This window comes from Cajanus cajan, chromosome 5 (assembly GCF_000230855.2).
Source record: "Cajanus cajan strain Asha chromosome 5, NIPB_CcT2T_4, whole genome shotgun sequence".
Taxonomy (NCBI): Eukaryota; Viridiplantae; Streptophyta; class Magnoliopsida; order Fabales; family Fabaceae; genus Cajanus; species Cajanus cajan.
In genome coordinates this window covers 61,285,082-61,418,355 of record NC_138521.1, presented here as the reverse complement: position 1 = coordinate 61,418,355, position 133,274 = coordinate 61,285,082, and the positions used below count along the sequence as shown (strand labels likewise).

At 32.1% G+C, this 133,274-nt stretch overlaps 8 protein-coding genes, 1 long non-coding RNA gene and 1 other non-coding gene across 18 annotated transcripts; 3 read left to right on the top strand and 7 right to left on the bottom strand.

Annotated features, from left to right (window-relative positions):
- Nucleotides 1-639: 639 nt before the first annotated feature.
- On the bottom strand, nt 640-2,249 carry LOC109808454 (Duplicated homeodomain-like superfamily protein). The gene is made up of 2 exons (XM_020371465.3): nt 1,639-2,249; nt 640-1,439 (listed from the first exon to the last, which is right to left on the bottom strand). Exons 1-2 carry the CDS (start codon nt 2,058-2,060, stop codon nt 953-955), a joined length of 909 nt encoding a protein of 302 aa, XP_020227054.2. The 5' UTR covers nt 2,061-2,249; the 3' UTR covers nt 640-952.
- A 3,023-nt stretch (nt 2,250-5,272) lies between these two features.
- Nucleotides 5,273-9,801, bottom strand: LOC109807981 (uncharacterized). 4 transcript variants are annotated; one of them, XM_029273297.2, is made up of 6 exons: nt 9,381-9,801; nt 7,258-9,048; nt 6,904-7,096; nt 5,805-5,949; nt 5,619-5,708; nt 5,273-5,517 (listed from the first exon to the last, which is right to left on the bottom strand). In XM_029273297.2, exons 2-6 carry the CDS (start codon nt 8,874-8,876, stop codon nt 5,507-5,509), a joined length of 2,058 nt encoding a protein of 685 aa, XP_029129130.1. In that variant the 5' UTR covers nt 8,877-9,048; nt 9,381-9,801; the 3' UTR covers nt 5,273-5,506. The 4 variants fall into 4 exon arrangements, 3 of the variants coding, with proteins under 3 accessions (XP_029129130.1, XP_082931707.1, XP_020226342.1); XM_083075581.1 differs by having other exon boundaries at nt 5,805-5,946; nt 9,381-9,800; XR_003804936.2 differs by having other exon boundaries at nt 5,619-5,949; nt 9,381-9,796.
- A 1,886-nt stretch (nt 9,802-11,687) lies between these two features.
- On the bottom strand, nt 11,688-19,871 carry LOC109808176 (Transmembrane Fragile-X-F-associated protein). Of its 3 annotated transcripts, none has more exons than XM_020371057.3 (14): nt 19,487-19,871; nt 18,278-18,368; nt 17,964-18,048; nt 17,596-17,680; nt 17,229-17,298; nt 16,063-16,132; nt 15,193-15,238; nt 14,849-15,089; nt 14,566-14,771; nt 13,595-13,669; nt 13,009-13,078; nt 12,713-12,793; nt 12,181-12,260; nt 11,688-12,086 (listed from the first exon to the last, which is right to left on the bottom strand). In XM_020371057.3, the coding sequence occupies exons 1-14, from the start codon at nt 19,600-19,602 to the stop codon at nt 12,008-12,010; spliced, it is 1,395 nt and encodes a 464-aa protein (XP_020226646.1). In that variant the 5' UTR covers nt 19,603-19,871; the 3' UTR covers nt 11,688-12,007. The 3 variants fall into 3 exon arrangements, with proteins under 3 accessions (XP_020226646.1, XP_020226648.1, XP_020226649.1); XM_020371059.3 differs by lacking the exon at nt 19,487-19,871 and adding an exon at nt 19,202-19,221; XM_020371060.3 differs by lacking the exon at nt 19,487-19,871 and adding an exon at nt 18,694-19,136.
- Nucleotides 19,872-47,969: 28,098 nt separating this feature from the next.
- On the bottom strand, nt 47,970-56,116 carry MSH2 (MUTS homolog 2). Its single transcript, XM_020373158.3, has 13 exons — nt 55,836-56,116; nt 55,624-55,673; nt 54,954-54,986; nt 53,258-54,319; nt 52,474-53,028; nt 52,221-52,331; nt 51,996-52,085; nt 51,819-51,890; nt 51,532-51,642; nt 50,968-51,094; nt 50,567-50,766; nt 49,099-49,251; nt 47,970-48,466 (listed from the first exon to the last, which is right to left on the bottom strand). Exons 1-13 carry the CDS (start codon nt 55,885-55,887, stop codon nt 48,266-48,268), a joined length of 2,817 nt encoding a protein of 938 aa, XP_020228747.1. The 5' UTR covers nt 55,888-56,116; the 3' UTR covers nt 47,970-48,265.
- A 14,765-nt stretch (nt 56,117-70,881) lies between these two features.
- On the top strand, nt 70,882-73,299 carry LOC109809785 (uncharacterized). Its single transcript, XM_029273324.2, has 3 exons — nt 70,882-71,390; nt 71,480-72,729; nt 73,035-73,299. The coding sequence occupies exons 2-3, from the start codon at nt 71,671-71,673 to the stop codon at nt 73,095-73,097; spliced, it is 1,122 nt and encodes a 373-aa protein (XP_029129157.1). The 5' UTR covers nt 70,882-71,390; nt 71,480-71,670; the 3' UTR covers nt 73,098-73,299.
- A 5,236-nt stretch (nt 73,300-78,535) lies between these two features.
- LOC114916562 (uncharacterized) lies at nt 78,536-82,387 on the bottom strand. The gene is made up of 2 exons (XR_003805108.2): nt 79,080-82,387; nt 78,536-78,975 (listed from the first exon to the last, which is right to left on the bottom strand). It is a non-coding gene; the product is annotated as an uncharacterized LOC114916562 (long non-coding RNA).
- Nucleotides 82,388-90,659: 8,272 nt separating this feature from the next.
- On the bottom strand, nt 90,660-116,366 carry TAF2 (TBP-associated factor 2). 4 transcript variants are annotated; one of them, XM_020370822.3, is made up of 25 exons: nt 116,066-116,357; nt 115,532-115,871; nt 114,483-114,628; nt 114,283-114,349; nt 111,192-111,391; nt 110,940-111,093; nt 110,697-110,781; nt 110,488-110,579; nt 109,628-109,753; nt 109,457-109,510; nt 107,958-108,026; nt 107,142-107,239; nt 106,698-107,042; nt 106,532-106,619; nt 104,550-104,675; nt 104,410-104,466; nt 103,378-103,457; nt 103,252-103,294; nt 101,769-101,855; nt 94,479-94,568; nt 94,037-94,095; nt 93,859-93,949; nt 93,614-93,779; nt 92,949-93,132; nt 90,660-92,194 (listed from the first exon to the last, which is right to left on the bottom strand). In XM_020370822.3, exons 1-25 carry the CDS (start codon nt 116,182-116,184, stop codon nt 91,003-91,005), a joined length of 4,158 nt encoding a protein of 1,385 aa, XP_020226411.1. In that variant the 5' UTR covers nt 116,185-116,357; the 3' UTR covers nt 90,660-91,002. The 4 variants fall into 4 exon arrangements, 3 of the variants coding, with proteins under 3 accessions (XP_020226411.1, XP_082931704.1, XP_082931705.1); XR_003804996.2 differs by having other exon boundaries at nt 92,055-92,194; nt 92,949-93,127; nt 116,066-116,366; XM_083075578.1 differs by lacking the exons at nt 115,532-115,871; nt 116,066-116,357 and having other exon boundaries at nt 110,940-111,115; nt 114,483-114,556.
- Nucleotides 96,510-98,813, top strand: LOC145949360 (uncharacterized). Its single transcript, XM_083075580.1, has 2 exons — nt 96,510-98,397; nt 98,634-98,813. Exons 1-2 carry the CDS (start codon nt 97,413-97,415, stop codon nt 98,669-98,671), a joined length of 1,023 nt encoding a protein of 340 aa, XP_082931706.1. The 5' UTR covers nt 96,510-97,412; the 3' UTR covers nt 98,672-98,813.
- TRNAF-GAA (transfer RNA phenylalanine (anticodon GAA)) lies at nt 113,114-113,186 on the bottom strand. Its single transcript has one exon. It is a non-coding gene; the product is annotated as a tRNA-Phe (tRNA).
- Nucleotides 116,367-123,518: 7,152 nt separating the features above from the next.
- On the top strand, nt 123,519-131,580 carry LOC109808671 (uncharacterized). Its single transcript, XM_083075577.1, has 10 exons — nt 123,519-123,672; nt 123,815-123,937; nt 124,393-124,513; nt 126,570-126,698; nt 126,838-126,947; nt 127,049-127,232; nt 129,002-129,199; nt 129,941-130,180; nt 130,305-130,500; nt 130,847-131,580. The coding sequence occupies exons 1-10, from the start codon at nt 123,653-123,655 to the stop codon at nt 130,945-130,947; spliced, it is 1,422 nt and encodes a 473-aa protein (XP_082931703.1). The 5' UTR covers nt 123,519-123,652; the 3' UTR covers nt 130,948-131,580.
- Nucleotides 131,581-133,274: the final 1,694 nt, after the last annotated feature.

Here is a 133,274-nt window from a genome sequence, read left to right as displayed (position 1 = left end):
ATGAAATTAAAAATAAAAATCACTAGGTAAGTTAGTCCTACCACCTTTAGAATGTTGCTAGTTTGAATAAAATTGTCTTTTGTTCTTGGGATCGTACAAAAAAAAGAGAAAAGAATAATCATCGAAGCTCTTATAATTGTGGTAAAATAGAAAATAAAAAACAATAAAAATCAAAGAAATAGATAATTATTTTAACAATTAGGGTGAATTTAGTGTGAGAATTTGGATAATATACACAACTTTTTATTTTCTAACTTATTATTGTCATTATAAGCGGATTTCTTTTTATCGTGATTGGTAAATTAGTAGATTTTTATAATAATTATTTAAGAATTTTAATACCATAATTTTGAATTAGTTAATGTAATAATATACAAAAAATTAAACTCTTAAGACAATTTTCAGGGCCACCAAAAACAACACCTCCATGTATCTGCTCCATTCTCACTCGTTTTCCTGTGTCTCTACCAGTCCCATCTTTATCTTCTTCTCCCTTTTTTCATGTAGAAGTAACTCAAAAATTTGAATCATTAGGCAAGTGTCAAAAATATGTATTTCAAAGTTACAGAAATCTGTTCATTAGCATTTCTAGCACCCTGAACAAGGGTGAAAGCTCTTGAGGTAAGAGATACGACAAGCTTAATAACACAGAGAAGTTCATTCATTTGCTTCAAATCCTTGGTATTTAAATCCACATCTATCTCCATATACACCACAAGGCAATTCTTAGCATCACATCCACCACCTGAGATGGAAAGTGGCAAAATCAACTAACTCTATACTGACATTTAAATTTTAAACTAAGTACCATTGGATTCATTAAACAATTTCCTTGCTTAAGCTAGAGCAGAATTTAACACAACCAAATTTATGACTTTCCACATAAAGGACTTACTTTACATACTAAAAAGAAAACACTAACTACAAATAAGAAGAAAAAAAAAGGGGGTTGTTATTGGTGCATTGTTGGAGGTGCCATTGGATAAGCAAGAGGAAGAACATAAGGTGGATGAGGATGAGCATGGGGATGAGGGTGGGGTCCAGGAGGAAGCATGACAGGAGTGCCAACTGCAGATGCCATATGCCCTGGAGGAGCTGCCACAGGATGCCCTACTGGTGTTCCATACATGCCTAAACCAGCTGGTATGTGACCCTGAACTCTATGCTTCATCGATTGTCCTACACCCATTGTACTTGGAGAAATTGTGCTACTATGCTGCCCTGTAATTGGTGCTTGATTGTTTGCCACATCTCCATTGTTCACACTAGTGATATCATGGATACTAGACCTCCTCCTGTCTCTATTCATAGAATTCAACCTTATGAAGTACTTTTGTGCATGACTTGCAACTTGAGTGGGAGTCCTAGAAATCACAAAGTTCCTTGAAATGCTTCTCCAATCTCCTTTTCCAAACTTGTCTAGACCAAGTAAAAATAACCTGAACAAATTGAAAAGAAAAAAAAAACTTGTTAATTACCCTTTACATGGATTCTCATATAAGCAAATTTATTACACCTGACTTATTCAGATGTGTGTGTGCACGCACATGCATGTGTTGGTGTACATGGAGCATATAAAGTAAGAGGAGTTAGTTACTATGGGAGTTAAAAGTTATGGTAAATGTAATTGGAAAGTACCTGTGCTCCTCTTCAGTCCATGGAATTCCCTTTCTCCTTTCTTGTTCTGATGACCTTGACAAGCCTCCTTTACCACTATGTGTGGTGGAGTCGTGTCCTAAACCAGAAAAGCCACTTCCAAAACTACAATTTGATCTTTTATCTGAATTTGTGGCCTTGGAAGAGCCATGGAAGTCCTTATTTGAAGATGTGGTTTCCTCAGAAGCATAGTTAGGGAACGATATATGACCTGCCTCTATTGCACTTACATCCTCTACTAGAATCTGGTAATGTTGCTTGACTTCTTCCATGCTTTTGCTGGGAACTGCTGAAGCAATTTTCTCCCATTGCTCTTTTGAGGCCTCCTCAATCCAATGCATGGCGATGGCATTCTCAAAGGCTTTTTCTTCCTCATAGCTCCAAAGGGTTCCACTTGATGACATGGTGGCTCTTGGTTGGATTTGGAATTATGGTTCAACTTTGGAGGATGAGAATGGTGAAATTGGTAGATGGGTGTGTAAGTCATTTTTTGTTGTGTGGATTTTGTCTCTATTGAACAAAGTAGCAGAAGGGGTGCGCAGGATAAGTAGAAGAATCATAATGTGTGTAGGATAAGAAGTAAAGTGGTATCAAACAATCAATTTCAAGAGGACCACACTCTGTATTTGAAGGGATGTGTTATTTGTCATGTTCATTCATATAATTTTTTTTCCTGTTTGCATATTTCTATAGAAGAACTCTCTCTCACAGTTATACAATACTGACCAAAGGGTGTAAATGAGTATGAGCAATATGTTTACTCTTTAAAAATATTACCTTGTTTAGGGGAAAAGGGCAGAAAAAGCTTTACTAAAAAAAGTATGTTAGAATTTCTTTAATTATCTAAGAAGAAAATAGCATAAAAATGGTGTAAAAATTTCAATGTACCTACATCGTTTCTAAATGAGTATATAGTAGGCCCAATAGAATTTTTTTGCAATACAACCATAATTAAATGGAATCTCGACCATACCAATGAATAGACCACTGGGGATAAAGACAAGTTCATTAAGGTATGGGTTCTTTTTCCCTTCTCATTGAATTATTTAAGTATAACTTGTGAACTAAAATTTTCTTGTCACTTGTTCCTATATAAAATACCTCTTTGAATTAAATTAACTGTGACTGTATTTAGTTTATCTTACAGCTGAATAAAGTAAAACAATATGGGAGATAGGAATATTAATTTCAACCTATAATTTTCCATTAAAGGGGTGCTTGGAAGAACTTAGATGGCTTTTATTTTGTTATACTTTATCATATAAACTCTTAAATCTAAAATTAAAAGTGTTAATTAAATAGGATATAAACATTTATGACACAAATTCTCATGTAATAAACTTCTTAAATAAACAATGAATATAATAATTGTTACCTATATCTTATCAGGGGATGAAATTCAAATCTGATATCATGCTGCTCTAATCCAAACTTCACAAAATACATGACACATGCCGTACCTCCAATAGAATTATAGTATTTGTCTTATTGAAAAATGAAAAGCTAGAGACGTGGCGAATTCTCCACGTCTGCTCTGGGATAATATGAACCACAATTTGCAAATTTCCCTTTTAGCAAAGAGGAACCTATTCATTTACGCTATGAAAACTAGATGAATACTATCCACATCCACCCACTAATATTATAAAGTGAATAGTTTTCACATCAAAAAATATTATGTACAGTGTCAAGTTGCAACTAGGAATAGCACAATACAACGTCAAGTTGCACCATAACAACTGAAACTTCTATGTTACTATTCTCTCTCGGAGAAGGGGAATTGGTTCTCATGTAAAGTTTTCACATGATAACTTCATTTATTGGTGAATTTCTTTCTGAAATTAATTTTTGGATAATCATTTTATCAGTATGAAATATTTTTTGACTTTTTTGATGATTACTCTGTTAATTTACATGGTTGCCAACTTTTAATAGTCAACAACAATTTTTTTTATCCACAATACTAGAACTTAAATCTTTACTTTAAAAATTGACTGTGTTACTCGATTTGTTAATATTTGTGAAGCTGTCTTTTTGCATCCTATTAATAATTTTAGAAATTTATACATTAAAATAATGAATTTACACACATATAAAAAATCGGATATTTATGCTTCTAATTTCCCTTTAGCATATGTAAGTTAGAAGTGACATCCTTCAGATACGTCTAAAAGTAGTACAATTTAATCAACATACAACAACAAAGGCATTTCTTTATGATTAAGACCTGCTGATGTTACCATATAACTACTTTGCATTTACTGAAGATATAACTCAGGTCAGGGCACAGTAGAGCACAAACTTGAAGTATCTCTTTTCTCTGATAAAATAAAACGGATACCACACATTGTTTCAAGAGGGGAAGGACTCGGTTATCAATGATGATATACAAGATGTTAACAAAGTAGGTTCTACCCAGTCGAAGGGTTTTGAATTCAATTGCAGCTAACGACCCTAAAATGGTAAGCATAAGCTAAATGGAGTACAACCTACCTTGATTTTTTTTAACCATAAATTGATATGATATCTATAGACAGAAATAATGACTAATTTTCATCATAAATCATAATCATACATTCAGCGAGTATTTTTAATATAATTTGTTTTATATTTAAAATTAAGATTCAAATCTTAAATAACTAAATTAAAAATATAAGTCGTTACTGTTTATTTATATAGGAGAAATCCACCTTGATTGATGGACAGAGTGTCCACATCCTAAAATTTCCATGTACCACTGAGGTTCAGCTTTCTTTTCATGAACAAATAAATCTGGGTCCTAATCCTTAGTCACGCCATATAATTACAACAGGAAGTAGCAAATCGAGCATTGAAGTGACAAGTAGATACCATGGTTGACACATGTCATAATAATCATAATCATAATGATGATAATAATAATCATAATAAATCATTCTGATCATAATGACCGTATATGTTGAACGACAAAACCCTGCTTTGGCTGTTTACATTATTTTTTGGACAAATCTTTAAAAATAAAATAAAAACAAAGTGACATTTGTAATTATGAAAAACAGAAAATCGTTCTCAGACAACAGGCCATTATCTTCCAAGTCTACCCTCAATTTTCATTTCATTAAAGATACCTTCAACTTCAATTTTTTTTTTTGCTACAGAGTCCTTGTTTTATTTCATCTAATATTTGCTATTTAGTTTTCTATTCTTTGAGTACCTTTTACTGTTCCACACAAGCGTTGCAGTTACAACCTATGATATGAGGACCTACACAGGCACATTCTGAACCGTCGATATCTTGAGTGTATATCCAATGGATAAAATTTCAAAAAGGAGCAAGTAGACAGAGTCAACCTTAATAAGCTTTTTGCTAGTTTCATAAGTCATAACCTTTCTCAGAAGTGGTCTTGTCAATATTAATCACAAATCAATTCTGCACATTACACTCGTAAGTTGTCACTGTATTAATATCATTATATCAATACTTGTTAGTTACTAAAAATATGGATGATTCAAAGTGACTTACAAATAGCAATCTAAAACTGCCAGTGAGGGTTGCACACGAGACATACAAGATACAACCCATTTAATGAATCTTTCCTTGAGAAACAATCCATTGCATAGATTGAGAATTTTGGAATTGTAGAAAGCGTGGAATAGTGATCATTACCAAAGGCTAAAACAAAGTGAATAATTTACAACTTGGTCCTTCATAATAGAAACAATATGAAGCCACAATACAATTATCACCGACCGACAAAGGCAAACTTACAGCCTGGCAAGTTTCAAATAAATGAAATTCCCATGTATGTTTGTCAAGAGGCACGTTATCTCATGTCTGCTTCTTGGAGTGGATTGATCAATCAAAGTGCTGTTATTGCACAGCTATTTATTTGAAGAAAAATATGAAAATCAGCAAACAGGTTTTTCTATTGAAATGAATTGCATGACATACAAAGTGGGATGCCTGCAAAAATAAGTCTTACCCCATGACTTGTCCGAGGTCACAGAAATCCTCTCAATCAGAGGCAGTGACTTAAAAAGAAGGGTGCCTTTGAGGACCATAAGAAGACCACCTGTTTCATGTTTTTACCATTAAATGGCTGATGCAGAAGACACTTCCCCGGCTTGAACGAGTGCATGTGCCGAAAGTTTTGCCAATTCTGGGTTACCTTGCAGAAGGGATGCCCTTTGTGGATTTGAAAGCATGAGTTGTTGCATGTCTTTTGTAAGTGCATTGAAAACTGCCTGAAGATCTCCCACCAGTTTCTGACAAGTTGCTGTAGAATCAATACCTCCGTTTCCAGGTTGCTGCTGCTGATAATTGCATTTCACAGAGAAATAAAAGCAGTGTATGTTTGATTTACAGCTAAAACAATCCTATGTTTTATGGATATAATATCCTGCAGCACAGTTTGCAATGAATAATAATGTCTGGTCATGAGCATAGTATACTTCAAAAGGGCCAATTAAACTTTTGGACCTGTTTGAGCCTAAGTAATGGTATGCCTAACCTATGAAAATACAAACGATAGGTTTTCTTATACATAGCATGGGAAAACCTTTCATCCCGAAACACTTTATCACCCAAATGCTCATGCTATTTGACCCACAATCTCTTACTGGCGACTGGATGAATCATATAAGCAAGTATTCTACTGGATGACTGTTTCCCCACAATGTCCAGGATAAAATAAAATATATTTAGTTATCATATACTTTTGTGTTGAACAATCAGTCTTGGTATATTTTGATCATTAGTCTTGTTGGATCCAAAGCTACATATAAATTGCTAGTAAAAAAGGGTTCAAGTTCTCATAAAACATTTTAAAACTTGTGACATAATACATTAGATCAGAGACTTAGTCCTTAGCAAATGCAAATAATGAAAATAATTATTAATTAAAATAAGGGTTTGTTTTGATAAATTTTTTCAAAATTACTTATAGGAGAAAAAAATATGAAGGAAAAATTAAATAAGTCTCCATAACCTAAAACTAGTTTATGTATAAGTTAAAAATAAGTTTCTGGAGAAGTTAACATGAGGGAGCTCCTACAAATTAGTTTATACATAAGTTAATTTTATCTTATAAAGAAGCTAATTTAATTTTTCTTTCCTCTTTTCTTCTCCTAAAAGTGTTTTTGGAGAAATTTGTCCAAACAAATCCTAATTGTAGACACAACACAAAGCCTTATTCATGTGGGGACAATATTAAAAGAAAGGCACAATCAATTAAAACATAATTGGAGTACCCTATGAGGGTAGGTTACCTGTAATTCTCTAAGTAGGAGTCTCTCTATAACATTGAAGGAATCCACAATTTCCAACTCAGACATTTTAGATATAAGCTGTTTTATATCAGCTTTCATTCTTGCATGCCTCCACAATCTATCTTGCTCCTGTTCAGCTACAGCACGCCTCCTCTGAAACCAAGGCATGAAGTTGGGTCCATTCAGGAACCGCCTGATAAGTATATTCATGTGAATCATAAAGAATATAAATCTAATTAGTGAAGTCCGAGGAACTAAAATTTTAGTGAAAGATTACACTGTAAAAGACTATCATACTGAGAGCTAGGTAGCAAATGATAGTAAAAGACAAATCTTGCAAACAAAATTCATTACCTGTAGAAGTTGAGCCAGTTAGATTTCATTCTCTTTAAAATGAACTTCCCTGGACCTCTGGCTGATAAACTTGCAAGAAATTCATCAGCATTAAATGGAGGCAAAGAAGGAGGATCTGCATAAGGAGAAGATCCTTCCAATGGCACTGTAGTCCTAAAATATGGACCAAAAGGGGCTAAAAAATTAGTTGTAAGCTCCAAGAAATGTCTCCTCAGTATCTCATTGTTAACAACTGACATAGACTCCTCAACTCTTGGTGAGACTCCAGCATCTATAAGTCTATTCAAAATAGAGGTGTCCGGCTTAGTTGTGGCAGAATATGTAGTCCAAATGGCTTCCTTATGTTCTGTCATGAGACAAAGAGGACCCTCTCTCCGTAGCTTAATCGCATTCAACAAACTTGAAGGAGAAAACTTTTGTAGGGAAAGTTGTTGAAGCCCAAGACCTTCAGGTCTACCAGGAACCCTTCCAGTAGAAGACCTAGTCGAAAGGGCAACCCTATTTGAACTAGGAGGGAGACTTCCCACTGAGACAATGTGAGGGATATTACGGAGAGCCTTAAGGAAGAAAAGATTTGTCACCCCTAAAACCATTGGGGGGAAGGTTTCCCCTTCTCGGATCGAATTCAAGTGTGCAAACTCAGGGTTATGAATTGTAAAATAAGGCCGGAAGTCAACACTGCAAAGTAACGGTGCAAGCAAACTCACAAGACTTGCAACAGCCTCACAACACTGGGGAGGGGTGGGTGCAATGACAAGAATTGGTTCACCAATGAGTAACAACTCCCATAACAACCAAAGCTGCAATAAAAGGCCTCGGAAAGCACCAAAAAGATCCGAATCATGAAAAAGGCCCTGTGGGACAGACTGATTATTCGGAAGAAAAGGAGCTACAGGAGAAGCAGATTCATCAAAAGATACTCCATTTTCCATGTGCAAGCTGTGCGCAGGCGGCAAGTTCACTTTAAGCGTCGCATTCCCAATAGGAAGATCCATTTGCTTACCGGGAATAGGATCAGGCCATGTTGAAACATATGCAGCAATATGCTCTAGTGCTATCTTACCAATGTCAAAATATAAGGGGCCTACAATTTGTAACAAAGGTCTAAACACACTAGAATAAGGACTGTGGGACAAGATGACCACAGACTTCTGCTCCCCTCCTCGCTTTAGCCTCTCATCATGTCTCTGTCTGTTAAAGACAAAGCCATACAGGTATTTAGAAACATTAACACTACTCTTACTGGATAATCTTTTACTAACACTGTTTTCTTCTATGGGCTTTGGAGAAAACTCCTTGTCAACCTCAGTTATCTCGGAAGAACGAGTGGCATTGCTGGATGGAGACTTGAGGTGCCTACGAAACCGGAAAAAGAAAATACAATCATGAATGCTGGAGCGGTTTTGTTGCTGGGAAACCGAATCCGGAAACGAACTATAAGCAACCTCCAGCTCTTCATCATGAGTAAGACAGCCAGGTGGATAACATACTTCTACAAGCTGGCCTTGTTCAAGATCAAATCTTATAGCACATAAGGAAACAATCCATCTCTGTAAAGAATCTGGATCAAGACTGGGATTCAATTCTGTTTTAACTTTAAAGGAAGGAGACCGACTCATATCCAATAAAAACACTAATAATACAGACTTTCATTGATCAAAATGACACCAACAACACCTTTGGCAACCGTTTCCTGCTAGAAAACCAGCAGCATCTTCATTGGTCAAAGAAGTTCAATTCAACTTTCACACATGAAATATCTCTCTCCCACTTTACAAAGAACTCAGAAGCCTAACAAAGGAACAAAAAAAAAGAGCATTAACAATAAACAAGTATGAAGTGTACTACAACACTTCATTGCATGGCAGAAAATCAGCAACTATAACACTTGAAATCTCTTCTATGGAACACTGCAAAAGCAGAAAGTCCAGTTCAAACAACCATGCTCAACTACTTGTGTTATTTTGGCTAAGAACCAAACAAATTTTCAGAACAATTGAACAAAAGCATAAGCCACCAAAAACAATCCCCTTCATGCATTTTCTCAGCAACCAAAACTAGTAATCAAAATCATGGTATGAGAGTCACAACTTCAATTTCAACAAGATCCATCAAATGGGTACCTGAATACAGGAGTTAGGAACCAAAACACAGTTCCAAGCGCGAACCCATCTGGATCGGCAACAAAAGAGAACCAAATTGGTCTAAAACAGTGTAATATGTCAGAAAAACAAAGAAAGTTGGGAGCTTTAGGCCTTGAACCCAGTAACTATGGCTCCAAATTCAACAACTTTCTGTTCACACGGCAATGGGTATCTAAATCTATGAACTACCGTAGAGAAAAATGAGTTATTGAAGAGAAAGGTTATGTCTGCAACAAATTTTCATTTCATATTAAATATTTGCAAATAGTGCAAGTTGTGACTGTATTTGAAAACATTGCCTCTTCATCTAAATATCTTATTTAACATTAAATTATGTCATAGTGTGAGTGCACAGTGAGAGGTTTCGTTTTCTGCTGAAGCACAAATTTGGAGCTGCAAGTTCGAAGGCCAAATATTTTTTTTAAAAACTATAGATTGAAAGAAGTCTAGTGACCATTCCTCTCAATGCAGTATTTTTAGTTGTTTCTTTTAGGTTTTATTTTTACTTTTAATTTTAAATTAAATTTCAATGTATTTTAAATAAATTATTAATAGTCAAAATAATTTTATTATAATATAAATTAGATTTAAATATGTTTTTAATCCCTCAAAATTTAAGACAAATTTATTTTTGATCTCTCAAATTTAAAACTGTTGTTGTTAGTCCCTGTAATTTTTACAAATTTTATTTTAGTCCCTTAAGTCACCAATAACATATTTAAAAGTGACTAATTAAGACATTTATACAATATCAACCAGATTTAATGTGATATTTTCACTACTAGGAACACCAATAAATAGATTTTATGCAATAATGTTTGATAAATTTCTTAACAAAATTTGAATATAAGGACTAAAATAAGATTTTTTGAAATTATAGGGACTAAAAATAACAATTTTAAATTTGAGGGATCAAAAACATATTTACCTTAAATTTGAAGGATTAAAAACATATTTAAGCCTATAAATTATTTATCATAAATCTAAAATATAATTTATATAATAAAAAATATTTATTTATTACAAAATTCAATTATCATATAATTTATATAGTTAAAAAATATTTATTATATAATTTATTAATTGATGTTACATTCCTTGAATTATTTGAAACTTTTTTTAGTAATTTTTATATTTAAAAATAAATAAATCTTGGAACTAATAAATTATATTCATTGAATTCTTGGATCAAATTTTGTTATGTATATCAACTTAATTAAAAATAGTTTAAAGACTTAAAATAATTAAACTAATAACTTATTTGATAGATTATTTGAGAATTTTTAATTATTTCTCGATGCACAGTGGACTCTTATTAGATTTCTAGTCAAGGACTCATTTAAAAACATTCATAAACTTAAAATATAATCACATATAATAACTTATTGAAAAATATTAAATAATTAAAGGATTTATAAATTAATGAGGAAGGATTAACTTGCTCTACTCAATAATTTATATTTTACATTAAATTTTAACGATCCAATACTTAAATTAATAATTTTTAATACATAAATCAAATTTATAAATTTTAAAAATTTAAAAATTATTTGATATTTTATTTTACTAATTTAAATTGATAAATAATCATAAAAAAAACTTTATAAATTGATTTGAATTTATATAAAGAAATATATGATTTTCAAACGTTTTAAAAATTTAAAATTTTGATTTATATATTAATGATAGTTGAATAATTAAAATTTAATATAAAACATGAATTATTGAGCAAAACAAGTCTAATAAGAATTACTCTTAAAATAAATATATATATATATATATATGCATTATTTCTGTATTTATATTTTCTAAGAGTCTTCTTAACCCATCTTGTCTTATTAACCAGGAGTGAATAGATTTTTTAAGGAAATTGAGTTTAAAAAAAGTAGACATGGTGTACGTTGAAAGATTCCCAATCCAGTTTAATGTTACATACTTTTTTAATAGTGTAATTTTTCTTTATTTTATAAATATTATTTTATCTAACATAATATAATATTAACATTAATATTTTTACCTTTTAATATGTATTATAAAATATATCTTAATTGTAATATACATATTTATTTAATTCTTCGATTTAACTAAATATAATGTTAAAGATTAATATACCGTGACCCAATTTCATCCTAATATTATCGGAACAGAATTGAGTTCACAACATTTATGTTGTCGAAATTTCAAACTCAATCAAGTAAACATACTCAGACATGCATTCAACCTCAGATACTTAATTAAGGGGGGAAAAAAAGAAAGAAAGAAAAAGATGCCCAGCGCACGCTGATATACCAAAGAACTGAAGAGAGACTATAATTCAACACTCATCACACTCACTTTTAGAGCCTGTAAAAAGCCAGTATATATATACAAATTACATAAGAGAGTGAATGCAAACAAATCAAATTAAAAATCCAAAGTATGTTTAGTGGATGCACTATTCTTCTTCCTATCCTTTGATGTTTGTATTAGACAGTCAACAAGTTGGCGTCGAATTAATGTCACCGCGAAAACTGTACCAAGTATTCACCCTGTTAAACCCATGTTCTCTAGTCCCTTTCTTCTATTCTGGTGGTCTTTTAACACAAAAAACTTGACCAAGTTAACATCTAAACATCGTATACTGGCAGACGCTCAGCAATAGAGTCGCGGCAAATTGGGCACTTCTTACACTTCTCAGAGCAAGTGCTGTGCATGGAAATCAAGCATAAGGCAAAACCATTATGTAATGCTAATGCATGAAGTTGTATCATTGACCATCACATCACACATTTGATCTTACCTGCAAAGGACACGATGCCTACATGGGAGCAATACAACGTTAATCTCTCCCTCAAAACAGATTCTGCATAGCACTTTCTCCTGATACACACAAGATATGAAATAAAATTAGTCAAATGAAATTTAATAATCAATCTAAACACCGCATTGATCACAACAATCAGAAACTTGAACTTTAACCGGATGTATGGGTCACAACCATATTACTATTAGTATACCACTCAAAATTGTTGTCACAATATCTAAATAACGAGTTAACTCAACCAACCATATTAATGTGACCAACATTACCACATAATAACTGCTCCACCTTTTATGATTCAGCAATGACAGTATATTGCATTATGATGATCGCAACCTATTCATATTTCCACTAACAGACTTTAATTTACAACATTAGAAGTCAGAACAGCGTCCAGACAGAAGAATATTCAAATCGAATGATACCCCATTTATCCTCTATTGTAGAAGGTTTCTTCACACAGCATAAGCACATGACAAACAAAATTACTCATGAAGGTTAGATGTTTTACATTTTGAAGTCTTTCATACTCCTGTTGGCTGTACTTTGTAATTTCAGTCTGTTCACCAAGAGCTGCCTGGAGTCTCCAAACCTGACATTTGAAAATTTTATGAATGCTAATGAAGGAAATCAGAGTTTTTGACTTACTGATAAATTCTGTGCCTAATATTGAACAGATGAACACAAGGAAATAAAATCTATGCAGATTATTTCAACCATACTACACAAGGTCATATCCATTCATACGCATAGACATGAATGTCCTCCACCATAAATTAATATCTACAGTATAAGAACTGTTATTACCTCCTCAGCAAGTTCCTTTTTTGGCATTTTCTTAACAATCTCTGGAGGATAACCACAGAACGTATTATACCTGTGCAGTGGGAAACCAAATGTACAAAGATCATTAGAAACTACAAGGTAAACATACAGCAACAAAATCAAAAATAGCTTAATGAATCTGGTATCATAGGAGGCAAAAAGGGTGTATTTGTATAGTACTTGCATATATCATAGTCAAACAAGCTCTAGTGTCAAACAGAAAAATAAACAGAAACCAACTATTTTTGTTCTTAAAGATAAAACATCTGCTGCTTAATTTGCTTCCCCAATGTTAATTGTATCAGTTGGAGTACATGATTCAATTCATTTCAATTTTCTACTTCCATAAGAATTCCATAAACCCTAAATATGAATGGCAGGACTTAAAAAAAAGATGAAATAAAACAAGAGCGAACTCAGACTGATAAAAATAATACTTCAATATAAATTCAAAAAATGGGTATGGGTATCTTTTAAAGACATTGCAGGGGATATGTAGGAGACAAAATGTAAGTTACATTCTTAGATGGTATACACCAAGGTAGTAATAAAATGAAATGATGCTTACCCAGATGCTCCCTCATGGTATAGTCGTGCTTGTTCTTCCCGACTCCCTTCATCAATTGACCACCAACCTAATAATCTGATTGCATGAATTGTCAGAGTTTAGATGTAGTTGCAGCACAGTACATGCATGATGCATATGGCAATTCAACAAGATCACAGCCTCCCTTTTTGAAAATATTAATCTCAATAGACATTAGATTTGTCACTGCCAATCATAATAGTGGTAATACAATGAGGAGAAATATTCAGATTACTCCCTTGCGGTTTGGAGATATTATGGTCAGTTTGTGCACTGAATTAGTCAGAGCATCTTTCTGAAAATTTGACCCCAATATACATGATTTGCATCTACAATCATAGTAGACATAGTGGCAAAAATAACATGTAAAAATCTAATTACTCCCTGCTCAACGGGGTTTGGAGACAACTCTGGGAAGAAAACAAAGACATTCCTTCAATATGTGAACCAAACCAATAAGAACTTCCAGTTGGTTTGCATATTCTACATGAAAGGTCCCAAATTAAAAAATATAGAACAAATTGTCTTATCTATTGGTTCAGTGCATGCAATACATTGAATCTTTCCAAGAATTCTCCGAGGGTTAGACATGATATTACTTTGCAATTTCATTTAGCCATGGTGCTTAAAGAATTGCTCTATCTTTGAGCTTCATATTTTTATCATATAACTGAGCTGCTTTGATCCAAATTTAACAGAAAATAGTTTATGAATAGAATGTGGTAAACAAGAATTTATTTGATTTAAGAAAAACAGGGGGAAAGGAAATTTATATCACATGTGGTACTCATACATTGATTTAATTTAGTTATAAATTGGAAAAGGGCACAATATTAAGTGATAACAAAATAAAGCTTAGGGGAACAGAATGATAAACTGAAATCAGACCATACAACAGAGTTCTGATCTAAAGTATTCCCTAATAATAATAGCAATAAAAGAAAAATCATTACCTAGAACCATGATGCAAGAACCCCAAGCAATCATGAAATCTTGAAGAAAATCTAAAATATATTCCTCCACCAGCTCCACTTCGTAGAAGAAGCACAAGTTTCTCCCCTAATTTAGATGCAGATAACAGTACACCAGCTCCTTGCAGTAGGAAAAGGGGGGAAAAAAGAACTGGAAGAGGTATATATATAGCACAAGCAGGTGTTCCCTGAAATACAAAGCAGCTCAGATCTCCAAAAACGATATTCCAAAGGCTGGCCAAGCACACAATTCAGTACCACATACCTCTAGATGCATACAAAGAAGAACCTGGAATGCAATAATTGGCACTTTCATGAAATGACCTCCTATGTCTTGCAGGCTACACATCCTCCCTTGATTTTCCTCTGTAGAAACCACTAAACCACTGTTCCAGTCAAGATATCTAATCGTAGTAGAAGATGAACTACTGGCTTCTCTTGAATTTCTATGAATGACTGGATTGGACCACTTTGTACATACAAGGAAAGCAAAGCACTCAGCAATACTGCAAAATAAAACCTTATATAAAACTTTTATGTCAACTTCAAATGAACACAGCTAATTATCAAAATTCATTTTTTTTTATCATTTAAGACAAAGAAACCTACGCAAAGTTAATAAACAAGTCCCACCAGCCCAGAGCACCTACATCACCTGTATTAGACAAGAAAAATGAAGCCATAGTTATAGAAAGATCTACTCATGAGAAAATATCTTAGACATATAAAACCAAGAGTAACCTAACCAAATGTATTAGTCATCACCTTGATGTTACCACAAAATTCAAAAGAGTCAAATTTCATGCATGATATGGACTCCATGTTTCCATTCTTTAAAATTTATTTAAAAAAAAAAAAAAGTCATCCTGACACTGTAGAACCATCCATTGCTTGTCTTTATATCAAATATGTACAACATCCAGTCCAATCTAGCAGGTACATATAAACGTATGTTTCAATAAATTAAAATTGAAAACAAAATGCATTTATGATGAATAATAACTTTTATGTCATATTTCAAGTTGTGTGAAATATGCATAAAGCATGAGAAATTGACCATTTCATAACACATAGTATGAGCCACTCAATATATGACGAAATGGGGAAATATTAAACTAAATTATGCTTCATTGTTAGAGCAATCAAGCCTACTTAACTCCAGCACACTAAATGGGCACTTATTTTAAAGAAAACCATATTTTCATGAACCGTAGTCAATGAAACTGAAATTTGGTATCTATTTATTTATTTGCATAACTAAAGTCTTATCTCACCATGGAAAATGTTTTAGAATAATATAACAAAATATACTGTCACCTTTTCAACAGCAGTACAAGACAAATTCCAAAAGGAATCACAAGATCACAACATCATTATCATGAGATGAAAATTAATAATGACAGAACTTATAAAGGTTGGAGAAAAAAGAGAGGGGGGGGGGTGTGAACATATATCAACATTTAGAAGAAAAAGTGTTACCACTCAGTTTCAGGAGTGTGAAGACAGTAGCAGCAATGAAGAACACCATAGAGATTGCAACCCAAAAGTGCTATAAACAACAAAAAACAAGTGTAATGAGGCTTTAGCAATTTCAAGTTTTAAAATATTTCAATTATAGAAAGTGGCAAGTCAAGATCATACTTTAAAAAAACAAACATTACAAAACTTTGACTTGACTCTAGCAGAAATTGCAATCAAAATATTTCCTAATATAGGTATTCCACTATTCCTTAACTATTTGATCCACATCACAGTCAGAGAGTACTGCACTGAATTTGTGTGGCATGACAAATATATCCTCAAATGTATATTAAAGCATAACAATCCCTTTCTGTTAAACAACTTTACAGTGCCAAAAGTAGGATACCTGCAACAATTTACAACACTCAATTTCAAATAAAAAGTTTTTTTCGAAAAGGCAATAGCAGTTTCTCCACAGCACAAAAAAATATCAAGTACTAAATTAGAAGAGCACTAATATGGGGTTAATTGAAGATGGATTTGATGCTTAATTAACCTCAATTTCACACTGAGTTTTGACAATAATTTTAAAACCGACGGCCATACAACTTTCACACATTGTTTCCTGAATCCTGATGCAATTTTACTGTGGCATGTATACTTAAGATAAAATATAAATACTTTGGTGTCAAGCCACTTTTTCCCATATAAAAGTAAAACATCACATTGTCAATGGCAGAAATGTAGGCTTGAGCACCATAAAATGAGGTCCTGTTTGTTTCCTATTTTTGAAAACTATTTTCTGTTTTTTTAAAGATTGTTTAATAAGAGTAGTTTCTGAAAAAATAATCTCTTTTTCAGTTTCTAAAATCAAAAAACAAATACATTTCTAAGTTGTTTTGATTTCCTACTTTCAGTTTTCTATTTCTCATGTTCTTCCTTGCATTGTCCCCTATTCTTTCCCTGTTTCGACTCTCGTAAAATTAGTTTTTGAAAAATCTTTTATAAGATAGCTTCTTTAAAAACTAAAGAACAAAAACACAAACCAAAGCCAAGATTCATTTGATTTCTCTATTTTTTTATATTAGAGAACCCAACAAAGAACATGAAAAATAAACTATATTTAGGTCATTCATAAAAAGAAAACACTGCAGCCTATGCCTATTTTTTCTACAAATCCTTACAGGAAGAGTTTCCCATATTGCCTCATCACTCATGTTTTCTTCATCCCCTGGCATTAGAGCCTTACACATCCTGCACATTAAATAACATAGTTGGTTACAAATGACAGATAGGTAATTGATGAATACGGTCCCCAAGACCAATGAATTATGGTGAACTGAAGGGGTTCACATTCATCGCTCTAAAACAAAACATATCATAACAAACCCAATAGTGCACATCAATAATTGAGATTTAAAAAATTTCAAAGAAAAACTTCACTTAAGTATCTAGTCTAGTAGGTGGAAAGAATTCAGAAAATTACATTGTCCAACACAAGAGAACAACCAAAAGAAACTAAGGTCTATGGGAACTATCCTAAAAATTTACCTGAAATTGTCAATGAGAATAATGATTTCAAATGTTAGTAAGGGAAGAAACACTATCTTTAGATCAACTGCTGCAAATCCACGAACTGTGCAAGAACAAATGCATCAGTATAATTAGAGATTTTGCATAAATGCCATTACAGAAATTTAAGTCTTCTTTTGTGACAAAAGTCTTTCATTTACAAATGGCAAAATGCTCACAATTCTATAATAGGAACTTATGAGCATCAAGCTAACTGGATGAACAAATCATATTATCATACTAACTTCATTTTTCTTTAGATATACTCCATGCACAAATAACTGCAATACATGTTAAATACACGAAAACAATTGGAAATTTCTAGTTATGCAGAGATGAAATCATACCATCTAAGCTCTCAAGATATATACAAAGGAGCAATTCAAATGCAATAAGCAATGGCGTTGCAACAACGGCATGGCATGGTGCCCACTGTCACAATACAGAAAAACACTGTCAGAAAAAGACACACTTAATAATAGTAATTTATAAAAGAAAGAGAAAACAAGTAGCACCTTATTTAGAGTTTTATCCGTGATAGTGAAAGAACAATACACAAAGTCATGGTTTGGAAGTCAAATGGCCCAATACCCATATTACAGCTAAACTAAAACTCAAAATAGAAACTCTCAAATTTCAGTTAAGAATGATGATGGCATACATTTCGATTACGTGGAGCAGATGGCGCAGGTAATGAAAACCTTCCTCGAGCCACAACACCATGGAACATCCATAGAGGTGAAAATATTATCCTGTATATTAAAGTTGAAGTCAGTCATCAACAGACACCATCTTCTCAGAACCTAATATATACCACAACTTTTCATACATCATTACAATCATCAAATTTCCATATTAAAGAACTTGCACCAAACCAATATCATAATGGACTTGCACCAAACCAACACCATGGAATACATTTCAGGACGCCATATACATTTTATTCATTTGTTTATATTTTTACTAAAAGATTGTGTTTAAATGGATTTCCACCAAACCAAACAGCATAATGTGTCCTTGCACTGCATTTAATAATTTAGGTATCACAAGCATTATTTTAATTGAATCCCATAATACCTTCACATACTATTGACTTTTTGAGGCTCAACATCACACGATGATATGAAGCCTCACTTTTACATTTCACTACCAATGGAGTATCTTTCTAACCACTCACGTCTTAACCTAACCACGGCCCCACTCTGTATTGTCAGGTAATCATTTAGTTAGCTTATTAACTCGCAGACATCACTCCAATTGAAGCAGAAGCTTGCACACTCTTGGTCTACCAAGTGTTATTACACAACAGTGAAGTGTACTTATTTTCAGCGTAGGCCATAACTTCAGTTCACGAGCATCTTCACTTCACTCCACTCTCCCAGCTCAACCACCGAATCAAAATTCCTCCAGCCACACCAAAATAGAGATGGAGAAAGGAGGCAAACTAACACAGCTAACAACCCCCCAAATTAAGGCCTTAAAGATGGGAATCTACCATTACCAAAACGGGTTCCACAACCTGTGAACATTTTTAATAGTAAAAATTAAAAAAAAAAACCAAAACCCCTTCCATTACAGAACTCACCCCATGTGAAACACCCACCAACGTTGTCGGTTTGCCCTCTGCACATGTTTCCAGAAACAGAAACACGTTATTTTTAAAATCAATTTACACTACCACCCATATATTCTCACCAGAAAATTCAACCATGCCAGATTCTGGGTCAATTAAGAGACATCATCAAAAGGAATAACCTCATCCAGTAATGATTAACACAAGATAGGCATTATGTGGGGCCAAACAATAATAATAAAGAAAAAAAATCGAAAATTTGAAGTGAAATTGATGAGTGAGGGAAGAAAAACTAACCACCAAGAAAAAGGGATACTGTGATCTAGTTTGAGAACGAGGAAGAGAGTGAAGCACAAGAGAAAAGTGTGCGCAGAGAGGGCTTGTGCAGACTTCAATACCCTGCGCCAGCTCATCTTCCCTTCTGTTGTGATTGATATTTATGGAAAGCACACAGAAAAAGGAAGAAAAAACGAACGCAGAGAGAGAGAAGAGAAGTGCACTTGCTAATGCTGACAAAACAAAAAACACTACTATGAGATAGGAATTTGTTGAGTCAGAGCGATAGGTTTCTACTTTCTACTTTCTACGTGGAGGAGAGATGAAAAAGCAAGCCCTGCGTTCTGCTACAAGGGGCGCCATCGGAAAGACGAAACCAAACATTCATCTTTCCTTCCATCAATGCCATATAATTATAATAATCTCTTTTTCTTTTTCTTTTTCACTTCAATTAATCTTTTTTGTCTTGAGATGGAGTCAACTAGGTTCGTTAATTACTTTTTAATTATAATTCTTTTCTTAATATTAATCATATTCTATTTCGTTTTTTTTATTCATCTTATTTCGCCTACAAATGTTTAAATATTTCCAGATATCATTTTTCAAAGAGCCATTAAATGTCATTATTAATGTGATGACTTTGAGGACTGAATGAATATAATAATAAAAAATAAATTGTATATTTAAGTCTTTTATTCTTTTATATGTAATTTTGATTTTTTATTTTAAAATTGAGTTATTTAATTTCTTATTTATAAAAATATATCATTTTTATTTTATCACTAATTTGATGTTTATTAATTATTATATTATAATATTATTTGATTACATATTATTTAAATGATGTGATAAATAACTATTATCGATTTAATATTTAGGGTTTTAAGTTTAATGTTAATTGATGATTAAATTTTACTATTATTTGATTAAATATAAATAATGTTATATTATAACGTATTGCTAAAAAATTTATTTTTATTTATTTTAACAAGCGATTCATATAAATATTATTTCGTTACATTGAGTCTCTCTCACTGTTTCGTTCCAGTCCAGACTTTGGCTTAGCGTTTACGTGCATAGGTCCCAGACTTCCTAGTTTTCATTTGGGGGTTTGTGGGTTAGTATCGATAATTCATTAATTCCTATTTTCTAATACTTTTTTAGAGGATTAGTAATATATTTTTTAATACATTTTTTTAAAATTATTTTTTACTTGTTAAAATTACTACAAAATCACAAATAAAATTAATAGAATAAGATGTGAAGTGTTTATATTTTTTATTTCTAACCAAATTTAACTAATAATAAAAAGGTTTAGGCATAAAAATTGATAAGAATTTAAATCCTAAATCTTAAACTTATTTAAAGTCTAACATAATCTCATTTATTTAATAAAATGTCAAGTTTAGACTTTTAAAAAATTTATTTATTTAAAAAAATTGAGTTTGGATTTATAAAAAAAATTGTTAAACATGATAGATTAATTTATTTATCTATATGATATAATATAAAATAAATACATATTACAATATTAACAATATAATTAATAAATAAGTTTATAAGACAATAAATAAATTATCAATAATATTTTTATTTTTACTACACTTAAACATTATACTTTTTTTGTTTGTAAGAAATCTAACAGTCGAAAATAAAAGTTTTGGTAAACTTATTTTTGCTTTTTTTTTTTCATTCACCTTTATAGTTGATTATTTATAACATTTCAAATGATATATTTTTTTATAAGACAACAACTCGCTAATGGTCCCTGTACTAGGTGACACAACTACTAGTAACAAAAACATCCAATGACTTAGGATGTATATATATTAATCCTTGAATATGTATCATTTATCATGCATATAAAAGAAATTTAACTACACTAATATATGTATATAGTAATCTAGCCAGAGTAATTATACAGCCTAAATTGTCGGTTAAATAACTACTATTATCTATACAATAACCACCCCAAAGGTAGTTATTAAAATAGGCATATGGCTCCAGCACCACCAAGTGGTCTCCACAACACAAATCCATACCTATCCATATCCTACTGTCATATCACGTATGATCATCGTAGTCCAAAACACATGAAAACATACAATGGTAAACTAGAGTTTAAACCCTAAACACATACAACAAGATTTCATAACAGAACTCATTTTTCAACATCAACATTTCAACACACTCCACTATATTATCTTTACAACTACATCTATTACAACACAAAGTCAACTTGAATAACACAATATTAACAACTCAAATTTCAACTCATCAACATGTTTCATCACAGATCAACAATGCATATGAACAACACAAGTAAATCAACACATCATATGCACAACATAACAACTACATTTGTCGTTACGCAATTCAAATAGGAGATCTCATAAATACAGGAGTGAGCAGTTTAAGTAGTTTAACTCTACCAAACCAACAACACGAGGTGATCTTTTTTGAGCTTGCTAGATCAATAATTTGGATATCAATCCACAACATATAGTAACTTAGTTTCTCGAATGTTATCACTTAAACAAAGAAGTTTAATAATACTGTCAGGGTATAATAATTGGGTATGAGTTTACCACGACATTAACTAGCTTAACTAAACTTCTTATAGGATTAGCCCATTGACTACCTTCCAAATATTATGTCTTTTTGGTACTTGGTTAGGAACTAAGTTCATAACATCATATTTTACTTAATTAGTTACTTGTAATCGGTATAGCTTGATTTAACCCTTAAATTGTGGCCATTTTATACATGTGTGTCTCAATCTTACCCATATACGATACTAACTAAGTCCTAAAGGAGATTTGACATAGCTATCCACTTCAAGGGTCAATTTTCCAATAAAATTTGGAGCACCACAACACGATATCCACACCATGTGATATGCAACTTTTAAAACTTTTTCTTTAGTCCTAAGTTGATCATCACAGCTCAACAACACCATGCTTAAACACCTAAAGCATTCTCACCATTCATCATTTTAACAACACAACACTTCTTGCATATTCAACACAACTACACAATTAACACACAACTCTACAACTCACAACACACATCTCAACTCACATTTAAATTCTCAATCACCATTTATCTCAAAACATCATCATATATAAAATAAACAATGCTTGACAACTTTAAAGTATGTAACATATACTTATATTAGTCTCATATTCAACTAACCCAATAATAAGTTTTCATTCAACAGTCAGCACCCGTTGCCACACAACCAACGTTCGGTGCCATCTAGACAGGGAACTCTATGCCTCATCCACACCCGACGCTACACAACCCGCACTCAATGTGGATACGACAGAGGCCCTTGAGACCTTGTGCTTGGCACCTGATGTTATGGTTTGGCCATGTTGGACACCACTCAAGTCAGAGGCTCTCTCAGTATTTTCACATCCAATGTTATTCAAATCATGCCCGCTACCATTCAAGCTCAAGATGAGTCTCTCTCTTCATGTCCGATGCCACCGATCTTATGTATGACATGATTGAGATAGAGAACTTCATTTTGGAATGACGCTCAACACCTCAAAGACTGGCATGACGTGCACTTTGCACTTATGTAGATCATGGATTCTACTAAACCCATCTAAAACTTAACAACTTCCAACCATGCAACACTACCAACCAACTATATACATCACAACCAATACAAAAAAAATGTACTCAAATTCAACACGCAACAACAAGATATCAATTTGTCATTTTTGGACCAACATGCTTCAAAAAAACTCAATCTCGACTTAGGTCATTGTACTTCAAATCATGTAATTTTGTAGCAACTTTAATTAATATCAACCACAACAATGCAATAGTTTCACTATACCAACAATTTTCCAACTTCCCTTGCCCTAAACTTGAAGCTAACTGAGGAAGAATAAGGGGTTCCTAAGTTTCGTACCTCCTTCAACTCAAATCAACAACAAAATTTTCAAGCCTCCTCTAGACTTAAATTCAACTACAATGAGAATCAGAGAAGGAAGAGGAGAAGATTTAGAGAAAATAGAAGCTCATGGACCAAAATCCTTCTCTCTAGAATCCTCTCTCTAAGCTATGAGGAATGAAGTTTATGAGACTTTATTTAAAATAAAAATCTTATATACTTATCCCATCGGAATCAAATTGGATCTCAACTTAGAGAAACTCCCAACACTATTAAAACTCATAATAGATCTTCAAATCCTAGGTTTCCTCAACACATAGCGCAACAACTCAACTTAACAACAAGAAAATGGCTTAAAATAATTTTAACATTTTACAACTTACAATATTACAATAATATGTACGAGTGTGTATATCATTGTCAATGAGTATTCATGGTTAGTTTTTTATTTTTATTTTAAATTCTTTTTAATAATAATATAGTAAATTATTCTTTTTATAATGCAAATTAAAAAAAAACTTGCATGTGTAATTGTTAGCTCATTGAAAATTAAATTTATTATTTTATTTAACGTTATTAGTACAAAATAAATTTTTAAATAGGTTAATAGGTCAAATTTAAATTTTAATATTATATTTTGCAGAACAAATTCAATTTATATATTATTGTCAGTATTTATTATATTATCTAATAATAAAAGATTAACCATATATTTATTTTAAACACACTTTATTATAAATGGAAATTTATTATGAGTCTTATTTCTCATTAATGGGTATTTATCTTGATTTTATAATTTTTATAATAAATATTAATTATCAATAAAATATATATTTGGAAAAATGTGTTTTTAATAATAAAAAAATAGGTTAAAGAGTGTATTATATAAGAGAAACGATAGAATAATTTTAACAATTTTTTTAAACTTACAATATTAATGTTAAGCAATAATAGAAATGTTAACACATGTTCTGATGCACATTAAAGCCAATATTCATGATTATTGTATCATTCTCTTGATTCCAGTCACACTGAAAATGAAAGGCGTGCGTGCAGTGACGAGTTGAGCGATCTGAATCCACAAGCACACGCTAAGTAAAGTATATATTATGCATCGCTTCCTTTCTCTTCTTTTTAATGCATCGGTTTCTTCTATCTCTTACACGTAACCCGTGTTAAATTCAATTTATGAATACGCATACACTAGTAATAATTTAATTTTAACTTAAATATATTTTTAGTCCTACAAATTTAAGATAAATTTGTTTATAATTTCTCAAATTTAAAATTATTATTTTTAATCCTTAAAATTTTTAAAATTCTTATTTTAGTCTCTTAGATCACCAATAATATATATGAAAATGATAAATTAAAATGGTTAAATAATATTAATTAAATTTAATGTGATATTTTTACTAATAAAAACATTAGTAGGTAAATTTTATACAATAATATTTGATAAATTTTTTAACAAAATTTGAATGTAAGGACTAAAATAAAACTTTTTGAAATTAAATGAATTAAAAATAATAATTTTAAATTTGAAAAACCAAAAACAAATTTACCCTGAAAGATTAAAAATATATTTAAATCTTTCATTTTTTATATTTTTTTGTCTTAAAAGAATCTATTGATTGAATTTCATTTTATAATATAGTATAATGTTGGCCCATGTTATATGAGATTTCTGCATGAACCGAGTAGGACTGATTAACACCTCTAAAATGTATTTGGTCAGCATAATTTTTTTTTTCTGTTAATATTTTATTTTCAGAATATTTTCTTCTTCTTCTTCAGATATTTTTAACATTTTGTTAATAAAAAATCGTTTAGTGCTTAAAATATACAACTTCTAAAAATTCTTTAAAAAATGTATTATATTTTTTAATAACATATTTAAATTTATCCTTATATTCCTTTTCTTTTGTTAACAATTCGTTAATTTGAGTGATGTTAAATTGGATTTTTTAAATAAGATATCTAATTCAAGTATTGTATATAAAATAATAGTTGGAAGAAGAGACCCGTTAAAGGTGATTAGTCAATTTTTTCAATAAAAATTAATCATTGACCAAATGTTTTTACAAATAACATGATTAAAAGAATATATTTCATCTATCTTACAATGACTACAATTTTAACATTTATAAAACATCTTAAAATGAATAATATTCTCATTTTGTAATTTAATATTAACTTTTTTTATTTATCCTTTCATAAATTATTTAAGGTTTAAATATATTTTTAGTCCCTCGAATTTAGGATAAATTTATTTTTAGTCTCTCAAATTTAAAATTATTATTTTTAGTCTAATAATTTTAAAAATTCTTATTTTAGTCTTTATATTCAAATTTTGTTAAAAAATTTATCAAATACTATTACATAAAATCTACCTACTAATGTTCATATTAGTGAAAATATCACATTAAATTTAATTGATATTATTTAACTATCTTAATTTGTCACTTTCATATATGTTATTGGTAATCTAAGGGACTAAAATATGATTTTTGAAAATTTTAGGGACTAAAAATAACAATTTCAAATTTGAGAGACCATAAATAAATTTGTCTTAAATTTGTGGGATTAAAAACATATTTAAGCCGTTATTTAATCACTATGAATTAAAGTAATAAATTAGTTGAGAGGGCTATTTCAATAAAATTGTATCAAAAAGTGGTATAATAAAACATATAAATCTCAAACAACAACCTTTGTGAAAATAATTTTCTATCATCATTATATAATTTATTAGTTATCTTTATAATCATATTATTAGTACGAAATATTTATCATTTCACTACCCTAATTTCTATTAACAACATCAGTTTATAAACTGTTCTTACCGGGGATCCGAGGTAGGGATGATCCGCTGAGTAAGATCGGTGAGCCTCCTTTACTAGTACGTTGATGCTCCAAGATGGGGGTGGTACCTGCAAAAGAGACTCTGATGCTAAAGTTAGTGTTTGTGGGTGTATGAGTCTCGTATAAGTAATGCACGTACCTTTGTGTGTATTAGGGTTTTGTTGGGCCTTGGGCCCGAGATTAGTTTATGACCTAATTGGATAGCGAGCTAATGTCGCCTAGCGCGTGTCCGAGGTCACTCCGCGCTGTGATGCCGAGCTCGAGCTCGGCATAGCGGTACGAATAGTACACTAGCCCCCCGAGCTCCGAAGACCGTAGGTCGAGGAGTTAAGACCGAGCTCGACAAGGGGTCGTGACTTTTCGCGTACGCCTATTTGTCATGACGCCATGTGTCATAACCGTCACCTCGTTCCCATAACGCGTGGGCGGCGCGGTGACAATATTGTATTTTTATTTGTTTGATGACGTGGCCTCTTTGGGCCGATGAGGTGTTCCGATGTCCATGTTTCATGGTCGGGCTGAGGAGCTCGGCAATAATGAGCTTACTGCTTGGTTAGGCTGGTAAACCTTTGACCGAGTCAGCAGATTGGTGAGGGACAAGTCGGCAACTCGGCTGGCCAGTACACTTGCCCCCCAAGCACTTAGTGATGTAAGAGCAAAGGGGCTTCTGAGGAGTTTCCAAATTTGTTGTTTGAAGGTTCAAATTCGACCTTGTTAAGTAGATGTGATCTCAAGGTTCGGACTCGACCTTGGCATATCAAGGTTCAAACTCGACCTTGGTTAAGAAAATGTGATCTCAAGGTTCGGACTCGACCTTGGCATATCAAGGTTCGAACTCAACCTTGGTTAAGAAAATGTGATCTCAAGGTTCGAACTCGACCTTGGCATCAAGGTTCGGATTCGACCTTGGCAACGTAATTTGTATTTGAAGGTTCGAACCCGACTTTAACATCAAGGTTCGAACTCGACCTTGGCAAGTCGTCATGGTTAATGTGCCAATACCGAAAATGTATGGGAATGAAGTTGCTTTGTTGATTTATTTCTGAGGTGTGCCTCGCTAAAACCTTCATTGGCCAAAAACCCTTTTCTTTAGTGGGAAAAAAGGCTGAGGAGGAAAAAGAGTACATCACCTGAATTTACAAGTTAAGAGAAATAAAATTTGAGGTGGGTGGAATTCCAAGTTCCAAATTTTCCTTTGGAGGGGTCTGTTCTTGCTTCTCCCCGTAATCGCCAAACAAGGTCGCCAACTTTAAATGTTCGTGGCCTGACCTTGGTCTTGCTTTCCTTGTGGTTTGTCGCGAATTACCTTGCAGAACTCGGCATGCTCCTCCATCTGGATGTACCCAGCAGCGCGAGCTTGGAGCTCCTTCATGTCGGGAGGAGGTCGTCAGCAAAGGCTGTCGACGAAAGGTCCTGGCTTCAACGCCATGAGCATGGAGTGCAGTGCGACCTCGGGGTTTAAGTTGCGAATTTTGACGGAGACGCCAGCGAAGCGCTCCATGAATGTTCTTAATGGTTCATCGTCGCCCTTTTTGAGGCTGGCCAAGGCGGCAGATGTGATGTGATGAGGTCGGCTCGTTGCGTATTGCGCCGTGAATCGCCTCACCAGAGTGTCGAAGCTACCTCGGATCCCCGGTAAGAACATTTGGCGCCCACTGTGGGGCCGATCAAGACAGCTTTTATCGGCCACGCTTATGGTATTCACCCGAAGCCATAGTAGACGCGCAACAGACGACGCAGATCGCACGACAAACATGGACAATGAGGCAGCATTGAGAAGGATGATTGAACAAGTCGAGCAGATGAGGCAACAACACACCACCGATCCGCAAAACATCCGTGCCAAGCACGAAACTGACCTAGCGGCGCTGCGTACCGCGAATGAGGCTGACCTAGCAGCGCTGTGCGTCGAGAACCAGTGTATCCGCGCCCAGCTTCCTCAGCGCCTTTCTGATCAGCCCCCTCAACCGAGTAGTCAACACGAAGAGGAGGGGCACTCGGTCTCTCAACCCCCAACCATGCCTAGGGCACCGACTCCCCGACCTGCCACACATCGGTCTCACGCGCCAATGAACAGGTCGACCCATGAAGTCAATAACGCTCCGGCTCAAGCTCCTAGAAATCGGACGAGCATTCGCCGCCATCCCTTTGTGGACGGCATCATGGAGACACCTCTGCCTTTCGGCTGGAAGCCCCTCCACATCGACCGCTATGACGGCACGACGGATCCAGATGAACACATTGACTTATACGTCACACAGGTAAACCTATACACTAATGAAGATGTTATTCTGTGTAGAGTTTTTCCAACCTCGCTCAAGGGATCGGCACTCGCCTGGTATACCCAATTGCCAATGGGATCAGTCGATAGCTTCGACACTCTGGTGAGGCGATTCACGGCACAATACGCAACGAGCTGACCTCATCACATCACATCCACCGCCTTGGCTAGCCTCAGACAGGGCGACGATGAACCATTAAGGACATTCATGAAGCGCTTCGCTGGCGTCTCCGTAAAAATCCGCAACTTAAACCCCGAGGTCGCACTGCACTCCATGCTCATGGCATTGAAGCCAGGACCTTTCGTCGACAACCTTTGCCGACGACCTCCTCCTGACATGAACGAGCTCCGAGCTCGCGCTGCTGGGTACATCCAGATGGAGGAGCATGCCGAGTTCTGCAAGGCAATTCGCGACAAACCACAAGGAAAGCAAGACCAAGGTCAGGCCACGAACATTTAAAGTTGGCGACCTTATTTGACGATTACGGGTAGAAGCAAGAACAAACCCCTCCAAAGGAAAATTTGGAACTAGGAATTCCACCCACCTCAAATTTTATTTCTCTTAACTTGTAAATTCAGGTGATGTACTTTTTTTCCTCCTCAACCTTTTTTCCCACTAAAGAAAAGGGTTTTTGGCCAAGGAAGGTTTTAACGAGGCACACCTCAGAAATAAATCAACAAAGCAACTCCATTCCCATACATTTTCGGTATTGGCACATTAACCATGACGACTTGCCAAGGTCGAGTTCGAACCTTGATGTTAAAGTCGGGTTCGAACCTTCAAATACAAATTAGTTGTCAAGGTCGAATCCGAACCTTGATGCCAAGGTCGAGTTCGAACCTTGAGATCACATTTTCTTAACCAAGGTCGAGTTCAAACGTTGATATGCCAAGGTCGAGTCCGAACCTTGAGATCACATTTTTTTAACCAAGGTTGAGTTCGAACCTTGATATGCCAAGGTCGAGTTCGAACCTTGATATGCCAAGGTCGAGTCCGAACCTTGAGATCACATCTACTTAACAAGGTCGAATTTGAACCTTCAAACAACAAATTTGGGAACTCCTTAGAAGCCCCTTTGCTCTTACATCACTCGGTGCTTGGGGGGCAAGTGTACTGGCCAGCCGAGTTGCCGACTTGTCCCTCACCAATCTGCTGACTCGGTCAAAGGTTTACCAACCTAACCAAGCAGTAAGCTCATTATTGCCGAGCTCCTCAGCCCGACCATGAAACATGGACATCGAAACACCACATCAGCCCAAAGAGGCCACGTCATCAAACAAATAAAAATACAATCTTGTTACCGCGCCGCCCACACGTTATGGGAACGAGGTGACGGTTATGACACATGGCTTCATGACAAATAGGCATACGCGAAAAGTCACGACCTCTTGTCAAGCTCGGTCTTAACTCCTCAACCTACGGTCTTCGGAGCTCGAGGGCTAGTGTACTATCTGTACCGCTATGCCGAGCTCGAGCTCAGCATCACAGCGCGGAGTGACCTCGAACACGCGCTAGGCGACATCGGCTCGCTATCCAATTAGGTCATAAACTGATCTCGAGCCCAAGGCCTAACAAAACCTTAATACACACAAAGGTACGTGCATTACTTATACGAGACTCATACACCCACAAACACTAACTTTAGTATCGGAGTCTCTTTTGCAGGTACCACCCCCATCTTGGAGCATCAACGTACCAGTGAAGGAGGTTCACCGATCTTACTCAGCGGATCATCCCTACCTCGGATCCCCGGTAAGAACATAAACAAAATTTACATCGTTATTCAATCATAAATTACTAATAAATTAACCTCAAACATGTGGTTCAACGGTAGGGTTGATCCACGCTTAAGCAAGGTCAGGAGTTCGAATCGTGCCTTGTGTATGCAGACGCGTTAAATCTTGGGGTCAGCTATGCCTCCAACGTAGCGAGGAGATCAGTCACTGCTATCGGTCCTGAATACTCCAAGGACAAAAAAAAATTACTAATAAGTTTATAAGTTATTATTATTATAGTAATCATCCAAATGATAATTTTTTATTGATAAAATTATTTCAGAACAACGTGCATAAAAATTAAACTCGGTAATAATTTACTTCTTTAACTTCTCTCAGCCCATTAGTTTTCTCCTTTGGCATCCAGCATTGACTCTCTTTACTAACATCGCTTTGGTTTATTCATGGGATGTTGATGAGTACTTTTATGCTTTGCTAGAGGCATAGGTTGGTCACACATAACTAGCTTTTGTTCAACACTTGGAGAAAAGATGATATTTGTGATAAAGCATGGGTGGGATTTGGGAATAATGCAAAAAGGTCAAATGAGACAAAAATTTGTGGGTAGAGAGATAGAGGGCAATTCATGGGGAATGGGAGATCCTTGCCCATCTATTGAGGGACCATATATCCCACAACGTTTTACTCAATCAATGAACTTATCATTGCTTTAGAAAACCCTTCTCAAATAATATCTTTTGTCTTGTTTGTGTCATTCAATGATCCTCACATTTCTATATTTACAAATTTTAGAGAAAAAAATATTGAATCAACAACAATTTTAGTCCTTTTGAAAGTGAGTCATTGACAAATTAGTCTAAGAAAAATTTGAAATTACAAACACATGCAAATATACATTTTGTAAGTCAAATTTATTCGATTTTCAATAACGTTGTTAACAAATAATGAGATGACTGTCATATCATGTCCCAATTAGTCATCCACGTAATGCTTGGACCAAAATGAATTTTTCAGAAACTTTAAAAGAATAAAGTTACAATAATAAAATATTTTTTTAAAAATTTTTCTTGTATCCATGTTAATGAAAGCTAAAAGAATACATTTATGGTGTGTTTGGATGAGGAATTTTGATAGGGTAATTCATTTATTTGAAGAATTTCAAATTCCTTGAGGTAAAATGCTTTGTTTGGATGAGGAATTTACAAAGAATTTGAAATCCAAGCATTTGTGAAATTCCTTAAAATAGTAAAATTTCAAATTCTCCCAAAAATGGGAGAATTTGAAATTCCTCATATTTATTTTTCTTATTTCACCTATATATTTTATCTTATCTCTTTATTCTTTTAATTATTGGATATTCAAAAATATTTTTAAAATTATTAAATATTATCTTATATTAATTTTTAAAATTATTAAATATTATCTAATATTAATTTTTAAAATTATTAAATATTTAAAAATGAATTAATATTGATTTTTATAAAATTTAATTTAAAAATCTCAACATATAAATATATTTTTAAAATTAGTTTTACTATGATGGAATCAAATTATCATATTCAACCTAACAATTTAAAATTTAAGAAATTTGAATTGACTCATCCAAACAAAATATTTTAAGAATGATAGAAATTGAAATCAAAGTAATTCAAATACCAAGAATTTAAAATTCTTTAAATTTGTAAAATTCTTCATCCAAACACACCCTTAGAATATAAAATGAAACATTCAGACTAAAATAAAATTACATGAAACATTCATGCCTTCTCTCTAACTTTATTACATCTCAATATCTACCAATCTCTATTTCAAAATTATTTAGAAATTTACATTCAAATTTCTAAAGAGAGATCGATAATTATTATATTCTAACTAAATTTATATAATAAAACTAGAAGAAAAAAAATAATATAAAAAATAACATAATTCTTGTCATTTTTGGTCCGTCAGTACTATCATCATATTAATTATGGGGAATGATAGTATATACATGTCATTTCTGATTCATCATCAATTACTGTATTAGCAATTTAGCATCAGTTTATTACTAATCGTGTTAAAGCTTGCTAGCTCCACGAGGATATTGGTCAAGAATTTTTCAGACTCCTAAAAAATTATGCTCTCAAACCACATTAACATTCTTTTTATCATTACTACCAATGAAAAAGGTACTATGTATCTTTGTAAAAAAATAAATATTCTTTTAAATAAATTGTTTTTTTAAATAGTTAATATTTTGCATATGTATTATTTTTATATTTTATTCTTAAATACATTAGTAAAAAATAAAATATTCTTTCGTCATTCTCGCAAGTTAATTCACATCCAATTCAACTTTCTTATCCGAATTCTTAATTGATCCTTAGCTTTGATAATTAAAAAAAGAAATAGTTTTGGCAGGACGCGTGGCAGTCAAAAAAATATGCTAAATTAAAGTACCTTTTGGCAGTCAAGAAAATAAGTATCTTTTAGCAAATATTTTAAGATAGGTTTTTAGTCTTTTTGATAAGTTAAAAAGTAGGTTTGATTATAGTAAATAAATTTGTTCATTCAAATATCTTTTAATTTCTTATATTTTATGTTTTTTTAATATTCATTAATTTTTATTTTTAATAAAGTGTGATTTTATTTTATTTTATCTACTTTCACTGATTCCCACAGTGTGATATTTACTCAAGTGCATTTTTATTTTTATTTTAGTTGAGAATACTTTACGAGTAATATATTTTTGAATACTGCAACAATACAAATATCTCGTTAACACATTATTTTTCTCAATTGTTGTATCCTTATCAGTTATCACATTATTTCATCTATTAGATTATAATATATTATACATGTATATGTATCTCTCTTTATTTTTTATTCTTTCTTGGTGCTTATTAGCATATTATTTTCATGTTTTAAGATACAATATAGGACTACGAAATGGACAATATGAAGAAAAAAAATTGAAACTAAAAAACATTACTAAAATAATTGATATTTAAATAAAAATTGTACGAGTTTTGAATTAATTAAAAAACTATAATTATAATTATTTAAAAATTTAATTTTTATCCAAAAAAATATAAATTCCATTATAATTAAGAAACATATTCATTTTTATGATTTTATATTAGTTAGGTACTTTATCATATTAATTTATTAAATATTTATAATTTAGTAAACTAACTTAAGAATTATCAATTTCTTACTACTAACTAAAATTTTCAACTTTTAACTAATTTATGAACTTGTTTTTCTTTCAAAACTAGCCTAGGTAACTACGTTATTTGGGACATTTTCGTATTCAAATGAAATTGATAGTTATTATCAAAGAATTATGGGATTATTATCAATTTACAAAATTGTAGTCAACATAACACTTTTAAATCAATATCACATTTCTTCCCAACCGTACGGAGACAGGAACAGGAGAGATGAATGATATGATCTATTAAAGATTTTGTCGGTTCATGTAACTTTTAGAATTTTGACCTATTTTTTTTTTTTTTTTTGTAAAGAATGAAATTTAAAACATCAGACAATCAAGACATAGAGTCCCTCCCTAGTGCTAACAGGATAAAATCAGGAGGACTCCTCCAAAATACAATGGAACCTACATTCCGTACACCTCAATTAGCAAGCGTATGAGCTACTGAATTCATCTCTCTACAGATATGACTTACATAAACAATCCAGTCTTTAGCTAAGAGAATTTTGACCTATAGTTATTTGTTAGAGATCACAAAATTTAGAATTTTTAAGAGAAAAATGATTGACCTCCGAATCTGTACGCCAAAATTCATTCTAAATGAATAAAATAATATTTTAAATTATAAAATATTAAATTAAATAATTATTTTATAATAAATTTATTAAAAAATATTAATATTTTAATTTTTAGATCACAATTCAGACAAATTTATTTGGAGACCGTAGACTAGGAATGGCAATGGGTCTCATGGAGGCAGGTAATAGCCTCGCTGAATGAAAATTGACCCATATCCATCCTATATCTGCGCGGGTATCCATTAAGCAGATATCCATGAATTTTTTGAATACCCACGAATATTCACGGATATCCATGGGTATTTATAAAATTTTTAAGAAATTAAAAAAATTATATTACAAATAATTTTAAGTTTATATTTTAATGTCATTGAAATATTAAAATTAAAATTCAATGTTAATTTTGAACTTTTATTTAACGTTAATTTTGTTGAAATAATAATAAAAATTCAAGATAATCAATAACTTAAAATACATCAATCTCACAAGTAAGTTAAAGTCTCATCACAAAGCTACAATAATTCAATTTCATAATTTCAAATGAAAGTAAACAACTTAAAATACATAAATTTTATTGGTCCAATCAAAGCTAGAAAATTAATCAAATTACATCCAACATAATTTTATAACATGCTTAACACATGTCTGTAACTTCATCAACCTCATTTTTGTAAGAAAATAAGATGAGAGAGTGTAGTTTTAGGGTTATGAGGTACAAAGATAATTATGATATTTAAGAAATAATATTAAACGGGTACCCGCGAGTATGGATATCATCATACCCGCCCCCGCCCCATTTATAAACGGGTAAAAAATTATCCGTCCCCATTATCCGCGAGTACCCAATTAGCCTATCTATTTATTATTCATAACGGATTTTATCCACAGATACCCGCGGATACGAGTATTTTTGTCATCCCTACTGTAGACCTAAACTTCAAAATGTAAAAATTTTAAGTAATCTTTAAAAATTATAAACCGTACAGAAACAGTTATTGTGAATTCGTTTGAATTGTTAAAAACCATAGTACCAAACAATACAAATATAATTGTTTTAAGGTTGATTTATAAAAAAAATCATTAGACAGTTAGATACAATTTTATTTTATTTTTTCTCACTAAATTATGAGATAACTTTTTGTACAGTATTTTTTGTGATTTTACTCACATTCACAATCTCTCACTTAAAGTCATTTGGGAGCTTTAAAAAGCTTTTTCTTCATCATTAGTCACTAGTCTTATGTTTGTGATAAGTCCCAGGCGGATTTGCATCATGTAAACTTATAAACATTTATAGGTTTCGTTATGACATTTACTATGCTTTTTACACTTTTTTCCTCTACTATTTCTTTGATAAAGAAATATTCACTACAAAAAATTGTTATATAATGACACATATTTTATAGTGATACTATTGTATCACTAAAAACTACTTTTATTCACACAATAAATATAATATATATTGGTATATTGTTAAAAATTATAAGTATAGATTATAGTGACACACAAAATATGTTTTTAAATCTCATTCAAAATCAACATTAAAATTGTATATAATTATATGTCAAATAGGATATTCCTACACATATTATACTTATAATGACATTTTTTGTATGTCACTATATAGAACAGTTTTTGTAGTAATTTCACACCTATATACTTTATCTTAAATGAAAAAAGTTGAATGTAAAAGACACTTTGATGGAATAACACTAAGGCCAAGAAGTCCAAGAGGAGATGTATTGAAGGAAGAAAAAGGAATGGGTTAGTGTTAAAAAACCATAGGAGGAGTGAGCCCACTTTTGGGCCTTAGCTCCTAAGATTTTCTTAGCATAGCATTTATTCCTATTTTTTCCTTGTATTTGATTTCCTATTTTACCCTTGTATTTTGGGGTATTTTAGTCTTAGAATTTATTTTACTTGTATTTTCAATTTTACCCTTGTATTTTGGGGTATCTTAGTCATAGGATTTATTTTCTTTTGTATTTCTCAGTTTACCCTTGTATTATGGGGTGCTTTAGATCATAGGATTTTATTTTTGGGCTAAGGTATTTGATTAGGGTGGGAACAAAAAACCTAGACATATTTTTGTGGCTATTGGACCTATTTTTGGTGTTAGAAAGGCTTAGGCCCAAGTGGAGGGCAAAGTTTGCATGGTCTTATCATGCACCTAGATGTAGCCTAACTAAACCCAAAGATTCCATCCTTGGCCACTAAGTTGCATCTAGGGTTAATTTGGGTTTCATTTGGTGTGCATTTGGCACCCTAAATGAAACCCTAGATGCCTCTCACTCCTATAAATACCCTAGGCACCACACCTTGTAAATACTTTGGATATTGAATATAAAGAGAGCCTTTTGTGCCTTTATATCCTTCCTTAGTCACCCTTGGCTAATTCGGCCACCTCCCTCCCATCTCCACCTTGAGAGAAACAACCCTAGAAGTGGCCTTCATCATCATGAAGTGAGCCAACCCTAGAGTACCCTTCTCAAGCATTTCCTCAAACACCTTCTACCCAACCTCCATTTTTGTTCATTCCATCATCATCCACCCTAAAACCTTGTGCCACCTTTGAAGAACTTGATCCTTGGAGAAGGCGTCCTATTCTTTGTTGATCATCTCAAGTTCATGCAAGTTAGGATGCCATCAAGTGGTATCTAGAGCCTTGGTTCTTCAAGGGTAACAATTTCTTTATCTCTAAAAGTATTCGGTCATGTCTTCCTCACATGTCTCCTAAGTGTGCCTAAATGAATCATCATCATTGCCATATTTTGATGATCCATAAATTTCTTCTCATGTGTTGATTCATACCATATGTTCTTTGTGAATCATCTTGACATTTTAGGCTTTCTTATTTAGGTTCTTGCCTTTTTCTTTAAATTGTTGAGTTGCTGGAAATTTTGGGCTGCATGTTATACATTAATGTTTTTATTTTTTTAATCCATCCGGTTTTGTCATGAGCTTGTCTCTTTGAACTACCTTAAAAAAAAAATTCTAAGTTTTTATGCTTAACCATTGAAATGAGAAAAATATGACATGCATGCCATATGTTTGATGAATTGGCCGTGACTTATATGTGCTTTAGAGAAGTCAATCATGCATGCTAATTAGTTCTAGCATGTTCTACATTCTTAAAATATCATGTGTGATTACATTCTTTGCACATCTTTGCCTTGAAATTTTTGGCCAAATTTGAAGTATCTCCTAGTGGACTTGTATGCCTATATATTGTTTGATGTTTGAGCATGAGAGTGAATTTTATGTGCACATTTTACTGCTGGACATTTGCACACTAAAAGTTTTAAAATTCACTCAAGATGTTGTCTCATTAAGCCATCACAAAATATTATAAAGAATACTCCTAAAATTATTGCTAAACTATTTGTTGGACACAAGTGTAAAACCCAAGCAAAGGAAGGATTATAGTATATAAAAAAAGAAGAGAAAAGTGGCTAGACTTTGAACATCAAAACCGAGACTTGGACAAGCACAAAAAGAACAAAAGAAACAAAAACAAGAAAAAGGGAACCTTGCTAGACTTGTGGACTTTGGGACAAAAATTTTCCTACCTTAGCAATGGAGTTATTCTTGGACCTTTGAAAAAACTAGTGTATGGCTGTATGAAACATTAAATCAAACATATTAAGTGCATCATTCCATTTTAAGCCTACTTGCTAAATTCTATTCTAGTGCCATTCTAGGAATTATTCTCTTATGTGCCTACCTTTCTTTAATGTGCCTTAATTTTAGTTTTTGAGTCTTTCTTCTATTCTTAAGTTTGTCTCACTAATCTCCACTTGAGTTTAGCCTTTTTAATTGTGCTTTTTTAGTTTTTATTCCTTGGCCTCTTGTACTCTTGGTTTGGTTTATTCTTGGCTTAGGTGAGGAAAGCTTCTAAACACCACACATTCTCTTGGTGGATTGAGTGGAGGGGCTGTCCGAATTGGTGTCCAAGGTGCTTTGGAGGATCAAAAACCACTTAGAGAGCAAACACCAAGGAGAGGACTAACTTGGGTGTTCATTGTGAAGGGAAGCAAGTTGGAGACTTGAAGACTTGATTTTCTTCTAAAAATTGTTTTTCTCTTGTGCAATTTTTGGCCACTTGTATTTTTGGCCTTTGTTTTTATTGATTTTGGTTTGTAATTGGCCTCTTTAAACCAAGTAGTTTTTAGGGTAATTCGAGTAGTGTTTGTGGGAGTGGCTTGAATACCACCAAGGTCACTTCAAGCTTCCACCCTAGGGAATCCGACTAGCACATGCTTTAGTTGTTTTCTTTGCATGCTTTAGTGCTTTGGTAGTATAATTGTTTAGGTCTTTTACTTTAATTGTTTTCATTTTAGAAGGCTTCAATTTGCCTACTAGGGGGTCGTGCACACCCACACACCTAACTTTAGTACAAAAATTGTTTTGTAAAAAAAGTGTGAAAGGGCTTAGTGATTCCTACTTGATAAGGCTTGGTTTTTAAGTGATTCCTTGTAGTCCACCTCCCTTTGATAGTTCAATTTTTACACTTAGGCCTTTTTACACCAATCCTACACCTTTAAAAAAATCTTTGTGAAAACCTTTTATCACTCACTCTTTGTGAAAACCTTTTTCAACCTTTTTTGAAAACAAATTTGTGAAAACCTTTTCTTGATCAAAGATGAGTGATCATTCTAGTGTACATGGTTATAATTCTTGTAGTACTAGGTCTAGTGTTAGAGATGAGATTAGAGAGTTAAAAGAGTACATAAGAAAAAAAGAAGAGGAACACATAAAAAGAGAGGAAGAAATTAGAAAAAGGGAAAAAGAAAATGCTAGGAATAAGGAGGAAATACAACAATTACTTGCAAAATTAGTTGAGGGGAGAGAAACTAGTGGATCCAAACCTAGGAATGTTCCACCTAGATCTCAAATATGCAAAGAAGTTAGAGTTCCTAGGAGTATGCATGAGGAAGAAAATACAACAAGAGAGGTAGAACTTAGAAGAAAAGAAAAAGAAAAGAAAATAGAAAAGAAAGAAAAAATAAAGAAAAGTATAGAAAAAGTTCAAGAGTGGTTAGAAAATGAAAAACAACAACCAACACTCTTAGAGAAGAGTAAGGAGGATCATGTCTCTTCCAAAGGGCTTATGCTTGAAGAGAGTCATTTTCCCATTGAAAATGATTTAAAAAACACCCTCTTCATTCATCAAGACCTTAACTCTTTCTGTAACGACCCGCCCTAGGCCGTCACATCAATAACCAACCAATATAATATATATAAAATAAAGAAAATAGAGCAAAAGCCAGCTACGCTAGAGTGTAATTATACAATAACATATAAATTGTTTCCAAAATATATAGCAGAGTCATCATCCTTAGTAAAGTCATACAGTAATCCAAAAGATAATATAAACACCCTAGGTGCTGGTCAAGCTCTAAACCTAGCCACTCCTCAAAGTAGCTATCAGAAGACTTCTTGCTATCCCAAGCCTCACACCTGATCTGCTCCCCCACAAAGTGAGATCATCACAGTCCAAACCACATGGAAAACATGCAAGGGTTAGCACATATAAAACCAACCATAGTACATGATAAAATATCATTAAACAGATATTTATCCATAATATATATATATCCGCACCAAGGAAATAAACATTATAAATAGTTATTTCCATGCCAAATATAAATCAAATCTAGAATCCAATGCATACAATCCACACCATTTGTATACATATTCCACATCCAGAAACAAAGTCACACCACTGTATAATTATTCCATGATCTCACACCAACACAATGTTGGCCTCAACACCATCCACCAAGTGTTGACACGCACGCTGAAACATATCAGCAACACAGGAATCACACCTGACCTCTCATGGAAAATATACAGCTGGAATTACGTCGTCACGTAACCCTGGTGATCATAGCCACTTCATCCATCGGTATGACTCGGCTTGGCCCCCATACCGGTAGCAAATAGAATACTTAAAGGAGTACTTCAGAATCCACCTAACATCTGAAGTGGTTTATCATATAACCTTTGGAAAAGTACCACATTGGAATCCTCACCATGGGATTCCCAATTTCATATTTTTCCAAAGATTATATCCTGATCTCACCAAGAGATCTAATCCATACCATAACCTTACTCCTTTAAGTCCTATTTACTTTTCCAAACCACATACACAACATATTCCATAATTAAACATTTCCAAACCACATACACAGCATATTCCATAACTAAACATTTCCAAACCACATACACAGCATATTCCATAACCATGCCAATTTGTCAATATAATAATAATATAATTATCCAAAACAACCATCAACTTGAATAAATAACAATCTTCATATAAACAAAATAGCATATTAAAATTATACTATTCCTATCATAGTCATACGCACTAGATTAATTTTATAAGCACTACCCTTACTTAGCATACTAGATTAATTTTATAAATGCCACCCTTACATGTATAAACCTGAACTGAAACTCGGGCAGAATCTCCACCTCTCTCCTTAAATAGGAACCGAAACTCGGGCAGAATCTCCTCTACTGGATTCTCCTTCCTTTCTCTCCTCTTTCCTCTCTCTTTCTCCCTTTCTCTCTCTAGAAATTTTCTCTCTCTAGAAATTTTCTCTCTCTAGAAATTTTCTCTCTCAAGGTATACATTCCCAACACCCCAAGGCCCCTATTTATAGCAAAATTTCGCCACCTAACCAGAACGGCCCGTTCCGGAAACGGAACGCCCGTTCTGAATCCTTCAGAACAACGTAAATTTTTCGCCTGGAACGGCCCCGGAACGGCCCGTTTCGAAACCCAGCAGAACGGCCCGTTCTGCTTTCGGAACGGCCCGTTCTGCAAGGAGAACGCCCTGTTCTCCAAGCAGAACGGCCCGTTCTGCAAGGGGAACGCCCCGTTCTCCAAGCAGAACGGCCCGTTCTCCTTTGGAGAACGGCCCGTTCCGGCCCCGTTCTGCACGTACCCAGAACACATATTTTTTTCTTTTGGAACGGCCCGTTCCGCTTTTGGAACAGCCCGTTCCAAAATCCGAAAATGCCCCAAAAATTTTAATAAAAAATACGAAAATGCCACCGATAATTACTAAAATGCCATCCACTAATAAAATTACAAAAATACCCCTATACCTTTGAAAATTTACGAAAATGCCATAATAATAAAATGGGTATTACACTTTCTCCCACATTGCCACTAGTCATGAAGTGGAGATTCAAAAAAAAATCATTTTTAAAGAAAAAGAATCTCAACTTCAAGATTTAGTGAAGAAGAAGTGGACTTCACTTAGTCCCACTTCTTGTGCTACTTCCTTGGTGGTGCCCAAGGAAGATAAACCTTCTTTTTTTAAGACTCTTTCTACTTTAGTTGTCTTCATAAAGCACCCAAATTTTGATTTGTATGATTTTTTGAATACATATAATGGTGTCCTATTTTCTATTTTTGATCTTGAGGGAAGTTCAAATTTATTTGAACTTAACTTGGTTACTTCCCTACAAGACAAACTTAGATTATATGAGTTTTCTAGACTCCTCTTAACACCTTTTTCTCATATGTATCTAACAAATTATGCAATACAAAGTTGTTTAGGTAATTGTTTAGTTAAGTTTTCTTTATTTTCTAGTACATACCTAGGTCACTACATTGGGTACCTCCAACAAGATATTTTAGTTTTTAGGACTAATGCATTAGTGTGCTATAGTTTTAGTCTTTTTACCTTTTTAGGTTTTGGTTATACATCTAGACTTCACCATGGGGAGGATCCTATCTTTCGCATTAGAGAGACTAGTCCTTTTAATTTAGACAATATTTTTAGCATTTTTAGTATAACTCCTCTTAGGATACACTTTCCATTTCTATCATATACTATTACCTCTAATGATTATTTTTATGTTTTTGTTGGTCATGATGCCCACCATGAGGAACCTCTTGATTTGAGGTCAAATCCTTTTGAAGAGGGAGGGAATGATGGAATAACACTAAGGCCAAGAAGTCCAAGAGGAGATGTATTGAAGGAAGAAAAAGGAATGGGTTAGTGTTGAAAAACCATAGGAGGAGTGAGCCCACTTTTGAGCCTTAGCTCCTAAGATTTTCTTAGCATAGCATTTATTCCTATTTTTTCCTTGTATTTGATTTCCTATTTTACCCTTGTATTTTGGGGTATTTTAGTCTTAGAATTTATTTTACTTGTATTTTCAATTTTACCCTTATATTTTGGGGTATCTTAGTCATAGGATTTATTTTCTTTTGTATTTCCCATTTTACCCTTGTATTATGGGGTGCTTTAGATCATAGGATTTTATTTTTGGGCTAAGGTATTTGATTAGGGTGGGAACAAAAAACCTAGACATATTTTTGTGGCTATTGGACCTATTTTTGGTGTTAGAAAGGCTTAGGTCCAAGTGGAGGACAAAGTTTGCATGGTCTTATCATGCACCTAGATGTAGCCTAACTAAACCCAAAGATTCCATCCTTGGCCACCAAGTTGCATCTAGGGTTAATTTGGGTTTCATTTAGTGTGCATTTGGCACCCTAAATGCAACCCTAGATGCCTCCCACTCCTATAAATACCCTAGGCACCACACCTTGTAAATACTTTGGATATTGAATATAAAGAGAGCCTTTTGTGCCTTTATATCCTTTCTTAGTCACCCTTGGCTAATTCGGCCACCTCCTTCCCATCTCCACCTTGAGAGAAACAACCCTAGAAGTGGCCTTCATCATCATGAAGTGAGCCAACCCTAGAGTACCCTTCTCAAGCATTTCCTCAAACACCTTCTACCCAACCTCCATTTTCGTTCATTCCATCATCATCCACCCTAAAATCTTGTGCCACCTTTGAAGAACTTGATCCTTGGAGAAGGCGTCCTATTCTTTGTTGATCATCTCAAGTTCATGCAAGTTAGGATGCCATCACACTTTGATTATTTGTCATAATACATTAAAATATTATACTGCTTCTACCCAAATTCTTTCATTAACCTTTGATTGTAGATAACTAGTTGATTGCATGCTTGAATAATTGTCATGTATGCAACTTTTGTAATAGATAAAGTTACGACATTTTGCAATTTGGATAATGTAGAATATAGAAAAATATAAGAAAAAAATTGAATTTTGTTTTAAGAATTTTTCGTAAAACACCTTAGCCTCTTATCAAATAGACAACAGTTTCAAATGTTAAAAAAAGCATTGTTTTATCCTTTTTTGAGGAATTGTGTAAAAGTCAAAACAAACTTAGTTTGAATAAAGATACATTCAAGACACAGTATAAAATATAAAAACTAAGATCAAAACATAGATACTTGTGTTAATTTTTGTCTCCACCAAAGACTACATCTAATTTTTTTATCACTAATTTCTTATCAATTTTTTTATATAGTTTATAAATTTTACTTTTTAGTCTTTATAATTAAAAATATCTCATTTTAATTCATATATATATATATAATTATTTTATTTTCTTTTAGTTCCTGCCTTTTATTTTTATAGGAAAAAAAGAGAAAAGTTCTATAATTATAGAGATTAAAAGGGAAAACCTATGTCACTATATGCATTAAAAAAGAAAAAAAAATGGTATGTATTGTACTAAAATAAAAAGTAAAATTTATGAAACTATAAAAAGGTAATTAAAAAAAAAAAGTTTAAAAATGTTTTTAATCTCTCAAGTATAACAGTTGTGTGATTTTAGTTTCTCAAATTTTAATGAAGCAATTTTAGCCTATTAGTTATTAGAAATGTGCAATTTTAGTTCCTCAATTTTTAACTGAGAAATTTTAATCTTTAAAGTATCACAATTATATGATTTTAGTCTCTTAAGTATAACAACTATACAAATTTTTACCAATTTAAGTTACACATATTAATAATTTTAGTAATAGTAAATATATATCATACTCTTAGAAAGTAGGTTTAGACTTAACTCAACCCTATAAAATCGATTTATAAGGTAAGAATTGTTCTTCACTTATATACTCTTTAATTGTTTTATCTCTAGTCAATGTGAGACATGAATTTTTCTCAATGCACTTTGTCATGTCCAACACTATTGAGTTTGATACGTGGATAAATGGTGGGTAACCCTTTTTAATGATTTAGGATAGTTGGGACTTAGGTGTTTTCCAATAGATCCCCTCATGCTAAGTACTATTAGGCTTAGTGCGTGTATCAAATAGTAAATGATCCTTTTTAGAATGGATCTAGATAACTCTGATATCATTTTAGGAATGTGGATTAAGAGTTTAACTCAATCTTACAAAATCGATTTGTAAGGTGAGGGTTGTCCCTCATTTATATACTTTTTAATTGTCTTATCTTTAATAATGTGAAACTTGAGTTTTTTTCTAATACACTCCTCACATTCAATATTATTGGGCTTGATACGTAAATAAATGGTAGGTGACCATTTTTAATGATTTAGGATAGGTGGGACTTGAGTTTTTTTCAATACACGTCCAACATTATTGAGCTTAGTGTGTATATCAAATGATGAGTGACCCTTTTAGAGTATCTAGATAACTCTTATATCATCTTAGCAAGTGGGTTTGGACCTAACTTAACCCTACAAAATTAAAGAATCCAAGTCTCATATTGACTAGAAGTAAAACAATTAAAAAATATATAAGTGAAAGATAATCTTCACCTTACAAGTCAATTTTGTAGGGTTAAGTTAGGTCTAAACCCTAAACTTGGTAAGATGATATAAGAGTTATCTAGATACTCTAAAAGGGTCTCTCATCATTTGATATACAGCCAAGCTTAATAATATTGGACGTGTATTGAAAAAATTTAAATCTCACATATCTTAGAATTATTAAAAGTGGTTACCCACTATTTATCCATTTAACAAGCCCAATAGTATTGAATATGAGAGAATGTATTGAGAAAAATTCAAGTCTTACATCGACTAGAGATAAAACAATTAAAGAGTATATAAGTGAAGTAAAACTTTATTTTGTAAGGTTAAGTTAGACTCTTAACCCACTTTCTTAAGAAATACATGAATAAAAATTATATTATAAGTAACTTAAATATGTCAAAAATTATATAATTGTAATATCTGAGAGACTAAAATCATACAATTATAATACTTGATGAACTAAAATACTTAATTAAAATTTGGGGGATCATAATCTCAAAAATTACGATACTTTTGGGAGAAAAAAAAACATATTTAAACCTAAAAAACTTTATTCAAATTTTAATTATACTCACTTCAAAACTATTTTTGCACATCCAAATCCATATTAGTTACTCTCTTTGTTTTTATAATGATTGCATTTTAATATTTTTATATACAGATTAAGATATATAATAAATGTATTACTTATTTTTATACAATTTTACTAAAATAACTCATTCTATTAATAAATGTATTATCTTCTAAAATAATTAATAAATGCATTACTTTTAATTTTGATGGTTGAATAATTTATGAAGAAACAAATTAAAAAATAATTAATATTACATTAAAAAATAAAACATCATTTTTTTATAGATATTTTCCAAATCCAAAAAAATGTTGTAATCATAAGATAGAAAGAGTTATATCAAATTATAATTCATAAAAGTATAACAAAGTGTATTTGTGTTAGCGTTTTAAGATGTATACAACATTTTTTCTTCATCCTGGAATTCTTAAATTATCAACAGAAATGTAATCAGAAATTTTAGATTTTGGGTGTAAAACCCATCTTATTTGAACTTGAATAATGGAGTGCACCGGATCAAGTGCATTCTTTTCAATTGCATATGCAGTTAATGATTTAAGTATGTATATATAATAATTTACTTTTCTTTTGATATTTCATTATAAGAAAGTATTTTTTTTTTTACTATTTGCAACGTCTCGATTGCAATATTTTATTAAAAATTATACCTTATAGAACTTTATACCAAAAAAAAATTAACAACCCACCGCTTAATTAGTTGAGTTACATCCTTCATAAAACTTATACGTTATCAACATATATTATTGGTTAAATACTTTTTTTGTCCCTGATAATATTTTTTTGTTTCAATTTAGTCCTACTTTAATTTTAGGTCTCAATTTGGTCCCCAATAATTTAAATCATTGTAATTTGGGACTTCCGTCTAAATGATTTAAACGAAGTTAACTGGTGGCCACGTGGATGCTAGGTGGATGCCACGTAGGTGGATTTCAAAATACTTGAATACACCTGGAACCAGAACGGGCCGTTCTGGTTCCAAAATTTTGTGAAGACATTTCAAGCACTAGATTTGGTAATATTGTTAATGGGATTGATAATTTTAATTGCTAAACATTTGGACTATACAATGTATCATTAAGGACGATGCACTATCACTAAGGACAATGGTAACAAGTTTTATTTTATTGTTAGTCAAACTGGAGTGAACCACTTACTACCAAATTGGCACTATACAGTCAAGGATGAAACGAAATGGTGTTTCCCCTTGAAGTCATTGACGATGTACCCCAACAATTCTGAATTTTTGTTTTCAGTTTCTGAACCATGTTTCTGTCTTTGAATTTATGATATATTATGAATTTTTATTTTTAATTTTTGAATCACATTGTGACATTTTAGTCAAGATTTTAAATTGGATAAGTTCAAATCAAAGAAAGATTTTGAAAGGTCTTATCTTATTTGATTTTTTTTTAGTTTTATTTATAAATGAATATTAATTTATTGTATTTTTTATTTATTATATTTTTATTAATATAGATATAATAAAAAAAATAAAAAAAAGTTTGCGTTCTGGAACGGGCCGTTCTGAATTCAGAACGGTCCGTTCTAACAGCAGAACGGCCCGTTCTGGTTTCAGAACGGCCCGTTCTGATGCACTCATGTTGTGTTAAATTTGCATTTGGAACGACCCGTTCCAATTAAAAAATTAACACGTAACATGTGCATGCAGAACGGTCTGTTCTGGTTTCAGAACGGGCCGTTCTGGTTCCCGTGTATTCATGACATTTAGCATCCACCTATGCATCTACGTGACATCCACCTGTCATCCACCTGTCATCCACGTCAACAGGAGTTAATCTCGTTTAAATCATTTGGACGGGAGTCCCAAATTGCAATGATTTAAATTATTGGGATCAAATTGAGACCTAAAATTAAAGTGAGACTAAATTGAAACAAAAAAATATTATAAGAGACTAAAAGAGATATTTAACCTATATTATTTGTTCATTATTAATTTTGGGGGAGGTTTTAGTCCCTTTAATGGAAAACTAGACCCATTTTTGTATTTAGGCACCCAGTAGGATTCTTAACTATTTGACAGTTGGATATGGCGAAATTTTATTGGTTTAGCAACATAAACAAGTAGTAACTACATATGATGTGATAAAACCAAGATTTATTGTTGTTGAAAGTCGCAATCCCTTGCACAACAAAGCATTGTTTTTTGAGTGGCATACAACAAAGCATAGTGACAAGTGACTAACGATTCTAGTTAGAGTCTGGGCCTGTATTGGTTTGGATAAGAACGAGTTTTAAGGAAAATGACAAATAAGTATCCTCCACGTCCTACCACCCTACCAAGAAAAAGACATACGTCCTCAAAACCAGTTTCTCACTGCCAATAATCTTTTAACATCTTTTTTTTTTTTAATACCTCAGGTCGTGTGCCCCTCGTATTATTTATAAATATCTTGATTGGATGCCATACTTTTCCTTCTAAGTTTATTATAATATTTTGACAACATGAAGCAGATTATTTATATTAATATCTTGTTCGGCCACTATATCCTTTTTTCATTGTTTGGCGTGTAAAATTAATATATCTTAAAAATAAGTAGCAGATTTTTTGGGGCGAAGGGAAAGATATTTTTATATCAAGTTGGAATTGCACAACCTGCAATCATCTTATTTCTGACTTAATTTTTCCATTAGCTATCCAGTCACACAATGACCTGTTCTGTCCATTTCAACCGTAAACTGAAGAGATTAATGTTAACTGGCAAATCAGAAGAATATGCTTTGATAGTAACATTGATCAATAGCAGTTGTTAAATATATTATCTATAGGCTCCTAAGCAAGCCCACACGGTCTTTTACATTTTAAAACTAACAAAAAACAAGCTAGATTAGAATATACATTTCTCTTTTCTGGCAGGGCTATACCAGAAACTTTAACCTTCCCTAGAAGTAGCATATAAATGCACAAAACACCGCAACCCATTGAACACATCATGTACAGAAAGAACCTCTTCAAAATTCACAACATGCATGTACTACTAACTTTCTTTTTTTTTTTCAAACTACAATAATTTTTTAAGCCATTGACAGTTTTCTGCATCCTTCTCCAGAGTATCAGTTAACTTCCTTACTTCTTGCAAAGCTTGCATTTTGTCCATGGTTTCTAATGGCAAAGCAACAAATGCTTCAAGAAATTGGCGAGCCCTTGCAGCCCCTTGAGACATGTCATCGGGTTCAAATACTCTCTTACGTTTAGAACCCACCTGCAAATTATAATTGCAAATTTTTAATGATTCATTCAAATGAAGAGAGTTTCTGTAAAATGATCAGAATTGTATTAAAAATTTATCATAATTTTGCAGAGATAAAAACAAATTTATTTTGTAGCCAATGTTGAGGCTACTATTTCTGACATTCTCTTTTTTCAAATTCAAACAAGTCAGAAAAGTGTATCTAACACGTCAAGAATAAAATGTTGAAACAATAAGAAATTTAAAGATTAGCTCCACAAACAGAGACACACACCAGACACCGAGACAGTGACATCCTTTGAAGCTTGAATACAAAGGTTAAAGTTAAGTACATGTGCAAGTGACATGTTCCCTCCATGGTGTATTCACATGAAACCAGTTTTACATAGAAGTTTCTCCCCATGCTGAATAAACTACCAAGAATAAACCAAATTATTTTACTTAATGAAGTTTTCTAATTAGATCTAGCTACTTCAACCACCAAAATTAAAGGAAAAATCAACGCACTGGATCCTTATATGCCAAGAAAATTCAAGAGAAATCCTTATTTTTCCCATCTGTTTATTCTGAGAAATCATATGTCCATTGCCATACCATGTCAATGAGCCACAAAATTTTTTAAAAAAAATTGCTATAAGCTATACCTCCTGTGTAGTATCAGTTAAGGATGTTGCAGAAGGAGAAAAGTCTTCCAACTCTGCTGCCTTTTCTCTAGCTAGGGTAACAACACTTTCAGGGAAGTTTGCAAACTCAGCAACATGAATACCAAAACTCTGATCACAAGCTCCAGGTTCAACCTAATAAATAGAAACATGTGAAAAAGAATGAGATGCAAATGCAGATACTATTTGACCACATTACTATAGTTTCTGAACATGATGTCCACATTTCTTGAGAAGTTATAAGCACATGTCCACATTCTTAATAATCAACAATAACAAGGATCCTGCAAGATTTATTCGAATGAATGCTGCATTTGGGACAAGACTTCAGACAATAAAATACATAATCAACAATAACAATTAACAAGGTGTTTGCTGGTAACAAGATAAATAGGTAGAATGGTGAGTCATTCAATTTCTGTACAATGAAATACATGCTGTTTTCTGGAAGTACTTAGATGATAGAAAAACGTGATTCTGGCTGCTTGTTGATTGATTGTTCTGATTTCAGAATAATGGTCAATTGATTATTTTGAAGAGATGTATCACTGGCAAAAACTAAGATATTTTTCATTATAAATCTAAGTCTAAATATAGTTTAATACTCAGGCTAAATATATATTTACTTTATTTCATTTTTTTTTTAAATTCCCTTTAAAGCTTCTCATATCCTTCAATTACTTAGCAATATCGTCTTCTGGTAAACTAAAGTATAAAAAGAAACCTCATGAAAGGATCTGCCAAATCTGGAAAAGAAAAGAAAATTACAGGAGGAGAAGGGGGGGGGGGGGGAGTACAGGTGAAAAAACTGCAAAAGATTTTGCTGGTATGTGATGGGGCGTTACAAAGTAAATTTTTTAGCACTAATATCTATCAAGAATTCGTGAATTAATTTTCAATTGAGGTTTGAGAAATCTGGTAAAATTGAACCCACTAGTATAATTATAACAACAAATTTTTTTCCATCTTCAAGCATTTAATTTTAGAAATCACTCTATCATTAAAAGTCTGCTGTCGTCAACGTACCAAATCAGGATAATACAAAAGTGATTAAGGTCTTCTGGTCTTAGGACCATTAAGCATTAAATAAACGTTCTTCAAGATAAAAAAAACACATTTCAATCCAGACAAAAAAAAAAGGTGCAACATGACGAACCCTGTGAGATGATTTGTTTCAAGTCTCTAAGGCCATGCTCTTTTTCTTTTCAATTTGTGATGATTTATAACCATAATAGGAGCTCTATCACTTGAACACCATCTTTTCCAGTGATATTGGAAAGAATTGAACAATTAAACTGAATAAGGTTTCATTTTTACAGAAAGAGCACATTTAAAATTTAAAAAAAAAAAAAAAAAAACACCATGTTTTTAGTTTCACAAGGAACACAAGTCATAAAGCCAATAGAAAAGGTAACTTGTTATGTGAAAAGAATGTTTGGTATGCATTTACCTTGTATAGCATAGTTAGCTTTCGAGTTGATGAGTCAATATGTGCACTAACATGATAGTTTGCCACACCAACAATTTGCTTCTGAGGCCCATTGCTTACATTTTCAAGGGCTAATGCAGTCAGTTCATGAAAGTGGGTGGCAAACAAAGTAGGTGCTTTGATTACTTCAACAATATGCTCACAAATGGCCCAAGCTAGACCTGCATATTGCATAAAAACATGTTTTAAATTTTCAAGCACTGAAATGTTCAAGGGCTTTCAATCATCAGCCCTGAGTTAAACCGACTGTTTCAAATCATTAGTTCATTAGGATAAGTTGATTAGATCCAATTTTAGGTAGAAGCCATTGTACAGATCACTAAAGAAGCACATTAAGGAAGCCCTTTAAGTGTAAAACAAACCAAATCCATCGTAAGTTGATGTCCCACGTCCCAACTCATCAATGATTATCAAGGACTTGTCAGTAGCTCCTTTTAATATTGATGCAGTTTCAAGCATTTCTTGCATGAAGGTAGAAACTCCACGAAGCTGGGGGGCATTAAATTAAATAAAACTCAGAATACATATTAAGGATATAACATTATAAATATAGATTTAATAAGCAACAAACAGTAACTTAAAATTTGCAGTTTTTATATGTTAGCCTCGAAAAGAATAGAATACCATTCTAGATGGGCACTCAAAAAAGTGATGTTTTGGCAGTTGGTAATACCCTCACAGGTCACAGCCACCTTTAATGTTGACCATTTTTAAGCAACACAGAATCATTTTAATGTTGTTACTTATTCTAATAAAACAAAATTCAAGTGATATAAGAAGTTTGATTTCAAGCATTTCAACTAGTTGGTTGATACCATCAAAAAATATTCTAAAAGTAGTTTTATGTTGAGTAAGTCTCAAACAAAGCTATTCAAAAGGGAGGAAAGTGCTACTAACAAGGCCAAAGAATATGGTATATAACTCACTTGGCAGTCACCAGCACCAACACGGGCAAAAATGCAATCACGAACAGATATGCTGGCTTTGTCACAAGGAACAAAGGAACCAACTTGTGCCATCAAAATATTCACACCCACCTACATATAGAAAAAACCCTTATGATATACAAAGAATGTTCAGGCACTCAAAATTGTCAATTGATGGTCATACTTAAAAACAGCACAAAAGTAGAAGGATGAGGTCTGAAAATAAATTTACAAGACAATCAAATGGTGATTAATTTTTCCAATAAAATGGTGCAGAAGATAAGCACCTGCCGGATGAATGTTGATTTCCCACCCATGTTAGGCCCCGTTATTATTTGAAACCAAGTTTTTCCTCTAACCTGGTTTGTTACAAAAAGCAAAATGAAAAAAACCTTATATAAGTTAAATTTAAATGATGAAACGCTTATGACTTTCCATGAATTTCACGAGTCATGAATACTTACAATCTTACAATCATTCGGTATAAAATTCACCCAGTCTTGTGCCTCTACGCAAGGGTGTCTGCAGCCTTCTAAAATAATATCTCCTTCGTCCTATTAAAGTCATAATGACATGTTCAATGCTATTCCCAAAAACATCTCTCCAACCAAATCAGGGGATAGACAGAGAAGGGAGGCAAATGAAAGAAAAAAACAATGCAGTAATTGTGAAAACAGTAAATTAAGTACCGACGGAGTGATGTCAGGCCTTGTGTAGGGAGTAGGACAAGAAGAAGCCAAATCAGCGAAGCTCAGTAATACATCCAACTCGGAAATTATTTCAGCTAACGATTCAAACACCTGCAGAACAAAATTTCTTCAATTAATAGCAGAAAAAAAAAACAATATAAAGAAATAATAAGTGTGTTTTTGAAACACAACAAAACTATTTTTTCCTAAATATTAGTCTAAAACTTGCTAATTTGCTATCACAAATACTCACCTCAGAGAAAGTTGTCGCAGTTTGCACCACTCTATCAACTAACTTTTTTTGACAAATTTTATACTCCTCAAGAACTTGCTGATATTGGTCCCCTAGTTTTTTGAGCTTGGTGTTGGTAAATTTCACTCCATCTTTACGGGTTTCCAGTACAATAAACTGGGTATTGAGCTTCTTCCTTATTTTTGGCTCTTCCTTCTTTGTGATTCTGAAAACATGTCCAAATTGTGTGCCCTTGTCTAACTTTAATGCCTTGTCTATAGGCAGATCAAGATCATCAGCAGTTTGTTTATGCAAGTTATGTATTTGGCTCTCTAGTGATTCTTGCTGTTCCTTTAGATTAGCTAGTGTAGAGTCATAGCTTGGAGAAATCATGTATTCCCTGTTCTCCAGTTGATCAAGGTCAACAGAAGCTTCTACAAGCCCAATGAATTTGTTCAGGTGCTCATCATCAGTCCATAACTCAAGAGGTTCTAAATACCTACTCCTCATCATTGAGGAAAATTGTCCGTCATATTTTTCCAAAGCACTTTTGATGAAAGGTAGTCTGATGCTTGACTGCAATCAAAAGACACTAATGGAGTTAACAAGAGGCCATATCATTAGCCAAACAAGGACACTTCTATATAATCAACAATAAGGTTAGTGTGGATGTAACATCTATGCAGTTAAATGATGATGCTGATGATAAAAATAATAATAAACATACCAAAAAAAAAGAAACAAAATTCTTGAATCACAAAACAAGTACAAATGCAATTAACAGTGAATACAGATGAGACTCTACCTGATAAAGTTTAACAATATGTTGCAGAGCAGCCCGTCGCTTCTGAAGACTGTGCATCAATCGTTCAATGTCTGATATTCTTTTCAGATGTTGCCTCAGATCTTGTCGAAGAACAGTGTCCTCTACAAAAGCTTGTACTACATCCAGCCTGGAATTAATTTCTTTTACATCTACTAATGGCTGTTTTAGCCAGATGTGCAATAATCGTTTTCCCATTCCAGCAGTACAAGTCCTATTCATGAGACCAAACAAACTAAAATTCTTGTTTGCATCAGTTTTGCTTTCCAGGACATTAAGTGCTCTCATGGCTGCAGAATCTAACCTCATGTAGCTGTCAAGACTGTACTTACGAAGAGTATAATTTTCATAATTGCTTTCATCTGCCAGTAACTCTCCATAAGATAGTAATGCCCCCAAAGCACCCGGTGCAAATTCAAATCCAGACACTAAATCTCGAACTGGTTCAATAGGACCTTTAACAAGCCTGCCGAGATCCTGTACCAGATCCCTGGTTTTAAATTCAGATTTCTTTTTCTCCGTTAACATCACACCACATTTAGTCAGCACATCACACAGCATTCTATTTCCACACTCTACAGGCAGAAGGCACTCTTTGCAGCCAAGTGCAACCAATGCTGACTCCACATTCGTAAAGTGACTGTCATCAAGGAATTCAGCCATTCCAAGTACTCTCTTAGTTAGATCAACAAATCCCAACCCAATGGTGCACCCATTTTCACGGAAGTTAAGTGACAATGCAACAACAACTGGTGAATCTTGCATTTCACTGCTGGCAAACAGAACATCTTCAAAACTTCCAATATTACCAGGTGTTCCACTTTTAACCAGTCTCCAATTAGAACCACTACCTTCATAGAGCTCAAGAGTATGGTCTGTTCTCTCCAAAAGGAGATCACGAGCAATTGTTTCAAACATGTTCCTGCTGACGCTTACGCTGGAAAGAGCATTTGATCCACTACCCAGTTGTCGCATAGCAGTAGTGGTGTGGTAGTAGGTCTTTGCAATGAAAGTGGCATTTTCACCATGGGCAGTATAATAGTCCTGAATAATTTAAAAAGGGCATTTAATCCAATGATGATCATCATAATGCATAAAAGGGGGTAAAAGGGAGGAAATAAAGTTAAAGAACCCCATTGACATAATATAAATAAAAAAACTATTCAACAAGAAGCCATTCTGAAAATTTATTGAAGAAATTGTGGAACTCTTCAAAAGATGAAAATAGTTGCAGCAAGATGGTTTGTAAACCACAAATTATTTTCAGGGCTAATAAGCTTTAAGCATCATATTACAACAATCCACAAACAATATATAACCAAGATTTCTATATATTATAGCATGTGTTACACAGTAATTAACATGGCTTCATGTGCCTTAAAAAATATAGGACCTAGTCCTATCCAAATTACTTCAGGATTACAAAGTTTGAAAATCTTCTGATAAATATTACAGAGGTGAATAAAGTCATTTTATATAAATTTCTTCTTCTTCAGGAAATCCATAAAAAAAAATAATAATAAGTGAAGACTGAAGAGATTATGACATTAAAGAGATCAGAAGCAGCCTCTCAAAATATCTTAAAGAATGCCTGTATGGATGTTGTACTACTTGGCATCTATTGAATAGTCATTAAAAACATAAAAATGAAAAAGTCAAATATCATCTGTAAACTTACCCGGCGATCGAAAAACCGTATGGCCCTTGGATCCTGTAACAGAAACGCGTGAATAAACATAATAAATGGAAAATGAACAATAGCAATTTACAACTTGTTAAACCAGCATCAGTTAAAAGGGCAAAAAATAGATTGCATGCATGCATGCACACCCATATGCCATTTCATAATGACATTGATTCTAAGCAACAAAAAGAGGAAATGAATGTAAAACAATAACTGTTGAAAACAAAAAAATATTAATTTTTCACTACTACGTATATAAGCTCGGGGGATTAACCCCATAAAATTCCATGTTCTTGCTAAATAACTTCGTGTAGAAAATGATTGTGAAGGGTCTAAACAAGTTATAACTAAATATCATGTAGCTGCTTCGCTGAATTTAGAAAATTTAATCAAGAATAAGTATTTACCTTAGTAGTTTAGATTTAGTTGTTCCTTTGAGAAGTATATCCTAGTTTAATTTTGACACTTTAATGGAGTAAGAAAAAAAAAAAAAACAATGCTAGGCTAATGTGAAAATTTCTCAACATATTAGAAGAAAGGTTTATACTTTTGGCAATCAAAGAGAAAATGGTGCATTCATATAATCCAAACAAGTAATAACACTCTCACAACAGAGCCAGGCCTGAGAGATAACGGAACAACACAAGAAAGGAAAAACACTTACATTAGGTAGGGTTTTGAAAAATGACAGAAACCCTTGCGCTTGCTTAGAATCTGGCAACAGCGATAAAAACAAAACGGCGTAAGTTGTTAGCAAACTTGAACAACTAATCACCAATAAAACACTAAATAAATAAAAATGGTTGGCATGTAAATAGAGCAAACTTATTTTCTTTATAGAAAGGGGGAAAATGAAAATCGTGAAATATAGGATACCTAATTTGAGCTCAGGGAGCTTATTATTGAGGTCGTCGAAGTTTTGGGCCATTGCTGCAATGGAAGTAGGGTTCAAGAGCGAAACTGTGTTTGTAGCTGTGAAATGCGATGAATATATGAGCTGAAAGAGTTTCTTTGTGTGCTGTTGGTGGCGGGAAATACTCGCGGGCTTTTCGGACACCCAATGCTGAAATTAAAGCCCGTGACTTTACGTCTGGGTAACTGCCATTTGAACCAAGCCCGATCCAAAGAGAACAAGAGTCAAAAACAAAAAGAACATGACACAACAAAAAGATAACGTGTTTCAATTATTTTTTTTTATATCTACAAATGCAATGCATGAGATATTTTTGTTATGCTAAATTTAAAATAGATAAATATTTTTAAAATATAAATTGTTTTATATTTATAATAGTACAGTGTTATTTAAAATATTGTTTAAATAAATAAATATTTTTAAAATATAATTTATATTATAATACAAAATTAAAGGTGTGTTTAGAGATAATTAACTTAAGATATCTTTTATTATTTTTAAGAAATCAAAGAGTATTTAATTAAATTATCCTCCTACTCTTATGATAACTATGTTTAATTAGACACTTTAAGCTATTTGTTAATCAATTAACTCTCATAGGTTTCACTGTTTAGACATAAGCTTCTCTCTTATGAGTTCACCTCTCATTACATCTTCAAATTCCCAAAATCATGTAAAATGTTGGTCAATTCATTTCACAAAAAATAAAAATAATAGGAAGGAAATAAAAAATAAAAAAAAACAATATTCACATAAGTAAAAAAATAGTTCGTAGTACATAAGGCTACATCCATTTCTAGAAATAGAAAGGACCACTCATAGACAAAATGAAAGTGAACAAAAACCATAAATTAGAAGAAAAAAAAAAGAGGAGACAACAAACTATAATTAAAGAGAAAAGAGATAGATAATCTCCAATTTTTTTCCCAAGTCTTCCCTCGCCAAAACAATATGTATTAGATTTATAATAGTATTCAAACAATAGATCAAAAAGAGTTTGAGCGCATATTACAAATAAAACATAAGTAAAATAGCAACTATTAGCCTGTTTGAATTCAGGTTGTAATATTGAGTTTCATAATTGTAAATTCTTCTCGATCGTGGACTATTATAGTACAAAATCAAAACATCAAAAGAATATCACAATTGAAATAATGAGTTAATAGTTTGTAAATATTTCCAAATTTCTTAGACTTTCTTTTGCTTCGTTAATGGGATTTTCAAAGTTTTAAATTTCGCTTTCAATGTCTTTTAATATATTATTTATGAACACTTTGAGTACTTTTAACCCTAAAATACTTAATTTTAAAATAAAAGACTCTAAAAACTTAACAAATTCACAAGGAAAAAAACAATGAAAACTTACTATGATACCTAAATGCTAAAATTATGAAATTAATTCTAAATAAACTGCTATTATGCAAAGATAATATGAAACACAACAGAACAACATATAGTCAATTGTTTTTAGAAAATAGTTATAAAAAAGTTTAGAGGTTAGTCATTACATTACTTGGGTTCCTTAATATTGAAAGTTGTGTATATGATGCCCTATATAAAAAACTTGATCTAAATTTTTGAGACTTTAGAAGCAAGTTCATAGAGTTTTACCATGAAAGTCTTGAATAAACCATACACGTCTCCTCAAATAGGCTAGTAAAAGTGCAAAGTCAGTAGTAAATTGAGTCAAGCCATGACTACAAGAAATAAGGATCTCAAATCAATTAGTTAGATTAATTTTTATGGGATATGTATATATATATACATATTCACGAAAGTACAGTATAATCTTAAACCTTCAATAATTGAAGGGATCAAGATGTTGCTAGTTGGAATTTTTATTGAATGCTTCTTGAAAATATGACATTAACCCATAACTAAAGCACTTAGAATTAGACCATCTAAATTTTTGAAAGGTTTTCCAAAAGCCTTTTATAGTCTTTCACACTATAATTTGTATTAATATTTTTATTATTTAAATAATCTGAGTCGAACAAAATTATTTTAATAAAAAAATATATATATAGTGAACATTTAGTATGTGGAATGTTTTTAACTTTCTAGAAATCTTGAAATGGTAATTTTAGTTTTTCATATTTGATAACTATTTTTTTCTTTTCAAAAATATAGTTTCCGAAAAACTATTTTTATCCTAATTTCCCATGAAAAGATTCTTGTAGAAGGGGTAGGAATCTAACTTTTCTAAATTAGGGAGAAAGTTTTATATATATTAAAAGATTACAGTATTCATTTTTAAAATAAAAAAAATATTTTTCATTTTCTCTCTCCCTCTTCCTTTGTATCTGTCTCTCTCTCTCCCTCTCCCCCCTCTCTTTTCTATTTATTTTTTCTCTCTTCCTCTCTCCCTCTCCCCTTCCCTTCTCTCTCTCCTTCCCATATCTATATTTTTCTCTTTCTTTCTTTCTTATATCTCATTATTTTTTTATCTTGTCAATTTTAATAATATTATTTAAGTTTATTTTGTTTCTACATTTTAATGGTATTTATTCACACTTTTTATTTATTTTTTATTTGAATGAAACAAAATAATATATTTTCATTTTTCTTAATTATAATATAACATTTTTCTTTTCTTTTTTATTTTGTCAAATTCTATATTTAAATAATTTTAATAAGTTTTCAAATTTTTAAAATAGTTTAATATCATATTTATAATAAGATTTAAATAAATAAATAAATATAATAAATTTATTTTAATAAAAAATATTTTCATAAAAAAATATTTATAAATTCAGGAATATATTATTTTAATCAATCATAAGAATCTTTAATTTTTAGAAATTATGTATAAATATTCTCAATAATTTTTATAAGCAATCAAATATTTTAAATGTTGCTGATCTATTTAAATTTTTAGAAGATTTTATTGTAAGTTTCCTACTGATTAGTATTTTTTATATAGGATCAAATAGTGAAATTCTAGGATTGTCTCCAACGAATAATAATAAAAAAAAACTGTTAACCTCATGTCCTCGTCATTAAGAATTTGAACCGAGATATATAAATCGATTGATCAAGGCCAAGTTTCGAAACATCTAAATAAAACAAACACATTTTGTAATTAAGGAAAATTAAATTACGTAAAAAAAAAATCTATCTTATCCATATCTTGTTTAATACTAAAGAATGGCCAAAATTTTATAGTACTATTTTCATTTTATTATTAAGGTGTGTGTTTAAATTTAAAAAGTTATTTCAAGTCATTATTTCTTGAACATAAAACTTAATTATCAAAGACTTAAAAAGAAGAAATTAAAGAAAGAGTTAATAACATATACACTACCAGTATAAAGTTTTTTTACATTGACAATCAATCATATCTTTTAATAATACCATGTCAGTTGTTTATTTAATAAAATAATAATAAAATAAGTAACTTTAAAAGATATAATTGATTGTCAGTGTAAAAAATTTTATACTGGTAATGTACGGATGATTAACTCTTAAAGAAAACTCTTAACATAGTCCCACCTCCCTAATTAAAAAAGAAAGCCCTACACCAGTGCGACCAGTGAGATCCAGTAATTCAGATTTAACAACTTTATGTACCTCGTTGAACTTTGTTTAATTATTTGGATCGATGTTGTAACTAAATCATGTATACCTTTTATGTATACCTGAATGTAACTATCTCGCCCCAATAATGTTTGTCCATGCAAGCCACACAACATGATTGATGAACCCTATATACAATTTCTGTGTATAACCTTTTACTCTTGTTCCCCATATTTATGATTTATGATATGAGTTACCAAGAATTATATAAGGCCCTAGACCTAAACCACTTTCTTATATGAGTATTTATATGGCTTCTATTTAATTTGTGACACAATAACTAAACACTTCTAACAGGAACTTGGTGTGTATCGATATCATCAAACACATGAATTAATTGACAAAAATTTATTTTAATTTAATTAGTGATCTTGAATTTAAATCTTAAACATGCAATCACATTAAATTAATATTCAGAAAAATAATTTACTATTTATAGTGATTTTATTTGACTCAAACAAATTGACTTTATTGAAAATTACATGTTGTATGGAGAAAAAAAAAAGCATGATGCTTTTGGCATGGCCCCCCTCCTTTTAGTCTTTTCCCCCTCTTCCTATTCTATTCATAAAGAAACCCAATTCTTTGCTCGAAAATTTCCACTGAATGACAGTCATCATTCACAAGCATAAACACTCAAGCAGTAGTTAGAAAGTTAATGCATGTAGCATCATCTTTATCATGATATAATACGCGCAATATATATGGTATTCTGTTAATGTGACCTTTTATAGTTTCTAAATTCTAAATACATGTGGTTGGTTTTTGTCATATATGCCTAAAAGTCATTGATTATTATAGCTTTGAATAACCGCATTGAACTTGGTTCAAGTTTTATTAATGGGATAAGAATGGTGAGAAAAATAGAGAGAGAAATTAAGTCCCTTTGACTTTGATAGAAAATTTTGAATTCTCACTCTAAATCTATGTCATCTGATCTTACATTTTTAATAATTAATTAAAATTCATTGATTTTTATATTAATCATTTTAAAAATATTTTTAATTACACTAACAATATATTAAGCTTAATCTCTCCTACTCCCTACATATTTGTGGTGTACCATGTAGTATTAAATTTTGATTAATTTTAAAGATTTTTTAAAACCTCATTAAAACTTTAATTATAAAATATTTTAAATATAGATTAACTAGGCTAATTTAATACACATATAGTTAAAATTTATTAATTACTGACATTATAAAAGTATTAATCCTATCTGGGAGCATTTGAAGAAGTGCCAATATTCCCAGTTTGACATTAATTAATCAACCTCGTTTTATCTGTGTCAAAAAGGAAAAGGAAAATATTCCAAGTTGGATTGCAATTAACAATCAAACTATACGAACATCGGTGCTAGCTCTATATATCTAAAGTCTGAATATCTGTAAAATCCATGAATTGATGTTGATTCGAATCATGAATTATTTCATTTTCTATCTATCTATCTGGAATCAATTTTAACTCTTGCTGTAATTTGTATGCGAATCAGACCAAGCAAAACTATACTAAAATTAAGTTTTTGTGGCAATTAATTTATTATTTAACGGCCATATAAATGACCATTATTTTTTTAACTAGCATTTAAATAATGGCTGGTGTATCCAGTGTCACTAATACTATTACTGACAATTCTAGTAACCATTTTAAAGACTATTAAAAGTTATTTTTTCTAGTGACTTTTATCTTTTGCTAGTAAAACTTTAAATATTTTATTCCTATAATTTTTTTTTCTAAATTCATAACTTATATATATATATATATATATATATATATATATTTTATCTCTAGTCGATGTGAGATTTGTAAGATGAGAGTTATTTTCTATTTATATATTTTTTAATTAATTTTTTTAATTGTCTTATCTCTTAAGAGATGTGAGATTTATAAAGTGAAAGTTGATCTCTAATTATTTTATAGCACTATTAAAATGGGTAATAATGGGTGATTTGATACTAATTTATTATAGTGAATTAAGAGTTTAATTCAACCCTATAAAATTAACTTATAAAATGATAGTTATTACTCACTTATATATTATTTAATTATCTTATTTTTAATCGATGTGAGACTAGTTTTTTTCAATAAATAATTGTCGCTAATAATAAATTTTAGTATAATATAAATACATTTTTAGTAACTATTATATATTAGCTATTAATATTTTTATTATATAATTAAATAATAATAATTAAATTATTATTATTAAATAATTGTTGTTAATAATAAATTTTGTTGTAGTGAAAGAATAAGGGCAAGACACAATACCTTTCGTATAGGACATGAAAAGACATAACTCTTTTAAAAGCACCCATGATTACAATGTACCGTATTCCTTCACTATCTTTCCATAGAGAATTTAACTTCACAAGGTTCTTAATATACAGAAAGACAGTAAAAAAAGATCTCCATTATTGTAATTGACTCTACTGTGACAGTTCAAATTAATCTAATCATTCCTTCTATAAGCATCACAGAATATTCCATACGTCCTACTTTAATTAATTTATATCAGAAGCTTAAATGGATGATGTACAGCATTTTTGATTGAGATACGATTACATATTTATTAAGGGTAAGCATTTATTTTAATAATAATTTGAACTGTGATTCGTCAATTTTTATAAAATTAATTAGCTCTTTTAACTAAATCCAAAGTGTCATTAGTAATTTTTGCATATATTTTTTCTTTACTTTTTGTACACTTATGATCGCTTATTATAAATATAAAAAAATCCTAATTATAAGATTAGCCTTATGAGCAGTTTACTTCTTTGAAGGAAAGATTCCGAAAGAAAATATCAGCTTATTAGGAATTTCAATTAATTTTCTTTTAGGTAACGTACGATTCAGTACTTTTATTTAAACCTTCCCAACTGATGAAGTCACCTAAAAACTTTAAATATATTGTAAAATGTTATTTACTAGAATTACACTTAGCCTAATATACTTCGATGTTTTACAACAATGAGAGGGTTGCATCTTCAAGGGTACGAGAAAACGATTAAGACAAGCAAATTAAATAGTGTGTTTGTTGCTATCCATTCTCACTTTTCAAGGCAGTGCAATAATCTAATCTTTGTTTCACAGTGGTTTGACGTTGAGCGTGATCTAAAAGGTACAAACACAGCCTCAGTTGATAGATCTGGATGGAGATGTGTGTGGCATTACATTAGGCAAAAATATAAGTGCCTTCCAGAGTATTGGCTGCTCTAAAAGCTGCAGCTGCTGCTACTACATTTGGGGGACATAAGGAGGAAAATGACCAAGAACTTATACTCCAACAATCATAGTCACAAGGAAAGGGTAGATGAAAAGTCAATATTGGCTGCCACTAAAATATACTCTCTCCGATGTAGTTTTAACATTTAAAAAACTGTTTCGAAATGAATAGTGTATTCTCACTTTTCTCAGTTTTAGCATTCTCACATTTTTCTTTTTCAAAAGATACCCTTTCATAAATTATTCGATCATCACAATATGAGTACTAAAATAACTCTCTCTTTCAACTTTGGAAGTCTTTGCTGCTTCCATAACTTCATCAATTTCCGATTTGATATGCTTGTCATTTTTTCTACAACAAAACACAAGTCAATGAGTACAAACCATCACTTATATCACAACTATCCATCACTTATATGTATATATTTTTAGTTCTTGGGGTCTATTTTCTAAGTCAAACAATTTTAATTTGCGGTACTAAAAATAGTATTAAGTTCTTCAAGTTTTTTTGACATCTTCTTGGTTGGAATTCAAGAGTTCTTCGGATTTTAAACACCCATATGATATTGGATTCCATGTCTAACATAGTGGAAAACCTTCAAGCAAGTTTTCATTCATCTGTCATGCAACGTAATCGAAAAAAAAAAAACTTTTTTAAAATCCTTATAAATGAAGATTGGAACAATGACAAAATGCCTTGGCCAGATACGACACTCACAGAAATCCAACTACTTTTCTTGTTAGCTTAATATTCAAAAAAGTAAAAAAATAATAATAATAATAAATAAAACTTCCCTACATTCGACCAAATTCCATGACCACTGCACAAAATCTCAAATCAGCGAATGAATGTCCTGGGATGTAATTGAGCCGGTGTGACATTCAAGGCCTTAAGCAAACCTTTTTCACACTCAATTAATGGCTACCTAATTCTCAATTTGGAAGTTTCATAGCAAAAAGTGAATGTCTCCTTCTCCGAACTAGGTCCTATGCACACTGGTTATTTGTTAACACAAGACTCACAAACCAATTTCCCTTCATTTCCATCTCGAGAAATAACATGGTTCCTAGCTATCTATGCTCTCCATTATAAGCCATGAATCGATGATAGATGCACACTTTAAAACATCGTCTTTGACCTAGTTATATATTTTCCCATATAACTTAAAGACGCCATGGATAAATAACTTAACTATACTAACAAATAGTTGAGGAAGGAGAAAGGTGGTAAGCAATGAAGAGAGCAATTGTGCCTAAAAACCTCTAAAGTCTCACTAACAAAGTTCCATCAAAGAATATCGTATAAACCAATGTAGATTTAAGTATAAGTTTATATCGACTTTTCTTTAAATCGTTGTAAATTATGATTAATCTACATCAATTTTAAAATCAATGTAAAATTAGATACATTTTCTAAATTATTGTATTCTACATCGATTTTAGAACTGATGTAGATGGTGTCAAGGAACCGATGTAAATAACGTGTCTTGTAATAATAAATGCACTAGAGAATAAATTTTAGTTGCAATGACTTAATGGAGAAGGAGAAGCAACAAGGGTTTAAAAAAGAAGTAGAACTTTAGAATAGTAGCATAAAATCCCTATTTATAGAGGGAGAAGTGTGTGAAAGATTACAAACCAATTGAAAGGACACACATCAAATAATGTGACCTTCCCCTGCACAATAAAGACCCTCGCTACTCATATTATGACTCGTGTCAATAAAGTTCTAACACAACCCTGCAAAGTGGCAAGAGATATAACACACGTCCTTTCAGTAAAAGAATGCAAAAGGATGCATCATATATTATATTTGTGTACGATCTGATATCATCAATATTCACACTTTTTTCACTAAGATATCTTTTGATGTGGTATTGTTGATATCATTTGTTCAAAGATTGTTTAAAAACTAACCTTACATCTTTCTAGATTTAGGGCTGATAGACAAGTGTACCATATGGTTACACTGATGTGGGCCAATAGCTAACCTGTTGGGAGATGCTTTGACTTAATCCCTACACCTTTCAAGTTCAAGACTGGTAAACATGTGTAACATCCCAATATTTTATCAACATGTTTACACCAACATGGGCCTCATTGAGATGATAGAGGCAAATATGAATAACATATTTACCCAATCTATCACACAAATTGGATGAAAACCAACCTTTAACACTTAGTATGTGACTTAGCAATCACGCTTAAGGGAAGTCAAAATTTGTCTGACCTTGAAAAATCTAGACCAAATATTTTCTTTAATATCCAAAATAATATCCAAAGATATGATACATAAACCATCTTATCAAATTTTGAAATTTTTAGAATCATAAAAGCGTAAACAATTTACTATAAAAACCCTAACCCTAGGGCAAGAAAAACAAATTACACTTTTAAATACTTTAACTTGGATTAAGTGACTAGAAAAAACTTGAGTACATTTTTCAGATCGAAACATTTTAGCAATAATGCATTTATTAAAAGAGAGTTATTTTAGTATATAATTGTATAAAATAATTATATTTATTATTATCCTTAATACATTTATAAAAATCTTAAACTATAGTTATTCTAAAAAAAGAAGAAGAAGAAAGTATTAACTTTCTAAATTTGAAAAATCTTTCTTTAAATACATTTATAATATTTTTATCATAATTATAGTAACTCCAATAATTTTCTTTACATACACTTATTTTTAATTTTGTCCCGTTAATTTAATTAATGAGAGTGATACACATAGTTAATTAATATGGACATACATTATTGTATAAATTATAGATGATGAATCTTGTCTTTTTCTTCTAAGAAAATATTTGATTCATGAGCAGAAATGTTTCCAATAATTTTAACTAGTAGGAATAATAATAATAATAATAATAATAATAATAATAATAATAATAATTATTATTATTATTATTATTATTATTATTACTTATATTTGCACTCGTTTAGACATTAAAGAGATTAGCGTATCTTTTGCAATTGAGTGACAATTGTAAGAACTAATCATTAATTTGTGGAAATATGTATTAATTACAAGGATCAATACAATTTATTGTACTATTTAAAATTAAGTGACACTTATAAATGATAATTTGTGAACGTATATATCTCTGCGCGTGTATGTACTACCAAATGTGCTTCAAACTCCTGCCAAAATGGAACTCCAAGATATTGTAGATAGTGCAAACAAAATCATTGCTTAAAAAGCTTACTTGACATTAAGGATACTTTATCTTGTTATAATACAGTGTTGGCATCCACCCGGTTCAAATACATTGGTCATGGGTCAATATTAACGATGGTATGATTATATGAAGAGTGATCCTATAAAAAGACCACTTAAACCTTTAATTGGTTTCACATTTTCAAACATTTTTAGAAGACCACTTTGATTTTGACTATTTATACCGTTCAACAGCATGAAGTTAACGGCCATAAATCTTAATCGGGACATTAGATAGTTCATGTCTTCATGATACGAATCAGTCCGAATTTACAACACTGGTTATACATGCCCTCAATGCTATATCCATAATACTTACTTGCCGCCGATTGATAAACTTGTATATAAATTATTGTGACTAGAGAAATAAATACATTAGTTTTGTTGGTAGCAAATGTTTACATATGACCACAGAATTTTTTAGTTATCCGTAAAAATCAAACTCAGTGTCAAAGAGATTTACGATGACTTACGCACTTTACCCAATGAACTGAATTAAACTCTTTAATACAAACGAACAGAGATTTAGTCCATTAAACATGATTGTACAATATAAATTTTGAACTAACACGCAGTAGGAAAGTTAAAACTAGTGGGATTGATGGAGTATGCTGTATATTAGAGCCCCGTTAGATGCATAATCTTCCTAGCGAGACACAAAGTCCATGGCCAACAACTGATTCCAAGTTTTCCGAATCTGCGGAAGTATTGAAATTGCTAGTTTTTATGTGACATGTTTCCTTCATAAGACATGCTACCAATAAAACTCAATTTACTTGTAAGAAGAAAAAAAATGCTAACTGCACGGTTTCTAATGGACTGTTCTGAAATGATTAATTGCAGACTAAAACCTATTAAAAATTACAAAATTTTGTAAGTATCGAACTTTCTCTTATTTAATGAACCTTACTTATGATATTATAATTTCTAATATATTTCAACTAATAATAGCTGGATGTGTTAGAAAAGATGTGTACTCTAAGAAGTAATTATGTCACTTCTTTTCAACAGCAAGTGGTTTGCATTGTGTCAATATATCCCACTTTTCCAGTAAGGTTGTGGTCTAACTTTTATTCTAGCTAGGCTTGACTTTTAAACAGCTTTCCATGAAATTATATAACATAATTTTCTGCAGCATAGAGGCCTAGTGAATGATAGGCAGGTTAAACACCTTTACTTACCTTGGTTCACTACTTTTTGGTCTATATATGGACTCAACGCACTGTCTAATTTCAACTAGCTAGCTGAGGATTATATGCAGAACTTAGGACACGATTGCAACTAGATCTTGATCTTGATCTTGGTTCTCTAATTCCCTCATGGTATTAGAGTTTGATTGCAATTTTCAAATTGGTGTTACGTCCATTAGAATGTATCGAACTTTGATGCTAGCTACTGCTCAGTTTTGCATAAATATAGTTTCTGAAAAATTGTGGCTTAGGTATCCTCATACCCTGTTTCAATTAATACAGCTTTTGCTATAAATTATTGAGTACAATGTTACCATTAATACAACTACAAATCCTTCAGGGACGTAAGTTAACCTATAAAGTTACAATCATTGTATTACCATCTACCACATTTTTTTTCCTAATTCCTTTTTACTTTAATATTTTAAATTCTCAAATTTAACCTTTAAGAACTTTTAAATTTAAATATGTTTTTAATTACTCAAATTTTTGAATATATTTATTTTTATTTACATAAATTTAAAAACAATTTTTAAGTTCATGTTATTTCAAAAACAATCTTTTAGTTCATTTACTCAAATATTGTCAATGAATATCAAATACCGTTATACAAAAATTATTTATTAATATCTTTATCAGTAAAAATATCACATTAAATTTAATTAATATTTTATAATTATATCAATTTATCACTATCAATTATCTATTTATATATAATCAATTTTGTTTTGAAATTATACAAAACTAAAATAATCAATTTTAAAACAAGAGTCAAAAAAAATTTTTTACCCTAAAATTAAGAAATAAAAACATATTTAAGTTTCACTATATTATCATTCTCTTTTTATATTATAATTCTTTTTCTTCAAATCAATTACCTATATTCTACCCAAAAGTAGTCAAAGGTTGGGGAACATGACATTATCCCAAATGTTGGGTTCAAAATGCCACATAACCATTAATTTAGAAAAGACATTGCCTAATTACTACTCAATTTTAAATGTTAATTTCAAAGTAGTTAAAGGTAGGGGAACATGACATTATTATCCCAAATGTTGGGTTCAAAATGCCACATAACCATTAATTTAAAAAGACATTGCCTAATTACTACTCAAATTTAAATGTTAATTTCACCTTTGAAAAGGCATACCTCAAAGACAAGAATAATAGTAAAATGTATTTTGAAACTATTATCTTATAAATAGTTAAAATTTGCTGTTCTCAACCTAAATTTCTTATATTGTTATATACCTTTTATTTACATTTAAAAGCATTCGTAAAAATACAAAGATATGTACTGGTAATTAATTATAGACAACCAATCAACACAAGCTTTCGACAAAGTACCACAGTACAATTTTTGTCGCTTCTCTTTAATTCTACCATCGGAGGTAACCCTAACGACTGCGTATAGATTTTAATCAGCAAATCATTGGGCCTACCAATTAACATTGATTTGGGAAAGTTGCCTAAGGTGTGAAAGAAACTTTAGGGCCATCTAATCAAATCATAGCAGAGAAAAGATAATATAATAAAAACAATGAAGAACTTGCTCTTGCAAATCAATTAATTACAGTTAAACTCTAGGTAGCAGACAAGTTCCTCTCATAATGGACGAAGATGGGTATTTATGTTTTCTGCTTTCTGTCAAAAGCTATACTTCAATAATGAATACAGCTTCAACCAAAAAAATCCAAAAGAAGAACCAAACAATTTTATCTTGGTATCTAGTTACTCCACAGAACACAAACAACCTAGTCAAGTTCTGATGTTGAGGGGAAAAGCCAATGGAATACTCCAACATGAAAAATATAGCAACCTCCCTCCTCTGTGTATGTAAAAGTTAACAGAATAGCTTGTGTTACTTAATTTAATGCCCTAATGACTAGCATGTGTCCTTTGTTCTGGCCCACATGTATATATTATATCATACATGCGTGGTTGGAATTCATGAACTTCAGATATTTTCAACATGAGGATAAAATGCATTAATTATAGGCCTATCATCCATCAGAATTCCATATGAATTCCCCAAAACTTAGTACAGCTAGAACTAATTTCTGCGTCAAAGGAAACATTATATTTGAAGTAACAAAGCTAAGATCTCACTATCAACGTCCTAATTTGTTTCTGCACAAAGTCAGTTTTTTTTTTTCTCTAAAAAAATACAATATACATGCATACATACATATAAATATAATAAACTATCTATTTATTTAATTATCTGTGTTTCTGTCTATATATATCTAGTTGTACAGGACAAGTGAGTTGGGTTGCTCCCACACACAACAATAATAATAATAATAAATAAATAAATAAATAAATAAATGGTTCATCAACTAAGACTAAAACCCACAAATTAATGCCTCTCTACAATAAGGAAGAAAAAGGGAAAGAAACAAGGAAAGTTTTGAAACAAATGAGTTGAAAATAAAGTTTACAATTTCAACCACAAACGTTTTCTTGTTCCTTTTTCCTAATATAGTACAGACAGAAAAAAAAAAAAAAAACCATCCAGAACACATGGAAATGAAATTAAAGCATTTTGAGAATATTTAACCACGACTATATAAAGGATAATTGTGCTCTCGCAATCAAGCACTCCAACATATGTATGTACTCTACACAAGTTCACCAGTGCTTTTTTGTCATAGTTATCTCCTGCTTGAAAACAACCCCAGACCAAACCCTTTGCTTTGCGATGTATCGTGTGGTCCTTGTAATTATGCCATCTAAAGTGGTCTTGATCGAGACTGCTATAGCTATAGAGAGAGAGAGAGAGACAAGTGGTGGGGAGAACGGCATGTATAACTGGAAAGACAGAAAGAGAAAGGGAGAAAAAACAGAAAATTTTGGTGTACTATATAGAGTGCTTTCAAGTGTGGATGGACTATTGCCATTTTGACAACAAGTTGGGAGAGATCATGGGGTGTTTATGGATCTATGGCAAGTTGCAATTGGTTATTAGGGCTTGGAAGGTGTCATACTCTACATATATACATGCCAGTGGCAAGTACAGGCACAAGTGCACAACCATTTCTATCTTTCTTCGTAGAGAGGTAGACAGAGAAAGAGAGTGAAAGAACCTACTTTGCTATATATATATATATATATATATATATATATATATATATATATATATATATATATATATATATATGTATACCAAAGTAAGCAAAACCGATAAGCACGCAGCACGCATGGGAAGGAAAACCAACAACAACATTGTCTAATAGTCTGATATCGATAGATAGATACATACATTGATATCTACCACAAACACAACGCAATGTGAGAGAGAGAGTTTGTGAGAGTGATGGTGCATCTCTTTTTGGAGAAAGTGACATCTTGAGGAACCCCAGTCAAAGGGAGCATTGGCTACCATTGCAAGCCCGTTGGATGGAAATAATTGTACTTTGTTTCCCCCATTATCTACTTTTAGGGTTAGATTCACACCGACACGTGGAGGTTTAATCCAGTGAATCAAAATTATAGTTAACAAAGACAAAGGGAATAAAAAGAAGAAATGAAATTATTTGAGTTATGTGAATCTTCCCATAAAAAGTCACGGCATGTGACATCCCACTCCTACGCACCATGCTCTGTGGGACAAGGTTGAACGCAAATAGTAACCTTTCAACAAACAGTTATCCAGTACGAGTTAGTTTATCCTACACGATTTTTTCCACAAAATTGATCATGAAACACGATTGTTTCGACATTTTTTTTAGACTATGGAAAGATTACAAGATATTTTTATAAATTTGTGAAAATTCTTTGTTAAGTTAGTCAATATTGTGAGAATTGAAGCTTGGTATAGAGTAGGAAATTAAAGGTGTGTATAGTGTGATGAAGTGAGTGAGGGGTGAGGAAGTTGGTTTTAGTTTTCTGTCAACTCGCGTGTGTGTGTGCTGTGCGCACCACGTGAAGTGGCACAAACTAAAACTTTTTTCCTATCCACTCACTTGTTCTCGCAATTTTATCGTCCTAAAGAGATCACAAACTTTTTGCTCAAAAGAAACGATTAAGAAAAAGGATGCCCCTTGTCTACAATAAATTGCTCTTGTTGGATCCTTTGTCTCTCACATTATCTTTAGTACTCACTAACTACTACTCTCCCTCTCTCATAATTCAATCCTCATGCTTATAAGGTATTGTTGTCTATGTGCTGTCATTCTCACACAGTACCACAACTTTGCTCTCGCAAGCCAGTTGTACTGTGGCACCACTCTCTCGTAAGCATACACATACGGTGGTGCATCATAAACGTAGCCGTGTCCCTCTCACTCACTCACTCACCCTAGGTGAAAGTAAAAGACATAGTACTAGTATTAATTAGTAGCACTTGGTTGTCTTTCTCATCAAATTATGTTATGTTTTCGTTTACTTGCAGGGAACAGGCAAAACAAAAATGAAAGGATGGAAAACGATAGAATTAATAGCTGCTCTTTCTTTTTCAATAGGAAGAGAGAGCTATAGTGAACATGTCGTTCTCAGGCATTGAAAGTCCCAACCAATTACCAGTTCCACCTTGAAGGGTAGGGTTAGTTTGGTGCAGTCCCAAGCTTAATATTAATTCCAGATATGTATCCCTCAAATACCTCCCTCAACGGCAATGACCTAATCTCCTACCCTAACCAACCATTTTGCTTTAGGCCTTTTTCCTTTGAAAGCAACCCAACTAATTCTTCAAAAGAAGAAACCACCAATTCCAATTACAATTACGCCCTCCCTCCTCCTCCTTTGTCCTTTTTCCAATCTCCCTTTGACGAAAATATCTTCCTCGAACACCACCATGACTTGCTCTTACTCCACCAGTCTCCAGCTGATCCTGGACTCATCAAAAACCTTGACGTTGTGGCCGAACTCGAACCGGTTCCTTGCGCCGGACACGGCGGCGCCACCGCGATGGAGCACACTCCAAGGAAGAGATCTTGCAAGAGAGACCGGCACAGCAAGATCAACACTGCACGAGGACTGAGGGATCGACGAATGAGGTTGTCCCTCGAAGTTGCAAAGAGGTTTTTCGGCTTGCAAGACATGCTAGGCTTTGACAAGGCCAGCAAAACCGTGGAGTGGCTACTAAACCAAGCAAAGGTTGAGATCAAACAACTTGCGAGAGAGAAAAGCAGTGTTGGTGGTGCCAAGAGTGCATCATCAACTTCGGAATGCGAAGGGGTGTCTAGCTTGGACGAGGTTGTAGTGAGTGGAGAAGGAGAACTTAACGAGGAGCAAGAAGGGGCCAAGAGAAGAACAAGCAAGGTTTGTAGAAAGAGTGCATTCAATCTTATTGGTAAGGAATCGAGGGAAAAGGCAAGAGCAAGAGCGAGAGAAAGAACAAGAGAGAAGATGAGAACTCGGAGAGTGTTGGCTGAAGCATCAAACCTGAACCGTTTCAGTTCTAATTGGAACCCCTTTGAAACGGTTGAAGACTCTGCGGGTACTCAGAGCCAAAGCGTGAACCATCCCACCTTGAATTTGCACCTTCCTGAGCCTGAAGAACCAAGTTCTCACGCAAAGGAGCATTTGGGAACCGTAGAGGACATGGCTCATCATGAAGATAATTCTTTGGTGATCATGAACAAGTGGAGTCCAACTACTATGATCTTCAATTCTCTCAGCAACTCTGGAATCCTTCACGAAGTAAGTTCAAATCAATTTTTCATATTTAACTTCACTTGCACAAAAAATTAGCACATACTTAAGTTTCGGACAAGGTTAACATGTGCCTCTAGAATACTACCTTGATTATCGACACATAAATTAGCACATAGTTAAGATTTTTCTGTATATGTTGGCGTTTGGAAAGATCCTTGAGTTATTTTATGCATGCTTGGTCTAACTCTAACCATTAGCATGTTGATCTGTTTCACTGACAACCATGCATTTTCTACATACGAAGTTCATTGGTAATGTTGCTGATCATTCATCCATGAAATTGTTTGCAGCATCAATTTGCAGAATTTCAGTCATTGGGAAAACCTTGGGAAGCCTACAACAATCACATCTAGCTAATATTTGTGCTCATCATCAATTGCACCCATCATGTTTTTGTGTCAGCAGAATAAAATACAATCATGCTATGTATTTCTTTACTTTCCTTTTGGCATGTAATGCGCTAAGGTATCTTCCATCTACTAGCTAGCATATGGGAAACAACATTTCATGAATGCTTGTATGTCATCTCTATAAAATTTTACTTTTTATTGTTTATATTTCAACAATATATATATATATATATATATATATATATATATATATATACATATATATATATATATATATATATATATATATATTAAAAAGGTATTATTAATATATCATAATTGTCGACTTAGTGATATTTTAATTAAGAAAATAATTAATTGATTCCTTTTCCTAACTCTGGATGCATATGCATTAAGAAAAAAAAATTTATGCTACTATGGCCGTCATATATATTCATTTACATATAATAGTATTGTTGATGCTACTTTACATATTTATTTTCAGTTGTAGTTGTTTTTTATCAAAGTCCCATGATCTCTTGGAAAAGTGTTAGGGTTACTTCTCAGATTTATGTATGTTTCTAATTGTTTGTGGATATATAATTTCGTAAGTGTAATGCAATGTGTGAATTCAGCTTAGCTTTATAGACGTGACTGAATCGACACTTGGGTGACGATCCACTATATATCCACTTCCATGACAAGTTTGATTAACTTATGCGTTTGAATGTTGATCACAATTATTTAGCTCGATTATGGTACAAAATTAAGAAAAACTAAGACGAAGCTAACTAGCTAAGCATGTTAAGGAATGTTAATTGAGGCAAAGTATAAATAATTTTAGTTTGACAATTTGACAATTTTAGTTTGATGGGACAATGGAGGAAGGAGATAATTCTAATTGATAAAATTAAGATAAATATATTTACAAAGAAAATTTTAAAAGTGATGCAATAGACTGTATACATCGTTCATAAAGTGGTTAGTGTAGGTTCATTTTTTATTTTTGGTAGCAATTTTATGAAGACTATTAATTAGGGTGATGTATTATAGAAAAATTATTGAAATATGTTGGTTTTATTTCCCTCAATAATGTCTTTTTCATATACACAGTTAGTTATAGCAACAATAAATTATTTCTACCGTAACGCATATGTAGGTTTAAAGTTGAACAACCAGTAAAAGCATATAACATTGCCGAATTTTGTTTGAAGATCAATCTTAATCCTATGTATGCCTTATAGTATAGAATGTATGGTTTTCAATTATGTAGTTGTCTCGTATTACGAATAAAAATCCAAGTTTTCAATTAGTTAGTTTTCATAGGTTTTCAATTAGTTAGTTGCCTTAGTCAATCGAGTAAATTTTCCATGTCAAACAGTGAAAACATCTCAACAAAGATGATTGCAAAAATTCTTTTGATACAAATTGTGTATTATTTTATAATTCCACTCAATTATCTTCTCATAGTTTTCTTATTTATTTCCATTTTTTTATTTTTAAACATCTATGTGTCATTTGAAGTTTTTTTATTGGGGGGGGGGGGGGTGTTGTTGAGTTATCTCGTTTTGAAATTGTTTTAGTACAATAAAATTGTACAAGTAATTATTAGCCACGAGATAGATTGGCAAACAAGGGAGAAAGTTGTGAAATAAGATAAATGATGAGATAAAAAAAAATAAAAGAAAAAATAGTATTAAAAAATAAAAGTATATTACGTGAATAATATAACTAGTCTCATTATAGCTTATGAGAAAGAAGAAAATTTACATGAGTTGACACTGAGTTTCACGGCAAAAGAAATATATGTCCGAATATTGGACACATTTTTGGTTTGAGTAAGTACCTAGCTATGTTGATATAATGTTTATAATGAGAATAATTATAAATTATATAAAATAAGTAGCTAAATATAATTGAAAAAAGGATTATTAAATATATATATATATATATATATATATATATATATATATATAAAATAAAAGATGTAAATATACTTTATCACGCAAATGTCAACTATGACTGGAGCAAAACGCTCCCTTTTGAGCTGAATTCTGTTGTCGTGGGTTCAAAGCATTTGAAAATGGAGAAATTTCGTTAATATAATTTATTGAAACAATGATAAAGATAGATAAGGAAAGAAGAAATTATACATGAAATAAATTTGTTTTTGAATGTAATATAAAGAACAAATTAATATTATAAAATTATTCTTAAAATATAATTATATAAATAATACAACTTTTGAATTTTTATGCCAGATCGATGTAATCATATACATTAAAACAGGTCTTAGTCATTTCACGAGTTTCAGAAAAAACTACATCACTTAACAATATTTGCAGAACTTTAACGAAATTGGGTGGGTTTTGCTTTTCTATATGTACTTCCTTTTATGGGTGGTGATATGGTCAAATCCAGATTAATGTATCCACTACAGAATGTACGATACAATTATATGTATGTTAATACCATTGCTAATTAAGAAAATAATTTAGTAAAGTAAAACACGACCCGTCTTTAATATTTATATCTTGAAAAATTAATACAATACACAATTTATTTTAATATTAACATTCAATTGAAAAATTGAAAAAAAAAACTCGCTTCTTAAACAATTTAAAATATAAATATCATGTATCATATCATATATGAATATATGAAATAAATACAGAATATCATATACCCAAACTTACAACTCTCTTTACAATTTTTTTCTTCTAATAATTATATCAAGAAACAATACACGTATTTAATGATTGAAAACTACAATATTAAAGTTTTGTTTGAATAAAAAAATAAAATAAAATATTATTTTAAAAAATAAAATTGATGTATTTTCTTTTACTTTTCTTTTTAATTCATAATTTTAAAATTTCTCTTCATACATATAAAATTAAATCTAGACTAAGGTTGAAGTGTTGAGTGTTACATCAGAAATTTAGATCTGTTGGTGTGTCTGGTCTTAATATTCCATTTCTTGTGGTCAAAAGTAAACAGTAAGGAAAGTTAAAGTTAAGAAGAATCAGATTTCTTGGTAGAAGTCCTATAGCTAACATTTATATAACACCGAAAGAGAGAGAATGCATTGAATGCAATGAGTTACTGTTTAGGTTCAGAATATCAGCAGCAGCGTCACTCCAACTGGTGTGGCTCTGTTTCTTTCTATTAGAGAGAGGAGGAATCTAAAATCTATAAAGTTTCAACTATCATTAGTACAGTTTCCTAACGAAAATTATGTTACACAATCTTTTATTTAATTATCTGAAAATCTAAATTTACTTCCAGTTCACATTTTTCGATCGTTGCCTTTATTTGATGTTTTATAATCTTGTATATTTTGACTTTTAAATTAGATGAGTTTAATTAATTCACATTTGGCTAATTATTAAATAATATATTTATTTATTTTAAGAATTTAGAATTTGCAATGAGTTTAGTGACTAAGTAATAGAATTGTAAAATTATTTTATACTCTCACCTAATCATAGACAATAATATATATGATTTTTTAGTAAATTTTATAAATATTAATAAAATTATTGTACATGCAAAATTCTTATTTGTTGCGGGTTGTATCAATTGTCCCGTGACGGAAGTTAGGTGGGCCAAGTCACTCTCGAATCATGACGCTTTGGCTGCTACGCTCTTAAGTTGAAAGAGTTGCGCCCTAACTATCAACTATAACTTTTGGGCTAATGGTAAGCGCTCGATCCAACATTATTGAATGATAATATAACTTTTTTTTAATAGAGAGTTGTTATACATTCCGAGAAAGCAACCAAAATATTATTCAAAATTTTAAAATATTCATACTTTTAATAAATTTATTATAAGATAATTATTTAATATAATATTTTATAATTTAAATTATTATTTTAAAGATTCAGAGTAAACTTTCAAATATTCATTACAAGAAAAATTGTCCACCTGCTACTGATATATATCATTAAATCTCATTTAAAATTAATACTAAAATTACATATAATTATATTCTGAATAAATATATATCTACTTATATTATACCTATGATAATACTTTTGTATAACACTATATATAACATTTCTTGTAATAATCGTTTCGGAGCATTTAGAATTTTTCTTTTTTATACTATGTGTTTAGAGTATTTTATCTTTTGAAAGAGATTAATAACCATCTCTCATTTTATATTGTTAAATATTTTCTTTTGTAATTTTTAATAAATTTTTTTTATAAATACCTACTTCTGATTAAATATTACACCTTCGGTGTATATGAATTATTCTTCCAAAGTTATTTTATATTGTCAATTAATGAAAAATCAAGATATTTGACATTTGCTTTAATAAAAGTTAGTAAGATACTACCCAACATTATGGAAGCATTAACAAAGACATAAAAAAAAATATGGTAAAATTAACCATTATTTTTTACTTATGAAGTTTTTTTTTCCTATAAATTTAATCAACGCATGCCCAAAATTGTTTAAAAGCAAACAAAAGATCACCAAAATAATTTATTTTCTCTATTAAATAATTAAAAAAATCTTTACTTATAGAAAATAAATATTTTGGTGGACTATAATTAAAACAAAATAGAATAATCACATTTTATGTAATTAAAATTTATAATAAAATATTTAATTTAAATTATACTTAAAATTTATAATAAATAAATAAATTTAAATATATAAATAATATTTTAAATTTACAATACATGAAAAAACTCAAATCTAACATCAATTTAAGATGTGACAATCAAAGAATATATAAATAAAAAATAACTTTAACTTTACAAGTCAACTTTGTATAATAAAATAAAACATACTTATAATACACTATCTAAGAGTATATAAGTCATTTACGATATATTATTTTGACTATATGTTTTAAATTATTTAAGTTCAACATAAAGATAAAAATAAAAGAAAATAAGATTTAATTAGGAGAAGTTTAATTACTTTTAAAAATAAAGTATAATAATAACCAATAAATATTATAATTAATTTTAGATTTTATTATATTTATATTTAATTTTATAATTATTTATTGTTGATTTTTTATTGATATTTTAATCAACCAATTACACTTTATTTTCAAAAATGCACCTTTCAATTTAAGAAAACCAAATCCTAAAAGAAAAATAGAAGGTTCCAAAATTAATTATACAAAAAATAATAAAACAAAAACATTTTTAATCAAAATAAAAAAATATAAAAATTGAGATGATTATTTTTTTTTACTGGTGTCAAAAAAGAAATTTCTAGTTGTGGTAGGCTTCATTTTATTAAAAGTGTAGTAAGAATGAAAATTTTACTCCCTATACTGTGTAAATTTAGAATAAGTAAATTGTTTTTCAAAAATAATAGTTTTTTCTTCAAAATTTAAATTTAGAAGTTGAGAAAAACAAGTAATTTTCTTAAAAATAATTTAGACTAAACAACCACAAATGAAAACTCCAAAAAAAGAAAAGAAAAGAAAGAATACTCCAAATTTAGTTATTTCATTTCCACTATTATCAGCATTCTTTGTTGCAAAGAGGAGAAGCTACAGAAACAAAACAAGAAGAAAGATTCCAGCGCCCTAATCTAATCTTCCTTCAAATTATTCTGTGTTTTCCTGGTCATGGATCCTCGGAAAATCAAGCAAAGCTTAAAAACCAGAAACAGGAAAACGCACAGAAAAGACAGCAGACCCAAAAAATACCCTAAATCCAGAATCAAAACCAGAAATCCACCCGCAAAAGAAAAAGAGGAGACCAATTTTTTTACTTTATTTTTTCTAAACAAAGAAAAGAGAGAAGAAACAGGAACAAGAGAAAGGATCTTTGTGGAAAGCCCTAGAGCCTAGAGTGCAGAGTAGCATACACAGCAGCTCTTCCACATATAGTAAATTAGTAGCTTTCTGGCTGGATCCATATGCCCCTTTTATTTCAGCACAGCAGTGAAAGCGATTAGGTACTGAGATGATGAGATCCATCTTTTTTAGCATAAAAAATAATATAAAAATCTCAACACAGAAAACCAACCTTCAAAATGTTATCTTCTCTGCGTGGAAATACTTTTTCAGTACACAAATATGTGGTCCAACTCCATAAATTTGAAACCCTTTTTCGGCCATAGTTATTGTATATACTTTAAGTAGTTTCTATTTTTATGAGCAAAGATTAATAAATGTGATTGAAAGGTGGATCTGAGGAGAGAGAAAGAACGTAACCAAATTAAGGAAGAGAAAATATACCCGGATCCAGAGATCAGATATAATAGCAAATCCTAAAATATGCGGATATGATTTCTGATGAGAAGCCCTAGAAAGGTAGGAAAATTGAGCAGTGAGTGTGAGTGACATTGAGGCCTGAGAAACCCTAATGACCATGGATAATGGAACACATAATGGCATGTCTTTGAATGATTGCACAAAGGGAAAACACCAAATAAGGGCTCAAATAGCAACAGCCAGTGCCGTCCTTGTGAGACAGAAAATGACATCTTCTTTTAGGCTTAAAGGATTATTATTAGGCAACAAAATAATTGCACACAGACAAGTGCCTTTATTTGCTGCACCTTATCTAATCCTCGGTCCTCACTCTTTCTGTCATTTTTCGGTTTGTGCACTTCTTAAGATACCCATACCTTCAAATCAAGGGAAGCATGAAAAAGAAAGAAAAAACAAACTAAGCTAAAGTCACATGGCATACAGATACTCTAGATTTTCTAGGGATAATGAAAATACCAGAATTTCGGTCTTTGTACAGAACATAGAGTAAAGCAAACAAAAAAATTAAAAAATTAATGGAATGTGATAAAAACAAAATTCAAAGTCTATATATATAATACAAACAATTCGTTATTTGTATTCTTATTAGGGTTCAAATATCGTTTTAAGCATAATGATACAACTGAAAATGCTACTTTATTTTAAATTGGTCCGTGTTATACCGATTAATTCATTATACAAAATAAAAAGTGTGCATCTTTTTTAAAGAAATAAAGAAATTTTTAGAGAGTTAAATAAATAGTCTTCTTAGCATAGTGAGTGTTATCTTTGTTTGCTGCCTCTTTTCACGACAATGGACAATGATCATAAACGCAAGGAATTACTCGGACAGAATGGTGCAAGGAAACAATTAATTTCCTATGAACTCACAAAAATGAAAGGTCAATGAATGGAATTGACACATTTCTTAGGTGAAAATAAAGCCCCATGAGCAACTCAAATTATAAATTCTTAAATATAGTTCACGTTAGACTGTCACTACAAAAAAATATGGTAACCTAAGTAAACCGACCAGTTAAGCAGATACCGTGAAACATTACACCAGTTTGTTTAAATTTTTTTTTATAATAAAAAGTACTTTAAAAAAATGATTTTTAAAGGAGCAGGTAATTTCTTTTTGGAAAAAAACATAAAACTGTTTATTTAAAAAAAAAATTAGAAAACACATTAAAAAAATTACTTATTTTTATTGAAAACGACACTTTTTCTTTAAAAATAAATTTAAACAAACTATATTAATTATTATTGCTAATCCGAAAGCGAGTACTACTAATTAATCCCTCCATTTATTTCCTTTTCCACTATGGGTGAGTAGCCACGCCAGTATAGTTTGGTAGATAGTGCATCTAAACCAGTAAATTCATAAACTATATGAATAAGAATGGATAAACATATTGATCTTTGTTTAATCTGGACGACCTTAATTGGTACGGGTATCTGATTTTATTTTATTTTATTTCAACTCAACCAAGTATAAATTAACCTAATCACTTTAAAAAAAAAAAAAAAAAATCTAAGAGCATACATGCTTAGTTTTTAAATTGAATATAAAAGAATTTTGGTTCAAATATTTTTAAGACTTAACAGCACCCACATTCTTTTTAAATGCAACATATATTTTGTCAATAAACTCAAGTCAATTCCATTATTAGAGGTGGACACACGTCTAGATTGACCCAATAATTAATCCAGTTAATCCAAACCAAATTGAAGGGGAAAAATTAGATTGTTTTGGACCATGAGTTTGAAGTGCAAACCTATTAATATCAACTTGGGAAATGAATTTGGACATGAAACCCGAATTTATACAATTTTAGAAAATATTTATTTTTTGTTGTATAATTATATTATTTTGTTGCGTAAACTTATGATTCTGATTTTGAGATTATTTACCGGTATATTCTTTAATTTATTTTCATTTCCTATTTTTTTATTAAATAATCTTTACGAGTTAATATACACTAAAAGAAATAATTATATGAAAAGAAAGTGGAAAAAAAAGTACTAATTTTTGTCCAGTTCACTTTCTTTTGTTTTTAACTAAGTGATGGGTTTGTGCGAATTCTTTTTTGTAACGACAACTACTTGTGATGGTTTGTACTATTTTTTTTTTATTTTAACAATAATGGTTTGTAGAAAAAGGTTTTTTGTTCTCCTCAGTGCTCTGTACGAAAGTTTTTGTATTATATAGTCGGGCTTCATGTGTTACATAATAAAAATAATATTTTATCATAGGAATAAAAAAAAGAATTACGGCTTCATTTCATGAAAAAAAAATTTTATAATACTTAAAACTAGTTATTATTATTAGTGCTGTGTGAAATCTACATCTACAATTCTGCTTAGATATACAATGATAATAACAAAATTTGAATCTAACAAGTTGTCAACCTAACTAAATGTCCCACTAGATCAAAGTGGTTTAAATTAATGAGTGTTAAAAAAAATACAATATTCAAGAATATGTTGATATAATAAGTCGTCTCTTTTCCCCTCTTTTTTATACATTCTTGAAGTACATTATTTTTATAGTGTACTACAATGATAAATCTTCCCTTATTTACTACAACCAAGATGTTATAAACTAGTCTATCTTTTGTTATTGATTTGTTTATATATATAGAAATTGAATAAAAAATTCTCTAATCACATGTATGCATACAACACGAAGTAAAACATGATATATTAAATTCTACTTCATTGAATCTATCTTTCTCCATCCTTATTCTATAAATGAATTGCATCCCAACCAAACATATATCATAAGAATATCAAACTATATATACCGGATTATAAGTAACTAAAAACAGCACAAGATCAAGGGCTAACCAGTTCTATCTGAGATCCATTATCCCCAGATACCTTATGGCCATGTTCACTACCTGTTTTGTGACTTAGTGCCCCTATAAATAAACCACTTTGGTAGGTACTAGATATGGACACTGTTCATACATTATCATCTTTTTGCTGATTCACATTAATTTGTATTTTGGTCTACATCACATTTTAAGCAAAGCTAGTGGAACTAAAAGTCACCATGAGAAAATCTATACGTGACCCAAAAATTATGAAACAATAATTTGTTTCAGCTTTATTTTATTCATATCAAATCATGTATTTGTCAAAAATTAGGTTGTTAAAAAAAAAAATTAGTTATGACAGTTACAACTCAAAGCTAAAAATGAAAAGAAAAGAAGTTCATACAAAGTTGCATTAATTCGTTTTTTAATATACTTAATTATTCCCGAGGCTCACAAGGGAAAATATATAATGAAAGTATCAAAACTATTATTTACATATTTTTCTACAGATAAGTCACAAGCAAATATATTGTAAAGAAAACATATAATTAAAGAGAGATATCTTTCATTGTACATGTATAAATATAATATGGTATATATTCACACATGAAGGACTAAATTTTAATGCTATAAACTGTTAACTAAACTATTTTTTACGTGTCAGACCATGGAAAATTGATGTTACCGAAAAAGGCTGGGAAATTTAAGTTATAAAATAAAAATGCAGGAGATTCCATTCTTCAGTTCTTAGTCAGTCAATAGGCATCATTCCATATATGGTCCCAGACGATATTATAAAAAAAATGATATTTCTAATAAAATCCTACGATTTTCACTATGCATAGGTCTATATATACCTGTTTACCACAAATCAATTCATACATATGTGTATGGAACCACATGATCAAATGATCAAAACATATGAAAACTGCCATTACTGTCACTAGACCTTTTTGATAATAAAGATGGAAATTTCCAACAAACCCCTCTAAAAAAGTTTTTTAAAAAAAAAGGATAAAGAAAAAAATTCCTCCCTAGTAGAAACTACAGCAACATCCAATATCTGTCTCTCTCTCATTCAGAGAAATGTCAATGAATACAAAGCATTCAAACTAGTCATTAAACTACTAGACAAAAAACTGGAAACACGAAAGAAAGAAAAGAAATTGTTCAATAAATGCAATTATAAGTTACCTTGGAAAATCGAGGTCTGATATGTGGCTCTTATTTTCAGCAACAGCTTGTAATTAGAAGCCTCAGTTTTGCATTCTGGAAACACACAATGCAATAATTCAACGAAGATTATCATAGTTAATTATTTTTTTAATCCATAGAGATAGTCCATGGTATCTCAGAGTTGAATTAACCTGAATGCCACATTTTATTTTGAAAGAGAAGAATAAATAAATTGTGAAGCGAACGTGTGTCTGCAAAGAACTAACCTGAATGGAACATTTTTCTCTCTGGCCAGAAAACAACTAATTGTATTGTGATGAGCGAAGACCTGCACACATATATAAAACAAGGGATTTCAAAGCATTATTGTATACCTGCATGCTCAGATTGAAGAAAGGGAACACAAATAAAAACAAATAGAACAAAATCTGTCAGAAGAAAGATTGCATTTCTAGGCATGATCATCAAAACTGATACTTGTTCGATTTTGTTAGTAAATGCCTATGTACGTTGCTATGTTGCTAATTACTAAAATAGGGTTTAGGAGTAGGGAGAGGTTTCCTATCAATCTATCAGTATAGTTTAACAGTAAGTTATATATCTACTATACCACAACCACTACAACTTGCACTGTTGGTAACAGTGGTTAAGTATAGTGAGAATGATTCACATTTACTAGAATGGAGAGTCCTACTTCATCTTAGTGCATGTTTGGTTTGTGTGATTTCTAAAATGGCTTCATCATCCTTTCGAACATAAGGTTATGTATATGTATATATAGGTCTGTCTGTGACAGCAAGCTAGGCTAATCAATCAGCTTCAGCTCCATATATATCTTTATGTTTACCTTTTTCCGTTGAAGCATCAGCAATAGAATAGGTTTAAACAGCTTCAGAAACTTGCTAATTGAGGGAAAGGGACCTAACTAGCCACAGGTCTACTCTAGTATATCTATCTATCTAGATTCTAGTTTCTAGACATTACCAATTTGCCATGCCATGATTCTTTTGACCATGTCATGCTAGCTGTTTCAAAGAAGAAAACACACATATTTCACCTACACTTCTTTTATTGTCTTCTACCGAGATTAAAAAAAAGAAAGACTACAGGTTCTAAATCGTAAGATGGTGATTACTGATTACTAATGAGGGAACCATGTTTATCAACTTTTAAACACAATAATACTCATGATAAGTACTCTAATGGAAGATCCAAGTCTGATGTTTTAAAAACAATAGTTGTGGTAAAACAATAGTTTTATAATTAATATCACTGAAAGGCTTTAGTGGAGTGAATGTTGATGTAGTTGCGTCTTGCTTTAGTGCAGTGAATGCTGACCATTGTGTCTTAATTGTGTAGCATTATCTCATAGAGAAGTCCCTTTCAACACTTATTACTTCAGTTGAGTTCAGTAACAGTGGTACATATTTAGCCGAGATAGCCTGATACGTATTCAGTAACACTTCCATATTAGCATACATTTATTTTCTTTTATCCTTTTTTAACTCTCTTCTTCCACTCTAAAATGGAGTGAACATTTTAAAAAAAGCTACCCCGTGTAAATAACAAATTTTAAAGTTATGATGTATAATTTAATAGGAGGAAAAAAAATTGTTGCCATGTCTATTTTATTAAAGGATAATTTAATTAATCACCTACAAGTTTGAATAAGTTTAGTTGTAAAAATATTTTTCATAAATTTTTTAAAATTTTTATAAACATATTGGTGTGATTGTCAATGTGTTTTATTTAACTTTAACATCAGACAATTTTCCATTCTTTACTATAAATAATTTTTTAGAATTTTTTTATTAATAACATTTCCTGAATGTTGTGACAATAATATTCTTAAATGATTTATTAATTAATACCTTGAAATTTTTTTAAAAATGAAATAATAAAAAAGTTAAGATTAAAATTAAAACAATATATGGCACCAATTCAGTTAAAATTATAATAATAATAATAATAATAATAAATATATATATATATATACTAATAGTATTTATTAGTATTTTTTTATTCTTAAATTTAATTATTTATCATATTTAACATGTTCTTTTATAATATTATTTATTCCCAAGTTAGGAAAAGCTAGATCTTCCACTCATGGTCATGGGGAAGAAAATATGAAAGTTATATGTTAAAAAAATATTTCCAAATGACAATTTTATAGGAATGTTGTTTTTAATAATATATTAGTCATGAAAAAAAATATTCTCAACTTCAAATTTCTCATAAAGTACAAACTTCATAACAAAAGCAATAAAATGAAAAATAATATATATATATATATATATATATATATAAGATAAATATAAAAATCTAAGTGCAGAAAAATTAAGCTGTTAATAAAAAAAATAAAAAAAAGGAAAGATGGAGAGGCAATAAAAGATATATAGAGTCTGTAAAAATATTAGGATTTTTTCGCATAATTATTATATCTCTTCTTACTTTGGCACAAAATTTCACAATTTCACCCTTTATATAAATATAAAAATAGGGTTACCTCAAAGGTAAGGTCAATAAAACTCTCACTTTAAGTTTCTTTTAAAAAAATATTTTATATTAATATTTTTTTCAAGATTTTATAATTAAAAAGTTACTTTTACGTTTCTAATAAAAATTTACTTTAAAAATATATTTCTGAAAAATATATAAATATAATTATTTTTTCAAGATCAATCTTTAAAAAAAATTATTTTTTATTAAAAGATATTATTCTTAATTTTAAAAAATTCACTTGAATATTTACTTTAAATTTAATAATATATTTGTACTAATATTAGGACTTTGGCACAAATTTATAACTGTATTGAGTAACCCTCTATGCACCATTAAAGTTGTCTTTGCTGTTTTTTACTTGCCTACAAATTCACACTTGTCCAGACTTCAAAATCATATTTCTTATGGTTTGATCTCATAGAACATATTAAAAATGCATTTTATTTAAAATACAAGGATTTTTTTTTTTACAAAATAACAAAACCACTTAAACAAAGCATAAATTCATTAAAATGAATCAAACTTATTTTTAAAAAGAATGAATATATAAAAACGAGTTTGGTTTTTTGTTAATCTCTTATGGTGTATATATAACCTAACTCTTGAGGCTATGCAGTTTTGTGGCCCCACTAGAATCTCTCTTTACAGCCGTTCTTTATGACCTTTTGCGTTGCTTCAATTATGGACCAAATTTTGCGGAGTAAAGAGAAAAATTGCGCAGTAACAAGAAGAAAATATATACTGAGCTCTACATAGTATATAAATAATGTATGTAGCTAGTAGCTGAGCTAATTGAGACAACTCTTAGTAGTTAGTACAACCCTATCTGATCTGATCATATATATATGTTTAATCAATGATGCTTTACCCCCAAAGCCGCTAAAAAGAACATACACATCAATTCCTTTTTCAGATAAAATGGATTCAAATATCTTAAACACTGTCACATTATATGATTCGTGAATCGTGAGTAGTTAGTCTAGTCATCATCGTCATGCACAGAAAATCGTCCTAATTATAAAATAATAATAAAAAGTATTGTTGTTCATCTGAAATGAATACAAAACACATCCTAAAAATCTAACATTGTCTGCCAGATATGAGATATATATCATGATCTTGGTTCAAGTAGCAGTCTGCACTGTGGCTTGGTAGCAATTAATCATAATAGTTGCACATGCAGATGCAGTCAATAAGTCATGCCCAGTTTTTTTTAAAATGAACATTCCACTGAATTCTTGGCTATAAGTAAAATTCATTAGAAGATCAACCAATAATATTAGTATCGGATTGTTTTAATTTTTCCTCACTTGTAAATTATATATATGAAATTGTGGTCTCTATTTTTGTTTATAGAAGTAATTCACGCATTCTATGTCTCCCACTTCATTATTTCCTTCTAATGGTAGTACTTGTTTATCAATCATTTCTTAACAAGTAGCAGCTCTTGCCTCATGAAGATGCTTCAAGTCGATATTTAGCTTTGGTACCCAAAAAAAAACATTTTTTAGTGACCATACATTTTCAGCTTAGAAGCATAAATTAAGGATATAATATATATACACCGAAGAAGAATTAAATAATATTGATATAAATTTTATTAATTATTATACAACTTAACTTTAAATTATATGTAAATTTTATCAATCTAATCATTAAATTATAATTTCATATCATCTCATATGTTTATGTCAATTTTTGTTAAAATTATACAATAATTTAAAGATAATTAAAGTGTTTTTATTTTAATATATATATATATATATATATATATATATATATATATAGCATAAGAAACTTTTAATCTAACAAGTAAATTTTGAAAAATAATTATTTTATTGAAAATTATTGAGTAATATAATAACTAATAAAAATTACATAAGTATCATTTTATATCCCAAACTATATATATATATGAAAAAATAATTAAACATCTTAAATACATATAATGCGTGATAAACTTATGATCTCTGTCTTATACAAATTAGAGTTTATATTTCTAACGTAGTTTTTATAGATAACTATAATTATAATAAATATAATATCTTTTTCGTGTACACATTTTTTTTAAATCATTTTACTTTTTTATAATAATTTTTAACTCATTCACATAGGTTTCCCTCCCAAAACTTGGCTCACATCATAAGGAATCACCTTTATTTTTAATAATATCATCCACTATTATATATTTTTTATTTTTTAATTTTAAAATAATTCACAAAAGCACAAAGTGTCTTTTAATTGCATGCTAATGTTTGGTAATATTGTTAACAATTTTAACCCTTAAAAAATTGTACAATAATAATTAATAAAAGTAAAAAAAAATCTTTTGATAACAAATCACTACCTTAATCAAGTATGTATTTAAAAAAAGATAGAGTGCATTTTACTCACTAATTTATTATAAGGATTTTTGTCTCCTTTTTAATAGTAGACTATTATACTCTTTGATTGTTAAAGAAAAAAAAATCTCATTATGCGAATAATCACTTACAATCACATGTCTTTTTTACACCACCCACAATCATCTATTAAATTATCTTTCTTTATTTTTTTTTAATTTTTAAAAAATTAAGGTGCACCAAATACCTTTTTCTCTACTTAGTTTTAATAACAAGGAACATTACCTTATATGTTCCACCATCAGAGAACTTACCTTTTTAAAGAATATATATATATATATATATATATATATATATATATATATATATATATATATATAGAGCATATCAAGTGAGAAAAATTTATTATGAGAAGGTGAGAAGGTTAAAATATAACCCTTAGATTAATTAAGTGAGAGAAAATTTGGGATTTAATCAAGTGAGAGAAAATTAATCTAAGAGTTATATTTTAACTTTCTTACCCTCTCATAATAAATTCTTCTCACTTGATATGCTCCTATATATATATATATATATATAAAACAAGAAACCCGCTACTTCAAGAACAAAATGAACTTTCACTTTTCTAATAATAATAATAATAAATACTAACAACTAAAATTAATAATAGAGACTAAAAAAATTGTCAGGATCTAAAAATAAAAAAGTGTAATAATTAAAATCAAATACAACAATATTTATTAGAACTTAAAATATATTTAAATATAATAATAATATAGAAAAATGATTCTATAAAAATAGTTAGTCTAGTGATGAGAGAGTTAGGATAGTATATTTTAGGTTTAAAATTCAATACCCTCATTATAGTTTTAATAGATAAAAAAAAAATACGGTTCCACCTCTTTTTTATGTTCTTATGTCAAACTTCTATTGTAAACCTTTTATTTATTTAATTATTTTAATTAACAGGAGCACCAAAGATGGGAACAATACAAAATACAAACCTACATGAAGGAGATACCGAGTCTTGCGAAAACAGCGGCAAGAAAAATCCATATTCCACAGGACTATTATGAGCAAGAGCAGCTACCCTGACGGTGAAAACAAACATGATTTGCCACCTACGATTTAAGATATTAACACCCTGCTGAAAGAGATTATGGAATATACAATGAAAATTTTATAATGATTGAAACCTAAAATATAACAAATAAAAAAAACCAACGTCTTTAAAATTAAAACCTGTACAATATAAATAAAACTCACCTAAAATTATAAGGCATCTTCACAATCACTAGTAAGTACTAAGTAGTAACTATTCACAGCAAAAGACTAACAAAATTGTAACCATGTTAACCTCTTTTTAAGTGAAAAGCTCGTTTTTCTCAAGTAATAAGCCCATTAGCATTAAAGTTATAAGATTTATATAATTAGTAGTTAGGGATTGAGGTAATAATAGTAGGTATGAAATCCTAAACTTTGACATCATTGTAATTATTTTTATTAATAAAAAATAAAGCAAAATTCACATTACTTTTTTGTCACCCTGTTATACATGTAAAGATATTCATAAAGTCAATACTTAAGAAACCTTTATTTTTCCTTTCAATCATATTTTTTCATCAAATGAAAACTCAACTCAACTTTACATAAGGAATCCAAATCAAATTTTAATAAAATCAATGACCTAGGGTGAAAAAAAATACACATTTCACTGTTTTAAAAAATATGAAAGAATGGTTTATTTTAAATTAAATAATCAATTATGTTAATATTTAATTAATTAAAAAAAACTAACGATTTCCAAAAAGTTGAAAATCAATAATCAATGTTGATATATGAAGTATAAAATTTTCGTACAGTTCTGAGAGGAAAAAAATGTGGACTCTAGCTATTTCTACACAACCAAACAATCCTACTTTTTCATTTCTCACTGGTTTCTTCCCCTCTTCCCTATTTCTTCACCATTTTCTATACAGCTCAGTATTTAAGTGCAACATTAGCATATAAATCAGACGTGTACGGTTCCACCATCTCACTCATGTCGTCATTTCTACAGTGAATAATATAAAATTAGGTTGTGGAGCTACAAGATTTGATTCAGACATTTTACCGTCTAAGCATGTTTCTTTATTTTTTGAAAGACTAGGGATAATGTCAGTCACTAGTAATCTTAAGCCTTTATAAAAATGTGAAACTAACATAATCCTTGTTCCTCAGCAAAAAAATTCTGGTGGAGGAAAAAATAATAATTAAGATTACTTAAATTCAAATATCCATATAGAGCCACAACAACGCAACTGACGTTCAAACAACAAATATGGAGTACATTTTAAAGCTATATCTAACCAAAAACAAATCATGATGTCGCAGACACAATATTTAGTGCCAGATGTACCATCTCTTGCGTACAGTGAGAAACTTTGAAACAATTTGCACTGGGAAATTGACATTACAAGCAATACCTAAAATTCGATGAAAAATAAGGCAATACTTAGAAAGCAAAGCAACACAACAAAAATAATAAATTTACAACTTAAAAGTTACAAATTTACAACAATATCCCAAACAACCTCGTAAAACGATTCATTTACAGGACCATTATGCGGCTCTGGAGAAAGCCGAATCCTAACCATCGGTAGCAATCTAAACATTGTATGATTGAAATTTCAATCATATAAAATCTCTAAAGCCAGAGTTAAGAACTACCAACAAATAAAGCTCATTGAATCAATATTTGTAAGTACCTTAATGGTCGTCTATGCCGGATAATGAAAAGAAAAGCACTAAGCCACAAAATATGAAGGCGTTTTACTTTTCATTTACAAAATAAACGACAAATTTCTATTCCCTATGACTTATTGAGCATTCGGTTTTTAATTTTAATTCGAATTTTTGGTGCACCAGATGTGCCTTCAGGTGGCTCTGGTTTGGTATCGATCTTTTTTCCTGATTTAGAATTATATCCACTGGGTTCAACAGATTTCACTTGTCTAGCAACGTCCACTACAGGTTCCTCTTTCTTCTTACTTGACAAGTCTATGGAGGATCTCTTCGCTTCATCACTCTGCAGCTTTGCCATTTCTTTTTCCCGACGTTTTTTCTCTTTCTTTAATCTTTTACGCTCCAAATATTCTGGATCATCTTGATGTCCTTTATTACTTTCCCGTTTCCGTTTCTTTTCTTTGCTTTTGTGCTTTTCCTTCCCACGACCAGAAATTTCTTTACCTAATGATTCTCCGTCAGGATCAAATCTTGCTACTGAAAGAGTTTGAAGACTGGCATATCGCCGCGCATCAGCATCTATGTTGTTATCCTGGATAATACTGGATGATGATGGATCTTCTGGCTGAGGCTGGGAATAAACTATACTTGAATCAGCAGTGCACTGGAGTTCTTTGACCAATTCATCACCATCACTTAAAAACTTTGCACTACCAATGCTGGCAGTCATGCGCGAACCTCGATCATGCCAAGAATTAACTTCGTCAATATTGTGATTACTCATGCTAAGAGTCTCGGCAAAATTCCTCTGGGGTGCATCTACAGAAACTGAACTGCTAGCTCCATGATCTATTTCATTACGACAGCCTAAAGATCGTTCAACCACTTGATTATCAGTATCAGCCCTACTGGTGGCAGAAGATTGTTTGACCTTGATTTTAATGGGCCTCTTTCTTTCATGGCTATTGGATACAGTATCGGCTTCCTTGGAAACTTCATTTGGAGCTTCCATGGGTACTTCCTGGGGAAATTCAGTAAGTACCTCTTTGGGTTTCTCTAGGGAAACTTCCTTTAGAGCTTCAACATGCACCAGTGTGGGAGCTTCACAAGGTTGGTCTTTAGGAGCTTCATCAAGTGCATCCCTCAAACTATCTGTTGTTGGGCCCAGATTTTGTGTAAGGTTTTGGGTAGAACTTGGCAGATCCACAGGTTTGCTTTCTGAATCAAGAACAAACATGTTCTTCTGATAGTTACAAGCTTCTGTGAGACTCATATGCAACGTTCTATTTTCTCTGGGAATCCCATGAAGAGTTGGGGGTCTGCAGACAAAAGCACAGATTAAAGTCAGCGAATTTTTCTTTTTTCAAATACATAAAAGAAACTTTAATGAAAATATAATCACACCCAGAACAAACAGGAACTTAAATTTTTACAGAAATGGCAGCAATGTGAAAATGGTTACTCACTAAAAAATATTAAGACCTGATTTGATCAAGAAAAAAAAATCGTTTTCACCAATAATTACAAAATATCACAGTTAAAAATTCAGTCTTCACTATCTCCTGTATATAAGAAGTCGAATACAGACCATTATAAAAGGAAAAGAGAGCATTTCTGTAATTATTTGGTAAAATCAGGAAATAAAAACAACATTTTGTCAAACCAAACAGACCATTATATTCTAGATTTGAATCATTTCCTATGGTCATTATCAAGTAAAACCAGAACCAGTAATCATCGTAGGTGAGGATCCCTTTCGATTGAAATTAAGCTTACATCCTGAAGTATCGCAGTTGCTAACATTGGCTGGAAAAAAATTCTAACTAAAATTTCTTACAATTAAAAAATAGACAATATATTGCTAAAAAAAAGGAGAATAGAAAGGCTGGACTAAGACAGAAACAAAGTTCATTTCCCAACTAATTATCTTGAAAAGCCGGATGAAAAGAATGGTGTTTTAAAAAAAAATCACAAATGAACTGCTTTGCTTTCAGCCCGTACATGTAATATTCACACAACAGATTAGCTGCAAAATAAGTAAGCAAGCATTTCATTTCTATGAGAAAATTATACCTTCTTGCAAGTATTTGTAATATGCAGAACAGGTAATGCCGGAGAAAGACATTATTAAAAGCCATACGCCCTTCAAGTAAATTAAGCATGGAGACAAGTGTATGGCTTGTAATTTCGTCATTTGAATTCAATCCATCCCTCATCTGACATAGCCTCATAACATGGGTGGCCAGTTTTAACTGCCCTGCAATCAAGGAATGTAAATTTTCCTACACATAAAAAAGAGTAACCTAAAGATGAAAAAAAGGTCACTAAAGAAGAAAATGAAAGGGAAAAAAATAGAGAAAGGGGAGTGATTCTTTCAGGAGGTTGTCAACCTTAAAAAAACAGATAATTATGTGCCACGTGATCAGATATAAAATCTTGTATCATAATGGCTCAAAATGTGTGGGGGAAAGGCAAAACTAGTTCAAAGGAATCCGTTACTAGGTGAGAATTAAACTATTCACTATATTTTTCTCTCCCTTTCTCTATAAATTTTATAAATATATATATATATATTAATATCAACATTTAAACAATAATTATTTTGCAAAAATTATATATGTTTTGAAACTTGTCCTGCTTTAGAAACATTTCTAAATAATTTTAAATTTACTATACTGAGCCAATTTGTTAGTTTGCCACACATCTATAGATCATCTCTTAGGAAAAAGATTTACAACCTCTTAAGGAATGCTCCTCTTCTATGTATTTGATAAATAAAAGCAGCGCAGAATCCATGCCCTTGCAGTGGAATTCAAGATCAAGGAGTGCTCTACTTGCTTCAATTCGGACTAACCACAATGCCTTTAAGTCCCGAAAAGGCTTTACAAGTTCATAAACTCGATCCTGTAGTAAAACTGAAGCATTAAGTATCTTCATGCCAACCTTTGAAGAGCAGTTTGGGGAACAAAAACAAGGTACTTACAAGAGGAATGAACCCCGAAAGCTTTAAAGCAATTTGGGTCAATGTCCGAATACAACTGATAGTCAAGATTCCATTGTAGCTTGGCATGAGACTAGCAGAAAAAATTTCCAGAAATGTAAATTATAGTTGCAACTAAAATTTTGATAAATCTACCATAGTAGGGAATAAGTCATTTCACCTATCAAACTGTAGAAGTCGGTCAATGCGTTTTAGGAGTGATGACAATAAGAGAATACTCTGTCATCAGTTTTAGAGTCAGAAAGAAGGCTAATACTCAAAATCAGATTGAATTATGTTTACAGAGATTATGATAAAGGAAGTGAGTACCATATCAATAATAAATATAAATCAATATCTGATTAAAAAATAAAGACTTCAAAACAAGCAACCTTTGCATAGTTGTTATAGCAATGGAAATTGCACAGCCCAAAATCACACTTCCCCCAACAAAATCATTAATTCTCAATACTTTAAATTCAAATAGAATTTTTTACTTATAGTTAAATGGAAGGAGCTTTGTACTTGGTAAATATAAAACAAAACAGACTCAGCAAGCTTAGATCAGTATATTAACCCACACAAGCAACCATGAGAATAAGCAAAAGAAATAGTCTATGAACCTGTTGCCCAAACTCAAGCTCACCAACTGACTGGACCAATGCAGCAAGCCAGAAGACATCAGAATAAGGGTTCCCGTTGTTGTCATTGTACTGAAAAAATAGGAGGATAAAAATGACATCAGCCTGAAAGCTGATCGTACAACTTTTACATAACTAAAAACAAGAAAAATTCCCAATGTTCCAATAATAATCGTATTCCCACTGCCCAACCAACATATCATGAATCCAAAGTGCAGTTATGTATGCCATGAGTAACCAAAAATAGTGCAATATTACAAGAGCTTAAAGGAGCCAAAAAAAAAAAAAGAGACAGAAATCGTGAAAGTTAATTGATTACCCTTGTTTTGGCATTGGGTAGCCAAATCCTAAATATTATAAAAGGATAAAAATGGCCAACAGTGTTACCATGGTAAAGAGCAGCATATGGAAAGAAGCCAAAAATCAGCCATAGAATTATGGAAGATGGTTTTGTGTTAAATGGTGGAAGCATGGCAACCATACAAAAAATATTTATATATAGAACAAGACATGCATAATATACAGTTAAAAAACAGTACAGAACCAAAAACAAAGATGGAATAGAATGAAGAAATAAAAATACTAGAGAGAACCAGAGAAAGAAGACAATGATGTTCACCGAAGGAGAAACCTCTAGTGATAGAGTTGGAGAGATGGATCAGCTGGAAATTAGCTATTTTTGGACAGCGAGGTAGGTCACACAAAATTCAGATACCAATATTTTCATAATCAAAAAAACCTAGACTGACATTTCAGCCATGCTCCACCATGAATGCCACGTTCATTAATTGATTTCATTCAGGTACTTCAAAATATTCATTTTAATTCAACTAATTATCCAACAATACTACCTATTTGAAATAACTGTTGGTAATTACAATTTAATAAATATCCCATTTACCAAGTAGCCTAGGTGCATTGTAACATAGGAAGTAGGAATTCTTAGACCATTATTTTTCTCTTGTAAACTGGTTTCTGTATTTATTATCCATGCAATCAGTCTATTTACAAATATTACAATGCTGAATGCACATTTCACTTGGTCTAAAATATCCTTTCCTAAATATTGGATCAGGTTAATCACATTTCTGTTGTGCAGAAAGTCCCCTGCATTTCTTGCTTACGAACCAGAATCTCACAGTAGCAATTGATTGACAGACAAAACAATTCAATCATGGAAAATAAGGTCTGTATTATTTCCGAAAAACAGGAATTAATGAATATCCCTACTGCCATGGAGCTAAGCTCTTTCAGAGAACCAAAGTTCTCTGCCCATAACACCATTTGATTCTACCTGATACCGTCTCTCTTCCCCCTAATTTCACACATAACAAAATCCCATCACACAATTCACACCTCCCTCACATCCTGCCCACATAAGCATTCTCACTCTGGACACTCATTCTTTCTGGCACATAATGGGCTAGGGGAAAATTGTCAATTTGGACCTAAATCCATCTCTGAGGTCCTAACATTACTCAAGAGGAGTAATGATTGGTTCTTAAGTTAACCAATCACCATACAGTCTTAAAAATATCCACAAAGTTGGTTTGGGAGATTCAGCTCAGTGTAAAAAAATCAGAACATATCAAAATGAAGTGTATCAATCCATATTTTTATAAGCACTTGTTGAATCAATGTATCTCTAACTTGTGGTCCACCGTCCACATTAATGAAATTGTCATAATATGTAATGAACATACTGAGATCCAAGGATTAAAGAATCTTCTATTCAGTCATTTTGAAACAAAAACTAGGCAGATGTGGATACTCAGGATTGATGTTGTTCATAGTCTGGAATTGCTATCTCCCAAAGAATGTATGCCCTTATTTCACTACTTCCTATTCAATCATTGAAACAGGAAACAGGAAATGAGAATAGGAAAGGTTTACTCAAACCAAAAAGATCCTTATATTTACAAAATGCTGAAAGCTTTGCAAGCGTGGAAAATTAAAAAATTTAGTTATTATACCAAGCAGCATAAGTGCATTGTATCATAAGAAACATAATTAAATTATTAGCCCATTATTTTTCTCTTGTAAATTGTTTTAATTATTATTTAAGTAGTGTGTAATCAGCCTGTGTATACTGTATAAATATTATTCTGTTAAGTTCTCGTTTCACTTGAGCTTTTCACTCAATCTCAAATATTTGCTCCTAAAGTCTCAAGTGTAACTTGATGAATACAGTTCATTTAAAAGGAATTCCATTCACATCTTCAGGCTGAGGAGAACAAGACACCAAAAATATGCCGTATGATAATTCACTATCGCCATCTTATGAATGCAACTGTTGATGAAAATGTCACTGTTAGAATAGCTTATTAGGGAAGCTTTTGTATTTTATATTATCTTCTTTTTGTATGTATGATGAGCAGTCCTAGGCTCTTAGCCTTTTCAGCCTATATTGTATGTTTTTATATACTCAATCAAGTAATGAAGAAAGTGTGAAAAACACTTTTCCAAAACCATCTTAATATTCAAGTTGGTATCAGAGCGGGTCCGATCCCGCTCTGTCGCTCGCCGTCGTCCGCCGCCTCCGGCCACCGTCTGCCGCCTCCGGCCACCGTCCGCCGCCTCCGGCCACCGTCCGCCGCCGCCGGCCGGCGACCAAATTTTTCGACGAACGCAGGGTTTGGTGCGCCTCGTTGAGCGCGACCCAACCCTGCTGTTTTTGAGCGCATCCAAGTATCCACGCGCTCCCACGCGCCGCTCCAAGTGTCTGTCCGTCAAAGCGCGTGTGTCTCACGCGCCGCCTTCTGGTCACCGGAAGTCCGCCACGAAGCCACCGTTGTGTTCGCCTGAGCTGTCTGGGTCCGTTTCAGACCTCAATTTATTGTTCCAGTTGGTCTTTTGGGTCGCGGTCACTGTTCATCTCCTCCTCTTCGTATTTATTTCCAATTTTCTTCTTCTCCCATGGCTTCTTCAGGTCCTGCTCTTGCTATTGCTGGTACACCTACCATTACTGCAAAAAAGTTAAATGGGAAGAACTATCTTTCATGGGCTGCATCTGTGGAACTTTGGTTCCTTGGTCAAGGACACCATGACCACCTAGAAAAGGAAGACATTGAGGGGTCAATAGAGAATAAAGCTCAGTGGAAGAAAGTTGATTTTCAGTTATGTGCTGTTTTGTGGCAATCTGTGGAACCCAATATACTTGGAACACTTAGAGCCTTTAAAACTTGTTGCTCTTTTTGGAAGAAGGCTCAAAGTATCTATGCTAATGACATTCAAAGGTTGTATGATGCTGCACAAAAACTAGCCTCTTTGAGACAAACTAGTCATGATATGGTTTCTCATGTGGCTGAAGCTCAAGCTGCCGTGGAAGAACTAAAATTATTTCTTGATGATGAGTCATTGGAAGGAATGAAGAAGAAACTTGATAGGCTATATATGGTGATGATTTTAAGAACATTGCATTCAGACTTTAATCATGTTCGTGATCAACTCCTGACCGGTCATGAAATCCCCTCAATGGACAACTTAGTTACTAGACTACTTCGAGTTCCAACTGAATCCAAGAGTGAAAATTCTACCGCCATTGTTGAAGCTTCTGCTATGGTCTCTTCCAAGGGAAGGGGTGGTCGTGGAAACCGAGGAAGAGGGGGTAGAAGTGGCCGTCCTCAATGTTCCTACTGCAAAAGGATGGGTCACACTCAAGAGAATTGTTACTCTCTCAATGGTTTTCCAGAAAAGATAGCAAATCTGTCCAAGTCTGATCAATCAGAAAAGGTTGATAGGAAGATTCCTGAAAATGATTACCAAGAATATCTTCAATGGAAAGCTATGAGTCAAGCTCAATCTTCCTCTACTCCTACTATTTCTACAGCCTGTATTTCTCAATTAACTGCAAGTCAAAGTCCATGGATCATTGATTCAGGTGCCTCTGATCACATAGCTGGTAATGATTCTCTATTCTTGTCCATGTCCTCTCTTAAATCACCCCATCTTATCACCTTAGCAGATGGATCCAAAATTGCCCCCAAAGGAATTGGTCAAGTTTCACTTTCTCCCATGTTAAATTTAAAATCTATTTTATTTGTCCCTAAATGTCCTTTCAATTTGATCTCTTTAAGTCAATTAACTAAATCCTTAAACTGTTCAGTAACTTTTAATGCTGAATCTTGTGTCATTCAGGAACGTGGTACGGGCAAGATGATTGGCGTAGGACATGAATTTGGTGGTCTTTACTATTTTGGAATGCAACCATCAGTATCTTGTGTTGCTGTTTTGCCACCCAAGCTTTTGCATGATCGTTTGGGTCATCCAAGTTTGTCCAAGTTGAAACTCTTAGTTCCTAGTCTCAAAACATTGGAAGAGTTAGGTTGTGAGTCATGTCAACTAGGCAAACATGTTAGATCATCCTTTCCCAAACAAACTGAAAAAAGGTGTAACTCAGTTTTTACCACCATTCACTCTGACATATGGGGTCCAAGCCGTGTAACATCTTTTGGTTTCAGATATTTTGTAACCTTTATTGATGAATTTTCTCGTTGTACTTGGGTATACTTAATGAAAGATCGTTCTGAACTTTTGTCTATATTTGTTTCCTTCTTTAATGAAATTCAGAACCAATTTGGAAAAACAATCAAAATTTTTAGAAGTGATAATGCCAAAGAATATTTCTCCCTTGAATTGTCTTCCTTTTTATCTTCACAAGGTGTTTTACATCAGTCTACATGTCCACACACACCCCAACAAAATGGAATAGCAGAAAGGAAAAATAGACACCTTGTAGAGACTGCACGCACCCTGATGCTCAATGCAAATGTTCCTGTACATCATTGGGGTGATGCAATTCTTACAGCCTGTTTTTTAATAAACAGAATGCCATCGTCTTCTCTTGAGAATAAAATTCCTTACTCGATTATCTTTCCAAAGGAACCCTTGTTTCATGTCTCACCTCGAGTCTTTGGGTGTACATGCTTTGTCCATGATGTCTCTCCTGGTTTGGATAAGCTATCGGCTAGGGCTATCAAATGTGTTTTCCTAGGCTATTCTCGTCTCCAGAAAGGGTACAAGTGTTATTCTCCAAAGACCAAAAAAATTTTACATGTCTGCTGATGTTACCTTTTTTGAACACACTCCTTTCTTCCTATCCTCTACAAATGATTCTGTGTCAATCCAACAGGTTCTACCTGTATCTTCCCATCTATCCATACCACTTCAACCTTTAGCCCCTAATCAAGAGGTCACTCAACCCACCTTGTCCACAAATAGACCCATTCCCGTTACTTCATCTCCTCTTCTCACCTATCAGCGTCGAACTCGACAAATTGATTTGACAATACCTGAAGAACCACCAATTTCATCTCCTTCACCATCAAGTTCCCCTACTACGGGTCCGAATGATGATAGTTCAAGCTGGCCAATTGCCCTTCGCAAAGGTATTCGTTCGACTCGGAACCCTCATCCTATATACAATTTTTTGAGTTATCATCGATTATCTCCTTTATATTGTTCTTTTATCTCCTCTATATCTCCTTTAACCATTCCTAAAAATGTCCATGAGGCACTTGATCATCCTGGATGGCGACAAGCTATGATTGCTGAAATGCAAGCTCTTGAACATAGTGGCACCTGGGAGTTAGTTCCACTTCCTCCTGGTAAACAACCAGTTGGTTGTAGATGGGTCTATGCCATTAAAGTTGGGCCTGATGGTACAGTTGATCGACTCAAAGCCCGATTGGTGGCCAAGGGATATACTCAAATTTATGGCCTAGATTATGGTGATACCTTTTCTCCTGTGGCCAAAATCCCTACAGTTCGTCTCTTCCTTGCTATGGCAGCTATTCGGCATTGGCCTCTCCACCAATTAGATATTAAGAATGCGTTTCTTCATGGGGAGTTGGAGGAGGAAATTTACATGGAGCAACCTCCTAGGTTTGTTGCTCAGGGGGAGTCTGGTTTAGTTTGCAGATTGCGAAGATCCCTTTATGGTCTCAAACAATCTCCTCGGGCTTGGTTCGGAAAATTTAGTCATGTGGTGCAGAATTTTGGGTTGAAAAGGAGTGAAGCAGATCATTCAGTGTTCTATTGTCACACTTCACCTGGGAGATGTGTTTATTTGATTGTTTATGTTGATGACATAGTGATTACAGGGAATGATGCAACTACAATCTCTCAATTGAAGAAACAATTGTTTAGTCAGTTCTAGACCAAAGACCTTGGGCATCTGAGATATTTTTTGGGTATTGAGGTTGCTCAATCAAAGGAAGGCATTGTGATTTCACAAAGAAAATATGCTATTGATATCTTGAAGGAAACTGGCATGTTGGATTGCAAGCCCATTGATAGTCCTATGGATCCTAACCAAAAGTTGATGGCTGATCAAGGTGAACTGTTCACAGACCCAGAGAGATATAGAAGATTGGTTGGGAAGCTTATTTATCTCACAATCACAAGACCTGATCTTTCTTTTGCAGTAGGGATTGTTAGTCAATTCATGCAGGCCCCTCATATTGATCATTGGAATGCTGTTTTACGTATCCTTAGATATATCAAAAAGGCACCAGGACAAGGATTATTGTATGAGGACAAAGGAGACAGCCAAATTTCTGGCTATTGTGATGCTGATTGGGCTGGTTGTCCTATAGACCGACGCTCTACTACTGGCTACTGTGTGTTCCTAGGTGGAAATCTCATATCTTGGAAGAGTAAGAAGAAAAATGTTGTTGCTCGATCCAGTGCTGAGGCTGAATATCGTGCTATGGCCTTAATTACTTGTGAACTTATGTGGATTAAGCAACTTCTTCAAGAGTTAAAGTTTTGTGAAGGTCATCCAATGAAGTTGTATTGTGATAATCAAGATGCACTCCACATTGCCTCCAATCCAGTATTTCATGAGAGAACTAAACATATAGAAGTTGACTGTCATTTTGTTAGAGAGAAGTTGCTATCTAAGGAAATTGTTACCAAATTTGTCACATCCAATGAACAACTTGCAGATGTTATGACTAAATCATTGAGGGGGCCTCGCATTCAGTTCTTATGTTCCAAGCTTGGTGCATACAATCTGTATGCTTCAGCTTGAGGGGGAGTGTTAGAATAGCTTATTAGGGAAGCTTTTGTATTTTATATTATCTTCTTTTTGTATGTCTGATGAGCAGTCCTAGGCTCTTAGCCTTTTCAGCCTATATTGTATGTTTTTATATACTCAATCAAGTAATGAAGAAAGTGTGAAAAACACTTTTCCAAAACCATCTTAATATTCAAGTGTCACTTTAGTTTCTATTAAGAAATCAATGTATGTGGCAGGAAGTAAACTATAACCTTCAATAGCTGTAAAACAAACTCGATAGCCTCTCTTGGGCTTTTCTTGTCAGAAGCTCTAACCATAGCAACAGCATGTGGAATAGCCTGCGACAGCAATTTATTAAACAAAAAATGAGTTGGCAAGTTATAAAAATAAACCAACAAACAATTATTTATTATCTAGCCACAAACAGATATACATGCCACTTCTGAATTATCATACGATGCACAAAGGTAACTTATAAACAGATTTTAAACAAGGCAAATTCAATATGCAATTGTGAAACATGACAAACCATTGACCAAGAAAAAAAAATGCAAGTAATCACAGTAATTGATAAAACCAGAATTCATGAATAGGAATATACTTTGTACATAGGATAAGGGCAGAGTTCATGGAGGCAGAACAATCATAGCAACAAAAATCAAGCTACAACATCAGAATGGAGGAGGCCATAGAATTGTTAAAACACAACATAACTACATATATATGGTTAATTAGAAAAAAAAAATCACCAATTGTAGGACCTTGGGGAGGGCAGTAACCCAGTTTGGGATGCAGGCCGAACACACCCAAGAAACAAAAGAAACCCTAAGCACTTTTACTTTCACTTACCACACACTCAAGAACACTCCATCATCTTCTTCCAGAAAAACTAAACATTGCTACTGCAACTCTGAACTAGGGCAGAAAAACTTACTAGGGGTTGCCTCGCCAGAAAAAACTACTGCAAAACATGTGCCTAGTCAGAAGTTGCAGAACATCTCTGCCTTGCCAGAAAACTAAAAAAGTTTGGGCCCTTCTCAGAAAAGGGTCCACTCTGGCCTCTATTGGTCATGAAAAGGGTAGCAAAACAAGCCACAACAGCCAGGCACTCAGTGATCGCTCTTTGAGGAGTGGCACACTCCACTCCACTACTACCCCATGATCCCAGAACAATAGCGCACAGATCATATTCTCCAAAAATCTAACTCCTACTGTTTTGTATTTTATTTTGCACAGACCATGGAATCAACATTTATGAAAGCTTAATCATTTGGGTGACAAGATACCATATCTACATGGATATATTTACACCTACTTAAAGCTTTAAACAGTATATATCTTGTGTTGCTTAATGCATTACATGATAATTAAAGAAAATAATACAACTAAGACACTGACAACAATCATTAATTTTCACCAAGACATGTAACTGTCTAATGCCTATTGAGCATAGCTACCTAACCTGGCATGTGCACACTATTATGGAAATCAATAACAGAACAAATGTATTGCAATAGGTCTCAACAGCAGATATTGACAAATACAAATATAAGCAGTTACACCATACATTCATTTACACGAAATTAAATTATATTAAAAATTATAAAAATGAAACAATACTTGATGGCCCCCCAATAATAGTTCAAGAAAAATATTTAGATCACATGTAATCACAAACATAATTCAATCACATTACATCACATCAAACATACACATCCTACCTCCTTGCATTACCTCAAGAACAAAATACTCAGCAAAATCATGAAAATCGTTTGGCCTGGCAAGAATAGTATACCAAAAAGTCACTTGACATTGCCAAAGTTGAATGAGAAATTGAAACAATAATTTCAGTAGTCTTACTTTGGAAGTCCAATGTCAGGATCAAACCTTCGACTCTTGTAAAATTTCACCAAATGGAGTAGACCAGAAAAATCAGTTTCCTGTGAGACAAAGAAATGATGACAAAATAAGATATGAAACTTAGTGAAAAATAAATAACCATCTGCAATTTTTTATCATGCATCAGCAATGATTTGAGTTTGTAATCCATACGGCAAGTTTAATTATAATTCAGATTCACATTTCAAATAATTATATGCATGAAATTTACTAATACAGTGATATTACTAATGCAACAACTAGCCATACTTGTATACTCCCTCCAGTCCTTTATATAAGAAATAAATGGCTACACTTTTTGGGTCCTAATTATAAGAAACAAGTACCTACTTTAGGATGTATTAACTAATAATTTCCTTTTATACCCTCACAAAAGTGGATGCATTTATTGATGCATTAACAATACAAGTTACACTCAGTGGTGGAAAAAGTATCTCTTGAATTAGGTATAGTGTCATTTAATGTTACCACTATTTAAACAAATCAATTCAAAGGGTATTTTTGGAATGAAATTTAATTCTAACATTATTAATGAAAACTAATCATCTTAACTACTTCTATTGGTTTTGATAAATTAGTTATTTGTTTCTTATATAATGGACTGGAGGGAGTATATGGCAACAGAGTTATTCATGAACATGAACAAATCTTGAATGGATTTCAAAGTTGAAAATGCAACCAGATGTATGGCATTCTTAAAAGCCATAAATCTTCCATTTGGAGTTCAAAACAGTACTAAATTTGAAAGAAAAGAAGAAAAAAACAAATTCATGATGTTTTCATATGTTCAAAGATTTACAATAGCAGTGCTTGGCACGTTATTAAAACTCAATAATTATATCAAGACCAGATCTGACAACACTGAAATTATTATTTGGTTAAATTAAGGACAGACTAGTTGGTTCCACTCAGCTCATGGATTTAATATCTACTTTGCAATCTACCAGTAATTCATAAAATTATAATGCAATAAGTAACCTAGCATTTTAATACCTCTGATGCTGAATTTGCCAATGCAAAAGCTGCTTCAATCCGTACTCTCCAAAAAGCCTTGAGATAGAACCAAAAGGCTCCAGACATTAATTTCAGATTTAAAAGCAGCTATTGAAAATACATTACAGAAAGGAAATCACCTTGGAGTCACTGAGAAAATTGTTTAGGGCATTTACAATAGAAAATGATAGCTGGGGTGATGCCTCAAGGGCTGCAATTGCTTGTGCCTGAGCAATAACATCTTTGTCCTTCTCTAATTGATTGATCTAAAAGAAGAAATCAACTATCTAGAATCAATAAATATAACCAACTACAAAAGACTAAATATGATAATGGAAGATAAAAATTACAAACACCAGCACAAATGAATGAGCATGATTTGTTTTTAAAAAGAACAAAGACAGAATAAAAAAGGTCCAAGAGCATGATTACAAAAAGGTTCATGAAATTGTGACATGATGCACAACTTAAAAAAATTGCTTAGCAACAAAGACAATTCAGGTAGACTCCTACATGAATGCATTAACACAACATAATCTTCCACCATGAAAAGTGAAACCAGTAGGTCACAACTACAATGTCAAATGCCCAGAATGCCACAAATGCATCATGACCAGCATACAGCTTCAACAGGTCAGAACATAAACATAACACATGCTAAATTGGTTCCTCAAATAGACCATTCTTCTTGCAATAATTAGTCCCTACCCACTCCCCGAGGAATTACAAAACCCCAGATAGTGAAAATTCTTCAGTCAAAAGGACAGGGACCCCCTCATGATATACCAACCATTGTCATACAGAAGCAGATATGGATAATACAAAATAACACCAGTCATGCTTTGAACTTGCAACATAATATCTGCATTCAACCAGGAATTCTTACCACTGCAGTTTATATTTGGTTTTATTGATTAAATGACAAGTGAGACAAAGTCGTCTAGACATTTTTTCTTTATGGGATAAAATTTCAACACTCATTAAATATACCAACACACCAAATGCTATAGACATACAAGGAAAGTATTTGGACATTTATTTAATACACAGCAAGAATTAAAAATTTGCAGTAGGATGTTACTAGGGGTGAGCATGGGTTGGGTTGGGTTGGACCAAATTCACCCATGTCCAAACTCGATCTGATTTTTTGATCAAAACATTTTCTAAAACTCAAAACCGATCCAATCAAGGCCCCAAAATATATGGGACAAGGTTAAATCAACCCAACTTTGATACACTATATTAATTAAAATTATGTAGTTAAATAGTAAATTAAAATAAGTGCAAAACTTAAATTAAGGTACCTTTTACTTTTATAATATATATTTTTAAAATAAATAATTTTATTATAAATATAATATCATGTTATAAAAAATATTAATAACTAAATAAATTTTTATTATTAATACACAATAATTCAATAAAATAAAACCTATACTTTTTAAGAGAATATTATATAGTAAACCGGGTTGGCGGCATGAAAGGTAACTCGAACTTGTCCTAAAAATGCACCAAGTTCAATTACAAAGTCCAAGCCCATCCAAATCAAACTCAGGTCAGGCTGGGTTGGGCCATGCTCACCCCTAGATGTTAGGATTGAATTGGAAGTATGTACTTCTAGTGTTGGATTAATAAAGCTTCAACTCTCCAACTACAATGGCATTTGCAATGTTGTTCTCCCAAAGTTCATATCAACTAGTATCAAAGCTTTTCCCCATGAGCTGCAAAACGAGTACCATGGGTGGTGATGCCAACATTGTAGCATTTTCCCAGCCCTAGTCAAAGGGCTACACCACAGCCAGCTCACATGGACGTTAAGGCTGTGGAGCATGGTGGGATGTTGAGACTCAATAGCCAGGTATGAAACCTAAGTCCCACATTAGAAGTATGAGCTTCTAGTGTAGGGTTTAAGGCCCGAGGCTCATCAATTACAACGGCTAGCTTTCCTGATATGTTTCTCATAAGGTTTTTATCATAGGATAAGTAAACTAGTCGTATAAATAAACGAAGACAATTCAAATAATTAAAACATATGCAGTGCCTCTCATAAGATAGCAAAAATTAACACAATAACTCCAAAGAATCAACTAGTTGTATCACTACCAGTCAATCTCATCCTTACCCACATCTGAACTGGTTGGTTAAAATGAACCTCAGCAAGATACTCCATATCAGGATCTGCTCTGATCCATAATAAAGGGGACTCGGTACTGCCATAACAGTGAAATTGTCAGAAACTCAATGACAACCACAAATGAAAACAAAAAGGATAGGAAGCTGATATGTACTTTGAACGCATATCTATGGAAGGCACATCAACATTGTCATCAGAGCCATCATGTTTTACACCTTTCTTGGGCTTCTGAAAGCGTCTAGCAGCAAGCTTTGAGTGGCATTGAATTTCCAATAGTTGCCACGCTTCTCCAGCCATAGGTAGAATTGGATGGTCATACATACCATCCAGTTCATACACCCTGATGCTCATCATACCAGGATATCCAGTATCTCCATCTCGATTTTCTGTGTCTGGGTTAATATCAAGAATGGATGCGCTTGAAGTCTGCAATGCAGTACATCCCCGCAACACAGCCAATTCAACCATATTCTTCCTTTTGTTATAGGAAAATCCCATCCTTAGCAACAGGAAGAAGTAACTCATCAGAATACATGTACAAAAGCATTCCCAAAAAAAAATAATAATAATGAGTAACATGTAAATCCTTATGTTATACCTTAAAACAGGACATCCACAAGAACCGACCCACCGAGGAAAGAAATCTTTAAGAAATGGACGTTCAAGATTCCCTACTTTATTAGCAAAATGTCGAAACTGCATATCATAAAATTATCAGATCCACATTATATTGACAGAATCAATACACTTCCCTTTTTATTATTGTTTACAATTTATAAAATATTCCAAGAAATATTAAAATACAACCAAACACGATTTCTAAATATGTCTTGGAATAACATTCCAGTTAAGATATTCATGGGAATGCGATTCCTGAAAATATAATTCGATACCTCGAAACAAACACCCCCTAAGAGTTTTATAAATCCTAGAACCCTCATGTTCAGTTCAACTATTCCAATGTTCAAAGTTTTAACCTTTAATTACCTTATCCACCGACCCTAATTCTGTCTCTAATGCACTTCCTTTACCCATCCACATGAGTTAAGTACCATCTACATATCCTATATATCTGCCATAGCATACTTATGTGATTGTATAGATAGATAAACCTAACAGAAGTGGTTGTGACAGTAATATAATTCCCTAGGGGTAGGATTACCTTGAACAATTACACGAACCATGCATAGACAAAATGTCAAAGCTCAGAATTATTGTCCTTTGTCCATATTAAAGCATGTTTACCGGGAGGGATAATGAAATAGAAATATAAATCATTTAAGACAAATAAACTATTCTGTTGATGAATCTAATTTCAGAAAAATGTTTTACAGATCTATATCTTCAACATAATTTCATAGAAGCTACATACAGGTAACAAGTCACAGAATTTACAGAATCATAAGCATATTACCTCCTTAGTACTAAGAGTTTTCATGGACCGTGTTTTATCTTGAGCCCGAGAAACTATAGTTTGCAAAATCTACACATTGACAACAAGAAAATATCATCAAACCTCTCATTCAAGCATATAACTTCCAGGAGGGGAATAAGAAAAAGAAAACTTCACAAGTAATGGCAACAATAACAAATGACACAGCAAAAGGATTATGGCAGATCAAGAACAACAGGAAAAGGTGTCAAATGCAAGGAGACCACTAAAAATATATCAAAGAATGCTACCGCCTAAGTTAATAAGTATATTTTAGAATACACATACAAAAACCAGCACACTAGACTCCACAACTATTCTTTGACATCTGCCCAAGTATCTGACAACAATCATCCAAACATTCTTCAATTCAACATAGCCTACAGTTATTATTTAACCAGAACCCAAGTAACTCATCAGTCATCATATCATTTACCCATTTTTCCAGCTTTCAGTCAAAAAGCACACCCACGTGTCAAAAATTTAGCATATACAAAATATTAAGCAAAAAGTCAATATGTATATATATAGTATATTTAATATCCAACCTATGATAATCTCACATCAAATAAATAACAGTGAAAGGTAAAGCTTTTCACTTATGCTAGTACCATGTCAAATAAACAAAAGAAGAGGTGCAGATTTGAATATAATAGAAGCCAAATGGTTCATAAATTACACAACGCACTTTGCCCCACATGTGAAAAATTGATTGGAGAAAGACTGAGTTTGGATATAAAATAGGAGCCACAAATTCAATCTAATTAAAAAAAAATAGACTTGTTTAATAAAATATAGCAATATTTTTCATCTCAACCATGAGAACAGAGAAAGGGTTGACTGCTTTTCCAGGAATCTGAAGTTGGAAATGTTAGTTTCTCATGTTTAGTTCATTATTTAAAAACAACACTCCTATGAAACATGGTTTCCCACAAAATTGTTCTGTGAGAGAAGCTGAGAGTCTAACATTCACAAGTTAAAAGGAAAGTTTCATTGTGATACAAAATATTGCATTACCTTAATTTGATTATCTTTGATTCTCAAATAACATTTATAAATATTCCGGAAAACATTTATGACCAATCAAACAGATTTTAATCATTCTAGAAATCATGATTCCCAGACATAAAAAAATTCTCTTCTACCAAACACTCCCTTAGTGTAACCTTGTTATAATAATCACCAACTATTTCTTTCAAAATACTTTCAGCAATTGAAATCTTCAGATATGAATTTTTCAGGTGGTTTATCAATCATATCCTAAATGGAATGAGATCATGGACAGATGAGGAACAAATAATGCACACCATCCAACTTGAGAGACCATTTTCAAGAAGAAAATCAATTTTATTATATCCAAATAAATTACAAATATACATGACCACCAAAAATTGCAAAACTGACTAATTAAAACAGGCCCAGTATATCTAAAATGGTCAGAAGACAGAAGGACAAATAGTGCAAATGTCAAGGAATCTCACTCTACGGAAAGATTCAGGACCCATTTGTTTTTCCAACATCTGAAGAACTGCTACCTGAAAAAGGGTAAAATATAATACTAAATAAGGAAACAGGTTACTGTACATGTTTATTGCACAATATGATTACCACGGGGGAGGGGGCTGTGGAAAAAAGAAAAGGAAACTACTTACAGACTTCCATGATCTTATTTTTCCATACAAACCAATGCACTGAGTTCCATATAAATCTTTACAGGAAGCTGAACAGCTCAAAGCTATCGCTCCACCATTATCAACTTTGCAAACAGCACAATTTGCCTGTAGATTGATTTACATGAGCGTGCAAAAAATGTAATTAGCATATTAAATGCTCTACAGCCTCAACCTAGACTGACACAAGTCCACCATGTTTAAATATGAAATTCAAGTAAGAAACTTTGCTACAGTCATTTATGTCCATATATAAGAAGCCAAGCAGAAAAATAATGCCTCAGCCATTCAAAATCAAGTAGCAGTAGAAAATTAATAAATTGAAACAAATCTGCATAGCAGAAAAAAAAATTTAAAAAAAAAATTAGAGTAAACACTGACACCCTAAGATTTCATTAAATTTCACCAACAACTCATGCTTTTTTAATATTCAAAGTAACCTCCCTTATAGGAGGTCACAATGATTTTTTTAAAAATAATCAGGACAGTTAATGTAATGTCTAAAGAGTGTTAGTGTAATGCTTTTTAAACAATTAAGGAGATTATTGTGGGGATAGAAAAAGTAAGGAGTGTTTGTACAATTTCATGAAACCTCAGGATATGTCAGTGTGATTTACTCTAAAAATTAAGTGAAAAAAAAAAAAAGCAATTAACAGCAAACAGGCACACAAATATTCATAAGAATACATTAACGCTCCAATGCATCCACACCCTAATAGCAACAATGTACCAGAAACATTTTTAGACAGACATAAAGAGCACCCATACATAATTTTTGACAGTCTAATGCATGATGAGTTAACCTTCACATAGATCACACTAACCCAAATAGAAAAACAAACCTTGTATCTCCGGTACCGTGCCTCATTATTTCCTAAATGTTTCTTAATAAAAAAATCTGTCAAGAAACCAGCAAGTCCATCCAAGAGCCACTCTGAAAAGTGCAAAAAAAGCATTCACCAACCACAATAGAGGAAACACGCAATCTGCTGAATTTACAAAGAATCAAATCTAATTCAAGCAACAATCAAAATATCCTCTGATAAGTTACCATCATTTGGTGCCTCAGGAGTGATATACACTCCAAACCACTGTCTTGCAAGAGCATATGCAAGTTTTACCCTTGTATCAATAGTCTGTCAACAAAAACTAAGGCTAGTCATTAAGCTAGCATAGCACTGAAATCATAATCAGAAAACCCTCACATGAAAGGAAAACAGTTTTTATTCATTCAAAAAGAATTTAATTAAAAAAAATAGCTAATCAAATAAAAGAATTTAAGTTATGAACTGACCTGGTCAATAACCTTCTCATCAAACAAAACTTGAGAACTAAATATACTCATTGAGGCTCCTAAACTCAATGATGACACTGCCATCTCTGGCTCTATGAAAACTTGCGTATATGAGTCAAATGGGAAGTCTACTGAAAGATAATCCCTATAGCAGCTGCTCACCAATAAAAGTCCAACTATCTAATCATTATACAATTTTACAATAAAAAAACAATAACAGGCAAGTAAAATTGCATCTATCCCATGTCAAACCTGAAGGCACTGTGGAAAAACTCCACTGTATTTCGCATCTTTGACAGATTAGGCAGTGAACACATATGTGATACGAGACTAAATTGGTGATCAGGAAGAATTTCAAATTCGGCAACAGCCAAAGATATCCACCTTGCAGCAACTGGAACATCTAATTTATACACAAATGTTTTCCGAGGAGGATTGTCCTTGCTTAAGACCTGAAAAAGAAAGGAGGTTCAAAAATATACAAATTTAACTCTTCAAAGGCATATAACACTTGAAGATAAATTTTCATAAAGATCTAGCAATTTTATTAGAGACAAAAGAGAAGAATTACAACAAAGGGGAGGATAAGAAATTCCATAAAACAAGGTAGCAGGGTAGAAGAGCGTATCATACATCGTTTATACCCCCCACTGAAATGCATAAATACGATACGCATATATATGGGATACATATTTGATGTGACGATATGATTATTTTATAAAGGATTATATATATTTTAGTCCCTAAACTTTTTATCGATTTTCACTTTTAGTCCTTGAACTATTCCTTCCATTAAGATTTTGGTCCCTAATGTCAATTTTTTTTATCACAGAAAAAATTCAGGGACTAAAACCAAATAAAATTTGTTCGGAGACTAAAAACAAAAAATGACAAAAGTTCAGGAACTAAAAACATATTTATTCCTTTTAAAAAAATATAGGATATGATATGTGTAAGATATATCTATAGATGTGTATCCATATTCATAAAATATAATAAATGTATAATTGTATTTTTGATCAAAATCCAAAAAACATAATTGCAATTTTGTAAATCCAAATTAAGAATTATACTATCAATCTCATCTCATTTCTTTCTTGAAATCATTGTCATCATAAATTACTTCCTATTATTTACAAATAGGAATAAATATTATCAATCCCATTTCTATCTCGAAATCATACTTAGAGAGAACTTCCAATTTTTGGTTCATCACTTCATCAAGGGACAATATTTCTATGTTTCTATTTTATACATGTTTATCTGTCAAATGTACCTGTATTGGTTTTTTATAATTTTTTAAAGGCTTGGATATTTCACCAATATGTATCGGTGAAGTATTGAAAAAGTATCCAAGAGTACTGATATTGGAAAAAAAAATCATTTTTTTAAAAGGCTTAGATACATATCAATGAAGTATCCAAAAGAATATGTTTAATATACAGATATGTAAAGCATATTAAAGTATCAGTGTTTCATAATGTAGAGAATAGAATCAAGCAAAGGAAAACATCTCTCAGAATATAGGTTTGAACCTAACTCAACCCTACAAAACCAAGTCGTAAAATGGGAGTTGTCCCTCATTTAAATACATTAGTTTGGCTTAATCACTAGTCAATGTAAGACTTGAGGTTTTTCCAATAAACCCCCTATTGCCTACAACATTTACACTTGGTGCGTGGATAATATGGTAGGAGACCCATTAAATGAATCTAGAATAAACTCTAATATCATCTAAGAATGTGGATTTGATCTTAACTCAATCCTACAAAATTGGTGGCTTGTAAGGTGGGGATTGTCTCCCACTTATATATATAATTTGGCTTATTACTAGTCGATCATGTAAGAATGTAGATTTGAACCTAACTCAATTCTCCAAAATTGGCTTGTAAGGTGGGTATTATCCCCCACATATATATAATTTGGCTTATCATTAATCGATGTGGAACTTGTTTTTTTTTCTTCCAATAACATCAATAATAATAATTGTTTTCCAACTTGGACAAAAATCATTCTTCCTTTCCCCTTCTCTTTCATGAAATGATAGTAAAAGACAGGACAAAGCTGCTTCAAAATTGTGAAAATTAAATATACTCTTCAAAACAAAGAGCAAAATAATACAAGCTGAACCCTTGAATAATAACTTCGGCTACCTACATCCTTGACCCTAAAGGTGCGGTGAGCATGGATTGAACATGCGACCTTCAGATCTTCAATCTGATGCTCTCCCAGCTAAGCTATCACCGCAAATCAAACACCACCAACCAGAAACCAATATCCAGCCCACTAGTGTTGCAAAGTTGCATCAACTACCCAACAAATTGACAATGATAACCATGTATGGCTGACTGAGAGTAAACCCACAAATCAAGCAACCACCATAAATTGAAACCCAAGTCATATCATAGTATGTTAGAGTTTTATCAAAATAACAGGTACAAGTACAGATAAGGGTATTTTTGGATGAATTTTACCATTCCAAGAGAAGAAAAAATACTGACTAAAAAAAGAAAAAGAAAGGAGAAGGCTGCATCCAATCCAAGGAGTAAGAGGAAAAATCAGAAAATAGCAGGCACAATCCTCGAATGTTTTTACAGCAAATAACATAACTTAAAGGAAAAGTAAATAGTAATCCAAATTGTACAACATTCTTCCTTCAAGTTATTTCAAGGGTCTAATGAATGATCTTCGGTGCATAAAACTACAATCTTCAATTTATAACAATTTTCAGTGTATAATGATCTACTATATATAAATAGGTTGGAAAACTACTATATATAAATAAGTTGGAAAACTACAATTTTCAGCGTATAAAACAGAGCCACAGCAAATAATTCACTGTTCTATCAGACACCTCAAGCTCAAGTATTAGGCTGCGAAAGAGAGCAACATCAACCATATGAATGAAATAACTATTTCCAATATTTTTAATACAATTACAACCCAATAACTTCACATCCATGTCTTCTGTACAAAATTAGTCGTTTGCAGTTTTCTACAGTTCTATCACAGCAGTCAAAATCCTGTTATTTTCAACAATGAATATACCCAAAGACAAATATTGATTGAATTTGAAGCTTATCATCATCTAACATCTGCGGATATAAAAAATTTATAAAAAAAAAAAAAAAAAAAACAACAACAACAACAATAGTAGCCATACTCCAATTGCCCAGTGGTAGGAAATGAAAGAAGTTCCAATTTCCGACCTGACTTGACTTGACAGAACATAAATGTGCTTATCAACAAAATACATCTTCAAAATATTATCAGCTTGTCAAAAATAGTATTTCTCGTACTTTCAGAACTAAAATAACAGAACTTCAGTATCATGCAACGCTACCTGATAAAGCAAGCTTCCCGTACTAACAGCCACGAGATTGTGTGCTACAGTGAACTCCAGGTCATAGCTGAACATGAACAAACAACCAATAATTACTTCAAGCTCATACATTGAGCAGTAAATATTGTTATTATAAAATGAGGGCATGGACCTGGTGTATGGACATGCACACAAATAGGGAAGGGTTAAACAATTCTTACCAACATCGTTGTGCATTGTCATCTATACAAGGGAACCAACACCTTGCTCTCCTTATCTGATTATCAGTGTGAAGAACATTATTTCTGAAGTGGATTCCTGTCTCGGCTTTCTCTATCCAATAGTCAATACGAACAGTTCTCACATTCTGCACCCAACATCAACCTACATGAGAAAACACAAATAGTAAACCTCACCACAACTACTCGTTTCTCACATTTCACTGTCACACTTTGGGGGAAGGATGCTACACTATCTCAACAATCAAAAACAAAGAACCTACCCATTGAGTAGGCAAAAAAACACAAATAAAAAGCAAAGTAGAGAGAAAATTTTGAAAAAACCACAATCAAACATTATTTGTGATGACCCATTATAAATAATACATGCAATATCTTGATAAAAACATGGAAAATCCAAACAGAAGATGTTCATAAATTGGGTTGTTGATTAGTTACTATGGACTTGGGCCCAAGATTTCAAAACACAGTCTGCAATCACAATTTCAGCCACAACATCAAGGCTTTTGAACTCTTTGCAACCACATCACAACCACAATTGTAGCTAAATTTGTTCACAATTCCTCGAATTGACAAGGATGTCACGCACCACCAAGGTTTTTGGAAAACCGTTTCACAATAGCAATTGTGGCCGCATTGGTCTACTAATTCCCTTAATGTCAACTATCGCAACAAAACCACTACCGCAATTTAACTACATGTGGGTCATACTGAGCTCTACATGCAGCAACAAGACAATTTTACAAATAATTAAAAATATAATTATATTATAATATTATAACTACAACTGTATACATATATTATAAAATTCCCCTAAAAAAAACATATATTATAAAATTCAATTCAGCCAATAAATCAATAGAAAACGTCAGTGCCTAACTACTTTTAATAGATCAGGATTACGAATATGTACACACTATTCAAATTCAGTCGCCATGCTTAAGGTTCACGAGTCTCGCCAAACAGAACTACCAAAAACTGCTGGGATCCTGGTTAGAAGAAAGCAAGAGTTCAAAGGCAGCAACTATAACCTGCTTGGGCTCAGACGCGGAGTGAAACCCGTTCTCGGGAACAGGTTGCTCCTGCTGTTGTTCACTCTCAGTCTTGGAAGGTTTACAGCAATTAATAAGTAAATTGGGGACAAGTTCCTTCTCCAGAGCGGACATGTACACTGAGACAGCAGCATCAGCAGCAGAGCTAGGAGAACACACGGAGCTAAATCTCTTATCATCCTCCAACTGCTGCTGATGGTGCGGGTAATACTCGAACTCCGTTGGCTCACCATCAACCCAAACACTCTCAATCCCTAAGTTCTCCGCGTGCAACCCTACGATCCCAATCTCCGGCACCGCAATCTCCAATTCAGTATACCTGCACGTGAAATTAACTAGAATCAAATTCCAGATCGATTTGGACTAGGCGATCTCGAATCGAGGCAGTAAAACCTAATTTACAATAGCAGCACATAGTAGATGCTAATTTCCAAGTAGTGTGCGTGCGTGCGTGCGTGTAACGGAAAGAGGGGAAAGAGAATTGCAAGAGAAAGGAAAGGGAAGAAAGCGAACCCGTGAACTAGGCGCTTTTCCATGTCGATGGAGAGGCATAGCTTTTGGTGGTGAACTAGGGCACCGGAGTTTTCGGGCTTCGTGTCTTCGCTGTTCTTCGCCTTGCGAGGCTTGGCCATCAGAAATCGAATTGGAATCGAGCTATCGATGTTTTATTTCTTCTCTGTCTCCCTGTGAACGAGCTGAAGTGATGCGTTATTTATAGAGGGCCTTGCGCAGTAGTAGCCTGCTTGGGTCACGCCTAGACAGCGATGACGATAGAGTGCCCTATATGTTCCTGTGTGCCCTACTTTGGCAACGCAAATGCCTTGTCCAGTGTGCACTTCATTTTAAATTTTGTATTAAATTCAATTTAATACAATTGCTGTTGATGCTTTGATAAAGAAAGATGTGTATGAAATAAAAAGTAGGTTAAAGAAAATTATTAAATAAAATGAGTGCCAAAATTGGTAAATTTTAAATGTGTTTGAATTGAAAGAGTAGAGGAGAAAGTAATGTTGATTTTCTCTTCATTAATTTGATTAAATATAAAAGTGGAGAGAAAGAAATTTATTTTTTTTTAGAAAGACATTTTTATCTTTTATATATAATAGATTTTGTGAAAAGTAGATAAAATATAATAAGGTTAAAATTGTAATTTTAAGTAAGTTTCACATTTTTATAACTTATTTCTTCACTCTTTTCTCATTTAATGATATGTTTTAGGTTTTCTTTTTTTAAGACATTCATCATTTATTTTTTACATTTATTATTTATAAAAAATCTCAAAACATTATTTCAAGGACACTCAATCTATAACACAAAAGTTTTTTTACACACAATTCAAAATAGGCATTCTAAAATGTTTGTGAAACACTCATTCCAAAATGAGTAAATATGTATCAAAATACTTCCAATAAAAAAATGTGTTATGAAACACATGAAATACATGTAATTCATAATACATAATATATATATATATATATACACATGTGTGTGTGAGTGAGGAGAATTATAATAATACTAGTATAATTTTTACTAAATATTACACCGCTCAATAACTTTATATTAAATGTAAATTTTGTAATCTAATTGTTAGATTGAAAATCCATATCACTTTCTACATATATATAAGTTCATCATCCATGCTACACATTCGTGCATATATATATATATATAGATATATATATATGTGTGTGTGTGTGTAAGAGTGAAAGAGCATAACTTAATATCATTTATATTAATAATGAAAATTGTTGCGTCCAACTAGTATAAGAAGTGATTTAATAAGGAACTGAATTACCTTACTCAAACGTGACAATATATAAATCATAACAAAGTAAACCTATGTAACAGTAACCAACTCTTCGAGAAAACATATGCAATTAAAATTATTTAACAAAATTATACAAACATATTCATTACGCACTAACAAGATGAAGTCATAATAAAATATATCATATAATGTACATGTAAATATTGATTGTCATATATATGATCAATGCATATGATATAATGCTTGTGGATATATTTTGCCAATTGACTTTTAAGTAGAAAAAAAACACCATAGTTGATTTTATAGAAAAAGGAACAATATTACATTATACCTTGATGTAATAATGTATCACATGTTAATTATGTTTATTCACTTATTTAAATAACCTTTCAATAATAAAAACTGACAATGTGAATAATATCATCCAGAACTAACATGTGAAACAAAAATTTAAAAATTACATCATATAAAAACTATCAACAAGTATAAATAGCCTAAATTCTTTGTATTTTTTTGAACGTCAAAGTAGGATTTTAAACAATTAATGCTATTAACCATATTCTATAAGCAAATTCGTATACACGAGAGATTAAGATTCTTCAACAATATCTAACAATGTTGAAAATGCACAAAATCCATAAATGACATTAGCTTTCACATAAAAAAATGTCTAAAAAAACAACAACCAACATAAGAAATAAAAAGACTAAACAAAAAACTAAAATGACAAAATAAACTAACAAAATGTTAACTAACCTTCACTTGCTCCAATATATATAAACAATTTAGGAAACTTGTACACATACAATCATGCAAAATGTAACGACCCGCCATGGTCTCTACACTTAGTGGAATCGCACTACTACTAGTGAACTAAGGAAAATATTAAATTGGACAACTCATACATACAGGTATAGATAAGAATAAAAATAACCAAATTCTTTAAATACAAAATAAAATGCCATATATGTACAGTCATCCCAAAAATAATATTTCCTAGTGCCGGTCAAACAGACAAAAATCGCTACCCAAAATGGTAACCCTAACACGAGGATCAAACTCCCCGTCTCGCAGCGGTCACCTCGACTCCAAGCTAGCCCTGATCTGCTCCCATACCAAGTATGATCATCGCAGTTCCACCACATGGAAACAGAAGGGTAAGCTAGAATTCACAAATGAATCATAATAATCTATATTACACAATCGTATTCATAGAGTCACACCATACACTCTATCCAATACTACTCATGCATAAAATACAATCCACCAATCATGAAGTCAAACACCACACTTCATCATATTAATAATCATACAATAAATGCATCTCATGACAGATATCAATGCATATCAATCATCTAATGCGTCGTCACGCATACACCTAGGAGATCTCCACAACAATAGAGCTGTATAAGTGACATTCCATCCTACCGAAACCACCCCAACCGTTTTCACGCCCAATTGCGCCCGCTCGGTCACAGCTAAACAGGATATATAATCCTCCCTCGGGTTTACTCGGATGATGTCACTTACACAATTGGAAGTCCAGATCCACCGTCAGGTATAGCACAGCTGGGTACGGGCTTACCACGACCTTGGCATGCATTAACCAAGTCAATTGTGGAGTTCGCCCACCGACTATCCGCAAGGATCCACGCACCTTCCCGAGTACTTGGTTAAGGGAATAACCCTCGACCTCATACCCCGCTCCAACACTAGCTAAGGACTTAGAGGAAACTCACCCAACCCAGTGGCCTATCTGAGCACCACTCTCCCAAATCCAGTGGCCTCCCAGAGCACCACTCTCATATATCAGTGGTCTATCCAAGCACCACTCTCAAGAGACTCTATGTGAGCTCTTCCAGTTCGAAAATATTTTTCCTCTCCTCAAGTCCTAGGCTAGACTCATGCCATAGGCATCACATGCAATCATGCATCATACATCATAATGGTCTGCCCACCATCATGATCAACAATCATACACATGTCATAAGACATCACATGCAATAATGCATCATACATCATAATGGTCTGCCCACCATCATGATCAACAATCATACACATGTCATAAGACATCACATGCAATAATGCATCATACATCATAATGGTCTGCCCACCATTATGATCAACAATCATACTCATATGAACATATACGCATGTCATATCATATTCAAACATTCATACGTATCATCACAAAGCATACATATGAATCACACCTCACCATACATCATATATCATACATACATGATCTAAAACTTTAACTTTAAACATGCATAAGCATCAATTCATTCATAAACTTATTCACGCTCGGCGTAGCCTGAGCTCGCCCAGCCTAATCCCAGCCTGAGAGTCCCAAGACTCATCCACGCCTAGCGCATTCAACCTGCGCCCGACCTAAATTCCAATAACAGAGTTCACAAACTCTCATCCACACCAACAAATCCAGCCACATGCAAACACAAAATACAATGCATAGACTCCATACAACTTAAATAAACCTAGAATCAACATGCACCCATCTGATGCATCAAATTCACTAGAACCCCCATTTTTCCAAGACTTTGAACAATTAGCGAATTCTCCGATCCAGCCATGGATCCTCAACTTTCATGCATCAATTGAGTTTCTAAACTCACGTGCAACTTAAATAACAAACATTCTAACTTCCCTTACCTGAAGATTGGCTTAGATAGCCAAAGACTGAACAAAAGTATAATTTTCCCTCGAGGCTCAACTCGGAACTTCAGTTCTCCCAAAACAAGCTTTCTAATCTGAATTTCAAGAAAAGTCAGAAGGAGTTAGTGATCTAGAGGAGAAAAGGAGTCAAATAGAGAAATTTGGGAGAGAAAGGAGCTCACTGACCCAGAGACCTTCTCTCTAAAACTTCTCTCTAAAAACTCCAAAACTCCTGAAGGCCCCCAACCCCCTATTTATAGACTTTCGGATTGGCCCAGAACGGCCCGTACCGAATTCGGAACGGCCCGTTCCGAACTCCCAAATCACGCACAAAATTAACGCCAAGAACGGCCGGTTCTGAAATCAGAATGGCCCGTTCCGGAACTCATCCGGAACGGCCCGTTCTCCCTCCAGAACGGCCCGTTCTCCCTCCAGAACGGTCCGTTCTCCTTCCCAGAACGGCCCGTTCTCAACTACAATATGTAGTTCAATTCAGTAGCTTGGAACGGCCCGTTCTGGGCTACTGAATCAGCTTTTTTTTTTTTTTTTTTTTTTTTTTTTTTTTTTTTTTAACAATGTTACACAAAAGGTCATAATACAATAAAGCAAAATAAGGATTCATTGAGTTATAACTTCTCATAACATCTTGAATATACTTTATCAATTCCACAATAATTATAATTTAAGATTTTTAAACTTAAATTAAGAACAATAATAAATGTATCACTTTTTTATATAATTAATTTAACCAAAATACCCTTACTCTTTTAATAAATGAAATATTGTTAATATTGATGGTTGAATAATTTAATAAAGGGACAAATTTTAAAAAAGTAATTAATATTACATTGAAAAACAAAAATATTAACCATTTTAGAATAATTTTTGAATGTTAAAATTGTACGAGGTGTGTTTAGGAAGAGAAGTGTGAAAAAACAAAGAGAAGTTAAAAAGTGAAATGTGTCTAGTATGAAAAAATGAAGAAAATTTGTGAATTTTAATGCGAGACTCACATGTAAAACTTCTATAAAATGATAGTAAATGTTTAGAATTTAATTTTTCACACACATATATATAATACAATAAAAAATATTATATTTAAAATAAAATAAATTGTAAAAATTAAACTTCTAATAATAGTATTAGTAAATAAATATAGCAATAAAATATTTATTAGTTGAAAGTAAATTTACTTAAAAAAAGTTAAACTTCCAATAATATTTTATATCTATACTATATATATACTTACTATTAAAATAAAAGAGATATTTTTTTAGTGATTTTTTAAAAATTAATTCATCCCTATAATTATTTCTAAACTAGTTTTTTTTCATTATCTTTTATTTATTTATTACTTCAACATTCAATTTCCAAACTCTTCATCCTTTTTTCATTATTTAGTAACTTTTTTTAAGAAAATAGAAGACAACTTTTTTTTCTCTCTAATCTATACTTATTATAAAGGGGTACTAGAGTATATAATTATTTTTATCTCCACTTTTAGTAGACCATTATGATCCTTTGATGTAAAAAATAAATTTTCTTATATTTTTTATAAATAATAATACACAATCTTCTAATATTCTATTTATGTATAACTATTTAAGGCATAAAATATTTTGATCCTTAGTAATAATAAAAAATTTACTTATTATCTTTAAATAAAATTATTTATAAAAAATTAAATTTCACTTTACTTTTATTTATTTATCTTCTACCAAATAACTTTTATGTTGCTTTAATTCTTAATCATCTATCCTTTTATACTCTTTTTTTTTTTTTTTGCTAGGCATCTATGCTCTTATACTAACACGTGTTTTATCTTATTTTTTCTTCTTTTTCATCCATTTTTTTTTCTCTAACAAACATGATATCAAATAACTCTTAAAAAAAAACTATCAAAAACCCTTCTACAACCGTCTGTTGCTCCCTAAGACTTGCTACTGTTCCTATACCAAAAAAACAATTGTTGCAGTTATACAAAATAGGAATGAGCTTGAGATAAAAATATTCATATCAAATTTGCAAATAACAAAAATATAAGAAATATAAGCATAGATATCATACTCTATCACCAACCATCAATTCTATTAAAAAAAAAAAATGCTCAAACCACTCGTTAAATTACACATTCATCATCTCAACACCACTTCACCGCAAGTCCGCAACAAAACGTCATGTACATGGTATTATGTATAGCAAGAGCACCATAATGTACTACGCGTCATCACGAATATATAGTATAATAATTTATTATTATTATTTATTTATTTTATTTCGAATAAATTTATCATGTTATATTATTTTTGAGTAACTCATATTATATGTTTTCAAATTTTTCTTTATTAATAAGATGTTATAAACAATTCACACTTTTATAATTTTTTATTTATACCTCATTTTTTATGACTTGAAAAATTAATATAATTATTATAATTAAATATTATTTCAATCAAATATAATAAATAATATTTTAATATATAAAAAATATTAATAAGATTTACATAATTAATTTAATGCACATCAAAATATTAATTGTTAAAAGCAAATAAATTACAGAACTATAATAAATATATAACAAGGATGAGTGACTAATTCTTAAGTGATGAAAACTGATAATGCGAGACTTTATTTTTTAGTTGTGATGTTTATTTTTGTTCTTTGTTATTCATTGGAAAAATATAAACTAAAAAAATAATTTATTTTTAATTTATAAACAACATTATTTCTTTAAGAGTTATTGTTTATTTTAAAGTAAGTTTTATCATCATCACATTTCGATAAAAGCTATTAATAAGCATGGTTACTTGTTAGTAAGATATATCACAAACATTTTTAATTAAACAAATATTTTTAATTAAAGATACTCTAATGAAATTAATTATGAATTAAAATTAATTTTAAGTTATAATATTATATTTGTTGATAAATAAATTATAATATTACTTTAAACATAATTATCTTAACGCTTACAATATAAATGTCTTAATTTATATGACAATTATCATGATAAAAAAAAATAAATATTATAATAGGTATCAAAATAATTCGCACAAAACTATCACGATAAAAGAAGTTAAATATTATATTAGACATGAAAATAATTGATACTTTACATCGATAATTATTCTTCTATAGCTAATTGAGATCTCTTACACGAGTAATTCAATTTTTTAATAAACCTCTAAACGAGTACTTAACACTATATGAGTTAGATATTTTAAACTTATAAGATTTAAAAAACTCTCCGTTAACTCATGATTTTACAAAAGCTCATTGATTTTATTTATTTTTTATATTTTTTCTTTTTACTATTGAAATCAACTAGATTTTATAAAGTTAGACACCAATATAGATTTTGTTTTGAAATTAAAAAAATAAAATACCTAATAATCCATATAATTCAAAGATTTTTTTTTTTTCTTTCCAGGTAGTAGGTAGGCAGTACCAGATTCGTAAGGCCATTGAACTGCTGAAATGGATAAAGCCCAAAGGCCCATCCAGGACCAGGACTACGAAAGCGTCTCTCTATATAAATACCACTGACCGGTGTTCCTATTTTCTTTCTTGTCGCCGTTATTGAACTTCTCGGGGTAGAGATCTTTCCTCCATCGCAACGAACTGCAACGACCGCGTGAGCCCTAAACAACGCCGAATCGATGATTGAGCCCTACAACAAGTATTGCCCTCTCTTTAGTTCTGTGGATCAAAATTGCGTTTAGTCAAATTAAAAGAAAAAAATTAAATAAATAAGAAGCGGTTTTCAACTTCAGTTCAGTATATGTTAATTTTGTTTTAATTTGCTGAACGAATATGCGTAGGCTGGTTAAACTAGCGGCAAGGGCTTTCTATGATGATCTAACGAGCAAAGGAGATAATCAGCCCAAAACGGGAAGGAGTGATAATAGGGGAATTGCTGTAGTGGTTCTTGATGCGCTCACGAGGTTCGATTTTTTCTTCTTGTTTATCTGATTTTGAATACATGTCTCTGTGTTATTCTTTTGAAAGTAGAACGTGTGCTTTTGAATTGTGGTAGTTGAGAAGCAAATTTGCGAATAATTTTGGGCAAATGCTGCTGCGGTTGTGGTTGCAATGCTATTGTGAGACTTTGAGAAGCTCAATATCGGGTTGCTTAATTCAATTTAAAACCGTGGAACTAGTATCGTTCGTATCCATTTACAAAAGAAGGGAAACAAAAAGAGAACGGAAGTTGTATGATTTTTAAGTGAAATAGAGAGAATTAGAAAGCAGACTAGACAAAAGGAAATAAAAAAGAGGGAAGAAATGTAAAAAAAGCAGAATAGGTTGAACTTGATTATACCTGAAGCAAATATTAGTAGCTTTTGATGCTTTATTTATTTAACTTGGTGTTTAACTGTACTCTTAATATTTATTCCAGACGACAATGGGTTAGGGAAGAAGACTTGGCAAAGGACCTCAAATTGCATACAAAACAACTTCGTCGAACTCTGCGGTTCTTTGAAGAAGAAAAGATCATTACTCGCGATCATAGGAGAGAGGTAACTATTTGGTTCTGCCTATGCATTTAGCCAATAAAATAGACAATTTCTTTTGTGTGATTCATATCTTGATTGTGAGCACGTGGGTGGCTTAGAGTTGCTCTTTTGAACGAGCTTAACAGACACATTATCGATGACTGGTGTTAAATCATCCCTTTATATAGCAATTTGATAGATTATTTATAAGTATATTCATGTAACTTGAAAACTACAGAGTAACACAATAAAGGAGAGAAGTAAAAGGGGATATTTGATTTTATAATAAATGATATGGTATTTTCTTTAACACTTATCATAATTATTTTTTTCCTCCACAATTTAATGAAGAGTATAAGTTAGGGATACTCGAGAGTTTCACTTAATAAAGGATAGAACAACCAGATAGATTATTATCAAATAAGGTGCAACAAACTTTTAATGTTTAGTCATGTTGTTTATGTGGGAACCCACCATTGTTATCAATAGTGCATTATAGCAGTTGAAGTGGCCATGGGCCGCTACAAAGTTTGAATACAGCGCATTTCATGGCCAAAATAGAGGCTGTAACGGTGCTAGAGTGAGGCTTTTGGAAAACCCATTTTCGCCTTCAAAACAGTGTCATTTGGTTTGGGATTTGAAACATCCAAGGAATAGGCATTCTTGGGATTTGAAAATCTAATTTGTGTTTGTTGTATGGACACAAGGGAGAACAAGAACATCCAAAGATACCCTGACGTTTGAATAGCACCTAATATGGAATCTCAAACATAAGAGAAGATGTAGGGAGTTTATTTATAAGATAAACAGAAACAACAAACACATGATCCCAGAATTTTAAGGGAATGGAAGCTTGATGGAGAGTGAGTCCCAATTCCATGATGTCTTGATGCTTGCATTCTCAACTACTCCATTTTGATGATGTGTATGACGACATATTAATATATGAAAAACACTTAAATCAAGAAGGAATTTAGTAAAAGGAAGAATTAATGCAACCAATAACTTGAGTGAGGATTCCACTTGTCAAGGTAGATTGATGCCACAATAGGAAGAACTGATTCTGTTGTTTGTTCCCAAGCTATGATCATTCAATGCATCATTGCTATGATCTTCTTCGGTGAGAAAATGTGGTGGAATGTGTGGATTAACAAGATAGGAGTGAAGACGGTAACCTTTAATAACTGGCTCAATCTGTCAGCAACTTGATGCTAGAGAAGGAAGTTATCTTCAATGTGTTTTTCTGAAATTAAATCAGAGAAGGTAAGTGGCACTGAAGAGGAAGACACTATAGGAGGATGTGATCACAATGAAGTTGAGGTTGGAGGAGGGGTTGGTGGAATAATAACTGGCTCAATATTGACGACTTGATGCTGGAGAAGGAAGTTATCTTCAATGTGTTTTTCTGAAATTGTATTGGAGAAGGTAAGTGGTACTGAAGAGGAAGACACTATAGGAGGATGTGATCACAGTGGAGTTGAGGTTGGTGGAACGATATAGGTCATTGTTGACTGAACTAAGCTCTAGATACCACATTAGATATCTTAGTGAAATGAAATAAGAAAGAGAATATCTAAAGCTGAATTTGTATTTCTGAAAAATGAGATATTAATAAAAATGCCGTGGCTACTCTTATTTATAGATGAGAGATGCACAACTGTACATTTATGCCTTATGACAGTTATAACAGAAAAACACCAAGCTAAATCAGAGGAAAAAATACTTGGAAAATAACTATATATCCAGGAAAAGATTACTCTCAATATATAATAATTTTTTCTAGATCTTGATGAATGAAGAGTAGGTAAGCTCTTTTAAGATTATTATTTTAGAACATGTCCTCCTTTGCGTACAATTCATATTGTTTTCTCACTTTTCTCTCTCATGCAAAGTTTCTTCCATCTATTTAAGTTTAACTGCTGCATAACTAGTTATTTAGTAGTTCTGGTTTATAATTCTCATCCGTTTACACATTAATTTTTAGTTTTGTTTATTATTTTTCATTGCTATATTTTCTTGTATGTGAGAGTTATTGGTGGAAAGTGTATAGTCATGTACATCTTTTCTGATTTGACCTCAGACGGCAAAAGGTGCAAAAATTTATAGTGCTGCTGTAGCTGCTACAGCTGATGGTCAACAAACAACAAAAGAGGGAGAAGAAAAGGTCAAGCTGCACACCCACTCTTACTGTTGTCTAGATTATGCACAGGTTCATCACTTCACCCTAATTCTTCCATAATTGTGGTTTTTATTGCAGTTTTACTCCCTGATATAAATGACATTACGAGTGAATAACCAATTTTTGCCCCTTCTGAATATAGAAAATCTTATGTTGAATTTCATTGCAGATATATGATGTAATTAGGTACAGACTACATCGCATGAAGCATAAGCTGAAAGATGAGTTGGAGAACAAAAACACACTTCAGGAATATATATGTCCAAACTGTGCAAAAAGGTTTCAATAATTCATTGTGATATCAACATCATAATATATCATAGTTATTTTGTATTGATGCATTTTTGTTCCATAATGCTTGGGCATGTGAATTATTTTAGATACAATGCTTTGGATGCTTTGCGGTTAGTATCGTTTGAAGATGAGGACTTCCACTGTGAAAGTTGTAATGGAAAACTAGAGGTTGAAAGTGATAAGATAGCTGCTCAAGAAGGGGGAGAAGGAGATGATAATGCAAGACGACGACGGCGTGAGAAGTTAAAGGACATGCTTCAAAAGATGGAGGTTTGTATATGATTTTAATATGCTGTCTATTTCTATTTATGGCTTCATTTGATGAATCATTTTACTTAGATTTGTTATTATTGGGAAAATTTAAGTCCCATATCTACCAGAGATAAAACTAACATGAGTCTATAAGTGGGAGACAACTCTCACTTTATAAGTTGGTTTTGTAAGGTTGATTTAGATCCAAACTCACATTCGAAGATAGTATCAGAGCCATCTTAGATCCAATTAAAAAGGTCAACCAGTGTTTATAAATGCACCAAGCCCATAGTCCTTAGCAAGTGGGGATGTATTGGAAAAAACCTAAGTGTCATTTATCCTAGATCATTTAAAAACAAGGTTATCCATCATTTATCTATGTACCAAACCTAATAATGTTGGGTGTTAAGGGAGTGTATTGGAAAAAACACAAGTCCCGCATTGACCAGGGATAAGACTAATAATATAAGTAGAGTGCAACATTCATCTTACAAGTCAATTTTGTAAGGTTGAGTTAGTCTCAAACCCACATTCTAAGAGTTATAATTGTTGTTTTCAAGAACTGGGAAACTCAACTAATATAATTTGTAGCAAGCAATGTTAGAATATGCCAAGTCATATTTTCCCTAAGAATATGTTTTATTTGCTGTTTGTATGCATCATTAAACTATCTCTCTGATTCTTTATCTTAATGTTGAAATAAGTTGTTTAATGCGATTCACCTACTTAAAGATGCACTTGGGAGTAACTGAATTGAAATATAAACAAACAAAAGTAGGATGTGTAATGGCATCCTGATAACTCAGACTTTCATTTGGTAGTAAGCTTAATCACTTTTAATTGATTTAATGTTATTGTTGTGTAATAGAGTGAAAATATATTTTTATTTTACTCATGAAATTTAAGCTAAAAAAATTGAAAGTATATAAACCCTGTAAGCCTGTTTCCCATGTGTTCTAAAGGGCAGAAGTACAAGTCCAAATCTAAAGAATATTTGAAACCAATTCTACTAAAAATTTAAACTCAATCACTCACTTTGGAACTGGATACCTCTACATTCAACTAGAAGCCAACATTATGAAAGGTAAAAAGAAAAACCTGCCCATGCATCATAAATGTCTGTTATGTTTCATGTGTTTGAACCTATCTCTATCCATGAGATTGCTAAATGACAATCACTGCCTGAGATAAAAAGATAAAAAATTGAATTTTACTCTTGCATAGTACCATATAAGAAATTCATAATGTAGCAGCCATGGGGAAGTTGCCAACTACGACAAGTTACAAAGAAGAAAGGACCAGGAGGCACTGGCAGCATCCCTGTTTTCCATTCTTCTATGTCATTTCAGTTCAGCCCTAATTGGGACTTGGGGAATGATCAAAACAATAAATTTGCTGCCAGTTCAAGCTTGAATGCAGCATTTAGAGGACGCCTTGGTTTTTTTGGTCCAATCCAATTTATGACCCATTTTAGTTGAGAAATAGCCCAAGATAACCTTGAGCTGACAGGCACACAAATTTTTAGTAGGTCAACAACTACTTTACTAGTTTTGACTGACCATCATATTCCATGCTAGTATATAATATATGCTGGGTCAGGGCGAGTATTCAGTAGAGGTGCAAAATTTGGGCCAGTTTATGAATGTCACAACCTTCGCCTATGGTATCTTAATATCATTTGAATTTCATGATATAGTGTTGGACTGCGCATTGATTGCCTTTTTTTTTGTTGCTACTGGTCACAATTTAATCTTGTGATGACTGTTGTACTTCTTGTACTAGTGCAGGTACAGCTCAAGCCTTTAATGGACCAACTCAGTCGGGTAAAAGACTTGCCTGTTCCAGAATTTGGCAGTCTTCAAGCATGGGAAGCCCGGGCTAGTGCTGCTGTCCGTGCAGCCAATGGCGATATCAATGCTGGAGATTCCAAAATTTCATCGCTAGGATATAATGGAGTGCCAATGCCTTATAGTGGAGACACTAAGGTAACACTCTCCTGGTGTTATTATTTCTTGCACGTGAGAGACAAGGCAACTATGCTATATATTTTTTTATAAATTTTAGCGGATCCCTCCCTGTTATGAATGAAATATTGTCCTCTTTATATTGTACATTCCATCTTTTCTTTCTAATGAAATTTTCTTTTCTTCAAGAAAACTAAGAACTCATTGATTTAATTTAGTTTGAACAGTATACTTTTCCTTTGCATTGGTTGATCAAATTGTGCTGATATATTTCAATTAGAAAAAAGATGGTGCTGATTGTTATTATTTATCGTTTAGATGAATTTAAATCTCTAGGTTGTATTTCTTAGCGTGCAACCTTTTTTTTGGAGGGGCGGGGGCTGTTAAAATAAGAAATATTATTAGAAGGAAGAAATAATACAATGAAGTAGGATAGTACCTTAGTTAGCAGTAATGAATTTTTTTATCATTTTTCTCTCAAACCCTAATGTTTCTATTAATGAACATCCTTGCCAACTTGCTTGATTGTCTTGGTTTCATTTCTGTTTGCCTTTCTCCTTATATTCTGTTTGCAGTTAAAATAGTTTTAACCCTTTTTTTATCTTGAAATAAGTTACATGTGAATGAATATTAAGAATAATGCCTGCCTTGCTCTCAAGTTAAATCATAATGAATCTTCTGTGCAGCTTTTCAATTTTTTCATTGGGCATGAGTTCCTTAAATAGTTTTAAATACTTAGTATTCTATTGATGAATGTGACAGGTTGTTGTTGACTTCAATAATGCTGAAGGCAAACGAGAGGGTGTTAAATCTGAAACTGACAGTACAGGTTTAAAGGTTTTGCCTCCATGGATGATTACATCAGGGATGAATCTTACAAAGGAGCAACGTGGAGAGGTGAAGCAGGAAGCAAAGATGGATGGAACTTCAACTTCCACAGCAGCACAGTACACAGATGACAAGAAGTCAACAGTTGGACACGACGATAATAAAAATATACAGGTTGTTAAAATAAGATGAACATTTTTTTCTTTCTATTTGTTTTTGAATTCCTTTTCCCTTCCTCCCAGATGTATAAGACATTTTTTATTTGCTAAATATTTGTTTTCTTTCCTATTTTCTATAGGATGAGTATATTAAGGCTTATTATGCTGCTTTACTCAAGCAACAAGAAGAATTGGAAGAAGCTGCAAAAAAACAATCGTCAAATACACTTCCTGCTGAGGATCCTTCTAGCAGTACTTCCAATCGTCAGGTTGGCATGAAATCAAAACGTGAGGAAGACGATGATGGTACTGAGTGGGAGGAGGCTCCAATTGCAGGTATATTGTAGTCTTTTAATGTGATTTAACTAAAATTTGGATCCTCAAGTTTAAATCCCTAGTGTGTGAAAATATATATGTTTAGCACTCCCTCCCGAGTCCCCACTGCCTTCTAAAAAGATAAAATAAGAAAGGAATAAAATAGTAAAAATTTTGACCATTCATGTGATTGCTTATGAGTTTGACTATATTATTGCTTGGATATTTGTCTCTATTTATTTGTTGACATTATATTCTTAATACACATGATCATCACCCTAGATTTACGTCTAGAGAGCTTTATTTTCTATTTCCCAGTTGTTGTTTGTGTCCACTGATTTATGCACTGGGTGTAATTTTTTTGAAGGCAATGGAAATGAAGGTTACAAGGTCGATTTGAATGTTCAAGCTGAGGAAGTTCCAGCAGATGAGGAGGAGGATGACGATGTTGACTGGGAGGAAGGCTGATGAAAGATAATCCGGTTGGTCAGTGGAAAGTAATGGCCTATTCTGATCTGATTGGCAAAGGCAGGTGCTCATATAATAATACCGCTCCAAATTATGTACCACAAGACTGGAATTAACTGTTCATATATTATTGCTTGGGCATCTTAGTGTGGTTATGCGCCCGTGGGTTCAGATAAGGTGCGCAGTTGACTTTTTGGTTGTTAAACATCAGTTTTCGTCACATATTGGATGAACAACAACAACTTTGAAACTTCGCATGTTATAGCCGTCCAAAAATAGTGTCTCTAACTTTATTTCGTTGTGATCACATTACCATTTACCAATGGATTCCTAGATTTGTGAGTAATGGGCCATCCCAACGTTTTACCTTTGGTGTTGCTCACACGCCAATGAGAAAATTGTGAGCCTTGAACTATATCTCCCCTTGCGATTCCCGACAGGGCCCTTCAATTTGCAAAACTCATCCAAGTGTGTTCGTTGACTGGCATCTTCATTTAAAGTCAAAATTGATATCCCATGAATTTGGGTTTAGCAATTTATTATCCAGTATTTTTAATGTTTATTTAAAAATCACTGACAGATAATTTGTAATCGTACTTTCATTTAAAAGAAAAATAATGTATTTTATTCTAATCCCTTTTTTTTATTTAGATTACCCAACCTCACAAGCATTTGAGTGCAACAATGTTGTTCTCCACATGTTAATAAAAGTATCAAGATTCAAATTGTCGTGCATTTATCTGTGAGCTGTAATAGAGGTAAAAATATGTATGTTCTATTTGGAGGTAACATGTTTCCGTTACTCAAAAGTCAGAGAAAGCTAAAAACAAATTTTAAGACCCACATCCACATGCCCCCAAGTCCATCAGAATGGACATGGGGTGCGAACATTTTATCTATTCATTTAACAGCATAAATCAAACAATATATTTGAAAGAGGACGGGAGGAAGAGTCTAATTGAAGCAAGTGTTTTCAGCTCTCCTATGCAACTTTAGCGTGTTCCGACGAATATATATTTATAATGTAGAGTACAGAAGTGTGAATTGGCATAATATTAACTATAAATATTGATGAAACGTATCTGAATATTTAATGCCAGCTCGTTTATGCTGAAGGTGAGCTAAAGGTCAAATACCAATGAAATATTTAATAGCAATACATATGCTTAAAAATAGAAAATAAAAGGGGGAATTCAAATGTTAGTTAGTGTAAGTTTATTTTCTTTATTTAAAATAAAATATTGGTCAATACCAAAAAAACAAAAATCTTAGTCAAAATAATCTCACAACTCTTTTCTCCATTCTTCTGCCGGTTACTATACAGCATGTTGCCATAACCTGCGTTCAGACGAAGAATATCTTAAAATAGACATTTAACCCATGAAAACGGGAAAAGAGTAGGGAAGACAAATGCAATTAAATTTTGCATTAATAATTTTGTGTTTCCATTTTATCTTTTTACCATTTTCAATTGATTTGTACACAAGTATTCAGTGGGGGTGTCATTGTTTTTATAGATGAGGGTAGAAATTTGGATCTGATGGTTTTGAAAAATTTAAGAAGCCACCCAATTTTACTAGACAAAGTGGCTTTTCGAGACGTCCTCTTACTCTTTCCATCTGTATCATTTTAGGGTATAAATAGCTTTTTAAAAGAGGTCATGGAGCTTCATAATCACTGATAACAATACATAGCAGATCATAAATAAGAGATGCTTGTGTTTGAGGAATAAAAGAAAACTGTAATTTTGCCATAATGTACATATTTATGTCATAAATGATAAACCTTCTACGTACCTTCCACTTTGGCATTGTTGGTACTACATATATTTATACCCGTACCTAAGTACCCCTAGCTACTTACTTCTACTTTGTTGGCCTGGTCTCGTGGTATAGTGCCAATATATAATTGAAGGTTTGACAATCTGCTCTTAATGAGTCTTTGTTCCTTGAACGCAAAGGAAGGTTCATTGGAAGAAGAATGGTCGACAATTCTGCCCCCTCTCCGCATCTACTGGACCTTCCAAATTAACTCTCTCTTTCTCTCTCTCCAATTAATACATAAAAATAATTAGCTATAGTCTAATGGAAGCAAGCACTCCCCATGTCAAGCTTCCTCAGCACCATTTCTTATGCATGCTCACCACCTTCAAGCTGTCAAACCTTCAAAAGTCCTACTTCCTCTTCTTCCTCTAAAACCCCCCATTATTATTTGTCCTCAAACTGTCCTTTTCTCTCCATGCAATCATTCCGATCTCTCTCCACTTTTTCTCACCCATCATGGCCATCATCATAAGATTCCAACATCTACTAAGCTTCATTCTTTGG

Bases quoted from the DNA above. Each gene is read 5' to 3' on its own strand.
- LOC109808454 (XM_020371465.3), bottom strand. From the start codon at position 2,060: ATGTCATCAAGTGGAACCCTTTGGAGCTATGAGGAAGAAAAAGCCTTT. The intron at 1,440-1,638 runs GTACTTTCCAAT...CAATTTGTTCAG, and splicing joins TGGACTGAAGAGGAGCACAG to GTTATTTTTACTTGGTCTAG.
- LOC109807981 (XM_029273297.2), bottom strand. From the start codon at position 8,876: ATGAGTCGGTCTCCTTCCTTTAAAGTTAAAACAGAATTGAATCCCAGT. The intron at 5,950-6,903 runs GTAACCTACCCT...TGCAATTATCAG, and splicing joins TCCTACTTAGAGAATTACAG to CAGCAGCAACCTGGAAACGG. The intron at 5,709-5,804 runs GTAACCCAGAAT...AACATGAAACAG, and splicing joins AAGGGCATCCCTTCTGCAAG to GTGGTCTTCTTATGGTCCTC.
- LOC109808176 (XM_020371057.3), bottom strand. From the start codon at position 19,602: ATGAGCTGGCGCAGGGTATTGAAGTCTGCACAAGCCCTCTCTGCGCAC. The intron at 13,079-13,594 runs GTAAGCATCATT...CCCACTGCACAG, and splicing joins TACCATGAGGGAGCATCTGG to GTATAATACGTTCTGTGGTT. The intron at 12,794-13,008 runs GTAATAACAGTT...TTCAAATGTCAG, and splicing joins AAAAGGAACTTGCTGAGGAG to GTTTGGAGACTCCAGGCAGC.
- MSH2 (XM_020373158.3), bottom strand. From the start codon at position 55,887: ATGGCCCAAAACTTCGACGACCTCAATAATAAGCTCCCTGAGCTCAAA. The intron at 53,029-53,257 runs GTAGAGTCTCAT...TTTTGATTGCAG, and splicing joins ATATTGTTAAACTTTATCAG to TCAAGCATCAGACTACCTTT. The intron at 52,086-52,220 runs GTACTTAATTTA...TGACTTTAATAG, and splicing joins GGCCTGACATCACTCCGTCG to GACGAAGGAGATATTATTTT.
- LOC109809785 (XM_029273324.2), top strand. From the start codon at position 71,671: ATGTATCCCTCAAATACCTCCCTCAACGGCAATGACCTAATCTCCTAC. The intron at 72,730-73,034 runs GTAAGTTCAAAT...AATTGTTTGCAG, and splicing joins ACTCTGGAATCCTTCACGAA to CATCAATTTGCAGAATTTCA.
- LOC145949360 (XM_083075580.1), top strand. From the start codon at position 97,413: ATGGCTTCTTCAGGTCCTGCTCTTGCTATTGCTGGTACACCTACCATT. The intron at 98,398-98,633 runs GTAATGATTCTC...TGTGTCATTCAG, and splicing joins TGCCTCTGATCACATAGCTG to GAACGTGGTACGGGCAAGAT.
- TAF2 (XM_020370822.3), bottom strand. From the start codon at position 116,184: ATGGCCAAGCCTCGCAAGGCGAAGAACAGCGAAGACACGAAGCCCGAA. The intron at 111,094-111,191 runs GTTTGACATGGG...ATTGGTGAGCAG, and splicing joins TTTTTCCACAGTGCCTTCAG to CTGCTATAGGGATTATCTTT. The intron at 101,856-103,251 runs GTAATGCAAGGA...TTGCTGTCGCAG, and splicing joins CTGAGTATTTTGTTCTTGAG to GCTATTCCACATGCTGTTGC.
- LOC109808671 (XM_083075577.1), top strand. From the start codon at position 123,653: ATGATTGAGCCCTACAACAA. The intron at 124,514-126,569 runs GTAACTATTTGG...ATTTGACCTCAG, and splicing joins CTCGCGATCATAGGAGAGAG to ACGGCAAAAGGTGCAAAAAT. The intron at 126,699-126,837 runs GTTCATCACTTC...ATTTCATTGCAG, and splicing joins GTTGTCTAGATTATGCACAG to ATATATGATGTAATTAGGTA.